The sequence below is a fragment of the Solea solea genome, chromosome 1 (assembly GCF_958295425.1).
Source record: "Solea solea chromosome 1, fSolSol10.1, whole genome shotgun sequence".
Classification (NCBI taxonomy): Eukaryota; Metazoa; Chordata; class Actinopteri; order Pleuronectiformes; family Soleidae; genus Solea; species Solea solea.
Window position 1 is genome coordinate 5,105,941 of NC_081134.1, and position 144,179 is coordinate 5,250,119.

The 144,179-nt window shown below is 40.3% G+C and overlaps 5 protein-coding genes and 2 long non-coding RNA genes across 12 annotated transcripts in view; 3 read left to right on the plus strand and 4 right to left on the minus strand.

The window, feature by feature from the left end:
• Positions 1-1,268: 1,268 nt before the first annotated feature.
• Positions 1,269-3,782, plus strand: klf17 (Kruppel like factor 17). Its single transcript, XM_058641786.1, has 3 exons — positions 1,269-1,504; positions 1,615-2,740; positions 2,856-3,782. The coding sequence occupies exons 1-3, from the start codon at positions 1,424-1,426 to the stop codon at positions 3,029-3,031; spliced, it is 1,383 nt and encodes a 460-aa protein (XP_058497769.1). The 5' UTR covers positions 1,269-1,423; the 3' UTR covers positions 3,032-3,782.
• Positions 3,783-10,778: 6,996 nt separating this feature from the next.
• Positions 10,779-71,400, plus strand: slc6a9 (solute carrier family 6 member 9). Of its 4 annotated transcripts, none has more exons than XM_058641784.1 (14): positions 10,779-10,896; positions 21,012-21,340; positions 55,927-56,083; positions 57,907-58,038; positions 58,682-58,958; positions 60,399-60,531; positions 61,216-61,350; positions 61,668-61,771; positions 63,159-63,396; positions 63,934-64,072; positions 64,166-64,261; positions 65,171-65,271; positions 66,407-66,577; positions 67,795-71,400. In XM_058641784.1, the coding sequence occupies exons 2-14, from the start codon at positions 21,311-21,313 to the stop codon at positions 68,020-68,022; spliced, it is 1,941 nt and encodes a 646-aa protein (XP_058497767.1). In that variant the 5' UTR covers positions 10,779-10,896; positions 21,012-21,310; the 3' UTR covers positions 68,023-71,400. The 4 variants fall into 4 exon arrangements, with proteins under 4 accessions (XP_058497767.1, XP_058497765.1, XP_058497758.1 ...); XM_058641782.1 differs by lacking the exon at positions 10,779-10,896 and adding an exon at positions 19,677-19,811; XM_058641775.1 differs by lacking the exons at positions 10,779-10,896; positions 21,012-21,340 and adding an exon at positions 35,366-35,640.
• A 21,689-nt stretch (positions 71,401-93,089) lies between these two features.
• On the plus strand, positions 93,090-111,572 carry lrrc24 (leucine rich repeat containing 24). Of its 2 annotated transcripts, none has more exons than XM_058637486.1 (5): positions 93,090-93,492; positions 106,887-107,081; positions 107,943-108,221; positions 108,935-109,103; positions 109,554-111,572. In XM_058637486.1, the coding sequence occupies exons 2-5, from the start codon at positions 106,920-106,922 to the stop codon at positions 110,798-110,800; spliced, it is 1,857 nt and encodes a 618-aa protein (XP_058493469.1). In that variant the 5' UTR covers positions 93,090-93,492; positions 106,887-106,919; the 3' UTR covers positions 110,801-111,572. The 2 variants fall into 2 exon arrangements, with proteins under 2 accessions (XP_058493469.1, XP_058493550.1); XM_058637567.1 differs by having other exon boundaries at positions 93,090-93,378.
• Positions 111,573-122,193: 10,621 nt separating this feature from the next.
• LOC131472487 (CMRF35-like molecule 7) lies at positions 122,194-127,943 on the minus strand. Of its 2 annotated transcripts, XM_058649750.1 has the most exons (8): positions 127,831-127,943; positions 126,912-127,256; positions 126,721-126,802; positions 126,315-126,541; positions 124,001-124,097; positions 123,611-123,699; positions 122,713-122,762; positions 122,194-122,603 (listed from the first exon to the last, which is right to left on the minus strand). In XM_058649750.1, exons 1-8 carry the CDS (start codon positions 127,871-127,873, stop codon positions 122,520-122,522), a joined length of 1,017 nt encoding a protein of 338 aa, XP_058505733.1. In that variant the 5' UTR covers positions 127,874-127,943; the 3' UTR covers positions 122,194-122,519. The 2 variants fall into 2 exon arrangements, with proteins under 2 accessions (XP_058505733.1, XP_058505739.1); XM_058649756.1 differs by lacking the exon at positions 122,713-122,762.
• A 3,361-nt stretch (positions 127,944-131,304) lies between these two features.
• Positions 131,305-134,505, minus strand: LOC131472498 (uncharacterized). The gene is made up of 3 exons (XR_009242103.1): positions 131,812-134,505; positions 131,488-131,733; positions 131,305-131,399 (listed from the first exon to the last, which is right to left on the minus strand). It is a non-coding gene; the product is annotated as an uncharacterized LOC131472498 (long non-coding RNA).
• A 1,112-nt stretch (positions 134,506-135,617) lies between these two features.
• Positions 135,618-138,929, minus strand: LOC131472504 (uncharacterized). The gene is made up of 3 exons (XR_009242104.1): positions 138,512-138,929; positions 136,742-136,815; positions 135,618-136,284 (listed from the first exon to the last, which is right to left on the minus strand). It is a non-coding gene; the product is annotated as an uncharacterized LOC131472504 (long non-coding RNA).
• Positions 138,930-141,525: 2,596 nt separating this feature from the next.
• Positions 141,526-144,179, minus strand: part of dad1 (defender against cell death 1) — a 3,716-nt gene continuing 1,062 nt past the window's right edge. The window contains exons 2-3 of the mRNA XM_058636250.1: positions 142,619-142,794; positions 141,526-141,752 (exon numbers count right to left, since the gene is read on the minus strand). Coding sequence (XP_058492233.1) covers positions 142,664-142,794 — 131 coding nt within the window. The 3' untranslated portion in view covers positions 141,526-141,752; positions 142,619-142,663. The remainder of the gene's footprint in view (positions 141,753-142,618; positions 142,795-144,179) is intronic.

Below are 144,179 nucleotides of genomic sequence, written 5' to 3' on the forward strand. Positions count from 1 at the left end.
TGACATTGGGTGGATATTTGAGATGGAAATAAATGGGATTGTTGAAGTACTTGATATGGGTTGTACATAAGTAGTTTGTGTATTTATTTTTGGGTGAAACTATATTTGAAGTCACTCTGCTTTAAGAAGTGAAAATTCCTCACAAGTTTTTCCTCCTTTTGTGGCACTGTTTTCCTATGAATCAGTTCAGATTCTTAGGTCATTTTACTTCATCTTTTTGTCCCACCAGTGTCTTGCACACGCTTGGTTATTATTAAACCAACGGTGGTGCAAAGGATGAACGAGCAGAGCTTGTTATAACTGTCAAAATAAATAGAATAAATACTGCCTTGTTCTTCTTCTCCACAATCGAGACCCGCGTCCACCTGAACATTACCACAGCAGTAATGGCTGCAGGGCACAGTGCGGGGCTGTTGGTGGCGGGGGAACGTGCATAGCCCTTTGTTGACATCCAGATTAACAGGTTGTTTCGATGGGCTTCGGGAATGAGCCTCTACTTCACACGTGTGTGTTTGCGTTAAACACTGGGATCAAGTCGAGACACATTATTAATGATGTGTAAATGTTTGTGTGTTTGTTTGCGGAGGCTGGAATGAAACTGTGGGAGGCTTGAGCAAAATAAGAGCATATGATATTAGAGGACAAACACTGTGCCAGCCTTTGTAGATGTAGTTGTTGTTGTTGTTGTTGGTGTTGTTTCCGAATAGGTAACAAGTCTGTGCGTAAACGCAGCTGCAGTGTTCCGGTAACAAACTCCTGGCTCCCCTCGCTGCTCCAGTCAGGGTCAGTATCGCCCTCGTGCGCGCGCGTGTGTGCGTCTGCGCCTCAGGACAAATACTGGCTCTCATGTGAGGGAACTCGTTTCAGTGCAGGTGAATTTCTACGTCACATGCACAGTTATGTCTCTCACGCCTGAAAACACCGTGGTTGGGAATTTGTAGCCTATAGTGTGTATATATATATGTATATATATGTATATTTGTTTTATGTATATGCCAAAGTTTTGAAAAGGCAAAAGCTTTGGTGTGTATGTTTTACATTAACAACTGTTTTTAAATGTCTCAATAAATCCGTCATGTAAAAACAGCTTTACTTTAATGTAAGCAGCAAACCTTCTTTGGTCATTTAATTGTCATTTTATCTTTGTTTGCGCTGTCAGGTGAGGGGGGGAGGGCTGTGTTTGTGTGCGCAGTGGTGGGGGGGGGGGGGGGGGGGGGTGGAGTTAAAGCCACACCTCCCGGTTTTGGGACACCGGAGTTATAAGAAGCTCCGTCACCACTGTTGATACTTACATCCTGAATCCTGGAGCGCTTCTAAGCTGCTCAGCGTCACCATCGAGTCAGAGCTCTATGGACATAAAGAACTGAGTGTGTTTTCGCGTCTACACTTGCGACTTGATACCGAAGCACCAGGGCCGCTCAGCATGGCTGTGGCTAAAGCTGTGATGCCCTCCGTGACATCGTTCCCGAGTGTCCACATCATGGAGGAGAAACACTTTGACAACGTAAGTAGATGCTCCAAAGTTCAAAAAGGCAACATGTGGGTCGCGTTGTTTCAGATTGGAAGTCTCACTTGACACTTCATGTTTTTCCCTCTCTGCTCTCTCTCGTACAGCTGTGCAAGGTGGATGAGTGTGTGCGCAACAGCGCAACAGGTGGCGCAGCCAACCCGCTGATTGAAGTAGAGTTCAGTATCGTGCAGTCTCCCGCTTTGCCTCCCAAAGACGACGACGAGCTGGGGAAGTTCTTGGACCTCGAGTTCATTTTATCCAACTCCATAGAGGCCGATGTTGTGAGCAACAGCAGCGTGTCTCCTCCTCAGGCGCAGCAGCACTGCGCGTATTCGCTGCCGGAGTCTCCGGAGAGCTGCGGTTCAGTCCCGGACTGCAGCGACCATCCCTCGCCTCACGTGGCCGCGCAGAATTACCGCGCCACCGCCAGCTTCACGGTCTCCACGCCGGTGCGAAGCCTCATGGCGGAGCTTCTCACGCCTGACATGAGCTACCCGGGGGAGGCTTCACCGGACAGCACAGGTACAACGAGAGACAGCCGGGAGTACACCGAGCTGCGATCGTTGAATCCCGTCGCCATTCCGACTTCTCCTGCTCACCATCGAGTGGCCAACGCTCCTCCGCCAGTTGGATACAAAATTAAAAACGAGCCTGTCGATCAGTCTTGTATGATGGCGGCTGTTGCTGCAGGCGGAGACTTTATGGGACAAGTGTTTGAGAAGCAGCAGATCATCAACGTGCACCCTGCAGCTTTTACGCACCACCACGCCGCTGTTCCCATTGCCTTGTCTGGGTACGGCGCGCACCACATGCACCAGCACGCTGTCCCTCAGGAACACATGGACTGTCATCTGACGCAGATGAACTCACATCCTCACCACCATCAACACCATCATCACCAGAGCCACTTCATGAACGCACCGTACCAGGCGCAGTTCACGCACCAGAGAGTGCCAGCGTTCCACGGACAGTACAACATGCACAATGACCCGGTTCGCGTTCACCAGCAGCACCATCCAGCCTCCATGCAGGGAATGATGCTCACACCGCCCTCGTCGCCTTCACTGCTGGAGTTTTACGCGCAAGAAGACGTGGGTAGCACTAAACAAAAGCGAGGCCGCAGGTCGTGGGCGAGAAAACGCGCAGCGACGCACAGCTGCGAGTTCCCCGGCTGTGGGAAGACTTACACTAAGAGCTCCCACCTCAAAGCCCACATGCGGACACACACAGGTGAGCAGTTAAACACATCATTTTTTAATAGAAAAGTATCATTTGAATTCATGAACATCTTTTAATTTCCAGGCTGTCATCCTAAATCTCCTTTTTTTATATCTGTGTCCCTCAGGTGAAAAGCCCTACCACTGTAACTGGGAAGGCTGTGGCTGGAAGTTTGCGAGGTCCGACGAGCTGACCCGTCACTTCAGGAAACACACCGGACACAGGCCTTTTCAGTGTCACCTCTGTGAGCGTGCCTTCTCCCGCTCTGATCACCTGGCTCTGCACATGAAGAGGCACATGTAGTCCACACTGCGTGTCACGGACATGGTTTTTGTGCCCACTCTCCTTTTGTGGAGTCATGGTCAGAATTCTGCCCCTCAGAAAGTGTGTGAAGTGCCTTTGGCTGAGCAACCTTATCAAACCGATGTACTCTTATAGGAACAAGTGCCTCCATGAAAATAGGTGTTTTTGAACCCGTCTGTGCATATATGAATATTTTTTTGGCTATAAGTTATAGTAGTTTTGATTATTTAAGACTTTTCCACACCCTGTCTTTTAAATAACTTATTGATTATTGGTGAGAACCTTGACTAAGACTTTGCGTCTGCTTCCCAAAGGGGGGAAAACTCACTGTGGGCAGGTCCCACTGTACATATGTGTAAAGTATTTTTGTAATGTTTACATACATCTTTGATATTGCTTCAGTGAGGTCAGGGTTTTAAAAGTCTAATTGTATTATTCCAGTTTTTATACACAGCGTATTTTTTTATAGATTTTTATAGTATCACTGTCGATGCTTATAAAATTCTCTCGTTTTGTGGCGGTAAAGACAAAACATTCAGGTAGAACAACATCTCAAGCATCCAATCATAACATGACTCTTCTTTTTTTTAAACCAATGTTTTGGTGACTCAACACTTTGTATTTTTGCCATGGAATGTTTTTTTGTTTTTTTTTAAAGAATGAAGTAATCCCTTTCATCAAACCCTGTACTGGAATAAGAATGCAGTTTTTATTTACTCAAGAGCTGAAAATAAAATTAATTTTGCATATATACATTTTCCATTTGCTTGTTACCAAGTATTCACACACACACACACACACACACACACACACACATGCTGGTTTTGCATTGTTTGTGTGGACCTAACCCCTTACCCTACCTTTAACCATCACAGCTAAGTCCCTAACCCTTACATTTACCTTAAAACCAGGTCTTAATCCTCAAAAAGCTCATTAAAGTTGGACAGCATCTACTGAAGAGATGTGTGTACACACACACACACACACACACACATCATTGTATATCATTAAAAGAGCAGCACAACAGTGGTTCAACAAAGGGTTAGAACATAGCTACATGAATGAGATTAAGTTGGACTTCCTGTAATGTGTCCATGTCATGTTTTTTTCCCTTGTCTTTTCACAAAAGGACATTTAAATCTCATGTAATCTGTACCACACAGTATATAGAGTATAGATAAACGGAATCAACTCTAAGTGTAATTTAAGGCCACGCTGTTCACAAACAATGCATACATGACAATGACAACAAACACACAGGTAGTGAAACTAAACAAGGCTTGGTTTGTGTCACTGCTTGTCAAAGGCTGCCCCCTAGTGTTCATTTACCTAACAACACTGACCCAAGGCAATGAAGTATGTGTTTAACCACTTTGAATGGTTACAACCTATTGGGGTTTTTTTCCCCCACCAGTACTGGAAAAAATAGATTTAAGGTTCTGGGTGAATCTGAATGATTATTTTTCCTTTAAGAATAATTAAGAAGCAAAGTTTCAAAGTGAAAACAAAAGTATTTTCTCTAATACTTACATGTGGCTTTGTATTGCTAGAATAGCAGTGGTATTTTTTTTTTTAATTGTGCTTCCCTCAGCTCAGTTTTCCGATGTTTGCCCTACACTGAGTCAAATAACGCGATTCACGTCATTTGACTCGTAGGGCAAACGTAGGTTCCAGGTTTGAAACTACAACGCCAGTTCCGCACTTTTTAGACTCACCCATAGGGGGACGAGACTTCATTCCCAGAATGTATCTGGGAATGAAAGTTAGGCTTATAGTTGCTGGTTACATGTCTTAATACTGGGGAGGGAGAGAAAAGTGATCCGAATGCAGTGGTTACAAAAACACAATAACTGGTTGTAAACTTTAATTTGAAAAGTTTATTCTTTCTTTCTATTGAGCATTAGCTATTTTTTGTTACCATAACAAGTGTTTTTACTAAGATAATTAAAGCTGCAAGCCGCATTGTGCTGCCTGGTTTTCTGGCCTCTTGTCTCATATATGAAGTTTTGATGTTGAAGATCGGTCAGTGTACGTCAAAGTTACAGGCCACTTCCTGTGTCACGGTAAACATTTCACCCACTTCCTGTTGGGTGAAGTTTGCGTGTTTCGTAGTCGCGTTCAGGGTCGGTGATGATGTGACGCCAAATTCAAAATGACCGACTTCCTGTTGCGTTGAGGCCGTGGTCTCAATAGACTTTTTTGTTTGTCTTGGCATGTGTCAATGTTTCCACCAAGTGTCGTGAAATTTGGTGCAACTTAGTTTCAGCCATTTTGCACAACTTGTGCACATTACCCTTATTTTAAGAACCCTTTCACATGTTTCAAGTGCCTCAAAGGAATTAAAATAGGTCGTCGCACCACGGTGTGAGTGCTCAGGCCCTAATTATACATAAACTAGAAGAAACTGACACCAGGCAATAAATATCTTTTAATAAAATTAGGGGATATCATGCATTTGTTATTATAGCCTATATACTGTACACACACATATTATACACCATTATGACATCAGTACATGGTAGAATCATTTATAAGATGCTGAAACATGCAGCTGTTTAACCTGCTGTCACCAATTCTTTATGAAAGTCTTATCTGCTTCTTTCCTTGTCTCTTGTCATTCCTACGTTTCTCCACCAGGTGTCCACCTCTCCATGCAGTCTGTAAGTGTCCCACAGTGTAATCTGGTTGATTGTGTAAACCTGATTTAATTTGTTAATTAATCCCTGCTTCAGTTTTCTTCATCATAAAGAAAAAAACAGACTAGTTTATTTTATTTCAACCATAATGTTGTTTTCCATTAGTGCTTCAATATGTGTTTTTTTCCCTAATACTCAGTTCATTCAGTTTAATGAGATCAAGAAGAGATCATATGTACCTGAGGCTGTTGTAGAGCAAAGAGAGGAACTGACTGACTTCACTGAGTGTTTCTAAGTAAGTGATTGTGCCACATTATAACAAACAAAACTCTATTTTTTTACCTTTATGTTTGTGTTTTGATTCTCTATAAAGTCATTATAATGTTACACCTGCAGTGTTGTGATAAAAAAGGCCTGTTTTTAAACTGTAAACTGGTCAGAGGAGCAGTTGTCTGTGAGTTGATGTTGTGACGTTGCTTTAGCTGACGTGGACATGCAGCTGCTGCTGTCAGCCACACGGAGGCAGTGTTACATCACAGTGTGACTGTGAGCGAAAATGCACACACATAATGGGATTCATATAGACCCAAACTTGTTTATGAGGGGTTTCCATGGATCTGTGTGCGGTCACGTCTGTAGTCACATGACAGCAGTGCATTCAGGCATGTGGTCACGGTCATGATGACTTTGTTGAGGTTCAAACTGAGCGTCAGAACATTGAAGAAAGACTTTTTTGATCATGGTTGTTGGTGTCAGACACATCACATCAAACTCTGAAACAGACAAACTACAGAAATGTCTGGTTAGTGTATATTTCTTTTGTACAGTTCCATATCCCTCTGGATTTACACAGATCAGACAAAATAAATACATTTATTATTAGTTTAGTGCGTATTAGATTTCTTGCCAAGGTGAATTTGGAATCTCTGTCCCTGTAACAATGATCAAAAATGCATCAATAAATCAATAACGTCAGTAAAACATGAACATATCGACAAACATAAGTCCATAATCCACAGTCAGTGATCACACATCTGGTTTTGTTTCAGCCAGTTTTTCACCTTTCCATTAAACAGTTTCAGGTCACCTATTAGTGTTTTAATTGATCGATTAATTAGCCGTCAATTTTTCGGTTTGTGGACAAAACAAGACATTTGAGAACATCATCGTTTCCATGTTTGAAAAACACCGATCAACATTCTCTGACGTTTTATGGACCAAACCATTACTCCATTCGTCGAGAAAATCATCCATATCATTTACTTGAACTTGACATCTTTGTCCTTTTATATGATCTTAAACTTAGAATAAAGTTATTACTGAACCTGTACCAGGTCGTCAAACTCATTTTAATTCAGGGGTCATTTCAAACAATTTGTGGGCCGGACCAATAAAATAATCCAATCCAACTTTATTTGTGAAGCACTTTCAAACAACCACAGTGGACCAACAGACTAATGAATAAAAGACACAATAAATTGCATTTCAAGAAATATCTTTTTAGCAAACACAACCTGAAATATCTTGAGAAGTTAGTCACAGGTGTCTGGAACGGAAATTTTAAATGATAACACCATGATTGGATTTTTATCATAACGTGACATTTTCATAATTCATGCTGCGGGCTGGATTGGACCCTCTGGTCGGCCAGTTCTGGCCCACGGGTCGTATGTTTGACAACCCTGGTCTATACAATTTGTAACCTGTTGTTTTGGGTGCACTTATTTGCATGTTTATATGTTGCTGCCATATGATCCGGTCCAGACCAGGTCTTACTAGTCTCAATATGACTTCTCGGTAAAAACGTTTACATGTTTTTGTTTTTACGGTCATTCTTATCTACATTTTCAGTTTCATATTCAGAAAGACAAACCAGACAATACATCATTTGTATCTAACGCATTGCATGTAATAGTGTTAAGTTCCCAGTGTAGTGTCTGTGTCTTGGATTCATCCACATCCTCCACACTCTATATACATGTGTAATTATTATTACATGCACATAATGGATGGTCGGTGTCAGCGGCTGCGTCGTGAAATAAGCGTGGACGAGTGGACGGGGTTAACCAGTATGTGTCTCAGACACCTGTCCCTGAGAGTAGAAGAGGAATGAAAGGAGAGAGAGACCTTGAGTCAAGTCTCCAAGCTGGTGTGTCGCATAGCAACAGGATTGACATGACATGTGCAGGCGGCTGGAGAGGATCTTTAAGTACTTTCTCTTATTTTTATTACTTCTTTTAAATATGTGTTTGCATGTATGGATGGATGGATGAATAAATTAATGAATGAATGCACCTCTCCAAAAATGACACCATGTCCATGACAATAAAGAATCTAATCTAATCAACACTGACTCCAGTTTACATTAAGGCTGCCACTGTTAAGCAGATTACTAAAATAATGATCAGCTATTTTGATAATCAGATTGTGTTTTTTTTTTCTTCAATAATTCATTTTTCAGCTTCTTATATCGGAATATTTTCTGGTTTCTTTGCTCCATTTGACAAAGACATCCACTGGAACTAAATCATGTTTGGATTGTGGACAAAACAAGACATTTTAAGAACAACATCATCATTTCCACGTTTAGAAACAAAGATTTTCAACATCTTTTCAACATTTTCTGACTGAAAATAATCGACGTATTAATCGATTATGAAGTTTACATATACATAATTTGACTCAAAAGCACCTCAACAACTTTCATATACTGTATATACAAAAATGTGCCATCGTTTTAGTGTGTCTGGTTTTCCACTTTCAATTTCTTTCTTTTTTTAAATATACATGTTTGTACTTTTTTCTTTTATTTTCTGTAATACATCTATCTATATATCTATATATAGATATATATCAAGTTGTATTTTCTTTGTAGTTTGGAAGGACAATAGAACATGATTATGTTGCTGTATTTTAAGACATTTTATAATACCCAATTTTCATGCTGTCCACACACACACACACACACACACACACACTTGAATCGTTTTTTAGAAACCTATCATTTTTTTGGGAGTTGCCAAACCCTTTCATGACAAGCCCAATTTTCTCCTCACCACCACCTCCCTCCTCTCACTCCAGCCTCTGACCGTCACCGCACATGCACGCGTGTCCCTCCTTCCTCCTCCTTCCTCCTCCTCCTCCTCCTCCTCCCTGCGCGTTCTCCTGGAGCCTCAACAACCTGATTGCTCCGAAAACAAGGTAAAGCCGGTGTGTGTGTGTGTGTGTGTGTGTGTGTGTTTGTTGTGCATGCCATAGCAAAAAAAACCAAACAAACAAACCAACAAACATCTGCATCTGTCACCCGCTCCACGCACACACACACACACACACACACACACATCCACGTACACTGTCCGTAGACTGGGAACCCCGACGCGTCCCCGCCGCTGCTGCTGCTGCTGCAGCTGCTGCAGCCTGTAGAGACTTCACCACACCTGTGAGCGTCTGCAGCGCCGCATTCACTCATCACTACACCTCTGTCATCATCATAGTGAAGGCTGCAGGTAACACCGTGTGTGTGTGTGTGTGTGTGTGCGCGCGCGTGTGGACACAGACAGTAAAATACAGTGTGTCAGACGGAGCTGATGATTAAAGGTGCAGTGCGTAAAATTGAATAATATCTCTGGTGAAGTTGCACGTTGCAGCTGATTAGTCCTGGCTTCACCCTTCCCCTTCCAAGTGTGTTGGTAGCACCTATTTGTTCTAGCATGGCTCGGCACGGCTCGACACGGCACGGCTCAATGCAGTTCAGGTCATCAGGCATGTTGTTTTCCATGAATGTTGTCCCAGTGTAAACAGGGGAAGCTCATTTCAGGGTTTTTTTTTTTTTACACATAAATGATGCAAAAGAACAACTAGAACAAGGAAATGTGAAACAAAATGTTTTAATTTACAGTGGATATGTACAAATGAAGCACTCTTGCCTTTGCAGCAAGGAGCGCCAGGTTTAACACCCAGTCGGAACATAATGGCCTTTCTGCATGAAGTTTGCATGTTCTCCCCGTGTGTGGGTTTTCTCCGGGTTCTGCGGTTTACTCCACAACCTCCACAGTCCAAAAACGTGCAATATGGGGATTGTTGGTAAAATGTTGGTAAATTGGACACTCTGAATTGACCGTAGGTGTCAGTGTGACACTGACCCTATGTCAGCTGAGATTGGCACAGCTCCCACTGTGATGTGGAGGACAAAGCGTTAGAAGATGGATGTACAAATGAAAATTGGCTATATCGCAGAGCGACGACCGGCTATTTGTCTACGAGACTTCCCTCGCCAAATCCACACAGAAAGTGAGGCAGAAAAGGCTCCGGTGTCGTCTTTGTTTCTGCAACGCTGTCAATCAAACACTGGTTCCTCCAATCATCATGCAGTAGCTCTGCGTCAATCTCACCGCAGTGAAAAAACCTTTTCTGTGCCGTCAACAGTTCCTTTTGTGTGTCGTTCCACGCTGGTGGAATGACTTACCGAGCGCTACCAGGACACGGGCTTTCTGCAGTGCTGTTAGATGTTTCATGTTTTTAACTGATCTAGAGTTCGCCATTGTTCGCTTTGAGTCTTATGTTGATGACGTCGCGCTCATGACTCTTCTCTGATCAATCAGTGGCGCGGCAGTCTGTCGACGTCGCATTTTTAGTATCGGCTCAATTCACTTGGAACCTCGCCAGAGCGGGTACTAAAAAAAAAATCCTGCAAAAAACAAAAGAGCCATGCCGAGCCGTGCCGTGCTATGACTTATAGTTGGGAAAGTGACAAATGGCTAATGTTTCTCTTTGTGAAGAACAAACAACGGCAGAAAAATACCAGCTACAACAAACCCACCCAAGTTACATAGTGCAGCTTTAAATTAGTATTACATTTACATAGTCAACAACTGCACTTAACTTAAGAAATCATTGAATTGCACATACACTTAAATTCTGCTTATGTCATTGTTTGTTTTTAGTGCTGATTTCTGACCAGAAACAACTGAACGTTTCTGAGATAGTGCCATATCTTTAAGCACAGTTTGTTTCTCCCCCACCCACCAACACACACACACACACACACGATGCTGACCCCCACTCAATTTGGAGTGAAGGTGGGAGGGGCTTAAAGAAGAAGTCGTTAGTCGGAGTGTGACCCAAGAAGGAAGGAGGGGAAACCTCGGTGAAGTAACTTCTAATAAGTTGATATTAGCGGGAGTGGGAGTTGATACGTGTTCCGCAGACTTCAGTAAACTCGCGTTCCAGGTAAGAATGACAGCGAAGTGACATGAGAGGGAGAGAAAAGGAGTCTTAAAGGTTTGTGTAATAATGATGCTGGTGAGTGGAGCAGGCGCTTTAATGTGATTACGTTAACCTCTTTACGGCGCTCACGGTGAATGAGTGGGCGTGCGCGCGCGCGTGCGTGTGTGTGTGTGGTTAATGGCGACCAGTGTCTCCGTGTCCGTGAATTGGTCACTTAGTGATTAAAGGCAGACGGATTATGGTTGCATCTTTACAGGGGAGAAACACGTGGCAGTGGCAGTGTTTACCCTCCGCCCTCCGTGTTGTGACGCAGGGTCGAGGCTAGCAACAACCACAACAATAATAATACTAATACTAAAAAAGCCCCGTGATGGACGGGCTAACTGTCCAGGTTGTCCCCCGCTTATCGCCCTATGTCAGTTAAGATTGGCACAGCTCCATGACTTTGATTGAATTTAGCAGTGACTACTGGTCAGATACTTGTACTTTTACTCAAGTATCTCTTTAAAGTACTTTATACAAGACTGTTACTGTGTGATATTCAGGAGTTTAGGAGCAACATCTTTGTCACACGTGAAGGAAATGGCTGCTTAGATTGATAGGGAGACTTTATTGATCCCAAAACTGGGGAATTATTGCTGCATAACCACACTCTTATTGTCTCATATAGAATATTATACAAACAGTAGAACCAGTGTTGACCTTGGAGACAGGTTTAATGTCGCTTTGGTTTAATTTGGGTTGTACTGTTCTATTTATGATGATATAAGGGACGTTTGTTTTTGTAAAATGTATTTTATCTGTGTCAATTTATTTTGGCTGGATGACTAGGAAATATGGTTGTGTTTTAGGAATGGAACCTTTGCAAAAAAGCTAATTTTATTGGCTAGGTCGAGGAGAGATGGTGGATTATTTTGTTTAGAACCGAGCTGTAATAGAATCTGTAACTTTGGGGTTACAATTACGAATTTTATAATCGTTTTGAATGTGTTTTTTTTATAATTGAAACACATTATTTGATTTTCCTTTCTTTTGGTGTCTTATAAACCCATGAGGGTTGGGCACATTTTATGATTGACACATGAAGAATAAATCAATCAATATATAGCTCTTTTCAAAGTAGAGTAACAAAGTGATGTACAATAATTGAAACCAAGATTCATCCACATATAGGACTGTGGAAACCATTGTAGGGAACACAAGATAGCCACCCATATGGTCAAATTTCCTGGCCTTTTTTTAGCAGTTCTAAAAAATTTTTTAAATATAATTCTTACCCAAAAGATAAACCATGAACAACGTTTTAGGAAATCAGCTTGTCACTGCTTTCTACTGGCCTGATACTGTCGTCAATTATTCACTTCACGTGGCATTATAGTTAAAAGACAGTGTTGATTAATTAAGAATAGGACGGGCGGGAATGGGCAAAAGTTTATTTACAGTCAACCCACATTTGTAATTGTTGTGATGAATGTCGGATAAGTTCAGACTGAGTTTTGACAGGATTCCTACAATTTTTATTTTGCCATCAAACAGTGAAGGAACTCTTCTGTGCGCTTCACCTGTATTCATGTGACTAAAGCACATTGGTTGCCTGATGGTAAAAGTAGGGTATGTCAACAGAAGATGTGCATGCATGAATGACAGTAACCCAAGTACCCGATGCATGCACACACCAACCCCTTCCCACTTCATCCTTGTCCTCACACAGGAGTGCCTTTCTTTCGTCATCCTACAGGTTTCTGTTTACTTCATAGGCACTGGTCTGGAGGGGAAACAGTTTTGCTAACAGACAGGGACAGCTTAGTCTTCTTATGAGTTACAGAGAAAGACATTGTGCTAATAGTGTTACATTTAGTATGCGTTCATAAGTTTGCAGGTATTATTATTCATGGCTTTAAGATAAGTAACTGCCCGCCGTTGTTGAACTTCAAAACAGATGTACTTTATTGTTCCCACAGGGAAATTCCAACAGCTGCAGCACAACAGACACAGCAAACACAACAGAGGACACACTGTTCAATACAGATAACATTTTCAGAAGAATCGTGTTATAAAATCTACCAAAATCAAGCAAGACGGGAACAAATGACTGATAATTAATTTAACAACGATGTAAAACTGTATTGTCTCTTTAAAAATCAACAAGAGCCCATGATATTCAAACTATCAAATGAGTTCACACAATGCTGATTTAGCCTACTCCGTACACCAGTGTTAAGGACTCAGGTCGCCCTGGCGACACAGCCCTGTGCTGCACACAGGAAGAGATTTGTTTTTTTTGTCAAGACTGATGGAGGCAAGGGCAAAATTGTTGGAGTGTAACTGGAAACACAAAGAAGCACCCTAGAGAAGTTTAGAAGTCAATATTACTGCTCAAGTAACTTAACCAGACTGGGTTGGGTATCCGTGTCATAACAGCAACTTAACTATTTTTGTTTATGTATCTGAACCTTGTAGCTGTTTTCAGAGTTGAGCTGTAGAGCATGTCCAGGACATCAGGTCAGGACATTACGTGGAGAGTGCTGTTTGTGTGAGAGTAATTCAGGGTTATTCAGACTGGCAGAAATGTTTCCAGAACTTGTATAATGGTCCCTCACATGAGCTCACGTTGTTATTATCCTAAAATAAAAAAAGAATTCAGTAAATGTCTGAGAAGCCACCTGTGTCACATTTGTAATACAGAGTCAGATATTGGCTATGATGGAATTTTCCCCTTGTGTTGCATCAGACACAGTAGGTCCCAGTTATTCCACAGTTTTTTTTTGGTGAAGGCTTAGTCCAAACAAGCCTGGACATCTGGAATGTCCAAACACTGTGGGAAGAGACCACAAGAGCAAAAGTGATTTTCACAGTAATACTGTCACATTAATTTGACTCTTTGACGTCTCCAACTGAGAACGTATTGACGTTGGTGCTATGTTTAATCTCCCTGTGAACAGAGAAGAGCAAGAGCTGTGAAAGACTATGCCTCTATGCTCTGACCACCAGGGGGCCCTATAGCATAGTTAAGCTGAAGGTTTAATGAGTGTAGCAGTATTTGGTGCGAGCATCTCCAAGATGCTTCAGCAGTGAATCACCAGGTTGGATTTGACCACAGCCTGTGCTTCCATCAGAAGTCTGCCAGCTGTGTGGAAAACTACTCAGGCTGTCCTGCATCTCTGCCTGTAAGGCCTGACATGATGCAACACTAGTGCGATCTTTCTTGTGTTGTGAGAGACACATGAAGCATGAATACTATACAAATCCTGTCCCTTGTGATGTCAATTGTGTCGTTTATCTGGGAGTATTTTGCTGTAATACAGTGAATAAATGTATTAGGCAAGCAAGACGAGTAATTCCTGTCCTTGAAGATGAAGGTGTGTGAGAAATTCAAGTGTTTGTACAGTTGGCAGCTCTGTGTGCTGTTGACCAAGTACAGGTGTTTTTCCGTGGAATACATTTCTACATTTCCTGGGGAAAGTACATGTTAATTAATGATATATTAATACATTTAATTTAATTGCTTCAGCTCCAGGGCCCTGGTAAACACTATTTCTGCATCAGTGCTGTACTTTTGTCGTGTGTTTCCAGGTCCTTAAAACAATGTTTTTCAATCGTTACAGTATATGTGATGAAAATGTGTTATTTTTGTTTAACTGGGGAAAAAGTGTGAATTTAATGACTGCCATGTGATATGTGATGTTGTGCGGATTGATAGTCAAATATTGAAATTTCCGATACTGAATATGTAAACTTTGGTATCGATACTCACACACAGCTTTTAAAGGCAATGCATCGACTCTTACAGCATTTGTAAAAATGGTAATAAGAGCACGCTTATCACACACTTCGCTAAAGTGCATCACATTCAGATTTATCAGTTTTTGGCAGCCTACCTATTTGACATAGTTCAGTTATTCATCAGAAAATATGCACATGTGTGATTAATTGATTTATTAATTAAAAGTCAGAGCATAGTCCTCCTTAAGTATATATCCATATACATATATTGATTTCATCACAAATTAAATGAATGGCCAAACTGAATATTTGAACACACATTCATCCACATGCATCAATTTTAAAATGTGTAGGATTTTGGTTAAATTGTCTTCATTCTTCACTGATATTTTTCCAAGAATGATTAGGTAAGATTATGGATTATGGATTATGACAAGAGTACTGTTAAAGTACCATATCAATAAAAATGGTGTTAAAATCATATTGATACCTGTTCCTACTCTGGACCCGTTTGTAGGCCAGTGTGTTCATTAATTTAAAAAAAGATTAGAGAGTTTGTCCGACAGATTAGTAGATCGTGCGGATTTGATACGTCATGACGTGCAGTTCTTTGACATGACAGGTCATGTACCCATAAAGGGGCCCCTGTCCAAGAAAGACACTTTAGATAGTGGTTAATGTATTACTGGAAAACTGGAAAACCAACATTAAGACTTAAGGTAAGGTGTAAGGCCACCATGTGCTGCCAGACGAGCTACAGTCTGGACCATGGGTTGTAAATGCACGTAGCCTTTTGGTTTGAAAAGTGAAGCCTACTTCTCACTTGATTTTATAACACCAGAAGAAGTGAAAGAAGATGAGAAGTTAAAAGTCCCTTTTAACTTGTGACTCTAAAGGCCACAGGAAGTACTTCACATCATTTTCATACTAATTCAGTCCATGACCAGTTATGCACACTGACCTTTGTCCTTTCATTTGACCTCCTGTCCCACTTCTATAGTTCAAATTAAGGTCAGAAAGGCTGTCAGTCATCTTCACTTGAGAATTATCTGTTTTCTTTTTCTTTTTTCAATATCAGAGCTCGAGAAATCACAATTGCTTTAGCAGGATTTGAGCAATGACTTCAGGGTGAAGTGACATTGGTGTCATACTCATCCTGATAATGTTAGACACTCGTTGTTTCATCAAGTCAATGTGTCATGGTGTCACTGTCATCTGTCACATACCCTACACCCTTTGACCCTAGAGACGCGGAGATCCATGGGCAGACGAGACAATGTGTGTGTCCACATAGAAAGTGTTTCAGCTGTCATTTTCAGTCGACTGCCTCATATTTGTGTGACTGAACAGATGTGATGCTCTCAGGCCACTTAATGGCTCAGCTGCATTTGCCCACGCTGTTTGCCAGTAAATGCAGCCCAAAGCGTATTCTTACAGCAAAGTTGTTTTCGTTACAACCTTGGTTACCTACAATTCAATATAGTGCCTGAATGCATGTACAACAAAGATGGGAGTTTGCTGTGCTGTTGCTGATGATTTGCCCATATGTTGCCCGCGCTACACCTTTTGTGCACATGGGAGTCAGGTTGTGCTTGATCTTGATTTGTGCTGCACTAAGGTGTGAGCAATTACATCTCTTTGATTTGAATGCCTGCAAGACATTAATGGCAGTGCATTTAGTATATGAATAGTTGTGAAAAGAATGAAAAAGCGGCGTTATAAAGAAAAGTCTGATCCCTCTCTTGTCTCCATGTGAGGTGCTTTTCAATGTTACAGAAATGGTCTGACACCCCCCTGCAGTCTGACAAGCTGCATGCTAACTTTGGTATGAAAACATTCTCATGGTGGTGGTTGGAAACATGCAGGACAGGCATTTAGTTACATAGTTTAGTGGGGTTTTAGTTTAACCTGTTGGTGGTGCGAAAATTTGGTAACTAGAAGAAATTCCCGGATTGTGTCAAACCGTCCACCAAGACTCCTCAGTGTCCCTCAGTGTCCACTTGTAACAGTTGTTTTTAAAGCAATCCTGGATCTGGATCAGCACCAAAATCTATAATAATAATTATCTCTTCCGAGGGCCACAACCAACATCTTCAGACAATGTCATTAAAATCACTTTTTTTGTGCTGCTCACAGACAAATCTGGCCATAAACATAACCTACTTGGCAGAGGAAAATGGAGGAAAGTGCACCTCATAGGAATGTTGTTAGTTATTCATGGTACTGGACAAATTGAATTGTTGATGTGATGAATGGCACGAGATGAAAAGTCAGAGGATTATTATAGGAGGGGAGGCGAGGGGAGCATGAATGTGTTGACAAAATGTCTTGGTGATCCGATCTGGTCGTGCTTCAGGATTTGTTGTGAAATATACTGTAGGTAGGATTGCCTAACTGCGGTATACACAGCACAGTTAGGATTTATCCTTTAGCCTTTGATGATTTTTTTCAATAGTTCATCTGAACATCCTCTTTTGATCATTTCCCGTCACAAAATGGATACAGGAGGGGCACTTTATGGCATAATTCAGCTTTGTTGCCCAAGCTTAGTTGACTTTGGAGGTTTGGTCATTTCATGTTACAGTAATTTTGAAAATTGCCTTAGACATGAATTCCTGGAACTTATAATTTTAAATTAAACACTTCTGTTTTTATGAACCATCTGTGACGACTCATCTTTCCTGGTACATCTTCCAACACCTACTTCCCCTTTTTTAAGAAAGTCATAGCTTGTTCACTCATTTATTTAAAACTAAAATAACGTTTGCTTGCATTTGTATTTGTTTGTTTTTATATGACATTATCCAACGGTGAAATCTGATCTGGTTTTCTTGGATTGTTGGTGTGTTGCCTAATTTATTCTCGACAATCTGATATGCATAGTTTGTTCAGATAGTTCAGAGATATGGAAGCAGATTGTAATAGTGGCAAATCATCAATCTGCGTTGAAGCTGTAGTGTGTAATGTTTAAATACAAACACATTTTTATTCGTTTTAAACTTGTCAAACAAAATGGTGATTAAGGCGATCGACTCAACACAACTCTCTCTCCGTTTCTCAGTACGACGGTGTTTTGTTTTACCGTCACCTGGTGCCATTACCTTACTCAATGCACAGTGATGGGTTTAGCTTCACAGCTGATGGGGTAAATTGAGCCCAATCAGAGCTCAGAAACCTCTGATTGGGGTAAAAGTCAATGTCATTGCTCACCTCCTTGGCTGCATGTGTGTCACAAAGCTGCAGCAGTAGAATGGTTGTCTTCTCACACAGCAGCGTCTCTGTCTCTCATTGCAGAAGCTCATTTCATGTCTGTGTTTACTTCCAGCTGGTTGTTTTCATGCTGTGGATTTTCAAAAAGAGCAATGAAGCAAATATGGGAAGTGAATTAATTCCAACCTAACGTATAGAAGTATATTAATATGGAGATCGAAATAAAAGTTACTGAATGTGAGTTGAAGGAAAATTATTTATATGTATATTATTTAAATTTAATTGATCAAAATTATCAACACAGGGAAGAGCGAATAAAATCCTCGCCAGTGGCTCAGAGCACTGAGGCTAAATGCTGCCTCAGCAAGTTCTGCACAGATTTGGTGTTTTCATCATCTCACTTCGTTTCCAACCAAGTGCCCCTGGCATGCCACCAGAGAGGAGTGGTGTGTGCAACAAAAGGGGAAGCATAAAGTGGGCAAGGTTCAGTTTTTAGCTGGACATTTTTCTAATAACTGTGGACGGGCTTTGTGTGAGAATGAAAAATACCCACAAAAATTGCTCTGGATATTTTTCCTGCCAGCTCCCTCATCAAAGTCAGCGAGAGTCCTGCCTGCTGCAGACTCGATCCAGACTCCACTCTAATCTAACCCTGACACTCTGGATGTTTCACAAATTGTCCTTAACCTTAACATTAACCATAGCCACTTAAGGTTACGGTGGGAGATTTTCTGGAGCATTTTTGACTGTATAGCTTAAAATCCTCTTCGCAACTTGATTGTAATGATTTAATGAATGGATCGTCACAAAAATGGAAAATTTCAAGTCACCTGTGGAGCGGACAAAAACACCGTTCAATCATATTGAACGGCCCAAACAAATTGAGGCTCTACAAACCCTAAACCCTAAATGTAACACCATTCAAATCTTCGCCAAAACTTAACCAGTTCCTGAGAAAGTTTTTGCCTCATTAAGACCAGGTCTTAGTCTCCATGAGGACTACTGGTCCTGACAAAGTCAGTATGTCTGTGGGTTATGTGTGGTGTGGACTTTGTGGTGTAGACACAGGCAGATTAGAACATACTATATACTATGTCATACATCTTCTTGGTATTTGTTTTAGTATAAAGCTGTTTCTTTTGACTCACGCTGTGTGGTTCTTATAAACTGGGCCCCAGGAGTGCACTTTGATCCCTGCACTGTGCTACAGGTTAATCTGATAATGGGCAGCACAAACAAGGTGGTGAAATTTTCTTAAAAACCGAGGCTTTGTAAGCAGTTTCGGTTTTGACCCTGCTTTCCTTTTTATCCTCGTCTGACTACTGTGGGGTCAGGACACGTGTTTGTGTGTGTGTTTGTGTGGGTTCCATCTGCGCTCCTCTCTGTACTGAAGAAAATGCTTTGAATTGTCAGAAGCACGGTCCCACTGTTCATGCCCCGAATCATACACAAAAGAAATCTGTTTTCAAAAGCTGCTTCACCTCCTGACAGTGGGTTCAGTTTTAAACAGCGCTCCAATTTGCCGTTTTGCATTCCTCATTAAATAATAAGATATTTAAAGCCAAATGCCAGAAAGTGTGTCTCATTTAAGAAGCTGGAACTGGAAGTCCTGCAGCAGGAATTGCAAAGAGCCCTAAAAAAAATCCGAAACACAAACTAATTACTGATTTACCTCGGCCTGGATAGTGATTGTCAAAGTGCGGGAACATCCTTCCTCAGAGCCAACAGATGGGGTGTTGGCTCTGTGTGATGTGACCTCTTGCTGCCACTCCTCCTGGGGTTGTCCAATGGGCTTGGCTTACTTCTTGCCTTGTGTACATACATTAGTAGAGTAGCTAGTGGGATGGAGCCAGAGCTCAATGACTTGGTTATTGACTTCACTCTTCACACCAGTTAGTGTCTCACTGTGCTGAGGCTTTGTCTGATGTAGAAGTTGGTCTTTATCATATTTTTTTTTCCCACCTTCAGACATTTTATTCTGGATGGTAAGGTTCAGTTTTTACCAGTTTTTGTTTCTTGTCATCTTTTTTTGTTTGTCTGTGTGTGGCATGTTGTGTGAATTAATCTTCTTTGAATGTGTGTAATCTGTGTGTACCTTTTATAAATGGTGGATGTGTTTGGTCACTGTGGTCCTCCTTCAGCTCAGGGGCTTTTAGTGCACTGTCCAGGATGATGTCCTACATAACGTCTTGAGCTATAATGTAATGTAACAATGTGTGTCTTTAGAAATGCTCTCTTTGTATTATAAAACGAAGCAACTGTCTGTCGGAAAATTTGCTGATAAACTAGGGAACCAACCTTTCTTTCGTTTCCAACTTTTCCACCATTAAGATTTATTTATGATTATCGATGGTAATGCCAAAACGTTGTGGAAATGATTATAGATTAAAACAAATGAGTCAAAGAAACCACACATATAACCAGTTCTTTTCATCTCAGTTTCAACTTATAAACATCTTTTAAATCTTTAATTGTATTGCAATTATGATTATGTTTTATTTCCTAACGTCCCATAAATTGATATTGTTTGCATCAACACCAAGACACCAGAATATTGTGTTCTTTCCCTTTTTTTTCTCCGGGTACATCGGCACTGATCATTTGTGAAAAATTGTTCCTGCTGTTTAAATCGATCATGTAAAATGTTCACTGGACGAAAACCTGGACGTGTGAAGCCAGTGTCAACATTTCACAAGCTTCTCATTCAATCTGAAGTTGTTTTTTTCCTGCTAATTTTCTCTAAATCCAGGCTGTTTTTGTTTTTTTTGCATGGTCTTTTCCCAGTTTGGCTTTCCTCAGAGTAGTCAATGGGCAGTCTAAACGTTCCCCTAACAGTTAATCTCTTAACACAAAAGGGTACATTGTTATGGCAGCTGCTTTGCTACGAAATGCAAATCTGTTACTACTTGTTTTCTAAACTCTTTTTCCTGCACCTTCTCTTTAAAAGATTTCTTTACAGTTTAAACTCAATCTGGTAATTTATTAAACCCTTGCAGAGTGCTAATTTTGTGTTTTTTTATATTTAACCTCAAAAAGCAGGTAATGTACCAGGACTGAGGAATTGTTTTGAACGTGGCCCAAGTAACTAAAATTTGCTGCCTTGACCCCCCCCCCCCCCTCCCCCCCCCCCCTCTCCCGCTCTACCCCCCCCTTCCCTCCTTCCCTGTCACATGTTCTTTTCACAGCATAGAAAAGTTTCTGGATTAGGGGAGAACTGACACAAAGCGGCGACGCCACTCCAGCTACACTCACAACAACGCACAGGAGGCGAGAGGGGGGACCGAGATAGAGAGCGCGACGCACCGGGGTGAAGACACTCGAGCGAACTTCAGCCACCTGAGACGACTTCTGACTCTCACAACCATCCGAGAGAGAGAGAGAGACAGAGAGAGAAGAAGAGAGGGAGCGAGAGAGGGGGCGACAGAGAGAGCGAGAGATTCAACAGCAGAGAGGCAGAGGATCTTTGCAGACAAGGTCCTGAAGGATGGAGGAGAAACAGTTTTCTGGGATCCTGGTGAGTTAATCTTTTGTTTAGTGAACACACACACACACACACACACACACACACACACTTACTCCATATGGATAAAGCAGTAACACACAAATGAATAAACGCGCAAGGCACAACTCTGACTCCGCCGCTGGGATGGAGCTCTCCAGAGCCACCACCAGTTGAGTCACACACTGCCTCCCCTTTTACCCAGTTGGAGCACATGAGGCCAGGTGGCTTTCCTTATCCCCCCCCCCCCTCCATTTTAGAGGATTTAACAGACACTATTTTAAAGCTTTTATCTATTTTTCTTTTTCTATTTCCACAAATTTCAGTCGGCGAAGGGTGTTGTGTTTTTTTCGACCACATGACATTTGTTGAGACAGAGCTGTCCTCACCTGGCATTCCCCAAGATGACACAGTTCATGAATCATCAACTAAACCTTGTCCCAAAACAATGTTCCAAAGTCTGTCTTTTACTTTAAAAAAAACAACAAAAAAAACACATTGAGACTTTCCACTCATTCTGCCAATTTAGCTGATCTTTGCAGCCCTGGTAACAGTTAACCGGTTTTCAGTGTCTCTTTTGGCTGCAGATGTCAGGCCTCGGCTGTTACTAAGCTTTAAATAGATAGATTTGGCATTTCTCTCTCTCTCTCTCTCTCTCTCTCTCTCTCTCTCTCTCTCTCCCTTCACTTCGCCTTGACACAGTGATAAACACAAAGTCCGACTCAAACTCTCTTCTGACATTCTCGGTCATTTGAAGCTTTGCTTCTCCTCCCAGATGACATTTTTTTTTCTCTACAATGTCCTTTCAAGATGCTCATCCACGTTTAAAATGCCTACGTCTGAACTTGAAGGGGGAGGTCGTTATCAGTCTCGCTGGCTGCTCTCTCTCCTTCCACACGACATTTGAAGGTGTCTGGAGAAAGGAAATTTGATTCTCCTCCTCAGAACTGTGTGTTGTCTGTCATGGTTGAGTTTTCAACTAAGTTTTAACAATGTTTGGGATAAACTCTGTTGCCATGTCGTGCAGCCCTAGTTTGAGTATTGAATCGTGTTACTCTGTGCATTCATGAGGTGCTTTGCAACAGAAAGTATCTTCCCTCACAATAAGCATCATTTCTTAGACGTTAAAGTTCAGATTTGTATTTAAAATTAAAAATATGGCCCCGTTTTAAAGGCTGCATAAAAAGGGCAGAGTTCAAATCATGCCATGCCACTGAACCAGCTGTGTGGCAGGGAAAAGGCAACAGCTCTATTGCATTATTAGTTTGCGGTGATATCTCAGTCTCAGTCGACCACAGCGTCCTCTTATCATTGTTAGAAATGATTGCTTATTTCATTTGGCTCAAGGTTTCCCAGCAGCTAGCGAAGACTGTTTGTTCTGGAACTGTGAAAGTTTCTGGTCTCTCTCCAAAACTCACTAACTCCTCGTTCCAGGTCAGTAAACTTGATTTGGGGCGAAGGATACAGAAATAAAAAGGTGTATGCACTTAGGGCTTTTCGTAGTCGGTAGAAATTACATTTAGTTAACAACAACTTCACATTTGTGTGTGCAAAGGCAGTAAAGGCCAGATTTTTGACTTGAGAAGTGACTGTTTTTTAAAAGGCACACACAAGAAAGTTTTATCTTTGATGGTAAAAGTGGTGCAGAGCAAACAGAGACTTTAGAACAACAACAGCCACCCATTCACACTTACAACTTGCCCTTTGTGACTGGTCAGTTCTCATGGCTGAGACTGTTGTCTTTGCCTGTGGTGGTAGACGGTGATGTCAGCTTAGAGACATCAACAAAGAATGAAAGTGTGTGTGTGTGAGAGAAAGTGTGATAACAATGGTTTATAGCATGTTATAGCTGATTAACCGCTCACTGCCCCAGGGGGGAAAAAGTCATATCATGAAAAACAGTGAAACAATACTGAACAATGTTTTATCAATGACTGCAGGTGGCAGCAGTTACAGGTGCAAAAAAATTATGTGTATTTCCATACTTTTAATACTTTTAATGTATTAACACATGGTGGCAGCAGCAGCAGGCCATTGGTTTATTGGTTGGTAGGTAGGTAGATAAAATCTATTCATAAGTATCCCATAGCTCACACTGGATTAACAATACATATAAACACATAACAATACATCCAACCAGCAATAAAACTATACAAGTTTAAGTCACTGGCTTAAAAACATCGGATAAGGCAGAGAGGACAGACACAAAGTCACTAAAAACACTGATCACGGTTTATAGTGTTCCTTGAATGCATCTCGTTGCTGCTACTCTAATAATTCCTTAGAGTTTGTCCTCCTTAAAAAAGCCCCAGATCGACAATAGTGATTTGATCGAACACTGTGCCAACATCCATATTGAAAAATGCTGGTCTTTTGTTTTGTGTACGTACAATATCCAACTTTAAACTAACCTTAACATAGTCTTGTGTGTGTGGGCCGCCACAAATGATCTACTTAAGTAAAAAATATGCCCCTTTCTGTTGTGTTTCCTCAACACCATGCTACCTTGTTTTGTGGCTCCCTGCCCTTTCTTTACGGTCTGGTTAAATTTATTTATGTTGGTCCAGATGGCTGGTGGATGGACACATCAATGTAAATCTTGTGACACACAAAGCGCTTGCTTCCTGCTACTGCTTGGCTCGGCTGGTAACCTTCTGCCCGGGACCCTTTCTGTCCAAACGTGGCTTCCTTGCTCATTCATGGCATTCAAAGGGAGCCCCTTCCCCTCAATCTTCCTACGTTGTCTTTGACTGCCCTGGAAGCCGCCACTTCCACTGAGCGGATGAGCAGATGGTGCCCTGGCACAAGCTTGTACCGATGGCTGTCCCTTTGTTTTTACTCCTTAGTTACTTCTTTTGCACTTGTTGTCTTTAAAATGTCTGATATGTGGACGTATGGATGGGGATGTAAGAGGAGAAGGAGGAGTTGGACCGAGGTTTTGCTCATTTGTCTGCTGAGCGCCACATTCATGCGCCTGGCTGTTGTAGACCACCGCTGCCCCTCCATCACTGTTAAGGCCAAATGGAGGGACAAGGTCACCTAAAACTGGCGTGTCATCAAAGCTCAGCACCGACAAAGGTTTTCCACCCACAGTTTGAAAGAGTGTTGAAATGAAATGTTAATTAACATTGCCATTTGTAGGCAACGTCCACTTAAACCCTACGATACCTGATTATTTTGCATTTTCTCTGGATTCGCCTTTATCAACACTTCTCAAAAGTGGCTCTACTCCTGTGTGTTAGGCAGTTACACTATTACCACTACTGTTAATTATTTTGTCCTTAAGAGTCTATTTACGTGTAGCGGGTCATAGCAGGTCACATTTAAAGGAATATGCAGCGAGTAGGGAGAGAACTTGCTGCCATGTTTGCAGTTTGACTGCTAATTTTTACTTAAACAAAGCAGATCCAGTACTAAAAGAAACTTATTTTACACCATTGTTTGATTGTATTAACATAAGTAATATAGTAATGTTATGCATGTAACTAAGCATAACCCTATTTTTACTTTTAAAGCAGTAATGTTTTCTTACACTTCCTAAGTGCTTATCATTTATGACATGGCGGTACAGACTCTGTTCATTTTAGTTTAATTATAGTTAATCACTAATACACAATGCAGCTCTGCAGGCTGAGGTGTCGAGTCGACATTAGTAAAGAAAAGATCAGAATTTGTTTGCTTTCATTTTAAGTGATAGAATCCCATTTCTCTTCAAGGTTTTTGTGTTTAGTATTGATTAACCACAGAAGTGTGACTTGCAAGGTTGAGATGGCTCCACAACCATGTGCACCCTCACAGTGTGGAGCCTCTGTGTGTTTGTGAAAGTGTGTGGGTAGATGTCAGATATGGGTTGTGTCTGTGTGTGTGTGTGTGTGTGTGTGCTCATTGCATTTCCCAGAGGTTGTGTAGCTCGTGTGCTGTAAGCTGTGAAGTGGAAACCAAATAGAAAGAAATACTGGAACCCAAAGCCACAATCTCCCCAAGGTTATATACACACACGTGTGTGTGTACACATACACATGCATGGGCACACACACACACACACACACACACACAGAAACACAACAGATGCACTTGCACATAAGCTTCACATATTAGAAAACTACAGATGCACACAAACATAGATTTCTGTGCTCGCAGCAAATTGATGAACCAGAATTGATGTTTGATGATTAGAGTAAGTCATATTCTCCAACCTTTTTAAAATAATAAATATGCAATCTGGTACGAGGCGGTGAATTTTGCCCTGAAACTGTGATAAAACGGTGCAGCTCTAAATTGGTGAGCGCAGGTGACCGGGCGAAAAGTCAGACATGATTTCTGTTTGTGATTTCACCCTCTGACTGACTGACTGGAATGAATGAAAAGGAAGAGAAAAAAAAAAAGTGGCGGTTCGAGGGCAGGGGCATTGCCCACTGTCAGCTCAACGGCAGCCACTGTGGTGAACGTATAATTGAGGGGCAAGGGCAACAAATGCCAAACACGTCCACTGCTGGGCACTCTTTAAAAGGTAACCCACCACGGACCAACCCCCCGTGTATGCACACAAACACACACATATGCACAACAAGGAGGAGGGGAAAAAAGGAGCCCATTGTGTTTTTGGGTCTTTTTAAATTTCATTTGGAAAAACCACTCAGGCTGAAAATGTAGTTTTTTTCCCTCTGATTTTCTTCCTCTCCCCTTCTTTTTCTGGTTTAATGGCTCTCCCTCCCTCCAGTTCCACAATAAAGGACAGGCAAGTTAGAAAAGGGGACGTTACACTCTTCCTCCCTTGTCCTGTGAAGTCAGTGAAATTATGGACAGGGCTCTGACATTGTGTCCGCACAACGGCACTCTTAAATCTTCCCCCGGTTTTCTTTTAGTATTATTATCATTTTCAACAGTTTCCAATTGAACTCTTTTCAAAGGCCCTTTCAGAACCATATTTAGGTAATTTGTTGCGCTTGAACCCAACCTGCTCCCTGGCTCTGTTTGTGCATGTGCGTTTTGAATTGCAGCTATAGGCCTGGGACGAGGTGGGGTTTGCTTTTCTCAGGGCTTTCTCCTGCTCTGTCTCTCACACACACACACACACACACCTCCCCTGTGTTATTTATCACTTTTCCTACCCTCACTGTTTCCTCTGTGCTTTATCCCCTTTCAGTCATGAAATCTGTGACATTTCTTGTATACGACGTTCCATGTTGACTGGACGGATCTTTGGCTGTTTTAAAATCATGTCATCAAGCGACTTTTAAAGATCAACAAATGTACACAGGAAGTCATTCTATGTACATCAGGACCGATGGAGGCAACAGTAGTGTTGCGCTAGTAAAGCGAGATGGCTAAACAGGCTGACTGAAAACATAAATAAGTGCACATGCAGTTTCAAAATGGAGTTGTCTTACTTAAAAATTAAAAATGGGATAAATGTTCAGCACCCGCCCACCCCTGTGTACCGTTGTGTATACACACAAGCGCTCCCTCAGTCAGGTCTGATAGTATTACTTGACAGAGGACGCTGTGCTGTGTCTTGTTTGTCCTCGCAGCTTGATAGTGAATCATCTACAGTGCTGTGTGTGGACTCACCCCCGCCACATTAACCCCAGTATAGTTGTTTCCAGTAATGTCCTATTGTAGTTACATCACACCAGTTACATCACTTTGTTTGTGTCTGTCCATCAACTTTTTGCTGTTTTGCTGGCATGCGGTTAATATGTAGTGAAAGTCATTTTCCGTAAGTTTGGTTTATTTAACTGTAGCGCTTGTACCATAACATTTAAAAGGAAGATGAGATGAGATTTATGGCTTAGTCGAAGGCTACGGAAAACATTTTTTAACGGTGATTAAACACGTGTACAAACATACTACAAACTGGACTCAGCACTGCGGTTGTATGCTAATAATAATAACAATAATTATAATAATACTTGTAATTATAATGCTAATAGATCTTAGTTGCATGATACACCATTAAAAAAACATCACAAATGGCTGTAACAGATTTTTAGACAAAAATTAGACAAATGAATCATTCAATTATTAATGGTTTTAGATTAATTTCACTTTTATTTTCATTGCATTCAGTCTTGAAATATTTAAAAAAGGTCCTGCATCACTGAGGATATACTCTAACGGAAACTGAACGGAATATAAATGATAAATTCAATGTCTCCATCCACACGAAACCCTCCAGAGGGACTCAGAAAGGTGTAGCACATGTGCCAGGCCTGCACACCATAAAACGGAGAAGAAGATGTTATACACAATGCAATGAATATATAATCACAGAAACTGAGAAACATAATGGAGTGTATTGTAAAGCGAACAGACCAAACCCTAGCGACTTTCTGGCATAACCCTAACTGACTGCAGCATGAGTGAGCTCCATTTAGCTGTGTTTACTGCGGGCGGAGAGAGAAACACTGTGACCACACAGACAAGAACGAGCTGTGGACGTGCAGTGCAGCTGACCGTGTGCAGAACATTCACTCATCTGCTCATACAAGTAAAAATAGTGTCCGTGAAACTAGGTTTTGTTTTCTCCTCCCCCTTTTTTTTTTAGTCTTCGACACTTATTGTTTTCGCCGCTCCTGTGTCTGAGGTCGCCGAGGACGTGTTCTAGCGTCTTTTCTCCAAACAAACGAGTATGATGATGATGATGACGACAAAGACAACGAAGATAGCGAGTCAGCACATGAGAGACGTGGGACCGTGACATCATCGTTAGCGTATTCGTTGTCTACACGGAAAACACAAAGGCCCATATAATAATAAAAAAAAAAGTATGCGTATTCGTTAACACCTATTCTGCCTGCACTGCAAATTATACGGAGAAAGAACTTGAGCTCCTTTCATGCTTGATGCTGACACCTCAGAAATATTCATTTCAAAGGGTCGTTTGCGTTTGAACATCCTGCTCCCACCTGAACCAGGGAGGAGAGAACCATCCATCGCACTCTGCTGTCTGACCTCAATGTAGAGTAAAAAAATACTTAATGGATCATTTAATCTGGGTCAACACATGATCGTTAATCAGCAGACATACATGTTCTAGTTTTCATGGCAATGTGGAGATGATGTTGTTTTTCTGACTCCCTGTTTGAAATTTGAGTTTGAAGGGTTTTTTTTGAATCCGCAGCAAGTTGCGCTTCGCAGGAACTGGTGTGTTTAAAAAAAAAAATAAAATAAAAATAAATAAATAATGACAAAAAAACCCATAATTTTCAGTCTAAGTCAAATTGGACCTTCAGAGTGTTTCCTAAAATACTGCATGCAAGTATAATTTTTATAACATGTTTAACTGGTTTGAGTGAATCTTCAAATATCTGACATTGGGCACAGTAATTATACGAACTAATTAGAGGTTTTTAGTGCGAACATTTTTGGTCACATCATGAATCTGTAATTTGCACATAGGTAGTGTTACATCACTTCTTCCTGTGCTGTCTAAAGATTGTAGGCAAAAGCCAAATGAGGTTGAGTGGAAAAGTTTGGACTTTGTTGCGTCTTTTAACCGAATGATGACGGCACATTTCATCTCGCCCTCTGTCTCTGTTTTTCTCTTGTTCTCTCTTGTCACATTTCAAGCTTAAACAGTGACTTCTGCCATGTGAGGCCAACTTCAGTCACATGTTCCTCACTTTCATCCCCAGCAATGGTCCCATATGTTTGTCAAAATGTGTATATGTGCTTTTTCCGGCCCGATTTGTTCCTATGCCTTCTCTCCAATGAGCCCACATTCTCCCAGAGGGTCCGAGCCGAAGCCTCACGCTATTTATACAGACTGAACAGCTGGGGCCCTCCCAGCCAAAGCAGTGAGGGATGAGGGTCGGGGGATGGGAAATTATCATGTAAACTTCAGATTAAACCAAGCGTTAGAAATGTCTCTCTGCTCTCTGGTTGTTGTTGTTTTTTTTTTTTAACCCTCTTGTCTTCCTCTTCATCATTTGTCTGTCTCTCTTCTGGGTGTCCAGTGTGTCCCGGTGAGTTCTTAGGCACTTCAGGTCAGCCACACTGAATCTCATTTCCTCTTCTATCCCTTCTTTTTCATTTCTATTTCTTTATTATTCTCTCTGCTGCCTCCTGTTTTTCCTTTCCTGAAACACCACCCCCCCCACTTCCGATGAAAGAGAGGGGACTGCTTTGGACCGAGCAGGACAGGGTGATTTTCCCTCCAACTGCACTTGAACGCGTTTTGCTTCTTTGTTGCGTCCGACAAAGCCGACCTGCTGTTGCAAAACTGAGCTTTTTGTGTATCTGTCCCTTTCTTGTGCTCTATGGCTCCTGCGGTGCGTGTCCTGTTGTGAACCATCAACTCTCGTCACTGCTCTTCCCTTCACTTATTCTGTCCTGTCTTTCCCATTCACTTCTCTCACTTCTCTTCTCTGGACCTTTCCAACCTCGTTGCTCAGCTTTACCTCATACGATCCACTCGGGAGGGAAGAGAAAGTCGGGCTCATCGATGCCTCCCTTCCCTTAGTTGGAGGCCTCTTACACAGTCAGACATCCCTTCATAGGCATGCTGAGCGAACAAGAGGTGAAGCTGTATTAACCTAATTGCTGGAAGGGGATGTTACAAGTCCAAACGCCATAGGGTTGATCCATGGATTTTGAAAAACAAGCCACACTGAGGCAGTCGGCTTTACACAGCTTTAAGATTCTACGTGTTTATATACATGGTAGTGCTGTGGCGTGTGACTTTAAATCTAAACAAATGTCCGTAAGATTCAAACCATTGTGTAACTCGCATGTTGCCCAGTGACATTCCCACACTGCACAGGAAGTAATTTGTTTTATGTCAAGACAAACAGAGACAACAGCCGCAGCACGGCTGGAAACCGTTTGGAGTATAATGAAAACACAAAGAAGCAGTCATTCCCCAGTTTGATGGGATAAGTGCGTCTTGCCCACGTCCACCTCTGTGCTGCCTCTGTATACACACAAGTTGGTCCCTCTGTCAGATCAAAGATCAAAGGTGGTTTACATCATTTACATAAAATCAGTAACGACAAAACAAATGACCATAGGTCACTCACTGCAGTCATAGTTGTATGGATCAGCTCCTGTGTGTCAACAACTGACTGTAGTACAATAATAGTGTGGCAATATTTTTAATACACACAACATTTCTTGTGCCAAGTGGAAAAACAAACAAACATATGCCTTCATAGCAGAGAGATTTAAGATAAAGAACTTTAGATGCGTCTTAAATAGCGATCTTTGAATCGTGAACTAAAATGACTCGCCATGGGAAGTTACTTTTCGTTAATTTCTGTACCTTCTTTCCTCTTCTCTACCTCTGTGTACCTCACTCCTGCACAAATTCTCTTTGGAGTGCTGTCACGTGGTGATAGACATCACGTGTAATTGATCTGAATTTCTGACCTTTAGTGCTGTTGAGTCCTAGAAAATCCCTGGAAATTAAGAATACAAACTATCCTTGTATCCAGGTCTGGGTCCAGGTCCGCTGGTCCACTATTTAGTGACCTCTGTGATAGACCACATTCAGAATAGAGTGGCACAAACAGGAGCTTTGATGTAGTCTTTTTTTTCTTGGAAAAAAGTTTTGTTTACACTTCATCATCTATTTATCACCATTGTGAATGTTGTGTTTGCTTGTCCTCTGCTTTGGACTTTGCATGAGTTTGTCTTGCGTCTGGCTTCAGTTGGTGCATTGGTGGTTGCATATGTGTGTGTGTGCTTACTTTGAAGTGGAATAAATTTGAACTTTCTTACCTCTTATCACACGGTAGAGCTGCTTTGAGAAAAAAGTGTGAATGCAGGTACTTTTTGTACTGTATTGACAGCAATATAAAACCAGCACCTAAAGCAAAAAAAAAAAAAGGTCTTATTGAACCCTATACGCTTCACCTTTGGACTGGTGGAGAGCAAACACAGTCTATCTACAGCCTGTGTAAACAGCACTGTGCACATTTCAGATATTTTGTAACGTTCCACTGAATATTAATTGTGTTTCATTGACCTTTTCGACCAGAACACTGTCTCAGTCAACAAGAGAAAGGCATGGGAGAGATATCTGTGCGGTGATATTTGAATGCGTTTGTCCTTACAGATAAGAGTGCTTTGAAAAATAGAGACAAAAATGAGCAAAGAGATAAAAATGAAAATAATTCAAATGAAAACAGAGCACTTTCTTCTTCTTCCGTCTGGTGTCTTCATGTCTGTGTTTTACAACTTCAGCAGACACCTGATTATTTTCTCCTTCGCACTTGTACATATATGTGTGTATATATATATATATATATATATATATATATATATATATATATTTATAGAACCATTTTGTAGAGTGCAAAATAGCTTCATTTATAGTGTTACTTAATGTCATGTGGTGCTAATGCCAAGTAAAAATAGGTAAAAATGTCAAAGACAGTAAGTAAGGACAAGTATCGAAAGAATTCTATCAATACTGACACTGATACTGCTTATCAAAATCAATACTTATTGATACTCCTCTCCTCGTTGTTTGTCGTTGTCAAGTGAAAGCAAATGGTGATGACTGTTTTGGCCATTTTACACCTCAAAACAATGGTAATGTCAACTTGTTTTTGTGTGCAAAGACAAAAATGCTTTAGAGCTAGGATAAGTTATTATTTGTCCGCCCCCCCATACTGGTTCTAAACCAGTATATTTTAAGTACAATGCACATTATTAACCTCTTTGTCCCTGACCCTCTTTTTGCTAAACATAGTATATCTCTGCAATTATTATTTATTATGTGAGTTGTCTTGGTATCAAAATCAAACCAGACGTGTTGGCATCACAGTTGATGCCACTGTGTCAGAGTAAATGCAGATGGAACCCAGCATAAATGAAGGATTTTTTCCCTCGCCTAAAAAAATATTGCATTTTAAAGTAAATATCACCTTTAAAAATATGCAGTAGGAGCTTAAAAACTCATGTAACCGGTGCCACTTTTCAATGTTAACACTGTTACGGTGTTTTCGGCTTCTGCTGGTTTGATCGATTGGTGTTTAAACTGTGTTTGGTGGACATAAGAATGTTTTATATGAGCTTTTAGTCGAGTTTCTGACCTTTCTGTGGGTATGCAGCATGTCTGTGTTTATTAAAGTTAGACATGGCTTTATGATGAGTTTGTTGCTGCGTGCGACGCTGCCCCCTGTACCGGTGGCGTCAGGAAAGAAGGGGGAATGAATGGCTTTCATTATATCATATATATAAGGCAAATGTGAACTTTTAGAAATTAGAAAACAGACTTAAACAACTGCATTCATTCAACAAAATCACATGATAAATAAAAAACAATATTAACCAATAATAATATCATAATAATTATATATTATATATTTGTGTTCATACTTGAGTCTTTTCAATATGACCACGTTAACATCACTTCCCCATTTATATTGTATGAGGGAACTGAGCTGTCACTCACTCACTCACTCACTCACTCACTCACTCACACAGCAAATCTGGCCTGTTATGAAGAGAGCCTCCAGACATAAATGCCTCCAGTACTTAGTAAACCACTTCACCAAGTGCAAACACACGCTTCCATGCAGTGGGTGGATGAGGTTGAGCTCTCAGGTTCAGAATGTATGAACAGTGACAGTCTCTGGTGTTAGTAATGTCAACAGGCATCCGTTGAATATGCAGTGAAAAATCCTCCCATGTGTACGCTGGCTATTTTGCCAACAAAGCAGACGCATGAAAGGAAGCAAATGGGATTTTTAACAAGTTGGTGTTATTATCAGCATCGGCATCTGTGCTTCTCTAATTAGACATAAATGACCCAACATCATAAGGCAATTAGTTAACGAAACAAATCCATCCCCCTTGTCTGCTGCAGCCACAAGTAATTACCTCTAGATCCGTTAGTCTCTGCCAGATTCATACTGGGTTTTTACTGATTGTGTCCACACACTTAATACCTCAAAGTGCCTCCAGTGAGTTTGTGTGAGCACACTTTCATGTGCATGGACTTTTGACTGAATCTAAGGCCAACAGACCCCCCTGAGGCAGAGTCAGTAACAAGCAGCTGAATCCCTGCAGAGGAACTAATGGTACAGCACAGTTTAGCTGTCAAACAAGCACACTGACCGGTTTGCACAGCTATTCTTGTGAGGACATTCACTTGCATTTATTTATTCATGTAAAATGTTTTCACAAATATAATGTGTTAAGTCAACATTCACTCCTAGAACAAATGTCTCTGTAATGTGGGTACTAAACTAAATTGTAGCTCAGCTCTTTGGCGGTTTTCATTTTCAGAATCATTTTCTTTCCAGTGCATTTGTGAAGTCACAATTCACGGAAGGGTGAAGGGAAGGAGGGGAAAAAAACACAGGGCAGACCAACCGCTGGCACTGGGAATTGTGTTATTCACCTTTTTTAATGGGTTCAATCCCGGGTGTACTCACCAGTTTTAGTGTGAAAGAGGTTATGGCTACACTTCCCCCTAAGCTACAGACCAATGTAGTGTAGAGTAGCGCGGTCGCAAGTCGTGTACATAGATACTAAATAACATTGAGAAAAATGTGCTTCTGTAACATACGACTCGTGATAATCGACGGCTGTGAAGAAGGAACACAAAAGTCACTGCCGTCGTGCTGTAGTACCTCCTGAACAATAATTTGTCTGTTCTCATTTTGTCAACTTGTGCGGCTATTTGTTGAGAGCACTTGTTTTCATTGCCCTTAGTACTTCCTCTGAGCACACTGAATGGGGCGGGTATATGGTAATGATCCCTTTATTGGATCCCCTGTGAGATCCTAATCCTCTGAATTGATAGACAAATGAATAGCATCCTGTCTGCATAGCTCATCTTGTGTTGAACATAACTGAAGGGCCTCCACTCAAGCAGCAGCGGTCATTGTTCCCGGCTATCAAACACCCATTAGGCTGGGCGCCCATTGCTTGTCAACTTTTGACACGACTCGCTCCCCATCCTGACACTGAGTGACGCACTGAAAGGCGGCGTCTCGTTGCTGCTGCATGAGTGCTGTTTGTATATTGATCTCCCAATTGCGCCCCTGTTGTGGCTGCACTAACTTTTCCCTATTGTGCACCCACTTCCTCGCTTTCTCCCCGCTCTTTTTGTTGTGGATAACCGTTAGCCATATGGTGGCAAATAGGCACAAACAATGTGCGCAACAAAACGGGTTAGTACTTGACTTTGAAAGGGCGTAACTCTGTGAACATGTCGCGGATGAGGCGCAAGGGGAGGACTTTGGCGTGGTTGGCTTCTCGGTGTGACACGGCAAGAGGGTTGTGTGTGTGTGTGTGTGTTGGGAGGTATTGGCAATGTCAGGATGTAGAGACGGACGAGGATTTGGAAGAGTCAAGTGCAGCTGAAAGGAAAGTTGTTGGTGGTCTGCAGAGTTGCGGCAGCTGCCTCTGAAAACAAACGGAAGAAATAAGAGAGACAGAGAGGTGTGTGTGTGTGTGTGTGTGTGTGTGTGTGGTGGGGGGTGGGGGGGGGGGGGTAGTTGGGGGGTTGCAGGGGAGTCCAGTGGAAGGCGTGTGGGTTCCTCACTTGTGGGCTCCTCACTTTTTGTCTCCTCACTTTAATCTGTGGGGAAATAGTTAGGGAAGAGAGAAAGAGAGAGAGCTTGGCTGTAGCCCATGGGCACTCCACCACTCCCCCCCCCCCCCATTTTACTAGGGCCAGCTTAAGTAGAAGTTCAACACCCCAGTCCCCTCCACCACCACTAACATCGCTCCCTCTCTCTCACTGCTTACTTGCTCTGTATTCAGTCTAGGTGCTGGAGTGACAACGAGCCATTCATTCTGGAGGTAGAGGGAAAAGACTGTGGATCTCTCCTGTGTCTTTTTTGGGACATGGTGGGAGTTGGGAAAAGAGGGGAGGTGGAGGAGGAATGACACATATTACTGAAATTGAACAGAAAAAGGGACAGAAAGAATAAGAAAAAAAGGTTGAGAGGAGGAAAAGAGGGAGGGGTGAGTTGAAAAAGTAGGAGTGCAAAGTAACGAAGGGATGGAAGGGAGGCAGAGCTGGAATCAGAGAAGGAAGGGAGGGGGAGAGACGGAGAGAGAGAGAGAGAGAGAGAGAGAGGGCTACAATGCCGAATGAGCAAGAGAGGCGGAGAGGAAGCAGAACTCCATCAGATGAAATGAGGTGAAAGTAATTCAGGCATTAATCAAGCCAGGGCAAAAGGGAGGGTATACTGTGTTTCTCCCCCTCTCTCTCTGTCTCTCTCTCTTACTGCGGAACTGAAGGGCAAGGTGTGAATGAAGGAGCCTACAGTGGCCAGCAGAGAAGCACCACTGGGTCACAGCATCAAACCATGTCCGATTCTAACACCATTGCCGCTTCCACAGCAGACCAGGTCAGTTCAAGCTGTCGTGTTGTTTTTCTGCTTTTATTTAGTTTTCTTTGTCACTCTTCTGTGTCCGGGGCAAGCGTGCTCAGCCGTGCCTTGCACCGACTCAAGTGGTTGGGTCTTGTTAGAGAGGAGAAAACCAAACATATCCCAAGTTCCGGTCAGACATATATCATCTTTAGATCCAAATTCGGAAGTAGTTAGAGAGAGTTCCTAAGAGCAACTGAGTGAGTGTGTGTTTCTTGGACTATCAAAGCAACGATTGTTTTGCCTGGAGCTGCCTGGACAACGGTACAGGGTCCTGAAAGAATTGAATTCATCAAGACGAGCTATTGTCTACGCCGCCTTATTTTTCAGTGATCATTCAAGGGGGTCTGTGACGACTCAATACCCCTCAAACCACGTGAGGAGGGGGACGCAGCTCTTTAAAAACCCGACCACGTGTGGCGGCCCTGAAAAGTTTTTATAAGTAATTGCAGTGGGAAGTCCGGGCAGTGCTGTGAGAGATGGGGTTGGTAAGGAAGTGGGCTGGTCCGCCGTGTGTGTGAAAGAGAGTAACAGAGTAGAAAAGCGGTAGTGTCCAGAAAAGGTCGATATTTATGCCCCCCCTTCCCGGTTCCCTCCCCTCCACAAGCTACTTTAATTGCACAATTTGGCACAGACATCCTCCGCTCCGCTCGTCTTTTTTTAAATTGTCAGATGATTTTAAAATAATTAAATCCACTGATCTGTTTAAGATAAGAATGATTTTCATTATAGCAAGTACTCTGTGTGTCTGTGTGTGTGTGTGTGTGTGTGTGTGTGTGTGTGTGTGTGTGTGTGTGGGCACATCCAACCTTGGTGCTGGCTTATGTTGTTTGCCAAGTCCTTGTCTCCTGTTTCCGATTGCTACTGTCAAGGCTGAGTCTGCCTGCTATAGTTATTTGTTAAGACACACACACACACACGCACACACAATACAGCACACACATAGTGGGAGGAAAATTGATGAAGATAACCTGAGATACACCTTATTTTTGTGTACGTGTGTGTGTGTGTTGGGAGTGAGAACATCTCCCCATAGAGGTGGCATAGACAACGAACACCACAGCAGTCTAGTAGCTGATCTGTTTGTTATGACACACACACACACACGTGCGAACCATATTTCTTCCGAAGCTTTGACTGAAAGTAAGTACTCAGTACAAACTCGTTGTAGGTCACTTACATACACACATTGTGCATGGTCTTATTTAGCCTGTGAGAAGAAAAAGATGTGTTTGCTTAATATACTAGCCTTTGGAGAAACACCTTTAACACTGCCCTAGGTCCTTGGATCCAGTAATGACTGTTCTTTCAATCTTAAAAGAGATACAAATTTAAAACAATAATAAACTATTCAATGCATGTCTTTTAAAGTTCTAAACCAACATATTTGATCTCAACAGTCTTCATCGTGACACATATGCAGGGGCTCAGGTGCAGTTTTACAGTCGTGTAATTAGCTGATGCAGATAGAAGTAGTGGGAACTGTGTAGGGGAACAGAAAAGTGTTTTGGACACACAGACGTGACCGGTTAAAGTGTTGCTCGACATGTTGGAGGCAGTTGAAAACTGACTGAAATAAATGACGAAAGCTTGAAAATGTTTGACTGAAAGACAAGAGATGTCGTGTCTTTTGATAAATGTTATTCCCCGCAAATCGCAAAGCCGCATGATCACAGTCTTCTCACTGAAAATATTCGACCATGCGTGAGTCACTTGGTGTAATTCCTGTGCTGTCTGACATGTCTGTTTGCCCTGTTTAACCTCCTTCCCACTGAGACACTAATTCTTTGTCAAAATCAGTCATGCAGATGAGGTGCTTCTCTAGTCTAATAAAAATATGTCTTATCGACGCGTCCCAGTAGGGTTACAAAATACTTGTGAGCATGCAATGAACTGAATAAAAATATATATATATATTATTTTACCATTGGGGAAAATTATTGAAACTATCTAATTCTTAAATAAATGTGTATATATATAGCTTAGAATTTCATGACAGGAGCTCTGGAGTCATAGCAATTTTTTTAAACCAAGGCAAGATTCTTTAATCAGAAGGTTGGCCAGAACATTGTAGCTCCCAGGTAAAAATAAAATCTTTGATCTAGCAAAGAGTGGAGTGATGTACTGATTATTATATACTGCAGCAGACACAAAAGGAAAGGAAGTAAAAGAAGGAAAGAGGTAAAGGATGCCTAAGTCTATTTAAAAAAACTTCAGATTTAGATTTTCTCCAATAATTGTGTAATTTACACTTTAAAACAAGAAAAATAACCGTCACCAAAGGCTACCCACAGTGTCAATATGAAACAAAACAAAACATGTGAACCCACATCTGTATCCATCTAATAATTGCTTCTTTTGGTAATAAATCGAAAAAGATCCCTGCTAGTCTTCATCCTTTGTTTACTTTTTCAGTTATGCTGCTCATAGTAAGACAGACAGACAGACAGACAGACAGACGTGGCCAAAAACAGAACCTCCTTTTTCTCCAATTAGAAGTTGCACATGAGCATTGCCACAATTTGTCCCATAACTTTTTTTCCACATCTCACAAAAAACACTCAATCAAAGACCCGTACCTTAATTTCCTCACGTCCTTCCGCCCAGCAGTAGACTGACCTCTCTATGTTGGGGTAGTCTAAGGGTCATGTGTGACTTCACGGCATGCCTGACTAATAATTGGAGTAATAAGGAGCCCACATGGATCTGATAATTGCTATGAACACTGGTGACTGGCGTTGACGTCCACTTACTGAAAGAAATGATCAGATCAGATAACGCATATATCCAGACCACAGCTCTGATTCTTCTGCCATTACCTTGACTTCATGAAGCTATCCAATATTTGACATTTGACCCCTTACCCTGGTGAGCTCAAGAATAACAGGTAGATTATAGATTATAGAAAATGAATTGCTTTAACGGCCTAAAATTTAGGTCAGTCAACCCTAACCTTAATTTACAAAGCAATAATTTAAGCAGATTTTCTGGATCATAGGTTGCCAAGAAGCTAATGAGTCCTTTTGTGTAAAAAAGTATAATTTCCAGTGTACTCCAACACCTACCTTTTCTTTTTATGTCTCCTTTATGAATATACACAGACATATTTAGCCTGTCAGCCCTGCAGGCAGTCTCTTTTAGTAGCTTTAGTGGGAGTCTTCATTCCGGTGGCAGCGTATGGTGTCTTTTCGACAGGAATATTAAAAATGCATTTTATTAGGAATGTGTCCGTAAGGGAATTGGCTGTCTGTGGCTGTTTTATACAATGTTAATGCAGCTGCTCATGTGCAGTTCAGTCCATAGGAAGGCGAGCAGGAACTCACACACTCACAGTCGCACACTAACTCTGCCCATCTGGGGGCAGGTGTTGCAGTTTTTGGAGCGGAAGTGCAAAGTAGTCGCGTTTACTCACTGCGCCAAGGCTCAGCATGCATGGGAATAGACACATGTGGAAAAGAGAGAGTGTGTGTGTGTGTGCCACCTTGGCCATCTCCCTGTGGTGGCTCTAACCTTCAGTCTCTCTTTGACTTCACTAAGTTAAGCTTGCGGGCTCACAGCTGCCTTGCAGAAGCACACAGTCATACCATACCATACACAGCAAACTGACAATACATGCATGTTTGCATGGACAGATATTTGTAAACCTGGTTGGATTAAGTTTGAGGAATGAGCGGACAGGAGTAGTAGATGAAAAACTGACCAGCTTCCTCAGAGGAGAGCTAACTGGTGGGTGGGACTTAGGAGTGACCTGCTCTGAAGTTAAGATTTGTTAGTGAGTCATCTCGCTTTTGTGTGTGATGCCTCCCCCAACTCTGTTCCATACGCTTACAGCAGAGTCTATTGTGTAGGTCCAGATCCAAATAACAGCCTTACAAACTATCTATAGACAGAGATGGCTGACTAGTCCACTATTAAAACAGTTCACCACCAATTATTATTATATATCCAAAAATAGAGACGCAGGACTTTGCCTGGATGATTTTTTTCCTCAGTGAGTTTTGTGACCATAAATCTTTCTTAGTGAAATGCTAATTGGCAATCGCAGGAGATGGTTCTGTTTAAATGAATAGTTTGGTTAGATGTAGCTCAGTGTGGGAGTTACATGAGAAGATAAGTAATATGATAAAAGGTTGCAGGGAGCAGACTGTAAGCATACCATAGCATCAAGAATGGGGATGGGAGGAAGCCTAAATAGAGAGTCACATCCAACGTGCGAAGATTACAGCTTTACATTTTACATGACCATCTCATTAATATAGTTTCACATTGAATCATTAAAAAAACAACAACTTTTGGACAAAGCAGAATAATAACTAAACTGAAATAAACTGCCGTGTCATTTCCTCAGAACGTCTTTCTCATCACAGGGCGTTAAAAATGAATTGTTAGTTAATGAGTTCAGATGGAGAGAAGAGGCTGTTTAAAGCTTAAAGACTCTTATAGCAATAGAAGGCTTTTATCTAATGATATCTATCGGAACACATTCCATTTCCCTTTGTGAGTCTGTGTGTTTTTACAGCATAATTTCATACCAACCATGCAAGAAGTAGAAGAAGTAGAAGTGGTCTGAACCATGAGCGCTGAATACTTGTGCAATAATGTGGCAATGATGCTAACATTGTTAGTGGGCCTTGCAGCTGGTGTGCTCCCATCAAAAGATGGTGCAGCCCTACTGGACACACAGTCCTCAGTGGTCAGAGTTTCCTCTTCCCGGATTTGTTGGCATTCCTGTCTCTCTTGCCAATGCTGCAGATTGTTAGGGTTGATTGGGGCGGTCACAATAACTCTGATCGAACACGGCAAATTGTAGTAGTCATACATTAATTTAACCCCAACAGCTAATTGCACAATACTACTGTAAACACAGCAGCTGCTCTGTCATTCTCACTCCAAGGCTATTTAAAGGGTTGGAAGGGTGACAGAGGTCAGTGTCCCAGCTAGAGTTACCTTCTTCTGTCAAAAACACCCAGCTTAAGAATGCTACGATCATGGCAAAAGGTGATTGGTCTGAAGTTTTCAGTTCCAGCATGTTGTAAGCCTTTGGGGGTTGGGAATCCATCCAATTTCTTTTTTACTATTTAACCTTTGAGGGCCATGGAGTGGGTGCACATGGTTTGTATTTCTATTTACATAGTGGTTGTCTAGTCTTTACACTGCAGCTGAAACGATTAACCAATGAATCGATTACGAATCGATTACTAAATTAATCGACTGTCGAAATGTGAATATTTTCTTAATTTATTTGCTCTGGATAACAAAGAAATCATTAAAAGTCAATCATTTTGGTTTGCGGACAAAACAAGACATTTGAGAACGTCATCATTTCCAGGTTTGACGAACACTGATCAACATTTTTTAAGGTTTTCTGATATTCCAAACACCAAACGCTTAATCGAGAAAATAATCGACAGATTCATCGATTATGAAAATAATCGTTAGTTGCAGCTCTACATTTTTTGCTATCATCCATCTTTCATATCCATTCACACGCTGCCGGCACAGACGCCAGGAGCAACGCGGGGTTAAGTGTCCTTCTAGTTGAAATCACGACTCGCTCCACCACTGAGCCACTGTCGACCATTCACACGTTCATCACAGCATTCTGACCTGATATCAGTCTGGTTGTCATTGGACTGTGGAAGAAAACAGAACATTCAAACTGCACACAGTCAAATCTGGATTCTAGAGCAGAAGTTCTTGTACGTTCTGAAACTTTTCAAGAGCAAAACACATGCAGTCAGCATCATTTAATCCTCCATTTAATCCCTCCTCTGATTTCACATTTAAATAATGATGTGTTTATACTCACAGTTTAGCTCATAACTTTAATAGTGGGGCAGTTTATGATGTCAAACACGTCCAACACTCTCATTAACACTGATTCTAAAACTACCACTGATTCTTAACTAGCGTCAGGGGGTGTTTTGAAATGATGAGGAGGAGGAGTTAAAATGAATATTCATGTGCTCACTCACATAGTTTATTTGATGAGTTCTTTATTTGTTATTGGGATTCTGGCTTATACATCATTGTGTTGTATCACACTGATCCTTTGTATACACACTTTAAGTAACGTCTGTGTGAGTCACAGAGTATTTTCAAATACAGTTAGTGTTGCATTGAAGGTTAAGTATCCATTCTTTGGTATGTATATAATGTATTCCTAAACCTGAACTGACACAACTTTCCCCAGATGTGGGGATTTTATGTGGGATTTCATTTTCATCAGCTTTGTTATGGATTTGCAAAAACAAATCAAAAACCAGTGGAGAAAAGAGCTGATGTGAACAAGCCGGGAAAACAGGGTGAAAAGTGGCTAATAGCGTGTGGATATTCACTCTTGTTGAGACAGCACACATGCAGTGTGTGGATTGAGGGCAAATCCCCAGAGATGAGGATTGTCAATCCTGCCTCAGGTGTTACAATGAGTAAACAAACGAGAGATGGAGAGATACTGCTGCTTTAATTTTGTATTTGAGCAAAAGAAAAAAAAGGTTTCTCTAACAGTATGATTTTGTTTCCTTACTTTTAATAAAACAAAGGTTTTAAAAGTATATATGTATCAGTTTACTCAGTTGACTCATTTGACTATCAGTTTAGGGAAAAGCTCTGAATTTGCAGCCCTTAGATCAGATTTGTAAGATGTCTTTCTGTTTTATAAGCATTTGTTGTTTTCTGAGTAACAAAATGAAGGATTTGCTCTCGGGTAATAACACAAAATGACACACTGCAAACTCATACACTTTAGATATAGATGATAAGCAACTTATTTACACTTACTAGTCCAACAGTAACAGAACCAAATCGCCCCCAGTCAGAGCAAAAGTGAACGCCAGTGCGTGAAAGCCAGACCAATATTCTTTTTGTTTTTTGTGCTGCCTCTTTCATGACGTCCACTCGTAATTTTGTCACTTCTTTTGCTTCCTAGTTTAAGTGGAGAGGTGGGGCTGTGGCATATTCTGTAAAGTAGAATGTTGTAGTTCTTTTTTGTGGCACGGACCCGAAACCAGAAGTTCCATAGTGATAATGTAGGCGACGCAGACCTGCTCAGGCTTTCACAGGGGTACCATTCACCCCAAAGTAAGTTGATGTACCATCAAATGAATATCATATCACACTGCGGCAACTTGGTAGTTAAGGGTAACGAAAGCCAACTGACAAATAAGAGGATCAGTTAGAAATGTGTTCACTCCCATAATGGTCTCAAAGAAAAAAGCACCAACATTACCATTAACTGTAAGTATTATTTTTATCCACTTATTGATCTATTAACACGCCAGAAATAGAGTTGTGTGGGTTGGTCTGGAAAAGAAACTTGTGCACCAATTCAATTTGGACTGAAATATGAGAAAATCCTTCAAGTTTGGCTGTTGAAAACAAAACCTTTTGATCACCTCAATGTGTTTCCTGAGATACTTGACTCCGTACTGTTGAATCAGTATTCTGCACAAAAACACAAGGGAGAACAAAAATATACAGAAATAAACATTAAGGTCTCTTATCGATCACATTTTCACTGAAATCAGAACACTTAGTTTATTTTTTCCTTGATAAATGACTTAATTGATCAATTGATTATAATGTAACTTAATCAGCTGATCCATTAATCCATCACGTCAGCTCCACAAACAGGAAAACAAAGCCATCGCAGTACTTCATCAACAAAATACTGCTGCTTTAAGTGCGCTGACCTTATTGGAGGACTATGCTCTTGCACAAGCTGGAAAGATATTTGCATGTGTGTGTGTTGGGGGGGGGGGGGGGGTGAGAGGGATGCAGGTGAACAGCTTGCTAGGGCCAACAGTTCCGCAGGCCAGTCTCGCGCATCACTTGACAGCCATCCCCGATGATGAGGGCCTACTACGCACAGATGAACTTGTTTAGCAAATGAGTGAACAAGCGAGGCAGTGCGGAGGGGACTGGTCGGGGATGGGTGGGTGTGCACGCGGCTGCCGTGGACCGCACGCCGCTACATTAGGTGTTGATATGCACCTAACATATTTAGCTGAGGGCTTGTTGGTAGCATGTTGAGCACCATTATGTGTGTTTCTACTGTCCATTAACTTCAAAATATTATGTTCCTCAAGTGCAAAGAGTCTAAACTCGGTCCCAATCTCAGTCCAAAAATGCACAATCTGGATTTGATTGGATTTATCCGCCGTCTTCTTAATGTAAAGTTTTGGTCCAGTTGAATGTACACATGCAATTCAACTCCCAATCACATTATCTACAGTAGGTGTGTTTGTTTGACTGAGAAATTTTGGGTGAATTTGAAAAATCCATTTTTTTTTCTCACAATAATTGAATTTTTCTATTGTGTAAATGTATCGACTGTGGCTCTCAGTAAATGGTAAATGGTCTGTATATATATATATATATATATATATATATATATATATATATATATATATATATATATATCCGTATATTATTCTACAGTTTTCCCATTCACACCCATTCACTCACATTTTCATACAGCACATCTATGTGCAGCACGTCCTCTAACACATCTTTCACACCCATTCACATGCCCATGCTCTCTTTCATTTCTTCTTATCCCATCCCTCTTGTTCATTCTCTCTCACATAATCCCATTGTTTTATTAGAAAGCAGCCTATTCCTGAATTGGATTGAGAGCTTATCTTCACGATGCTGTCATCCTGTACTCATAGACAATCACATAAAAGATCTGTGGATACCCCCCCCCCCCTAAAAAATGCATGCAGAATTGCATGTAGCATGTATCTGGCACACATAGACACAATCCTGCGCCATTTGTGGAATGATCTTGCCGATAATCTCAGGGAATCTTTCCCAAAATAAAGCTCTTACATCATAGCACACTTGTATACAAACATAGGATGATCTGTTGTCACATAAATGGGCACATGAACATGTCAGCATCCTTGTAGAAACCCACTCACATCCTTTTGAGTGCTGGAAAGTTACAATCACTGTTGGTGTGTGATATCAGATAACCTCCCCTTGCCTTATACCTTAACTGCACTCTCCCCTCCTGACCTCTCGTAGCCCTGCCCTCCCATTTTTACTGCTTACAAAGATGTCCTTATAGCTACCCCATCTTTCCCCTTCCCCCAGTGGAAGTTTCCAGGCTTGTTAGGGAGTTTAGTGCTTTAAATATCAGGGAGGTAGAGAAGTGGTTAGTCAACAGACTATTCTAGCACATCTGAGAGACTGATGCTGCTTCTGCATCACGTTCCTCATCATGGAAATGTATGTCAAGGTAAGGAGCAGGATGACTCAGCTGGGTGTTTTACTTTAGTAGTCAGTGTAGTCACTGCAATGCCTGATTATTGATGTATAAGTCGAATTTAGTGTAAACCACGGGCTGTCAGTGACAAAAACTGTTAATACCACCTTAAATCATATATATGTTGTAAATGATGTTACACTGAATCGCAAGGAGCTCCTGTTGAACCTGTTAACCAAATATCTTATTGGATGTCACTGCAGGTCGTGTATCAGAACTAATCTCAGACGCCTCTTCAGTGGCTATTTGAGATCAGATTTCACTTTCACCCCAGAGACCGTTAGGTGGACAACGTGCAGCTGAGTCAAGAGTGTTTTGGTGCTTGTTTGCTCAATGGATGAACCTGAAAAGCAAAATTTACCGAAGCAACACAATGGCGAATGATGCAAGACCTAACAGACAGAAGATGCTAACAGGCTTTGAGTTTTTTTTTTAAGGATTTGGATGCATTGTGGCTGCTGGCATCTCTGCCCTCTGTGGATTCTTGACCAGATTTACTCTGCCAAAAATTGAATTATGTTTGGGTTGGTCATGGTATAGCCTAGTTCCATGGTTCTCAAACTGTGGTATGTGTACCACCAGTGGTATGCAAGCTTCCTCTGGTGGTACTTGGAGTAAAATCAGAATATTCTATTCAGTGTTTACAGGGCCACGACTGAGAGTATTGTTGCCAAGGATGATCTGGCCTGATACTCTAGGTAGCTGCAGTGGAAATGTGGTTCTTAACCTACCATACAAACTTCAGTTGGATCCAGTTTTTAAAAGCTGCCATCATAAATGGGATATTTTAAAACAACCTCTCCTTAACTTTGCTCAGTTTTCCATTTGAGGCTTACTTGATCTTTCCATGTGTGACCATGGCACCTAAATTTCTCTGTAATTACTTTTTTTTGTTTGTTTTTTTTAAATCTAACATGGACAACAAACAACATTAATTACATTCTTGTCTGTTTACTTTGTGTTTACCTGCCTGTAGCATAGGACATAACTTACACCATTGAACAAAGGATTGTCATTGAAGAAGACAAGAATGAAATCACAGAACTTGTTTATTAAAACAGTTGACAATGGTTCTGCTAGTCGAATTAATAATGAATGAATTGTTGCAACATATCACAGGAATTAACCATTAACCACTTTACATACATATATATGTATATATATATATATATGTGTATATATATACATATATATATTTATATAAATATATATATACATATATATATTTATATAAATATATATATATATACACAAATATATATACATATATATATGTGTATATATATATACATATGTATATGTATATGTATATATATATATATATATATATATATATATATATATATATATATAGATATAAAACCACATGCCTAATTGCACTATGTGGAGGTGTAATTACAACCAACAGCCCAAGTTCATAGTGCACTTGAGAGTGCAGTTAAAGAGGCCTATATCAGCACTATATAAGACACCTCGTAGAGCCAAGTGTGAACTGGAGATGCCTGACATGTCGAGCAACTTTCTGTATGTATGAAGTGACATAACCTGTAAGTGACCCCTTGCTTCAGGGCTGCCATCTATCCCACCCTTCATCTGACAGGACTCGACTTCCTTTCCTCCTCATCCGCCTCCTTAACCCCCTCCCTATAACTCCATCCATTGGTTTCATTTAATCAGCCATGGATGGGGATTTATTCAGTCCCTGCCCAAAGAGATCCTTTTGGTATGTGGCCCTAGTGGTAGCAGGTTGAGAAGCCACAGTCTACACTGCTCTTAAGGCCTATTACTCTCACCTCACAGCCCCCTCATAAAGGGAGCTTTGAGCCGCCTGTTTTTTGGGGGGATCCGGTCGGCTTTTTGTCTGATAATAGCCAAGTGGTTTCAGCCACTGCAGACAGACATGTTTACTAAACTCTGTGTAGGTGGAGCGATGGAGATTACATGTGCCATTATTTCTAGGGATAGTCTGCTGCAGTTATGTCTATCTAATCTATGGGTTTTGGATCTTATAAGGGATTTACATTTGACTTTTTATGATATCTGATTTAGTGATTTTGACCACTGTCACATCCTTACATGTGTTACATGTGTTACATTGTGATATATGACAAACAGATGGCTTTTTGCATTGGTTTGTACTATACTGCACTGTGGTGTAGTGTGGTCTACTGTAGTGAGCATGTTGTCAATATCTCCGGGTTCTCCGGTTTCCTCCCACACTCCAAAAACATGCAAAGGTTAATTGGATACTCTGTATTGACTGTAGTTGTGAATGAGAGAGTGAAGAGTTAGTTGTCTCTGTGTGATGGACAGGCGACCTTGTCCCCCCCGCCTTTCACCCTATGTAAGCTGGGATCGGCTCCAGCTCCCTCATGTGGAGGATAGAGTGGTAGGCAGTGAGTGAGTGAGGTTAGTTGAAGAAATAGTGTTTCAACAATCAACATTTATGAAAAAGACAGTTTCAGGTTTTTGGAAATTGGGCATGCGTGTGTGTGTGTGTGTGTGAGAGAGAGAGTAGTTCTTACTTCACTCCAGCGGACAGTATCTTTTACAGACATGGCTGCAGCTGTGTGGAGAGGTCTTTTGAACTGTTCATGCTGCTGACTTTCAAAATAGTGTGTGTGCGTGTGTGTGTGTGTGTGTGTGTGTGTGTCTCAACAGAGCTGAAGTACTCTCTTTGGTCTGTGAGGAGAGGGAAGACTGAGAGGCAGTAGCTTCAAGAGGAAACACAAGAGGCGAAAGCGGCATTAGGGATAAATGTGAATTACTGCCACTGTAAAAGCTAAAACACTATCTTTATTATGTTTTTGTGTCATTATATTTGGAATACATTCTTTTAAAATTCACAAAGGTGTATCTGATTTTCATGCTTTTGAGAACGCGATATTGGTTGTCACAGAAGGATGTGACAGTGAATATGTTTTTGCCATTTCAGCAGAATTTTCTAGTGACCTTTGTCACGGTAAACAATCTGATTAAGAGTTGGGGATTATTCTGACCCTGAGCTGCTTAATGTAGACATGCATACATCTTAATCTTTCTCAGCTGCGGGTGTTGATGTAGATATAATCAGACTATTCTCTGGAGCATGTAAACAGGAATATTTTATTAGCAATGTAAAAGTAATCTAAAATGCCTTATTCAGAATTATCTGAACAATGTACGGTATGTGTTTACCTTCATCTTTTCACGAGCAAAATATGCTGATGTTCTTACAGCAACAGCCCGGTGCTTGTTGTCGGTGAGCAGCGAGGATGTACAAGAATGAACTCGGCTGTAATTATTGACAGATTGTGAATGCTGCCTCCTCACCTAAAGTGCTTTTGTTGAGTGACAGGTTTTTGGGGAAAATGGTGCTGATCCCAACTAAAGTCACTTTCAGTCAGAGCCGACACATTCACATTTAAAGGCTGTCGGGCTTTTCAGGATGAGCGCAGCAGAGAGAGGAGTTGGTGACTTGTCATTGTGTTTTGTCGACAGTTGTTTGACAAAACTGTGAGATTATGATGAGTCATTATTTTGCTGTGCTGCTGCCAACAAGAGCATTTTGTCAACGTTTGTGGAGAATGTAGCAGCTGGCCCAAGAGATAGGCAATGCATATACACAAATCTGACAATGCTAGCTTCTTCTTTTTTTTACATTGTAATATTGACATTTCATAATGTTGTCATCATGGGGCCCCGTAGAGATGGATTTGGAACAATGTATTTTTATTTTTTTAATTTCTAAAAATGAGAAGCAGGTGAAGAAAGTTTGCTGCACTGCAAAAGTTGATCTCTGATGCTTGATTGTTATGGCCTCTTTTTTTTTTTGCTATTTTTGTGGCTTATAGAGTTCACGGGTCTCTAATCAGTTTTCTTGGTTTTCTGAGTAGGGAAATGTTTTATAAAACCTCACCATTTCTGCATTTTGGGAGCAGTTTGTAACGATAAGTAACCTTTCCTCTCACCCCCACTGCCACTTATCAAAACTCCATGCCTCAAACCTGTACATGACCTTCAAAATGCATCTGCAGTTTGTCAGCAAACATTATCTGTGAAACGTAGACCCCCTTTACACCTGGCATTAACGTGCATGGACAGTGCTTCTCTGCTCCACCCACAACATCCACGTGAACTGAAATACGTCGGTGGCTCTGAGCAGAGCTAACACGAAAGCGTTAGCTTTCTGCTTGTCCAAGACGACTTCTTCCCTTGCTTCAAAAAGCAAAGAGGAGCCCATAAAATAGCGAGACTTCACATGCAACGTCACGGTGCAAGATTACTAATATAAAAACTCTTCAAAATTCAAGATTCAAAGAACTTTTTTTGTCCCGAGGGACAATTTAAGCCACGTAGAGCAGACAGAGACAAACAGACTCAAATTCAACACCTTTTGCCCCTAATCTGTCAAGTATGCTGCTTCCTGCAGAGCAGCAGCAGGGAGACATGAGTTTGAGCCAGTCAATGAGAGTCAATGCTCTCACTCGAAAAAGACCTTGGGTTAAAAGCAAAGCTGCAAACCAAATAGATAGAGGCACGGAGGGGGAACATGTGTGGTCTTATGTAAACCCCAGATGGTCCAAGAGAGGCACGTGAAAGAGAAATGAAGGGATACGGAGAGTCGAGTGTCTGCTGCGTCTGTCTTTGCCTCCCGAAAGCCAAAACCACAGGCTACAACACCTGGGTAGCAAGAGGCAGACGTCAAGGTCAGTGAAGGGAGAGCGGGTTGTCATGGGAACACAAGGTTTTACTTTACCCCAAACCTATACGGTGTTAACAAGACCTGTGGATTATGCTGTTGATATCAAACCCTCCTGTAGACCTGTTAAACGTATCCAGCCAGGGATTGTTTTTCTGTCACTCTGTCTTTTCATCTTCTTCTTCTACTAGGTTCTTATCTATTAACCACAGAGAAGGTGTGAAATGTAGCTGAATGCATTAACAGTGATAACATAATAGATACTTGAAAAGTCTAGTGTGAAGAAAATGAAGGAGAAAATGTACATCACAAATCAAATCAAAATTGCAACAGCTGTCAGAAACATATTTTTTAAAATGACCTTAATTGTTCTACTCTTTTCCACTGCAGACAGTGGATCTGGGCCAGAACTCTCTGTTCTTGTCAGCGTACACAGACATTTTCCCCCCAACTATTATATCTTAACCCTAACTCCATCTACGGATACATTAAGAAGGTGGTAGCTGATGCATCTCAGTCGGTGTGTTCCCCCTCTTCTGCCCTCCACACAGACTACTCCCCTGGCATTAACCAAAGCCTGGTCAAATACGCAGACTAGCGGAGCCGGGAATCAAACTCACAACTTTCAAGCTGAAAGACTTGCTCCACGACTGAGTTACCGTCACATACAACATCGAACAATCCTCAGTGAGCATTCAGCAGCACACAGTTCTTTCTTTAGTCCAAATTGGCCATTATCCAGTTCTCTAGGGCTGTAACTGATTAACCAAAAAGATAATGTTAATGTTAATATAATGAAGAACAAATAAACTAAACCACTAAAATCAATATTTGCCTTTTTGGCCCCAAATTGTCCCTTAAACTGCATTGGTCATTGTCTGTGCGCGTGTGTGTATAGCAGATTTTGAAGTTCATACTGTACTTTAATAGGGATGCACCGAAAAAACGAAAGCGAAAACACTGAAAGAAATTATTATGGCAGTTCTGTACCATTGATTTTTCATTTCTGTTACAAAGAAGTAAAGAAACAAATTCCCAGTCTTTGATTCAGTCTCTCAGCCCTTGTTTGGATGATAAAGGCAGTGGGGGGCAGATTACAGATGACCAACTGGAATTTTAAACAAAAGCTTATTTGTATTCTTCCTGCAAATGCAACATTTTCTGAGCTCATATATGAAAAAATGATACATTCTGGCCTCCAAGACTCCCTAAATCAAGTAAGAGAGAGATTCTGGATAATAAAGGGAAGGCAAATGACGAAAAGAATTGGTCATGCATGTCTTATCTGTCCTAAATACAACATAATTTCTCTACCCACTGCTTTATCCCCACATCCAATTAATGACCTTTATAACAGTTGCGATGAAGTGCAGGGGATCCGAGTAGATCTGTTTTCACTCCGTGGTCCGTCTCAACCTCTTTGTGTAGAAGACGCTCTAGTGCTGCAAAGAGACTTTCCATCATTTAATAGGTGCTGTTCCACCGTGTACTCACATCTTGTTGGAACTGTTTTATTGGTGTTCCAAACTGACTCTAAGTGGGAATAGATAGGCGTGTGCTGTCCACAGTTTTTCCGTGTGTCATCACAACATCCTGTTTCGGTCGTGTTGTTTCAGTGTTAAAAGTCATTCGGCCGAAAACCGAAAATGCCTTTTTTGGTTCAAATATTTCAGTGGCAGAATTTTCAGTGCATCTCTTCTCTGTATACTTCAAACTTACACTTTAATAAGCAGCTATTATCATAAATTAAGTGACATAATTGAAGTGATCACTTGACCGTGCTCTTGCAGCAGAAACCTATTTTCCGACTTTCCCCAGCAACAAGAAATTCTATTTTCTGATTGGCTGATAGGTTGCTAATTCAAGACAGCTGTATGAATCATCATCGATTCATAGATTACTAATTTATGTGCTGTTACTTTTATCACTTCTTAGCGTGAGAAATGTCATGTGTGACAATACGACGCGATACTGCCCGCTGGCAGGATTACATCAACCTTTCTCATCGAAAGAATTTCCAAATGACCCTCTAAACCAAATTGCTGCAGAAAAAAAAATCAAGGAATGTGTGCAGCGTTGGTCTCCTGCCGAGCATCTTAGCCTGCCACTGGCTTAGCATCACGTGCTTGGCACATTGTCTTGTGTATAAATTCTCATCCTCATTCTCTTATCCTCGTCCTCATTCCTTAATCTCTGTCAAAGCTCCTCTCATCTCCCTCATTCTCCCTCCATTTCATGTTGCTCCACTATCTTAACAGGATCCCAGAAAGACAGATGGAAGGACAGACCTACCTTAAATGAATATAGAGATAATAGATATTACAGCTTTGTTTGTTTTCTGTGGTTGTTGCTGTTTTTTGCATTCATGTGGGAACAAGGCTGTGCGTGTGTGCAACAGAATGCCCTGAGGTCCTATAGCTGCGTCATAAAATATAACGATTTATACATGTGAATGATTCCTATTAACATACAGAGCTGTCTTATTAAACATACATGTGGAAATAGAAAGAGATTTTGTTTTTAGTTGCCCAAACATTTTGCTACTCTAGGAATTTACATGCGTATTTATAACCAGTGTTCACATCATTTTAGTCAGATTCAAAACCTCACTTAGTGAAAGTATGAGACCAGCCATTCAACAAGGCCCCAACACTCAAGCTCTGCTACACACAGATAACACAGGCAGCATAACTGAATGGATAAAAGAATGACGTTTTTATTAACGTGAGATGCACTCAGCTCACTCATGGGCCTGCGTGGGCTTGGAAAACACCATAGAGACACATGAACCAGAAGCAGAGCGCTGTCTATAGATTTTCAAACAAATCTTCAGGACCCTCATTATCTGTGACAATAATGGCACCAGCAGGAAACAATAACCTTACAATCCTGGAGGAAACAGAGTGAAGTTAACCATCTTTTCCCTTCTTTTGCAGACATTTGATCGTTTGTGCACCAACATATTTGTTTTCCAGCCTCAGTGGTCAAAGGGAAGCAGACGCCATTCACTAAAAGCTTCTCTCTTTTTTAAATTTAAAATAAAACCTACTGTATATTAACAGCTTATCCAGCTTCTGATTTACTCCATGGAAACATCTTATTTATTGTTAGACCTTGCTAAAGTTTGCATTTAAACTTGAAACGTTGATTGTTGGGCCTACATGTCTCTAATTATTATTATTATTATTATTATTATTATTATTACAATAATAATAATAATTATTATTATTATTATTATCATCTTTATCATCTTGCACGTTTCTTTACAATGTTCCAAGCTAAGGATATAGTGTGTCTTTGATCAGTGGGGAGAGGGTTCCAGAGTGTCAGGACTCTGGTTCAATTGACTTTCATCACACATTGGAATTTGGGGTTTTAGGTCAGTGTTATTGTCCGACTCAGTTTTAGCCTTTTACTAGACATCAGGTTGCAGTGAAGACAGAATCACGATTGCTCTTTATCGTTCATTTTAATTTCTTTAACTGACACTGACTGCATGACTGCACGTTAACAAACATTTCATCTCAATAATGAGTGACCCCACCCCCATGTAATCAGTTCATTGATGAGCGGATGTGTTCGTAACATGACGTCACCGAGTGGAGGTTGCCAGTTGAGGGAAGTGTTGTCACACGTTGACCTATCAAAAAGTGTGAGGGAGTTAGAGGGACAGGTTCCTCACTGTCTGTGTGGGTGATGGTGATGGGACGAGAGTTGACAACTGCTTCCACTTCTGAAAGAAGTGGAAGCAGTTCTGAAAGAAGTGGAAGCAGTTGTTCTTTGTACCTCAGAAATGCTTTTCCAATGACTTTATGCGGTCAAGTCTTCATTGACCTCACCAGTCTCTCCCACATGCTGCCCAACCAAGCGGCTCTTTCCACAATGACCTTCCAGGTAATTTGTTTTTCTGTAAAAATTCCTGTATTTCCTTTGATGATAGGGAAATCCACAAGATACTCAGTTCCATATCAGCTCTTTTGAACGTTTTTGCATTGTCCGAATTAGGGATGCACGATATATCGGCATTAATATTGGTGTCGGCCGATGTTCGTCATTTTTTAACATATCGGCATCGGTCCAATGAGTAAAACTGCGCCGATTTTAACAACCGATGTTAATACCCGTCTATTTGCTGTTTGTGTATGTGTGTCGGGAAGGGGAGGCCATGCTGCATTTGTTTGAGCATGTGACAGTGACAGCACAAGGTGTGTGTGTGTGTGTGTGTGTGTGTGTGTGTTGAGGAGAGATAATGGCAGCGGTGTGGGTGTTTTTTCAGGGTGTCGATAGAAGATACCCGAAAAGCATTATGCAACACTTGCAAAGTCGAGGTAATGCGAGGAGGGTTCCGCGTCTGTTGTGTAGTTTTATTGTTAAGGGAAGTGGCGCGGTTGTTGTTGCCGGGAGGAAGGTATGTTGACTTTATTTACGTACCCAGTATAGACGCCCTTATCTCGGTTACAGTAACTTTGGCAGGGTATTATTTTTATTTATGTTCATGTTTGTAATTTATGATCCAAACTTTCTCACAGGAGTTTAGTGAGTTGAGGGAGTTAAACTGTACTTTAATTTAGTTACACACTTGCTACAAGTGCTAAAGGATTCTAAAAACCTTTACTTGTGTCTTATGGTCGCCCTGTAACCTTGTTATTTGGAGGTAAAACATGTTTTGAAAATAAAGGAAGACATTAAAAAATTCAGCTTGCATGTACAAACTTTTATCATCTCAGAAACCTTTTTTTTTTAAAAACATATATCGATATCGGTAGATATCGGTTATCGGCCATAGCAGCAATATTAATATCGGATATCGGTATCGGCGGAAATATTCATATCGGTGCATCCCTAGTCCGAATGTATAGTTTTACAAAGTCACACACAAAACGTCTAAATGCCAGTATGAACTTTTCAGTAGTCATATCAGTCACTAATTGTAAATGAATAGCTCTAGTGCTGGCACAGGTGAAAAGCGCAATGTAAACATTATCTTGAGATTTACAATGCAAAGGTCCAGCAAAATTTACTCCTGTAATTTCAAAAGGAGGCGCTTCTTCGATGCGCTGTACAGGTAAGGGTGCTGAAATCTGTTGAGAAGGTGTTACTTTTTATTTACGACAGATTAGACATCAATCCTTCTTGTCATGCGTCTTCCCTTTATTATCCAGCAGAATTAAGGGTGTCTTGGAGGTCAGAATGTATCACTTGTTGGTGACATTTTTTGACTATCAGCTCAGAAAATGTTGCATTTGCAGGAACAATGCAGGGAGGCTTTTGTTCAAAGTTCCAGTTGGTCATCTGTAATCTGCCCCCCACTGCCTTTATCATCCAAAAAAGGGCTGCGAGACTGAATTTGAGACTTTTACCTCTTTGTAACAGAGAGAGTTCTTCAAGGAAACTTTGTTTCTGTGTTGCTTGAGGTCACTATAGTTTTTTCAACTCCAGTAACTTACTTTTTGTTGAATTTTCAGAACTTGTCATACTTGTAAGATACAACATCATCATTTGCAGGTTGTTCACAGTCATTTCGACAGTAATTCATTTCACTTTCTTTGAGCCACATTGGAGTTGCAACATCTGATAATGAGTGACCCCACCCCCATATAATCAGTTCATTGATGAACGGATGTGTTCGTAACATGTCGTCACCGAGTGGAGGTGCGATGGTTTTAATCACCTTGACGTTGCAACATAGCCCCTTACCGTGATTAGGTTTCTTTGCAGTGTAGGGAGTCTTGTCTCTTTATCACAATCTGCAAGTAGCTGTGATCAGCAATGGAATATGTCTGCAAGTGGTTGAGGGCTGTGTATGCCCTTTCATACACATATTTACACACGGACAGACACAGCTGAGGGCTGATGGAGGGACCATCTGATGCCAGCAGATGGAGTGATGGAGGGAGGAGAGGAGAGGCTGAAAATCATGACAAGACCAGATGCTTCTGGGCTGCTCTTAAGGCATCGATTTCACTTAATATCTGCTCCAGTGCACCCACCTTTTTGGTAGACTTACAGGGGTAGAGGTGTTTTACACAGCTTATCAAGGCTACATGAATAATTAAGCTCCACATGCACACCGAAGATGTATTATTCACCATCACTGTGTAATACTGATCAAAATATTACTGCCTGTAACACAAATATGTGGTCTCTGAAGAAACTCTTAACTGTTGTGTAACACCAGTTTCCTCTGCTTTAACTGTCTTCTGATCATTTCCTGCAGGTTCTGGACCTTCTGTTGCAGCGCGATCTCAGCAATACACTTGCTCTTTCTTTCCACCTGAAGTCACCCCCCCCCCCCCTTGTGTCTTTGTTGTAGAACGGAGCGGTTCCAGGCGAGGCAGTGAAGAGAGATGAAAACCCCCGGAGAGGGAACTGGGGAAACCAGATTGAGTTTGTTCTCACCAGTGTGGGTTACGCTGTGGGCCTGGGCAACGTCTGGAGGTTTCCCTACCTTTGCTACAGAAATGGAGGAGGTACGCATCTTTACATAGTGCTGAGCACATTTCTCTCCGGTTGTTACTGATTGGCTTTATTATACCAGGCCAATGATGCACCAGTTTGTTAGACTTTGACTTTGAGAACTGGCCTTGGACATGGATGCAAGCTCTTAATGAAAACATAGAAGCGACCTAAGGAAAACCGATGTCCATGTCCTGTCAGTTAGATGAGCCTTATAGGCTGGAAACTGAAGTGTGCGTGTGGTGATGCAAAATCACAGATTTTGTTCTATGCACTGAAAACAGCTGCCAATAGAAACACAAGGAAAAACTGATTTTAGCCATTCTATGCCCACTTAGGTCTATGATATCTTAAGATTTGCTTTTTCTTACCTTCTCTGACTGAAAACAAATGTTTGTATGGCTTTGTAAACTACTCACTCCCTGCACAAGACAAAATGCAAGCATCTGTGTCCCTCTTTTTCCTTGGTGTCAATACCTCATACATCTACACTCAAAAAACCTAAACTATATGAAATCATAAACAGGGAACTTGAACTGAAATGAATTATGATTCTAAACCATGTTGATGGTTTAATGTCAACTTTATTCCACACAATGCAGCTGAATTGAACCAGCCACATGATATATGTATATTGCTTTATTCCAAGACATCCTCCTGGGCATCACATTTTGTGAAACATTATTGTTTATTGGGCTGTTAATGCTGTCAGGTTCCAGCTGTGTGAAGTGTTGTTTTCACTTTGTATTCAAGACTATAGAGCACAGTGAAAAGATACTGCATTCACACTCAGCTGCTATCAGTCTGTTTTAGAGCCTTTCTGTCCCCAAGTCAATTGCGTCCTACAAACTCTGGATTGCATGTGCCCTTATATAAGTTTGTATTCTGCTTAACGGAGCAAGGTCCCCCTCAATCAATGACTCAGACCTTTCTCCCTTTTCAGTTTACCATGCAAATATTTAAATCAGTGTGCAAACATGTGCAGCAGACCTGTAATCCATCACAAACACTCAGTGTGTATAGGCCATACATTAAAGCTACAGTCTGGAATCTGTTTCTGAAACACGTTTTTAATATTAATTGTTGCCATAATAGTGTTTTAGAGGGCAGAGCTTTGATGAGAGGGTAGACGGGAGGTGAGGTGTATGCTCAAAAGTTATGTGTTGCTATTTGTCGATTTGTCATCTCCTTCGAATGCGGCCAACGTTTGCCCATATTTCTGAATTCTATGCACGTCAGCAGAAATATTGTTGTCCTAACTGGTAAGTTCTTTGTGGGCTAGACCGTAGGTGTCTGAAGTTCTCTTTTTATGGTCCAGTGTTTTCTTTTACAGCAGCCGAAGCAGACACAAGTGTGTGTTTAGCATTTTGATGCAGAAGATTACAAAGTTTACAAATGGGGACCTTTTTAAAATCCAGTGTTATAATGTATACAGTCTCCCTTACATGTGACTTTAGTGTTTTGTCTCGTAGAACAGCTCACATCTGTAGCTTTCTTTGTTTCCTTTTGCTTATGGACCCAGACGCTCCCACATTTCTCGACTCTATTCTCATCTACCTCTCATTATCTGTCAGACAACAGTAGGAGGAAAATGCCACTGCATGTGCCTGCTCGGCTGCCATGTTTCTGTGACGATTGACAGGGACCTTTCCACTTGTCAACAGAAGCAAATTCCTTGAATTATGCAAATTTGAAATGCAAATGCAAAATCTTAGTTTATCAATTTTCTCTTTACTTTATGTGCTTTTTGTTGGAGCCACTCTTTTTGCCGTATGTTGTTGATGTGCAGCTTCTCAAAGGCCAAGTAGGTGACTCGTGTTTTTTTTCACTCCTCCAGGTGCTTTCATGTTTCCGTACCTCATCATGCTGGTGTTTTGTGGCATTCCTCTCTTCTTCCTTGAGCTGTCCTTTGGGCAGTTTGCCAGCCTTGGATGTTTGGGAGTTTGGAAGATCAGCCCTATGTTCAAAGGTTAGTGGTATGATAACTCTTCATTCGGGGTCAAAGTTTGGTTACGGTCAGTGTTGTGACTCACTGGCCTAATTTCAAGAGGGTCTTTGCCATTACCTTCTTTCTGGTCTTGATAACTTAAAGTGAACCTAACGTTTGGCACCTGTGGCTATTTAGTACGATTGTGAGCCATGACCTTCTTGATGTGAGGCGTACTAATATTACCCATATTTGCTCCATCAGTTAGTGTTTGTGCATATAAAAATTGAGTCTTCCAATTTGAAAGTTGAAGCCCAAGAGAGTAGCATTTAGCCACTGGCAACTGTGCTAGTTGCAAAAAGAGTTTCAATGTAAAAGAAGTCTACAGGAAAGTGAACCCACGTCTTGCTGGATTTATCATAAAACATCATAAACATTTTCCAGAGGAGTTAAGGGTTTTAATCACTAGTTGCAGGCCATCTAAGGAACAATAGAACATGTGAATGTAAATGTTGTTCCCATTTGGAGGAAGATAGACGATAAAGCACAGCACACCTGGTATCGTCCAATGGGAGCCTCTTTGCAGTCGACATGTGCGACTTGCTGGTTGAAATATGAATTACACACTCTGTTACACCTCTATCTCTATTTTCTGTGTCTCCATCTTCTCTCCTTTTCACCTCAGGTGTGGGCTACGGCATGATGGTGGTGTCCACCTACATTGGGATCTACTACAACGTGGTCATCTGCCTCGCCTTTTACTACTTTTTCATGTCCATGACCAACCTGCTGCCATGGACCTACTGCAACAACCCCTGGAACACAGCGGACTGCAGCGGGGTGATGGGCAGTGGGTCCCAGCTCAACGGCAGCCTGATGAACACCACCATAAGCCTGGTCGCTGGTGTGTCTGAGGTGGTCAACAAATCAAAGAGGACCAGCCCCAGTGAGGAGTACTGGAAGTAAGTACCGGAGATACAAGGAGGACGTGGGGTGAATTATGACCGAGACTCATATTTGACCTCTGAACTCAAAAGTAGTTTATTTTAAGATTTTTTGTTTTGTTTTTCAGAAACTAAAAAGCAGCATTAATCTATATTATATAAAATCTGATATTAAATCTCTCTGTGTTATTCAGTATAGTAGTGTTAGGTCTCGTAGTGTCCAGCAGCTTTCTCATGCTGCACACAGGATGTGGTTTATTTTTTTTAATATAAGGAGGGACAGATGCAAAACAGCAACATTGCACTAATAAAGCAAGGCGGCAGTTTGTTAGGCTTCTAACCCCCACCCGCCCCTGCTCTGCTGCTGTATACACACAAACAGTCCCTTAGTCAGTTCTGCTAGTTTTGCTTGACAGAGCCCATTTTCATTTTTTTTGTTAATGAAGAATCAACAGAGGCAGAATAATAACAGCAATCAGCAGAAGACGCACACTGCAGCTTCAAATAGAAATATTTGTTTACTCAAATCCATTGCATTTAATTTAGAGATATATTGTTTTATGGTTCCGTGTAAGCAGCAGTAAGCTTTTGTTCGTCTATTAATCCTGAATGTGGATTAAAAAGAATGTGTCATAGTTAAAACTGATAAAAGACAGGCTGAATCAACATCATTAATCAAAATGAGTAGAAGAAAAAGACTCTCAGTATTTTTGAAGTGAGTGTACATTTAGTATTGACAGGTTTTCCCAAGTTATGCAACTGACTTCTTTGGACTCTTACTGTGGGCCTTTCTTGCCAATTCCAGGTCAAAACCTGTTAAATAAGCTTAAACAAACCCTTAAACATGACCCATGTTTGCAGAAAGCATTCAAATATTTGAACTTGAGTTTGCAGCAGCTTTTGAGCAATGTGCAGCGGAAAGCAAGAGATCCCCATATTGCATTTAGTATTTTATATATGTATATATATATTTATGTATGTAAATATGTATATATATGTTTTTTGTTATTTATGTATGTATATGTGTATATATATACTGTATGTATATTCTTTTCTTCATTTTATGTTTAACCCAGTTTTATTTATGAAGTACTTCATACACAGGAGGTGCCTCACAGAGACATTCCAACAAAAAGATAGTCTTAAAAGCATAAAAGAAATAGGAATAGTTTGATTCAAAGCTTTTATGAATGAAAAGTTTTCGGTCTAAATTTAAAGATTGCAACAACAGCAGCTGGTTCCACTCCTGTGCTTTGAAGTGACTTAAAGCAGCTTCTCTTTGTTAAGATTTTATTTTCGGGGATTACTTACAGATCTCACAGTGATCTCAGATGTCTTGGAGAGATATGTGGCAAAATCACATCAGTAATATATTGTGGGCTTGTGAACTTTTAATTTACTTTTTGTGAAGATGTGTGAATATGTGAAACTTATTATTTTCTTCTCTGCATCTCACAGACACTATGTGTTGAACATTTCTGATGATATTGGGAACTTTGGAGAGATCCGTCTCCCTATCCTGGGCTGCCTGGCTATAGCCTGGGTCGTTGTCTTCCTCTGTCTCATCAGAGGTGTTAAATCCTCTGGAAAGGTCAGCCCACACACACACACATGCATGTACTGACACACTTTGGTTGTATTTTGCTGCAGAAAACCTTCATTTCTAATTGAATTGTACAGATTAGAGTCACTTTTTCACGCACACATCAACTTTGAACTAACATAAAGTGCGATTATTCCTTCACAGATATTTGCATATTCCTTACCCCCTACCTGCATTCAAACAAACATGACATGAATTGTTATTACGCGTATAATCAGTCTTGTGAGGTTTCGTACTCGTTGCACTGTCCGGCTGCTCGTTCATCAGCTTTCTCGTCTACGCCAAAGAACCCGAAATGTTTTCACATCCACTTTTTGCATTTGATTTTCTGCTCAGGTGGACTGGTTTGGTTTGTTTGTGTTGTCCATTTTGACTGAAAAACTTTAGGTTGAGAAGTTAACAACTAAACATCACTATGTAGTTTTTTTTCTGCTGCATTCACAGTGGATTAAAGGCCAAGCTGTGCTCACTGCCCTCTGCTGGACCACATGCAGTAATTAGTTCAGACATTGTGATGGGCTTCTAAGCTGATATTTTGAACTCGAATGGGTTTTTAAGGTTGAATTTGAATTCCAGATAAAAAGTGACAGCCTTTGTTCAGATTGCAAAGCCCATTGAGGCAGACTTGATTTGTCTGAGTGTGTGCATGTGTGTTTTTATTTGCATATGCAGGTGGTGTACTTCACAGCTACCTTCCCCTATCTGGTTTTGACCATCCTCTTCATTCGTGGCATAACTCTGGATGGAGCCATCAATGGCATCAAGTACTACCTGACTCCACAATGGGGGAAGGTCCTCGATGCAAAGGTATTCGCTCACACAAACAGGCAGATGGATGAATTAACTGATAAATAGGGATGCACGATAATGGACTTTTTTGCCGATATCAGATATGTTGATATATCGGGAGTGCTTGGGCCAATAACCAATACCAATATATACGTCTTTCCTTTTGCCCATAGGTCATTTAGTCTCTTCTATAATGAAAATGCACAAACTAAATAAGCATCAAAGCCTTATTAGTTATTAGTCTTATCAGCGGATCTTGGTATCGTGCATCCCTACTGATAACAGTTATCACCTTTTTTCTTCTTCTTGTGACTATACATGGGTTTGTGTTGCAGGTGTGGGGAGATGCTGCTTCTCAGATCTTCTACTCCCTGGGCTGTGCCTGGGGTGGTCTCATTACCATGGCCTCCTACAACAAGTTCCACAACAACTGTTTCAGGTTGGTACAAACTAATTAAACTGCATTTTGCTTTCTTGCAAGGAGTTACCAACGGTACAAGTGCATCACTCTTCCCCAGCTCCTCTCTGTTTTTGCACGTCTGCTGTTGGAATTAAAATGGATATGCAATGGAAAGTGGCAGTGCTTTCAGACACTTTGCTGTATTTTTGGTGTGTCCCCAGGCTGAGATATCGGTCTCTTGTTTGTCTGGTATTTATGAAACGTGAGTCATGAAAACGATAACTTGACTTGACAACTGACTGATGATAAACAAATCGACTTAAGCTATCTGATGAACATGATAAAAACTCCAGCAGACTGTTTAATGCAGATTGCAGACAAATTGACATGGGTGTACACTCATTCCTGCCTTGGTTTCAGTCACGTACGCAGGAAAAATCATGCTTTGCACAAGAGAACCTCAGTGACAGGAGAGTGGTGCATATTGTAATACTTGTCCTGGGGATTGGTGCTTTGATGGGTGAATATGTACGGTACTGGTTCTGACATAGTAGTGTGTGTGTGTTCATTGAGACAGATAATTTGAATTCTGATTTGAGCATCCAGGACATATAGACTGATACACATCTGGATCTAATCCCAGCTGATTTAGACCATTCATACAGGTTTAGCAAAAAGCCCGTGCTGGCTGCATCCTTCTAATGAGTGAGGATGCGATGGTGTGGTGGAGAAAATATCAGCGGACGTGCAGGAGGCAACTTCATTGCCATGTGAGAAGAGAGAGAGAGAGAGAGTAGGGATAAGGTGAGATAGTGTAGTGCAGGAAGAGAAACAGAGATAAAAAAGGTCTTCACACTTGCCAAGAAAAAAATTAAACTGAGTAAAGGGCACAGTGGAGGAGATAAGGAGAAGAAAAGTTGTCATCTAAGCTCATCCACACACCAAGCTGATGCAGAGTGAGGGTGTTGGGGATGGTTGGTGGTGGTATAGATGTGATTTGTTCCTCTGCCTAAAGCTTGAGGTTGTGCTATGCAGGCGCACAGCTGCGTGGCAGCCTAATCAGCTCAGCTTCTGCAGCTCTGTCTCTGTGGAGACGCTCTCTGCACTCCAGTAAGGCCACATGTGCCTAGTGCTGGAGACACACAGGACAGACGTCTGAGGTGGAAAAAGGGCACCTGTGTCACATTCATCAAAGACTATCCTCCATCATTGGACTAACAAGAAAAGTGAGGAAACGGAGCACTGTGTAGATCTCACGCCATGCTTTAGAATAAAATAAGAGAATCCTTCATTTGCAAAAGAGAACCACAGAAACATCCCCTGATCATTATTTAAGAGGTTATTTTTCTGGGAGCCCAATAAACTTTAAGCATTCCTTTGTATACTTACTGCTCTAATTATACCCTCTTTTCTTTGTTACCCACAGAGACAGCATCATCATCAGTGTCACCAACTGTGCGACCAGTGTGTACGCCGGCTTTGTCATTTTCTCAATTCTGGGCTTCATGGCAAACCACCTGGATGTCCCAGTGTCTGAGGTGGCTGACCACGGCCCGGGCCTGGCCTTCGTGGCTTACCCAGAAGCCCTCACTCTGCTCCCCATCTCACCACTGTGGTCTTTGCTGTTCTTCTTCATGCTCATCCTTCTGGGACTGGGGACTCAGGTGACTGATACAAATGCATTAGTGAACTTATACTAGTCATGTTTGAAGAGTGTAATGTCAGACTCTGTTCTTAGAGCAGATAGATCTCTTTGTAGGAAGAAACATACAGCGTTTCCAACAACCTCAGGAGTCTTTTGGTCTTGAAGCTACCATGCTCATAAAAATGTGGCTAAAAGCACTACTGATCTTTTAAGAGGTTTTATTTTATTAATGTCTGACTTTTCCTAAGGCTAGAAAGTCTAGATTTCTCTCGGATCACTTTATGTGCGTTATTCTAAAAGGCTTTTGTGCCAAAAGATTTGTTGCCTACCCAAATATTGAATATAAAAGGTTGATGGAGTTTTCTGATTAAGTAAGAATATATTGAATAGCCACCAGAGGGCGACTCCACTGGATAGAGTGGACATTAGTATGATTGACAGCTGGTATGGTCCAATAGCAGCCTGTTTGCAGGTGATGTCTAGTTAACAGTTTTTAGTAGTTAATCCTTGCCCTTCTCTCTCTCTCTCTCTCCCCGCACACACACTCTTCTTTCAGTTTTGTCTGCTGGAGACTCTGGTGACGGCCATTGTTGATGAGATCGGTACAGACTGGATCATCAGAAACAAAACTGTAGTAACACTGTCAGTGGCCGTAGTTGGATTCCTGCTGGGAGTGCCACTAACGTCACAGGCAAGTCCCAGACGCTTTGAATACAGGCTGTTTTTGTCTCCCCCATTGACATTCACTTCTCACTCTTTGTGTCTTTGTGGTTTCTCTGTGCAGGCAGGGATCTATTGGCTGTTACTGATGGACAATTACGCTGCTAGCTTCTCTTTGGTCATCATCTCCTGCATCATGTGCATCTGTGTCATGTACATTTATGGTAAAAAATATATTTTTTTCTTTTTATAAAACTGTAGAAGGGCTGTAGAAATCATCACCAAGATGTCACTGTCTCTCAGTGTGTTGACATGTGTGTTAAAAGTCTGATTTTAGTCAGACGAAGACAATAATTTGGTTTTCTTAATGTCACGTAAACACCTTAGTCCGACTAAAATCGAGCTAGTCTTAGTCGGACTAACGTACCTGGATAATGTGATTAGTCCGATCACTCCTGCATGTAAGTTGGAGTCAAAATGTCGTTCCCGGGCTTTGACCCAGAGGTAGAAGGAGATTTTGTATCACGATTAACATGTACAGCAGGTACGAAACATACAGAACCACAGCACCATCCATCTCACCGCTGTTTGTTTTTCTGTCTTGTAAAGGTCAACAGGAAACTGATTCAGTACACACTAGCTTATAGAGTCAGACGTGTTTCCACCAGCTCTACTCGCCTCGGCACGGTTAAGTTGCGTTTCCACTAGTACCTGATACCAGGTACTTTTTTTTTGTAGTGGAGATGTAACCTAAACCGTGCCGAGGCGAGCCAGGAACACAGTGGAAAAGGGAAATTAGTGGGACTACTACTGGATTAAACTGTGTGTAAATGTACTGCAGCTGTTAACTGAACAGATACTGTATATATTCTCTTTCCAGATAAGCAGAAATGTAAATAAAAACAACGTTTTTTGTTTACTAACTGAGGGGGTCCTGCCTCAGCATCATCAATTTCAGAAACTCATCCAACAAATGAGATATTTCTCGAGTCTCTTAGCTGCAGGCAATTTAGTTGAAATAGATTCATGAGCACCAGATGCTTTGAATTTCCATAGTTATTGAGAAAGTTTAAGAGTTTACCTTCTCATAGATTTCATCACATACCAAATGTGTATATTGTATGTCGTTGCAGGTCATGAAAAGTACTTCAAAGATGTTGAGATGATGCTGGGATTCCCTCCTCCTCTCTTCTTCAAAGTCTGCTGGAGATTCATCTCCCCTTTCATCATCTTTGTAAGTCCACAAAGTCAAGACATAGCATATGTGACTGTGTTTCAGTCACACAGACACAGTACATGGTTTCAGCCATTAACGGAGTGTAATACTCTGAGTTGCTGACACATTGTTTGGGACCTGACCTATATTTCAGTTGCCATCACAACACTATAATCTGTTCGGCTGCCTCTTTGCCTGTTTCCACATAAACCTCTGAAAGGAAATCTTTTTGACTGGGGAAATGGACACATGCAGCTGTTATCAATGTTTTTTTTTTTTCCCAAGCAGCCGCATTAGTCCATTAAGCTGCCGGGCAAACCAAGAAAGTCATTGTTGTGGATTCAGGCACTTTTGTTCTTTTCATTTCACGCCACAGAGGAATGCCCCGAACAAACTCACTGCTGCTGGATGCAGTCAGGGTTTAGAGTGTGAGGATATTCATCAGCAAAAAAAACAAAAAAACAATCAAAGTCCCGATATTTTCTTGAAATTATCCAGTGGGCCTTTCTGTAAAAGTAATTTCAGACGTCTAATCTCCAGACAGTGTACGAGAGAGCCCATGTGAGAACACAGCAGGGAAAAACTCTGGAGAACTAAAGCCTGAAATCCCAACTCTGATTAACACAGACTCAATGACTTTGCATTTCTATACATATTATTCCTTTGATAAAAAAGCAGAATATAACATTTAAACTTTGAATCTTCCTTTGCACAATTACAACACAAAATGCTCTAAAAATTATCCTAAATAATCGATAGGTTTAGGATAGGATTAACTGTATTACCCATGCAGTACAATGTGTACCACGCATAATCAGTATCAAAATCAAAGGGGCACAAATATACAGCAATAAAATAAGCTAAATAACACATCAAAAAACATCAGTGATGAACCATATGAACCCCAAGCAATTTTAATTTAATCTTTATGATTTTTAAAACAAATTAGAAAAACTTGTTTGAAATGATCTTCCCACCTGTAGTTATTTTTGGGGCCCACCAGGGGGCCAGAGACATTTTCAGGAGTTCATGTTTCTCAGAGGATGGGGATGAAATATTAAATGTATTCACCTTATTGCTATTTTTTGCTGTGCATTTATCTTAGTATTTGTGTTTGCTCATTCTGTGTCTTTCTTCTCCTCTGCCCATGCAGTGCATTCTGGTCTTCACAGTGATTCAGTACAAGCCCATCGAATACAATAACTACGTGTATCCTGGTTGGTCCTTGGCTATTGGGTTTAGCATGGCTCTGTCCTCAGTGATCTGCATACCCATCTATGCCATCTACAAGATCTGCACGTCCCCAGGAGCCACCTTCAGAGAGGTACAGAGATCAAAATGAGTGCCTCGCTCTAAAATACAGACAACGTGCTCTTTGACTGATTACTACTCTGTGTTGCCTAGCGATGTAAGAAGCAGTAGTCCTCTCTCTAGGATACATAATTACCTGTCCATACGTCCATAATTTATACCATGGAGCTGGTGGAAATCTCAGCTGACATTGGGTGAAACACAGAATATATATGTATACATTTATATATATAGATATATAATTTTTTTATATACTGTATATATTTTTTATATATATATATATATATATATATATATATATATATATATATTATATAAAATGTATATTGGTGATATGTAACAAAATTACTTCTAGAGACTTTGACTTCCAGATTTTTTTAGAGAGGGCTGATGGGAGGAGTTGGAAAATATAGAATACATTTATTGCTAGCTTTTCCAGACTTTTAGACCCCAGCTTTAAAACTGTTGTATATTACTTTTATATATGAACGTATCAAATCAATGTTAAATGAGTTCACACACACACACACACACACACACACACACACAGTGTTAATTCAAGCTATCAACTCACCATGACTTTCTCTGGTGTTTAGATTCTCTCTTACAATTAGATTTATTAGATTCTCGCTCCACCCTTAATGTTATCTGTTCTCTGTGTTTCCACCTCACAACCTCAGTGCAGTTCTGTTTCCATATTCTGGTCCCAAATGGTAAAACCATGATCCAGCTGGTGCGTTTTGCTGCAGAGTGAGTCTGCCAGATGACGATAGCTGCTTCGGCGACATGAATAGCAAGATGTCACAGCAGCGCAAACACACAGTGTCTGCCTGCCAATTAATTCCACAAAGAAGAACACGACACAGTAAACAAAGGCCAACAATGGAGGGCGATCTAGCATTTTCTTTTACTCTTGGCACGTGGCTGCTGAGCACAATAAGAAGACGGGCTTTGTTTGAGAGAAGACTGCGCTGCATTTTGTGTTCTCAGTCAATCAACCTGTCAATGGACTGCAGTGTGGTTTCAAGTGCAGGTTCCAAGGGCGGCGTAGGTTTGCATATAAGAGCAGCACCTCACCTGCTCTCCCGCTCTCTCTCTCTTTTGTCTCCTCTGTGGCTCGCTGCGAAATTTCTGCTCGGCTGCGATGTGAAATTGTGTTTTTATGACTCTTTTTAATTCATGTGTTCCTCTTTCCCTCTCTTTGTCTCCCTCTCTCTCTCTGTGTCTCAGCGGTTGAAGAATGCATGTCAAGCAGATCCATCGTGGGGCCCCTCCCTGCAGGAGCACCGGACAGGCCGCTACGCCCCCATGGCCCCGGAAGAAACACTGGAGTCACGTCCCCTCAAGGAGAAGGAGGAGCTAAAGGAGGAGGAGGAGAAGGAGAGGAGGGATGAAATCTGCCTCACCGTCCAGGGAAGCAATGGCTCCAGCAACACACACAACAACCCCAACCCATAGACAGCGTCCCTCACTCTGTCTCAACCATCTCTTCCTCTTTTTTTTCCTCCCTTCTCCTCCATCCTCACCCCACTTTCCTACAGTCCTCTGTGGGGGAGATCCCATTCGCTGGAGACCTTTACATATTGTAAGGGCTTATTATATCTATCTTAACCTCTTCTATATCTATCTGTGTGTCGTCTCTAAAATAAAGGAAGAGAATTAAACGAAAGGAGAAAAAATTAGGTCATCATCCAAAAGATTTGCGTGCGTGCGAGAAAGTTTGTGAGTGAGTTGTTAATAACTCACTCACATACATAATGTAATAATGCAGTTTGTCTTTTCCTTTTGTAAAACGTGTGTATGTCACATGCACATGCTTATCCGAGGTACCGCAGGTTAAGAGGCTGCATGTGTTTGTTTTGTGCACGCAGCAACGTCGACACACACACACACACACACACACACACACAGTGTTCTCTTGTGTTCAGTTAGTCGGGTCTGTTTGGGATGGGTGATGTTGGCGCGGCAGTGAAATGACAGCTGTTGTTGCGGTGCTGTAATATAGAGGAGGGTGAACTCGCCCGCTCTGGTCATTCGCAGCGTGCTGATGCTGAGTTATGGCAATATTCTCAACTCCACGGCAACGGAGCGCGGCGGACACACTCGTTCCTCGCCCTCACGCACTCACGTTATTGTACATTCTACAGCACACGGTGACCTCAAACATAGTTGATCTCAGCTCAATACGAAGCCTGTTTGTTTGTTTTTATGCTGCTTCTTCCTTTAAAAAAAAAAAATTACAAAATTAAAAAAAAGAAACACGCTCTGCAGAGCACAAACATTTAACACCTGAGACGGCGACTGATACTCGGGGGCGGCTGTTTGTCCGTAGAAAAAGTTTCCTCCATTTTTCTAACTTTTCTTTCACTAAAGCTGCTTAAAGTTTGAAAACTCGGCAGAGGATATTCAGCGAACTTAAGCCGTACTGTAACCCTCTGCCTGTGCATTCACACACACACACACACACACACGCACGTACACACAAACACACACACACACGCATCCAGTTTTCTTGACAGAAGGGATCTCACGGCCATTTCTCAGGGTCCAAGCGGCGTTAAACTCTGTGGTTTGTTGTTCTTCCTCACCAATGGGAACCTCGTCTTGACTAAGATGGCCTGTTAAAGATAATACGGACTGAAATCGCCTCACTGTCAAAAAACAACAACGTACACACGTAACGCAAGTGGATGCAACTTTAAATATAGAAGTGCCATCTCATCTTAAGTCTTCCAGGCATTCCTTTTCTTTTCTTTTTGTTGTTGAGTGAAATGCATCATGGGATGTGGTCTGTGACGGAAGATCTGGACTCGGGGAGGTCATTCGGTGACAAGAATCATAGAGTGTGTGTCTCCTGCCACGTTTACACACGTTACCTGAGCCCGACACACGGTGTTGTTGTTGTTGTTTTTTTGTTGTTGTTTAACGTGTGCGTCCCAGAGACTAAACCTGGTCCCAGTCTCTTCCAGTCCCTGGAAACCTTAATGTATTTACACAGACTTGTGTTTGAAGAGACACAGACACAGAGAGATGCAGCTTGTCTCTGGAAGAATATAAAAAATAAGATCATCAATGACATATACATATATATATATATATATATATGTGTATATATATATATATATATATATACATATATATATATATATATGTGTGTGTATATATAGTTTTAAATGTAGGGATACAGTATAGTGTTGTTCTCCATCTTACCTCTTGTCATTGTAAAGTAACTTAGTAAATAATGATAAAGACAGCATACATCTATTTTGTACAAAAAAAAAGTAACTAACTACAGAATCATGATTAACCATGTTAACCATTCCTCCCCTGTTTAGTTGGAGAGGAGGTGATATGATAGGGAGGAGGTGTACGGAGCATTCGTCGTCTTCACCCACACAGGTGGGCGTCACGTGTTCCTTCTGTTGGACACCTGCTCAGGTGGGGGATTGTGGTCGAAGGCGTCAGTCTGTGGCAGACAGCATATTTATATCCAGAGGGAATAAGTCGTCTTCTTTTGGTGGGAGCCAGGCTTGTTTGCGTACCTGCTTGATACGCAGTGGTTAGCTGAGCATGGCTGAGACTGGGAGTGAAATGGAACTCGGACGTTGTCGATTAGATTATTTTCACCTGTGATTTTCCTTCTGGCTTCTGTGCAAAGGGCCCAGTCACCTCTGAAGGCCTGTACAGAAATGTGTTCTCTTTTTCTTGTCCGCAGTAATTACGCCCACTTCAAATTTCTGGCCAATCACGCGATAGTTGTCGGACACCACACAAGAAAGAAGCTCTGCCCAGATGATGTGTCCAAACGGAGGCTGCGAGGAAATAAAGGCTTTTCTCGCAGCCCCGGGAGAGAGAACACATTTCTCCGTTCTTGACTAGTCTGTACAGGCCTTAAAGCCTGTTAAAAGCAACACTGTGTAACTTTGGCGGGACGTTCTGTTGCTGTAACAATCACGCCACTATTTTTACTACATTTTTACCTGACTCTCAGCTCTGCGTGATCCTGGCAGTTTGAGATGCCGAGGACAATTGAGTCTGTTTTCAGACACGACCTTTGAGGGAGGTCCACAGATTTGTCGTCGTCACGTGACATTTTCTGGGGGAGACGCACAAAACACACCAGTATCGCGTTTTAACATGAATAGTATATTGTTTTTACATCATTTATAACAGTAAATCACGTTCTGACGTGACACTGACCTCTTTTTATTTTGCTGATGTGGCAGCAAACGCGCCCGTCATTTCCCTCCCTGCTCAACAAACCCACAGAGAGAGTGGTTCAGGTGCAGAGTGGGAATCTATTGTAAGCCACTGACCCATCATCACGATTTGAAGCAGTTAATCTATGCTTTTGTGACTATATAGTTGCATCGTGTTGCTTTTATCTAAGAAAAACCTGCTGGTTGCCAGGCAACTGTTCCCAGCCTGGAGGTAGTTCGGCACAAAATGTCCTTAAAATTACAAACAGTTGTACAGGAAACAACTTTACAAGATGCAGACTCTGAGGTTAAGCACATAGTGTAAGTGCATAAGCACAAACAGAATGACAAGCACAGCGGGCCTTTTACGAAACAAGCACAAATCTCCACTTATTTTTCTCTGTATCAGGCTTTTTCTCAGGCTATAGAAACAAAGCAGGTTCTCCCATTGATGGAAAATGGTAGCTCTGGTCTGGATTCGGTCTCTTCCTGAACTAATCACACCACACATGACGTGTCACCACTGTCTTCTCATCTAAAGAAACGTCGCGTTGCACCAGAATTTCCATTTCCACTCTAGGAACGAGAGGCTTTATGAGCTGACCGAGGCGAATATGAACATGGACAGATTCCTGTTTGTTATTGCCTCACAGTCTCGTGTGGTCATGTTGTAGTAAGTGAAGCTTAGCCTCCATGTTGCCAAGCTCTCTCTCTCTTTCTCTCTCTCTCTACATATATATATATATATATATATATATATACATATATATATATATGTATGTATATATATATGTATATATATATATACAACCCAACCCTCCCTCTCCATCTCTGCTGCCTCTGCAACTCTTCCTCCCTTTGTACAATAATGTAAAAAAAATCTATAATCGGACTGTGTGTATGTGCGTACGTGTTTATCTTTGCTTTCATTTTGGGGGTTGATGTACGTGTTGGGTGAGGGTGGGTGCTGTTTTCATTTTTTTTTTTTTTTTTGTGTGTTTCTCGTAGTGTAATGTAGACGATTTCAGGTGTATTGTGTGTACTTTGTGTAGTGGAGTAGCTCTAACTGCTGAGCCTGCACATAGAGCAGGTGTAGTGTCATTGATGTCAGTGTTCCTCTAATCCTATCAGAACTAGCCACTCTGCTAATAATATAGTCTATCCTTAAAAAACAAACAAAACAACAAAAAACATTTTATTTTTTTTTTACTAAAAGAAGATGAAGAAACTACACGTTGTATCTTTGAAGTTTAATCATTGTCTACCCATGTTGAATTATGGAAGTGTTTTTTAAGTTGCATTCTTAGAAATCCTTCATATGAAACCAGCTGATACTAAAAGCATTGCCAAACAAAAAGCTTTGGATCGAAACTTGAACAACAAAAGAAAGGTTCGTGGTTTTTTTTCTGTTTTGTTTTAAACTGCGAGCTGTGGCGTAAACGACAGCCGCATAACCACCGTGTTTTTGTTCTGCTTTGCTCAGAAACGTAGAGAAAGAAATAATATTACAACATCTTTGCATCTTTACCTTAATATTTGTGGCCCTTGAAATGAACAGTTGTTTTTTTTTTCTTTTCTTTTCTTTTCTGTGTGTTTGTTAGAAAATGTTAGACAATGTTCAGAATCTAAACACCAAAACACCAAAACTCACTACACCCAAGATTAAATCAATATCAGGACCCATAAAGCCACATTTTTCATTCTTGTGCAGCTCTTGAAACATTATAAACATGTAGCTACGTAATATTGTTTCATTTTAACGCGTTACACCACGTATCTATATGTATCACACAAGGGTTTCGTTGCTACTTTACATTGGATCATAGGTGTGAAGGTGAACCCCCTGATTAAGTGCGGCTCATGCAAACACAGGAGTTCCATATTTTCAAATTGCCCAGTATCACGACTACTCTGAAGGTCATGAAGGTTTGGACCACTGTGTGCGCACACTCACACACTCACAGACTCACAACACACCTGCTCCAGTGTATTCACAAATAAAATAAAACACTTTTTTTTTCTTTTCTATTGCTCTCTGCAAACCACAGACGTTACCTCTTGAATTTCTTACTACTGCTCATATAATCATCATTCTTTGTGTCAGCACTTTAAGGAAATCAGTTTTGGACAAAGTATGCACATTCAGCATGAATGTGTTGAAAATTTAAATAATAATTTACACTGGAAATATATGTATGTGTGTATATATATATATGTGTGTATATATATATATATATACACATAAAATAAAGTACAGTCTTATCTCAGTTTCCTGGATGAAAGGATAAAACGAACAAACCCCGCTGTGTTGTTGCTGTGCCATTGTAAATTTGTTATGAGAGGAGTGGAGACGAGCACAAGTGAGAAAGGGAACACAGTTCTTCTGGTACCTTCTATCATATCTATTTGTCTTTATCTTACCTAACCACGTGTGTTCTTCTTGTTCTTCAACCTTTAGGGCCAAAATCCATTGAAATGTCTTAGTCCTGTCAGCTGTGTATCGTAAAACTGTTGAATTACAAAATGGTAAATAAAATCTATTTTAAAGATCAGTGTGCTGCAGTTGTGTCCCTGTCGTCTTGTCCAGGATTTGTTTTCTGTTATTGACACTGTCTCTACAAACAAATAATAACATGTCGTGTGATAAGAAGACATTCCCAACACTGAAATAAAGCCATGTTTAAAAGTAGAAATAGTCATTTGGATACACATACAGGTTTTCTCAAGCATTTTCCAAACACTGTTTTATTTATTTACACTTTTTTGGACGACATACTATACTATGACTTTTTTGACCGATTTTGGACGACATACTATACTATGACTTTTTTGGGTGATTTTGGACGACATACTATACTATGACTTTTTTGGGTGATTTTGGACGACATACTATACTATGACTTTTTTGGGTGATTTTGGACGACATACTATACTATGACTTTTTTGGGTGATTTTGGACGACATACTATACTATGACTTTTTTGGTGTCATTTTGGACAAGATACTATACTATGACTTTTTTGAGTGATTTTGGACGCCATACTATACTATGACGTTTTTGCGTGATTTTGGACGACATACTATACTATGACTTTTTTGACCCATTTTGGACGACATACTATACTATGACGTTTTTGCGTGATTTTGGACGACATACTATACTATGACATTTTTGAGTGATTTTGGACGACATACTATACTATGACTTTTTTGAGTGATTTTGGACGACATACTTTACTATGACATTTTTAAGTGATTTTGGACGACATACTATACTATGACTTTTTTGGTGTCATTTTGGACAAGATACTGTAATATGACTTTTTTGAGTGATTTTGGACGCCATACTATACTATGACGTTTTTGAATGATTTTGGACGACATACTATACTATGACTTTTTTGACCGATTTTGGACGACATACTATACTATGACTTTTTTGACCGATTTTGGACGACATACTATACTATGACGTTTTTGAGTGATTATTGATGACATACTATACTATGACGTTTTTGAGTGATTTTGGACGCCATACTATACTATGGGGGCCACACGGTGGGGTAGTGGTTAGCACTCTCGCCTTGCAGCGAGAAGACCCGGGTTCGAGCCCCGGTTGGAACAAGGGCCTTTCTGCATGGAGTTTGCATGTTCTCCCCGTGTGTGCGTGGGTTCTCTCCGGGTTCTCCGGCTTCCTCCCACAGTCCAAAAACATGCAATGTGGGGATAGGTAAATTGGACACTCTAAATTGACCATAGGAGTGAGTGTGAGAGTGAATGGTTGTTTGTCTGTCTCTGTGTGTGGCCCTGCGATGGACTGGCGAACTGTCCAGGGTGTACCCCGCCTATCGCCCGATGTAGCTGAGATTGGCACAGCACCCCCCGCGACCCTCTGACGGAGGATAAAGCGGTAGATGATGACTGACTGATGACTGACTATACTATGAGTTTTTGGCCTAGTTTGAGCGATATACTATACTATGACTTTTTTGACCGATTTTGGACGACATACTATACTATGACTTTTTTGGTTGATTTTGGACGACATACTATACTATGACTTTTTTGGTTGATTTTGGACGACATACTATACTATGACTTTTTTGGGTGATTTTGGACGACATACTATACTATGACTTTTTTGGGTGATTTTGGACGACATACTATACTATGATGTTTTTGAGTGATTTTGGACGACATACTATACTATGACTTTTTTGAGTGATTTTGGACGCCATACTATACTATGACGTTTTTGCGTGATTTTGGACGACATACTATACTATGACTTTTTTGACCCATTTTGGACGACATACTATACTATGACTTTTTTGACCGATTATTGATGACTTACTATACTATGACGTTTTTGAGTGATTTTGGACCCCATACTATACTATGACTTTTTTGACCAAGTTTGAGCGACATACTATACTATGACTTTTTTGACAGATTTTGGACGACATACTATACTATGACTTTTTTGAGTGATTTTGGACGACATACTATACTATGACGTTTTTGAGTGATTTTGGACGACATACTATACTATGACTTTTTTGAGTGATTTTGGACGACATACTATACTATGACGTTTTTAAGTGATTTTGGACGACATACTATACTATGACGTTTTTGACCGATTATTGATGACATACTATACTATGACGTTTTTGAGTGATTTTGGACGCCATACTATACTATGACTTTTTTGACCAAGTTTGAGCGATATACTATACTATGACTTTTTTGAGTGATTTTGGACGACATACTACACTATGACTTTTTTGGTGTCATTTTGGACGAGATACTATACTATGACTTTTTTGAGTGATTTTGGACGACATACTATACTATGACGTTTTTGACCGATTATTGATGACATACTATACTATGACTTTTTTGACCGATTTTGGACGACATACTATACTATGACGTTTTTGACCGATTATTGATGACATACTATACTATGACGTTTTTGAGTGATTTTGGACGACATACTATACTATGACTTTTTTGGTGTCATTTTGGACGAGATACTAAACTAGGACTTTTTTGACCGATTTTGGACGATATACTATACTATGACTTTTTTGACCGATTTTGGGCGATATACTATACTATGACGTTTTTTGACCGATTATTAACGACATACTATACTATGACTTTTTTGTAGCCATTTTGGACGAGATACTATACTATGACTTTTTTGAGTGATTTTGGACGACATACTTTACTATGACTTTTTTGACCGATTTTGGACGATATACTATACTATGACGTTTTTGAGTGATTTTGGACGACATACTATACTATGCATTTTTTGACCGATTATTGACGACATACTATACTATGACTTTTTTGGTGTCATTTTGGACGACATACTATACTATGACCATTTGACCCATTTTGGACGACATACTATACTATGACTTTTTTGAGTGATTTTGGACGATATACTATACTATGACTTTTTTGGTTTCATTTTGGACGACATACTATACTATGACTTTTTTGGTGTCATTTTGGACGGCATACTATACTATGACTTTTTTGGTGTCATTTTGGACGACACACTATACTATGACTTTTTTGAGTGATTTTGGACGGCATACTATAATATGCATTTTTTGACCGATTATTAACGACATACTATACTATGACTTTTTTGAGTGATTTTGGACGACATACTATACTATGACTTTTTTGACCGATTTTGGACGACATACTATACTATGACTTTTTTGACCGATTTTGGACGACATACTATACTATGACGTTTTTGACCGATTTTGGACGACATACTATACTATGACTTTTTTGGGTGATTTTGGACGACATACTATACTATGACTTTTTTGAGTGATTTTGGATGCCATACTATACTATGACGTTTTTGAGTGATTTTGGACCACATACTATACCATGACTTTTTTGGGTGATTTTGGACGCCATACTATACTATGACTTTTTTGACCAAGTTTGAGCGATATACTATACTATGACTTTTTTGACAGATTTTGGACGACATACTATACTATGACGTTTTTGAGTGATTTTGGACGACATACTATACTATGCATTTTTTGACCGATTATTAACGACATACTATACTATGACGTTTTTGACCGATTTTGGACGACATACTATACTATGACGTTTTTGACCGATTTTGGACGACATACAATACTATGACTTTTTTGGTTGATTTTGGACGACATACTATACTATGACTTTTTTGGGTGATTTTGGACGACATACTATACTATGACCATTTGACCCATTTTGGACGACATACTATACTATGACTTTTTTGAGTGATTTTGGACGACATACTACACTATGACTTTTTTAACCGATTTTCGACGACATACTATACTATGACTTTTTTGAGTGATTCTGGACAACATACTATACTATGACTTTTTTGTCAAATTTTGGACAACATAAGACTGTTCTAGATGGGACTTGAACCCACAATCCCTGGCATAGGGGGCAAATGTTTTACCAATTAGCCACTGGGACTTGCTGTTAAAGTAACACATTAGGCCATTCTTACATTTTGGACGACATACTATACTATGATGTTTTTGAGTGATCTTGGACGACATACTATGACTTTTTTGACCGATTCTGGACGACATACTACACTATGACTTTTTTGACCAATTTTCGACGACATACTATACTATGACTTTTTTGAGTGATTTGGACGACATACTATACTATGACTTTTTTGACCAAGTTTGAGCAACATACTTTACTATGACTTTTTTGGACGATATACTATACTATGACGTTTTTGAGTGACTTTGGATGACGTACTATATTATGACTTTTTTGAATGATTTTGGACGACATACTATACTATGACTTTTTTGAGCGATATACTATACTATGACTTTTTTGACCGATTTACTATACTATGACGTTTTTGAGTGATTTTGGAAGACATACTATACTATGCATTTTTTGAGCGATTATTAACGACATACTATACTATGACTTTTTTGACCAAGTTTGAGCGACATACTATACTATGACTTTTTTGACGACATACAATACTATGACGTTTTTGGTGTAATTTTAGACGACCTACTATACTATGACTTTTTTGACGACATACAATACTATGACGTTTTTGAGTGATTTTGGACTACATACTATACTATGACTTTTTTGACCAAGTTTGAGCGATATACTATACTATGACTTTTTTGACGACATAAGACTGTTCTAGATGGGACTTGAACCCACAATCCCTGGCATAGGGGGCAGATGTTTTACCAATTAGCCACTGGGACTTGCTGTTCAATCAACACATTAGGCCATTGTTACATTGTGGACGACATACTATACTATGACGTTTTTGAGTGATTTTGGACGAGATACTATACTATGACTTTTTTGAGTGATTTTGGACGACATACTATACTATGACTTTTTTTGACCAAGTTTGAGCGACATACTTTACTATGACTTTTTTGACCAAGTTTGAGCGACATACTATACTATGACGTTTTTGAGTGATTTTGGATGACATACTATACTATGCATTTTTTGACCGATTATTAACGACATACTATACTATGACTTTTTTGGTGTCATTTTGGACGACATGCTACACTATGACTTTTTCGAGTGATTTTGGACAACATACTATACTATGACTTTTTTGGTGTCATTTTGGACGACATACTATGACTTTTTTAACCGATTTGGACAACATACTATACCATGACTTTTTTGAACAACGTACTATACTATGACTTTTTTGATTGACTTTGGATGACAAACTACACTATGACTTTTTTGACCGATTTTGGACGACATACTATACTATGACTTTTTTGAGTGATTCTGGACGACATAAGACTGTTCTAGATGGGACTTGAACCCACAATCCCTGGCATAGGGGGCAAATGTTTTACCAATTAGCCACTGGGACTTGCTGTTAAAGTAACACATTAGGCCATTCTTACATTGTGGACGAAATACTATACTATGACGTTTTTGAGTGATTTTGGACGACATACTATACTATGACTTTTTTGACCGATTTTGGATGACATACTATACTATGATGTTTTTGAGTGATTTCGGACGACATACTATACTATGATGTTTTTGAGTGATTTTGGACGACATACTATACTATGACTTTTTTGAGTGATTTTGGACGACATACTATACTATGATGTTTTTGAGTGATTTTGGACGACATACTATACTATGATGTTTTTGAGTGATTTTGGACGACATACTATACTATGTCTTTTTTGAGTGATTTTGGACGACTTACTATACTATGACTTTTTTGAGTGATTTTGGACGACATACTATATTATGACGCTTTTGAGTGATTTTGGACGACATAATATACTATGATGTTTTTAAATGATTTTGGACGACATACTATACTATGACTTTTTTGAGTGATTTTGGACGACATACTATACTATGATGTTTTTGAGTGATTCTGGACAACATACTATACTATGACTTTTTTGTCAAATTTTGGACAACATAAGACTGTTCTAGATGGGACTTGAACCCACAATCCCTGGCAGAGGGGGCAAATGTTTTACCAATTAGCCACTGGGACTTGCTGTTAAAGTAACACATTAGGCCATTCTTACATTTTGGACGACATACTATACTATGATGTTTTTGAGTGATCTTGGACGACATACTATGACTTTTTTGACCGATTCTGGACGACATACTACACTATGACTTTTATGACCAATTTTCGACGACATACTATACTGTGACTTTTTTGAGTGATTTTGGACGACATGCTACACTATGATGTTTTTGAGTGATTTGGACGACATACTATACTATGACTTTTTTGACCAAGTTTGAGCAACATACTTTACTATGACTTTTTTGACCGATTTTGGACGATATACTATACTATGACGTTTTTGAGTGACTTTGGATGACGTACTATATTATGACTTTTTTGAATGATTTTGGACGACATACTATACTATGACTTTTTTGAGCGATATACTATACTATGACTTTTTTGACCGATTTACTATACTATGACGTTTTTGAGTGATTTTGGAAGACATACTATGCATTTTTTGAGCGATTATTAACGACATACTATACTATGACTTTTTTGACCAAGTTTGAGCGACATACTATACTATGACTTTTTTGACGACATACAATACTATGACGTTTTTGGTGTAATTTTAGACGACCTACTATACTATGACTTTTTTGGACAACGTACTATACTATGACATTTTTGGTGTCATTTTGGACGACATGCTACACTATGACGTTTTTGAGTGATTTTGGACGACATACTATACTATGACTTTTTTGACCAAGTTTGAGCGATATACTATACTATGACTTTTTTGACGACATAAGACAGTTCTAGATGGGACTTGAACCCACAATCCCTGGCATAGGGGGCAGATGTTTTACCAATTAGCCACTGGGACTTGCTGTTCAATCAACACATTAGGCCATTGTTACATTGTGGACGACATACTATACTATGACGTTTTTGAGTGATTTTGGACGAGATACTATACTATGACTTTTTTGAGTGATTTTGGACGACATACTATACTATGACTTTTTTTGACCAAGTTTGAGCGACATACTTTACTATGACTTTTTTGACCAAGTTTGAGCGACATACTATACTATGACGTTTTTGAGTGATTTTGGATGACATACTATACTATGCATTTTTTGACCGATTATTAACGACATACTATACTATGACTTTTTTGGTGTCATTTTGGACGACATGCTACACTATGACTTTTTCGAGTGATTTTGGACAACATACTATACTATGACTTTTTTGGTGTCATTTTGGACGACATACTATGACTTTTTTAACCGATTTGGACAACATACTATACCATGACTTTTTTGAACAACGTACTATACTATGACTTTTTTGATTGACTTTGGACGACAAACTACACTATGACTTTTTTGACCGATTTTGGACGACATACTATACTATGACTTTTTTGAGTGATTCTGGACGACATAAGACTGTTCTAGATGGGACTTGAACCCACAATCCCTGGCATAGGGGGCAAATGTTTTACCAATTAGCCACTGGGACTTGCTGTTAAAGTAACACATTAGGCCATTCTTACATTGTGGACGAAATACTATACTATGACGTTTTTGAGTGATTTTGGACGACATACTATACTATGACTTTTTTGACCGATTTTGGATGACATACTATACTATGATGTTTTTGAGTGATTTTGGACGACATACTATACTATGATGTTTTTGACCGATTTTGGACGACATACTATACTATGACTTTTTTGAGTGATTTTGGACGACATACTATACTATGACTTTTTTGACCGATTTTGGATGACATACTATACTATGATGTTTTTGAGTGATTTCGGACGACATACTATACTATGATGTTTTTGAGTGATTTTGGACGACATACTATACTATGACTTTTTTGAGTGATTTTGGACGACATACTATACTATGATGTTTTTGAGTGATTTTGGACGACATACTATACTATGATGTTTTTGAGTGATTTTGGACGACATACTATACTATGACTTTTTTGAGTGATTTTGGACGACTTACTATACTATGACTTTTTTGAGTGATTTTGGACGACATACTATATTATGACGCTTTTGAGTGATTTTGGACGACATAATATACTATGATGTTTTTAAATGATTTTGGACGACATACTATACTATGACTTTTTTGAGTGATTTTGGACGACATACTATATTATGACGCTTTTGAGTGATTTTGGACGACATAATATACTATGATGTTTTTAAATGATTTTGGACGACATACTATACTATGACACTCTTGAGTGATTTTGGACGACATACTATACCATGACATTTTTGGTGTCATTTTGCATGACATACTATACTATGATGTTTTTGAGTGATTTTGGACGACATACTATACTATGACTTTTTTGACCGATTTTGGATGACATACTATACTATGATGTTTTTGAGTGATTTTGGACAACATACTATACTATGATGTTTTTGAGTGATTTTGGACGACATACTATACTATGACACTCTTGAGTGATTTTGGACGACATACTATACTATGACGTTTTTGAGTGATCTTGGACGACATACTACACTATGACGTTTTTGACCGATTTTGGACAACTTACTATACTATGACTTTTTTTGAACGATTTTGGACGACATACCATACCATGACGGTTTGGTGTCATTCTGGGCAACATACTATACTATGACTTTTTTGGGTGATTTTTGACAACATACTATACTATCAGTTTGTTGGTTGATTTTGGACAACATATCAAACAAGGACTTTAGTTGTTGAGTGTGGTGTTATACAGATCTTTTTAATTTTATGCACTTGCTATAGTTTTGCAACCTCAACAAAATGTTTGTAAACAGTTTCAACCTCCTTGTGCAATTTTTTTGCCTCCAATCTTGTTAATATATATATATTTAAATATATGTATATATATATATATGCATATATACTGTTATTAAATATATATTATATTTTTATATATATGCATATATATTGTTATTAAATATATATTATATATGTAATAACTGAGCCTATATTAATTTAGTTACTGCTTGTGTGAGTGTGTTTATAAGATGTAACAGGGAGTGAAAAGAAATTGTGACATTTCAGGTGCAATTTGTAGGTGCGGATTCCTAAAATAGAAAACATTCATATACATATACACACACATATATATATATACACATATATAGTTTCAGGGACAGACCCTTGTACAACTAAATAAAAATAAATCTGTATTTCCATGAGTGGCCAGTAGAGGGCAGCATGATCGTAAATATAAACCCTGCTCTACATGAAGCCTCATGTGAACTGTGTTTCAGTTCTCAAGCAAACACAAGCAGGATGAGGAAACATGAGGCCGAACAGACATATTCAGTACATTTTAATCAGTTGCATTTGATTTTGCTTGTATCACAGTAGACAAAGGTCCATACCACACCTCACAACAATAATATATTATTTAATTTATAACTGTGAAGACAAATTACTTGAAAAGTTCTAATCTTTCACATTATCTTTGAACTCGGTGTCTCTCCGGACCTACTGTACTGCGTGTTTTCCATGTTTGGGTCATTATCAGGCCTCTGCAGATGCTTGTTGACGAGCTGGCCATTTGAATCAGGTGTGTTTGAAACATCGAAAGGACCAGGATTGAGAATCACTTGCGCAAGATGAACTGGCTGGTATTCTTTTCATCACATCATTAGCAGCGTGTTGTCGTTGTGTGTAAGCTGTGACACCTGTGCTGTAATTATACCTAACATCTGCCACAAATGTCACTGTACATTTTTTAGAGAATTTGCAAGTGAAATGTCCCATATCTTTTCATTCTTAAGCTAAAAATATATATATATTTTGAGATGTAATAAAAACAAAATGTCCGTAGGTTTCTAGACTAGACTGAATAGGTTGTGTTCGACTACTGTCATACTGCAAATTAGACATTTTAACTGTACAGTTTAGAATTAAGTGTCTCATATTTGCACTTTTTAAGCAAAAAAGTTTATATATACACAAATATGTAAAATACAATCAATCAAACAAATATCACTGCAAATACTTTCATTTGGCAGGTAAGGATGGGTGAACCACGTGTTTGACATTTTTCATTTCGCTCCAACAAGACTCTAGTTCTGATGACACAAATAGGAAGTATCATCTTTCAAATCTCACTCACAATCACAGTTTTGCAAATCTCCGAACACACATCGCGTCGTTACGCACACTTTGTTCACCCAGAAACACAAAATGCTTAACCCTGATTAACAAATACTCTCACTCATCTTGCACCTGCGCAAACTCATCTTCATAAAAGAGGCCCCAAGTGACTGACACTTACCGTAACTTGGTAACAGTGAGGTGACAGATTCATGTTGTAATGTCAAAGCAATTTCATGACGAAAACCCTTTATTTCACAAAATATAAAGAAACGTACACCTATTTTCACATATGATTGTGTTTTGAATTTATCACACCTGTGTTTATTTGATTCTCTGTAAGACTTGCAAGTGTAATAGCTGTGGGTATTGTTTTGTTGCAGTTTCAAGTTTTGAGAAATTGAGCCACAGCTTTTGGGAACGTGTTGAAATGTTAATAAAAACTAAAGCCTACTGTATTGTTTAAATCAATGTTTCTCAAGCCACTGCACCTGCATGTTTTTGATGTCTCCCTGTTTCGGATTCACTTGAATCTGGTGTGTTGGGACAGGGAAACGTACTATCTAATATCCAAGATTGGATATTGGAGAAAAGGGTGGAAAGTTTCAAGGAATATGTCGTTGCAACTGTAAAAAGTGAATCTATGGGGGATTTTAGGCTGTGGACTCAAAGAAAAGGTTATTTCAAGTTGTCACCTTAGCCTCCAGAAACATGTCATGGGGATTGTGGGTCATGCCAGTGGCAGCGCCCAGAGGATGAATCCTCGTGACTTTGCTCGTCCCCCGGACCCTTTTGTGATTGCTACATTAGCGTCACCAAACCATTAAGCTCACAGCACCTGTCCTCTCGTAAAGGAACGACCTCATACATCATCCGTGCGAGCAGCTTTTTTTACAGCCATGGTTACACTTTATTGTTCGGTGACCTCTGGCAGCTGCAGTAATTAGAACCTAACCTAAACAGCTACAGTGTAAACTACATATTTGTCAACGTAACCATGGCAACTGTGTCGCTTTGTAGGTCTTTCTTCTTTTCCAGAAGCCTCTTTAAATATTTTTTGTTGTGTACGTAAACCCGACCATGACCGCTCTACAACCCAAACTGTTGCCATGACAACAATGGTCTGGTACACCTGTCAGTGGGTTAGTCCTGTTGGTCATGTCAGGGATCTATAAGGACAAATGGCCAACATGGTTATTCAGGTGGATTTGGTTTTGTCTTATATTCTCATAGTGCTATTTCTTTTTTTAGTTATTGTTAATTTTTAATTTTGACACTTTTTGCCAAATATTTCCAGCACAATATCTCATAACTCTAAACATAAATGTGGGTGTTGCATTTTGAAGATCAATCAATATTTCTATAGGGAATTAAAATGTGAACAAAAGACTCGCAAGTTCACACCTACGGTCACTTTAGAGTCTCCAGTGAACTAATCCACTCAGACACAATTTATTCATACATGTAAACTTCACTACACAACACGTCTCCACGAAGAACCTTCCTGCTGTGAGGCACCAGTGTGAACCACCGCACCATCACGACACCCACCCTTAAATGGTCTTGCCCCACCTGACCTCTCGGAGCTGCTTCATCGTTTCACTCCTGCCCGGTCTCTGATTGGTCAGCTGATTGGCCACTGCATGTTAAACACGCCCCCTTCACTGTCTTACCCAGTTTTATTGTTTGGTTTTCGACCCACTATGAGACGTCGGTTTTATCTTTTGTATTATTTTATTGTTTATTGTTTTTTATACGTTCTACATTATTTTATTTTTTTATTGTATGTTTTTATGTTATTTGTTTTATTTATCTCTGATGTACAGCACTTTGTTTCAGCTGTTCTGTTTAAAGTGCTTTATAAATAAAGTTGGAGTGGATTGGACGTTGCCAAACACTCGCTGAACACTGACATCACTAAACGTCGTTTCGCTGATTAACAAAAAAATGTTATCAGCTTTTAACCGACAACTTTGAACCTTGTTTTAACCTGATGCAGATTCAGCTTTGTTGTCAGTCGCCCAGTACTTTGTTTTGCTCTTCTGTTCTCTTCAAATTTCCAAAAACAATAATAGAACATGTCTGGAGGTAAATGGAAGAAGAGCAGTCTCCGGAGCCAGCGAACAACACTGGCTTTATTTAATTAACCTGGCACTGCGTACACCAAGGTTTTCAAAACACGTTCATCTGCATAAAAATAAGTAAGCTAATTCAGTCTTTCCTGAGGGGTGATTTTGCATTTTCTCTATAAATTAAAGAGCAGGGCAATGATGCTGTTGGTTTGCATAGTTGCCAAGATAGATTGTTGTTGTCAGAACAGGATGAATCCAATTTAATTTCCCATAAAGACGTATTTCTTTCAGTATAATTGGAAACATTTCACAAAAGAACGTTACCCCGTTGCAAAGTAGATCTGGCCCTCACTGTTTCTTTGAAGAAAACCCTCAACATAAGGCTAAATAACTTACTTACTTACAACCCACCCTTCGAAGTCTGTTTGAACATAAGAGAATGACAACTTGCCCTCACAAGGTTTATTGATTAAAATATATTGCCTGTGCTACGTTTGAGAAATAAATGTCACTGTTGGAGTGGCTCACTGTTAAAGTAAAGGGCAGCACGCGTTACAACAGTGATGAGCACATGAAGTGGTGGAGGCGTTGGTCAGACTCTCCTCGTCACTCACTCACTCTCTTTCCCCCCCTTCACGTTTCCCCGGTGTAGTCCTGCTGTCACGCCCGCGCTGACTGATTTGGATCGGTGGATGCTAAGAATTTGCCTTGACTGCAGAAGGTTGGGAAACAGACCGTTCATCACCTTAATGGAAGAGTATTGATTGTGGTGCAGAAGCTTGGTACCCGCCTGCAATAGTAATGGACTGTCTGAGAAATCAGTGATGAAAAGGCAGGAGGGGATGTCCAGGAAGAGGGAGACACCTCTGCTCTGATTATTAGCACCTTGTTATCTGTTTGGTGTGTGTGTGTGTGTGTGTTTGTACGCTGTATCTCTGTGTCTAGATGGAGAAAAAGTACAAACATGGTAAAATCATTCTGCGCCTCATTTGTCATTACAAGTCACGGCAAATGTGTTAGCACACAGAGAGGAGTGGAAGAGCATGTGCAATGCAAAAGGCCACCTGTCGTTTGCATCCCATAAAAGACATTCCTTTCCTTTTGTCCACCTCTGGTGAAATATTCAAGTCTTTATTTTCACTTTAATTAAAAGGTCCAGTGTGTAACATCGGACATTGAACACACTAAGTGTACATCACTTTAAAATAGAAATTGTTTGGTTCTCAGCGTCTTAAGGCCTTTGCACACCGGACCCGGATTGTGGATTGTGTCCAATCAACATAGCATTCACACTGATTTTCGGCTCGCAGTCGATTTTCACGAGTTTCCTCTGCCAACGTCCTGTTCAGCCTTGATTCGTCCTTTTTCTGACGAATTCACAGCTAACCAAACAGAGCGAGTTTCTCCAAATCCCAATTCTTTATAATGAACAAGAAAAAACTATAAAACGATTACAAGACGTTTCAGTGGAACAGTGTGTGTAAATCAAGCTTTAAAATAGTTTTCACCAACGTAGCATTGATGTGCATGGGAGGGTGCGTCCTAATCCACATCCAAATGATCCCGTATATTCGCAACGCGTCCGGTGTGAAAAGACCTTTAGAACAAACCTTTAAGTAAAGGCCTTGCTTTATGAGCTGTCACGTAGCTCAAATGGACGTCCAGCCACAGTGTTTTGCCTTTACTATACACAATAATATGCTCTCTGGTTTACAGGGGCCACCGTAGTTTCTCAGTTTGGTAAAAATCAGCAGTGTCACTGTTTGATGGACATTTGATTTCATGAAACACTTTCACAAAACAACGCCACGTTTCTGTGTCTGAGCGTTCAGACAGTGAATTTATGCAGGTGGCGATAAAGTCTGTGCAGTAAACAGAGGAAAACATTTCACCGATATGATATCTTTCTTTCGTCATCTTTCAAAAACATTTCCCCTGTGATGAACATAACACACGGCTTATCACGTTTGAGACAGGAAAACTAATCTGTCGACATCGCAGTTGTGCTTCAAAGTACATTTGTGGAGTCAAAGGCACAATATTTACTTTCAAATGCAGACGAATAAAAGGAATAATCTTAAATAATGTACAACTCTGATATTTGAAAAGCTTCTAGATCCTCAACCATATCCATATCCTTAATAGTTTCCCATTCCTAAATATACATATATAGAGATAGTGTTCACTGAAAGGTGCTATAATCCAGTGTTTATAATAACTATGTCCCATATAACAATGCATTCACTCTCGTCTGCAGCTCGACTCACATTTGCTGAACTTCATGGAGACTAACCCAATAATTGTGGCTGAAACCTCAGTGTTCTGGTTCATTCTTACTGCAGCAGCAGCAGCAGCAGCAGCAGCAGAAGCAGCAGAAGCAGCAGCAGCAGCAGCAGCAGCAGCAGCAGTAATGAGTGGAAGAAGACACAGTGTCTGGCTGCTCAATAGAGTGGAGTGTTTACCAGTTAAAGAGCCAGATAGTTCTCTCCCAGGAGTTGGCACAGATTAAAAATAGAGCAAAAGAATATCACCACTTCAGTTTAAGCAGTAATGATGTGTCACTCGTAACTTTTTAATTTGTTTCCACTGCCAGCACCAAAGTCCACAGGAAAAAAAACACTTAAAAATAAGATAAAAAAAAAAAAACATTGTCATAATATCACAACAATAAGAACTAAATAATCTAAGTGTGGAACGGTTTTTCATAAACATGTGGGTTTTCATCTTCACAGTCAGTTACCACTGAATGTGTGAGTAATAATGTCATGTTATGAGATTTAAATGAATAGAGCCTTGTTTCTTCATACACACACACACACACACACATTCTCTGAAGTGTCTGCTGGGAACGCGTCTTCTCTCAGATCAGTGTAGTCCCTTTATTATGTGATAGCACATGTCAAAATCTCTGACAGCTGTCAAGGTGTAAGGGCCAAGGCGAGCGAGCGCTGTTTATGTGTGTGTGTGTGTGTGTGTGTGTGTGTGTGTGTGTGTGTGTGTAGAATCACATGATAATATTTAAAGGGTAGTCTTTGCCTCTATAAAGCTTTATTTGACAATCCACTCGGTGATTAGTGGAACAAATGTCTGTAATGTTGTATTACAGCTGTTGTTGTGATGGTCATTTGTAAAGCTTTCATGTCCTGCACGATGTGTGTGCGCGCACACATGTGTGTGTGAGCGCATGTCTTTAATAGGCTGTGTGGACCAACTATCTTTGTTAACATTCATTTAGCTGGTCCGCACAGTTTTAACAGGCTTTTTGATGATTAAGACCTGGTTGTAGAGTTAGGCTTAGGCATTTAGTTGTGATGGTTAAGGTTAGGGTAAGAGATGTCAAACGTACGGCCTGTGGGCCAGAATTGGCCCAGCAGAGGGTCCAATCCGGCCCCCCAGGATGAAGTGACTGTCTCAGACGGAGTCTGTGCTGTGTCATGGAGGCAGTACTGAACTAATAGTTTTAAGGACCATGGAAACGCGGCTTGAGAGATGTAAAGTATAAATGGTAAATTTAGGCATAATATTGTTGAAACTGCACAAGTTCAGGTTGTTCATAATGTGTTCTGTTGATAAAATACTTCATTAAATTTAAAGCAAAGAGAATATATAATATTTGTTGTTGTTGATAGGTTATTATGCTATTATTTAACTGGTCTGGCCCATTTGAGATCAAATCGCACTGCATGTGGCCCCTGAACTAAAATGTGTTGGACACCCCTGGGCTAGAGAATGCATTATATCAGTGTGTGTCCACACAAAGAATGCAAAACCAGCGTGTGTGTGTGTGTGTGTGTGTGTAGACCACAACTCAAACAATATGGCAATTCCCTCACCTGTTTTTTTTTTTTGTTTCCCCCCCACTCTCACATTTATATGGAAATTGCACTCATTTATATTGCTCTGTAAAATATGTAAATGTCAATTATACTGCCCTGTTGGTAATTTGGTTTCGTCTGCATTGCTCCATCATCTCCATCTGTCAGTTCCTCGGGGAATCACGTTGTCAAAGTTTATCTTTGCACGCCATTTTAAAAACCTGTCAACCTAAGTGACAAAGACATGTAGAGGATTTAGCCACCTTCGTCGTCTTCTCTGATTCTCTGATAAGTTTGGGTCTTAACTTGTTGACCACGCAGTTATTCTAGAAACATCTTCTTCTTTTTCAAAACAACAAGGGCTGAGAAATTGCATCCACAACAGAGCAGCATCCAATGTGCTTCCTCTTTGATACAGGGGTGTTTTAATTTACAAGGCAAGTTGGTAGAGAGAACATCCCTAATTACAGCCAGTCCCTGTGAGAGTAGCTGCAGAGGGATGAAGCGTTTTTTTTACTCAAACACACGCACGCACATCTGGAATCATCCCAGAGGAACTCTGTCTTCTAAGGTTGGTCACAGAGCAGCACTTAGGAAACCGTGACTAGTTGGAGTGCACTTAGAAAGTGGGATAGTGTCGTGCGGGGCTGCCGACGACTGATTTCCCTGCAGATATTTGGATTTAAACTGGGAACCAAGACGCGATAAGCCCAAATGTCTCACTCAGCCTGTTTAGTAAGGTGGCTTTGGGTTTTATGGCTGGCAAAACACAACTTGTTAGCAAAGTTTATGGACCAATTTATGTGCAAATAAAATGGACTGGGTCCTGCGTGCATACAAATACCCTGTGCTTTGTTATTTAACATTGTGTTACTTAAAAAAAAAATGTAGAATATATAGAGGAAAAGATGCAGCCCACTACTGTTATAAAGACATTTGATTGCAATGGTAATTGTCCTGATTTGGGTCAAAAATGGAGCGTATGCTGGGCTCAAGGGGGGAAGGAGGATAATATTACAATCCGTGTTTAAACACACACAAAAAAGAGGGATCACAATTACAACAAAGGGATGTACTGAACACACACACACACACACACACAGACGTTAATCAAGCGATGCTAAATGTGGGTCAGCGCAGTGATTAGTAAGTGATGAAGTCATCATCAGAGAGCCAGCTCAGACGCGTGCATCACTAGATGGTCGCCACTTGAAGCCCAAGGGGTTGTCACCTTCTGAAGCAGTTGATGGGTGTGTGTGTGTGTGTGTGTGTGTGTGTGTGTGTGTGTGTGTGTGTGTGTGTGTGTGTGTGTGTGTGTGTGTGTGTGTGATAAGAATGCAAAATGGAGGAGCTCAACAGACAGGATTAATTGTGAGTCCATCCACATATTGAATCAGCTGCAACAAGTGAACGGTCTCTAATGATTTGCTGTTTGGGGTGAATAAGCACTAGTTAGGGAGTGAGCTCCGGTCTAAAGGGTTCAGTTTGTGTCCTAAAAGTTTTTATTTTATTTCATCTCCACTGTTGCTGCCGTGTTTGTGGATTTTTCCCTCTATTCTTCAGTTAACTACACGTGAAAGTGGATAACGCGTTGTCGTTTTGTGCAGGACAAATGCGTCGCTTGTTAATTGTTAGTTGTAATGGATAGAGAGTTTAAATAAAGCCAACAGGCTACAGCTAAAACTGTCAATACAAGGCCTACAAGTACTGGATGAAAGGTAAAAAAGATATATGTATGTATATATAAGTTCTGTAAAGAAAAATAGTCAAAATAGTCAAATAGTCGAAAGTTCATTCCATTCATTTCTTTTCTTTTAAAAATGTAGGTGAGGACAACAATTTGTGACCGTTGCATCTGCTTTTAACCATTTTTATTCACCACGTGACTGTTATGAATTCTTTAATATTGTTTTTTGTTACTCTTCTTATCTCATGTGAATCATCTTCATATGAAGTCCCAACTATTCAGTCAGGGTGGGCAATATGAGCTTCAAATTATATCATGATATTCCACCATGATATAATATCATATCACAATAAAACAAAATGATTAGATGTAGTAGTAAAATATGATAGGATTTCAAAATAAAAGTGTTTGTATGCATATGGAAGCATATAAATGATATAGTTCACAATAAAAGTATAATTCAAAATAAGTTTGATTAGAGGGTTCACACTAACCTTCTTTGTTACTTGTAAAATCAGAAGTAAATGAGTTGGTATTATGGTCTGTATTTATATAGAGCATTCCTAGTCTTGATGTACTACTTCCACCCATTTTCCACCCAGTTTCCACCCATTCACACACTGCAACATGGGGTTAAGTGTCTTGCTCAAGGACCAGGAATTGAACCCACAACCTTCCAGTTGAATGGCTCAATCCTTATTCCTCACTTTTTCAATACCTTTACTTCTAAAACTTAAGTAGTACTTAATTTTGTGTCTGAAAATTACTTTTGATACTTGCAGTAAATATGTAAGTACAGTAAATGTCATATACTTTAAGACTTTTACTTGAGTAATATTTTATTTATTTATTTTTTTTAAAGTGACTTTAACTTCTACCAAAGTCATTTCCTGGTAAGATACTTGTTTTTGTGATTTCTTGTGACATCAGATAAAAGTGAAATATTTCTAATTGTTTCAGCAATTTTAGTCAAATATCAGGTTTAATTGTTCCCTGGAATGAAAACACACGGCCATTATGTTCACAGCCTTCAACTTTAAATTCTCCCCCATTTTTCCTCACAAGCAGCAGCCTAATGAGTTGTGGCCTGTCGGCTGCTTTGACTGAGCAATATGTTTGTGCAGGAGATTGAAGAGCTGCGGTTCAGCTCGGATTCTCTTGCCCTTGGCCATGACAGAAAATGGCACTTCCTCAACTCAAGTCCGTCCTCCCGCAGCTGTTTCACACACTTTTTATTCCTGGAAAATGTGAAGCACACACACACACACACACACACACACACACACACACCAAATCCATTATTTCTGCTATTAAAACTGTTTTATAACTTTATGAATTAGTAGATTATGGTATTTTCCAAATGATGTTAAAAGCTCATAATAAAAATTTGCATATTAACAAAAGGATGGTTTTTCCCCTTTAAAGTTGAATAATTTGCTTGTTTGTTTGCTTAACAAAAGGAAAGTGAGTAACTGTGTTGGACTATCACTATTTTATTTACTATAATAAATTATTTAAGTTCATTAAGAGTCATTTTGTTTTATTAACATATTTTTGTTGACAAACGGCCACTACGTACTATGTAAATTGATCACTTGGGATAAAGGCGACAGAATAAAAAAGAGCATTCTTCTCTCTGCTCCTTTTCATTCAAGACATATATTACATTTGTATATTAATTTGTATTATTATTATTGTTATCTGTGAATACAATGAAATAAATAAACTAAACTAACACCCACCCACACACACGTGCATCACAAAATAAGAGGTCGCTGTCCATGGTGCTGAAATAACTTAGTTTCCCTTTTTGGAAACTCGTTCTTTTCCCAATAAACAAAAATAATAATAAAAAAGAAATAAACCCACACTTAGAGTGAAGTAAGACACTAAGGGATTAGGGACCGCCCAGTGTAGTGTATGCTCTGAAAGTGAACCAGAATGAAGACACTCCTCCCTTTCTCTTTAGAGAGAGAGAGAGGGAGAGAGAGAGAGAGAAAGGGGGAGGGAGTCAGTTCACACAGGGATAATTACAGTTACACTGTTACTGTTTGTATACAGAGCAAAGCAAAGGGAATGTAAGTAACACGGGAGGGAAAACATCGTCAAAAGTGTGTGAGTCAACCATCATCGACGCTGACGTCCAGCTTTGGCGGAGAGAGACGAGCAGTTTCTCCTCCAGCATCCAATTACCATGGACGAGCTGAGCCTGTGTGGACTCTAGACCCGCTGCCCAGTCAGGAGCGAGGGAGCGAGGGAGGGAAGCGATGCTCTGCCTCATCCGCCTGCAGTGATTCCAAGTAGGAGCTTATCTTCTTTTTTGTTTTCACTGTTTTCATTTATTTCAAGTCCCACGTGAGGAACGAAGGAGTCTGCTGCCGCCACGAACAAGTGTCCGCGCACGCGGGGAAACGGTAGGTCGCAGATGTGCGGTGGTGTGGGGAGCAGGAAAAAAGAGAGAGAGGGAGAGAGAGAGAGAGAGAGAGGGAGAGAGAAAAGGGGGCACAGTGTGCGAGTGGGATAGTGACACGAGAGATTGTCAGAGGTTGTTTGTGAGAGAAACCCCATCTGACAGTTGTTCCAGTTTAATCCCCTAAACCTCCACCTCAGGGATGTTGTTCTGTGTGTGAATGCATCTGCATCCTACAGGAGATTAGACAGAGTGGGAGAGGAAAACAAAAATATTATACAGTAGATATGATGTGTAGGGTTTTGAATATCCTCTGTGATGAAGTTTGAGCTAAACAGTGACGCATGTCAAGAGCACGTAATCTGAATATTGGTGTCATTTAATAAATGAATGTGTTGAATGAATCCATCGCTCAATTAAAACAAATAGTAATTAGAGCTACCATTCAATAGTAATATGTCTTTATCTTTCTCAATATGCTTAGCAACATACAAAAAAAGACCCTAAATTGAGAATACTGTGCAGCTCTACATTTAAAATTACCTCTGTATAATCTATCCCAAACCGTTCTAATATAAAGTCTATTTTTCCAATGTATGCAATGTTCCTTTTTAAAAGATATACTTAAATGGGAAAGACAATTACCCGTTAAAATATAGCTCAATAATCCTATATTAACATCTGTGTCCACTCAGTGTGGACATCATGAGCTTTGTGCAAATAGATATGATAATGGACTGCATGGACTCCATGTGCCAATAACAAAGTGGCCACGGTGTATTTTTATTCAGGATTCAAGATCCTTTATTTATTTGAAGAAAATAATAAAGAAATACTCGCATTGAAGCGAAACTATGTTTCTCACCTGCTTCTGACATGTGCAAGATAACACGGTATAATAATAAATAATAATAATAAAAAAGATTGATCCATATTGAATGAAACAATTCAGCAGCACCGCAAATGATTATTTACTTCAAGTTGTAATCTGAAAAAAATCTGAAAAAACTGAGAACAAAAATGCTGTTAGACTGCGGGGTGTCCCTAATAAACTGGCCTTTTACACTGAACAAAAAGAAAGCAACTTTTCTGGTTGTTTCTCGTCATAAAACGCTATTGAAATCCCATGGGAGTGAGTTATGAAGTGAATGTGGTCGGAGCAGAGATCCTGCAGTGTCTGTAGAGACTGTCTAAAGTTGCTCCCATCATGTCGCAGTATAATCCCACAATAAAACAGCCATCTTATACAATACCAATTTCTCTGCAGAGCCACTGTATATTCCAATCACATGGGGACATTAAAGTGATACTGTTGTGATGGGGGAAAAAATGAAATAGGCCTGTAATAAGATTACTGCTGAACACAGCACTTGCCTCAAAGGGAAGCTGGCAGGGATATTACAGTGACACAACAGGGGATGCCAAGAAGAATGTAGTGTGCCGAGGTCAGTGTGAGCCGACCGACACTGCGTCCGTCTGTTCTGACAATGAGACACGTCATGTTTCCTCATTCTGACTCCTGAGTGTCAAATTCCCTTCCCTCATGTTCCCACTGGTTAATTGCTATTCAGCACATGACACTGTGTGGAGCCAAACAGTGGGGCCCCAGATAGGACCTCGTTTGTTTGACTCCGAGGGTGCGGGTTGGAGTGGAGTGGGAGTGGGGGAGTGTTGGGCTGATATGGATCCGTCTCGTGTGGGCAGATCCATGCAGACAAGTTGACTTCTTACGCCTGGAGAGATCTTTAATTTTTCATTGGCTTGCGTCTGCCAGGCGCTCAACCAAGACTCGCTCGGCTATAATTGTATGGTGTCCAACATAAGACGGACACGGGCAGATGGTAAAGATCATCAGAATAAGAAATGCATGAGGAGGAGGAGGAGGAGGAAAAAGAAAAACTGATTACTTTTACAGTTTCATTATTTTCCATCTGTATCTGCTTCACTGCACAGATAACAACGCAGGCTTCATGGCAGAGTGTAAATTGACACACGTCTGACATCCATCACTCACAGTCAACAGATGCTGACACTTGCATGGCATCATTTATGAGGATGCAGCGGCTTCGCCTGCAGACGTCCAAAATTACAGAAATGCAATATTGCACGGTGATAAGCGGCCGTTATCAAAGCATCGTTCTCATTTCATTTTTGCACACACACACACACACACGCACACACATTTTTATTGCTACTTGAATCATACTTTTGGCTGAATGGTCATAAAAAAGGAGTGATGTTTACAATTCAGATTCACTCAACTAAAACATTGGTGGAAACACAATAACGCTGCAGCTTAAAACAAATCATAATCAAATCTGAGGCCGTTCATGTGAATACTCATTGAATAGAACTGTTCTTGTTCCCGATCATCCATCATCCAACCTGTCGGATTCCAGTGCACATGTGGAAAAAAACACTGAGCCGCAGTTAAATATGACGCATGTGTGTATTCCTGAGCCTTTTCTGGCATTAAAACACTGACATTGTCAGGACCAGTTGTCCTCGTGGAGACCAAAACCTGGTCCTAATGAGGCAGAAATTCATACCCGAGTGCTAAGATAAGTCCAACATTTTGAGAAAAAGACGTTGAAATACTCACATCATTTCAAAATAAAAGTGTTTGTATCGATATGGGACGATTAATAGTTCACACATATTATTATTATCATTAGCAGCAATAGTAATATTGCCAAGATTATTATGCTAATAATAATTCATTTATATCAGTTTATCAACTGTGCTACTGCGTGTATAAAGGACATTGTAGTATTATAAATATGTCATAACTTGGTCTCTCTCTTCTGTCTCTACCTCATCTCCCTCTTTTCCTCTCTGTCTCCCATTTTTCCTTTCACCCCAACCGATTGAGGCAGATGCTGCATATTTTGGAGTCTGGTTCTGTCAGAGATTTCTTCCTGTTGCCTAGTGTTTGCTCGTTGTGTGAAGTGTTGGGTTTTTCTCCTCTCTATAATATTGTAAGGTTTCTATCTTGCTTTGTACATCACCTTGAGATAATGTATGTTGTGTTGTGATTCAGCGCAATACCGCGACAGAGTATTAGGGCCAAACTGAACTGAAGAGTAAACATTTAATCTTTCGAGAATAAACTCGTAATATAAAAAAAGTCATTATATTACGAGAATAAAGTCGTAATATGAATATTAGAATAAAGTCGTAATATTACGAGAATAAAGTCGTAATGTTACGAGAATAAAGTCGTAATATTATGAGAATAAAGTCGTAATATTAATATTAGAATAAAGTCGTAATGTTACGAGAATAAAGTTGTAATGTTACGAGAATAAAGTCGTAATGTTACGAGAATAAAGACGTAATGTTGCGAGAATAAAGTCGTAATGTTACGACTTTCTTTATTCTTTTAATAAAAGAAAAAATATTTAATATTACGAGAATAAACTCGTAATATTAAAAAAGTCATAACATTATGAGAATAAAGTTGTAATATTACGAGAATAAAGTCATTATTAATCAAGCAAAGACGATCAGCTGCAACCTGCTGATTTTAACCTCATTTTTAAAATGAAATGAAATAATGATACTATTACGAGTTTATTCGCACAATATAACAAATTTATTCCCGAAAGATTCAATTTTTTTTTCTTTGTTGTTTGGCCTTAATATTCCATTTTAATCTACAAATAAAACTGAATAGAATGGATTTGACAAGTCTCCATAATTTTAATCCTGATTTATGGTTTGAGTTAGGTCTAGGTTTAGTGCAGCATATGATCCTGGAGACTGGGTTTTAAGGTTAGTGTAAGGAAAAGAAGTCCTTAAGACAAGACTCTCTCTGTCTGTCTCTTTGTTTGTCCACTTTTGCTTTCTTGAACCCACTCCCTCTCCCACAGTCAGAGACTGCCAGTGAGCAAACACGAGGGCGCTGTGACTACACTGCTGAAAACGGAGAGAATTATAAAATCCAAACCACTTCTTCTGCACCGACAAATAACCACTGACTCATACGTTCTGCAGCCTGTCACACATGCATGCGCGCGCACGCACACACACACACACACACACACACAGCTGCTGTCAACAAAATTGCTGTGATCAACTGCATCAACCAAACTTGACAATTAGATTGGATGGTGTGTGTGTGCGCACGTGTGTGTCCACGTGTGTGTCCACGTGTGTCCGTGTGAAAGACGGAGATAGAGAAAGAGAGAAAGAAAACATTGGCATTTGGAAATAAGTGACAAAAGAAATCATGAGGGGAAAAAAGGGAGTAAGTGTCATTGATTTATTTAAAATGTGAATAGTGGAAAATAGTGACAGTTACATTACAAAAGGTGACACCATGAAATAAAAGTGTGACATAATGTCTTAACTACATGCGTGACAAAGACATAAACACACAAACACACAAATTAATACTATTTGTTTTAATTTGAGCAATAATTTGCACAAAAAAGCAGAAATTTGACATTAAAATCCAGTGCAATCAGGAGCTCATTGTGTTAGATCAGTGGTAAATAACATACCTAAATGTCTAAATGCAATGAAGGCAATAAAGTCCAGCCACATGAGGTTAGGTCAGTGGTGTCAAACTATGGCCCCCGGGCCAGAACCGGCCCACCAGAGGGTCCAATCCGGCCCGCTGATCATAATGTGAAAATACCACATTTTCCTGTTCTAGATACCTGTGACTAAATGCTAATGCCTTTGTAGATCTACAAATTGTAAATCCCTAAAATTGTCATGCACACGTATACGTGCAAAGTTTACCCTTCAATGGTATTTACTGTATTTACTGTATACAGTGCTTTACATTAGAGTTGCCATTCACACTTAAGAATTTCAAAACCACCAAACACTGGTATCATCAGCCTGAAACGGCCTGAATCAATTAACCCGAACTCTACTCCATTTTAAAAATAAACAATAATGCAGTTACAAATAGTTCGTTCAGCACTGAGAAAAGTTGTTTTTAGTATTGACTCAAATATCGATTTTTGGCAACTTGCACTAGTAAATGCATTGACACCAAAAACCTCTTAATTCTCCCTTATAGTTAAGCTTAATTAATAATTCATAAAGGCCACCTTATCAAGAAGTGGAGCCCAAATGGACAAGAGCCCTCCATTATTAACAAGCTGTAAAAGCATGAAACGATTAAGGAGATCATTTTCAATTTAAAGCTGTAGTTCATACATTTTAAATAGAAACATGTCTTGGATTAGTGCACACATTGCTGATTTAACTCTCTATCTCACTCTCGGTATAACAGTGTTTTGTTTTTGCGTCTGTGGAGACACAGACTGAGCAGACAAGACACAACTCACAGGTACAAAAATTACCTGTGAAAAGTTTCAGAAGTGGATTCTACTGCTACTGACTTCAGTAGGATTTTAAAACCATATTTTTGAGATTAAGATTCCTTAACTTTGCATTACCGTAATTACACAGGCTTTCAAGAAGCCGGCGAATCATCATGTTGATGATTTTTGGTGTTAAAGGGTTAAAACACACACGTATAAAAACAACAAGCAACAAATAGGATAAAAAAGAAAGAAAGAAAAGTAACAGGGTAGAAAAAGAATGGGGTCCGTTAAATGATTGCACCTAAGTTTATTATAATATTGTGTTTATTATAATATTGTGCAGCTTATGTACAGTAGAGGTTAATTAATGTGTAAGTTCAGGGTGGTTACCATGGCTTCCCATGAATATGATAATATGTGCATTATTGAAAAATGCAGACTCCGCCGACAGCAATGAAATGTTCCCTGAACCACGTGCCTGCATGTGCCAAATACACGTGCTGCTGTTTCCTTCACCACGCAGCTCCAGTTAAGTTTTCTGGACACAGTCTGGACAATGGTATATTACACGTGCACTAAATCATAGAGACCACACTGTTTCGGTAATTACTCAGAAGTCCACAGGGAGCAGTAGATGCCTGAATAGAAAGACAAAATGTCTTTGTCTGCGTTGGAATTCGTGCCCAGGTTTTCCCCTGCATAATATATTAAGCTGTTTTGAAGTCATACATTATTTACTCAGCTATTTAGTCAGACGAGGGAGAGGATTTATAGCAAAGAAAGTACAGTATGACATACACAGAGGCATCGCGCGGCAATAAGATCTTTAGAGTCTCTCTTAAAGCTCTGAGTGATGATGATGAGCCGTTACAATCACCTTTCCTGGACTGCGAGTGCATAAAAGTAAATCTTGTGTGGAAAATGGATATTGATTATGCATTCATATGGCTGCCATTGTGCTTTTAGCTTCAAATTATCCACCACAACTCAAAATGAATGGCACAAATTCCGACGCTCAAGCCACCTGTTGACACTAAGTGGACGATTGAATGTTAATGTTCACAAATCATGAGCGGTTGGTTGGAGTAACCGGGTCCGCCGGTCACATTTCAGAATCTCTGATTGAATGTGAGATTTTGGGGACGGTGTGAGCCTCCATGTTGTTTAGATCGATTACATTTGAGCGCTTCTGCTTGGCCAGTTTACCGTACTCTCCACAAAGCAGGCACATCAGTCACTGCAGTGTACCGTGTTCACGCTTTAAAAAAAAAAGGAGAAAAAAAAGGCAAAGATTTATCGGGGTTTGTCCAAGTACAGGGAGAATGATTGTTGGCTGTGGACTCTGTGCTGGGAGAAGTGGCAGAATGATGCCGCTGCTGCACACACACACACACACACACACACACAAAGTCTCCCAACAATAACTAACATGCACTCATTTACTTTGTATCTCCTCAACAGAGAAACTCACAAATGTAATCTCAAACACCCCCCCCCCCCCCCCCACACACACACACCCCCACCCCAAACATCTGTTTTCACAGTGAAAATCAATGGCTGCCGAGCCCAGCTGGACAGAGCTGTAGTGAGGAAAAAATAAAATCGATGTTGGCTTATTAACTGAGTAGAGCTTTCTTCACTGTTGACACAACAACGTGTGTGTGTGTGTGTGTGAGCATGGGGGAGGGAACTTGTATGTATATCTTTGTGAGGACCAAAAAAATACTTAGTGAGTGTGTTTTTGGGAAAATGACGACATTTTGGCTGCCTCTCGCTGTGTGAACTGTGCTGAGACGTGGATTTAGAGTTAGGGCTAGGTGTTCAGTTGTGATGTTTAAGATTACGATTAGGGGCTTAATGCACGTCCTCACTAAGAGAGTGAGTGTGTGGGAACGTGTCGTTGTCTGCTTGTATCTGATGTGCTGTGTCTGTGAATGATGATGGCTGCTGGCAAGGATGTGTGAGTGCTTAACAGTCTGTGTGTGTGTGTGTCTTACTGTCCCCGCGTGTCTGCCAGTCCCAGTGTTTGTCCCTGAACGCTGTGCACAAGTGCGACTCCATGGGCGTGCTCTGCATTTTCATCAGCGTGTTTGTACGTGCGTGCACGGCGGAGAGTCAATCGCTCTAAGTCAGCGTGTTGCTCCTGGGTTAGCGTCCCCGGCCGTTCGTTCCCCCACAGCCTTGGCCTTAGTATATTTGTGGACAAAAGGATACGGTGAGACAAATGATTTAGCACCCGTCACTCAGAGCAGAAGGACGAGGGACGAGAAAGGAAAGAGGTCAGCGATGGGGAGCAGGGGCAGGCAACATGATGCAAGCATTCAGAGAAATCGTTAAAAAGAAGCTGGAGAGTAAAAAACAAAACAAAAAAAAACACAAAGAAAGCAGATAGAATTTACGATTTTAGCTCTGGGTCATCACATAGCTCAAGCCTGTGTAAGCAATTTTCCCTGGGAAATGACAGCTTCTATTTCAGCAGAGCTGTTTGCCTAACACCAACTCACAGGAACTGCACTTGGCCTTCAGGCTCCGCAATCAGACCTTCCCTCATCACGCACGTTACCATAACAACGAATGAGGCCGACCTGTACCGATGGCAGCACATGGGATGTGAACTCTGCCTCTGCCTGCAGCTCTTTGGCTGTCTGCTGCAACCGACGTACCCTGCTCAGAAAAATTGCCGAAAATTTGAAAGAGAAAGACAGAAAGAAAAAAAACAACTGTCTGTGCTATGAATGTTTGGCAAGCGAGGATGTGATTGTTCAGCGGCGGATGATTTGTTTAGCTTGGGAAAACAAAGCACTATGTAAAGAATAACGAGACAGAATAGGATTTAATAAACAGACTCCGAGCAGAGTCTTGAGTCTGGTACAGAATCATGTTCTCATTGAGAGCGTGAACGCATGTTCTGGGAGATGAAAGGAACGTAAAGAAGCTCGAACAGCCTTTGTGTGATGAGCTGTTTATTAGACTTCCTTTGACATGCGTTGACTGACCTCTGCTGCACCGGGTCTCGGCCACTGGTGTCCTTCAACCGTATGTAAACAACATTAGACTCTAATCGTCCTATTGACATGTTTTCACACACTCAGTTGCAGAGATACAGCAAAGCTTTTAAAGGGAAAAACAACAACGTATAAAGCAGGAAACAGCCGGCAGCTTAGCTATGACACGCATCTGATTGCAGAGATTGCGCATATTCCACAAAGGATTATAGAGACTGAAATGAACAAATTGACCTCTTATCCGCGGGATTTCCGCATCAGCACGACGTGAGAAGGAAAAGGTTGTGAAACACTAGAGAGTACAGTAAAGACATGCTGTATTTAAAGAAGCCTCTGCCTCCATCATTTTATTTTTGTCCTCGTCTTCTTTCTGTTCGCAAACCGTGTCTCTTCACGCTGCATGCGTAGTGTAAGTACGCTGGGGCTTCTTTTTTTCTCTTTCCCATCATTTCTTATCACAGAAATGAGCGGTGAAATGCATAAGCTATTTTCTCTTGCTGGCAGGATGTTATTTGCATTGATGTTGGGCTCAAGTCAACAAACATCAGACCTCGTACGCTGTATATTTTTTTCAGCGAGTGTCTTTCGGGTTTTTTTTCCTCCCTATTCTGACACTTTTCAAATAAGCCAAAGCTATTTAAAAGTCATCACGCCGTGAAAGTGCCAGCAAAACTCAATGACAGACCAAGGCCTTTTGTAAAACTCATTTTTTTTGCACTTTCTCTTCCCCACAATGGAAATACATAATTTCTCTCCACGCTTGTTTGAAGAGCTCTAGAGAGGAAATGGCACACTCTTGTTAATAAGTGTCTCTCTCTCTGTTTTAGCTGAGAGAAAATAAATGACTGAACAAGCTTATGTAGGTCACACAGTGATAATCTAGCTTGTATATCCTCGAAAATGTCTGGGCTGCAGTCTTTTTTTCTCTTTTTTTGGAGGAATCGATTGAGCAATAATTCATTGCAGGAAAAAAGTAAAATCGAGTAATCGGAGAACTAGATTTCTACACCTCCTCTCCACACGCGCTGCTTGAGAGGGAAGGTCTGTGCTGCAGCATCAGCATTGACAAACTCTGCTGTAAAGCAACCTAAAAATAGAGGGGAAAAAAAGAGGGTAAAAGAGTTGGACAATAAAATATTTGTCCATATCAGCAGGAGCATGTCAGAGATGGAAAAACTGCCTCGCTTATCTTGTAGTAGGACCTCAGGACCCATGTTGGGCAAGGAATAAGTTACTTATTACATAATCCTCCTTTTTATAACGTATATTTTGCTTATAAGTTCTACTATGTATTACGGTCGTAAATGCAATCAAAAAGTGATTTCCTTTGGAAATGAACCTACTTTGTTGAAACAGACATCAGCAGTCAAACTGCAAACACGACAAAAAAACAACCCATCAGTCTCTCCTAACTTTGGCTGTTTTCTGCATATTTCTCATTGTGACAGAAAGGAAAACCTTCCATAACATAAAAAATAAACTATCACACATAAAAACACAGGGTTGTCTTCAGCAGAGAGAACTCTGCAGGACTCTGTGGTGATGCACATCGATCCATCACAATAATCAATCAGCATTAAAAGGCCAGGTCAGTCGTCAGCAGCTGATTTGTACTTTTTTTTCATGTCTGCACCTGGACTCACCTCACCCCCAATGCAGCAAAGCAGCTTCACATTGCTTATAATTCTAATCCCTTACACTTACTAAGTAATAACAGTACCATATAATAATAAAATATTGGGCATTACTGCAGAACAGTGCTGAAGACAGAGAGCTCGGTCCCAAAACATCGGTAGATAACGACCTCAGATGAGGCTTAAGAGTCAGAGATTGATGATCGCACTCTTGCCTCTACATCTTTAAAATGCAGCGTGGCTACGCTGAAAATGACTTCTCTGCCACTGAAGCACAGGACTTATATAGGCAGTAAATTACTGGTGTGGGGCTGCATTACCTAAGTTTCTTCAAGAGTTGTGATGAAAATCTCAGACTCTGGCAAAGATAAAGGTTATTGTAAATGTCACAAAGCCCTGAAGAGAGCTCCCGAAATGAAAATCAGGAGGAGGTTAAACACTGTTTTTAGGCTTTAAGCAGTTTAAACGGCTTGTAAGCATTCGTGATGAAGTGGCATAACAATGCACTTTATGTAGACTCTACACTCAATTTGGGACAGCAGCTAATTCCATCATGCGTCAAATAACAACATTTGTGATCTTCGATCGAGCACCTCAAGCCTGTCCCACACTGGAGGATTTTTGTAACCACGGCGCACTTTGTAACCAGTTTTCCGACTGTAGACGATCCAGTCCATTTCAGGGAGGAGACTCCAGGGATTTGGGATCTCACGGAAACTCCGTCTCAGAACGTAAACAGACATGGTCGTCGTCAGTTAATAGCTGTTGCGTGCGTGCGATGTTTTGTGCTGAGAAACGCAAACCACTGTGGATGAAGATGGAATCAACTTGGCTTGTACAAGTCACGGTTCTAAAACAGAAGTACGCAACAACGTGAACTGTTTCCCGGTCAACTCGCTCTCATTGGTTACTGCGGGGCTCTGCTCCGATCACCCACGATTGTCAGAAGGACCAGATCGAGACTGAAATCTAGCCAATTATCCTCTAGTGTGGGCCGGGCAGAGAGGTGTACACCTCAGATCCTGAAAAAGAAAAAAAAGATTCCACAGTGAACTACTGTACTGGAGTACTTGAAGTGATAGTGTAGAGAGAAAACTCATTACACTTTAGAGGTGCTGGACCTGAGGAGCATTGAGGGGGGTGGGGGGGACGGTTGGGGTGGTGGTATCTGCTTCCACTGGCTTGGTTGAAAGGACATAATGTGGGAGAGAGCAGAGTGTAGAGAGAGACCGGTACACCATTACTTTTACTCACTCCTCAGTGCTGCAAACAACCAGAGAGAGTGAGGGGTTAATCTGCTGCGGTATAGTCACTCAGGGCTGCCTCTGCATTTTTACACTATGGGTTTTCTGGTTCTCTGATTTTGCTTCAGCTCAATTCTGTAGATTCCACCATCCATTCTCTACTTGTTGTTATAACATGGTGTCATATATCCTACACTGTACATTTCAGGATTGCATATACTGCAGGGTTCATGGTCCGTGTGACCTCATCTGACAGTGGTTTGAATGTAACAGACATTTGCTGGAAAAGACACACACACTCTCTTTAACTGTGATCATTTGAAGTGTGAGTTATACAGTTGAATACAGTATTCATAATAAAGACAGGGCATGAGTGCTAAATCATTAACATGGCAAAGCTGCAAAGTTACCGTAAATGCAGTATTTATGCAGGAGACATTGCTAAATATTCTAATTTAGAATAAATTACTGTAAAATGAAAAAAAGTAGTGAAAATAGTATCTAAGATGCCGTTATTTACTGTAAACAAATAGTAACTTGTAATGAGGCTAATAGGCAGTAATTTTCTGTGAATACAGTCACATATTTTTACTGTTTTGCTCTAATACTAGATAGTACAAGAAATGCTTGGGCTAAATTCGGATCTTTTGAGATTATTCCGTTTGTGAATACGCGAGACAAGCGTGATATCGGTCTGACAGATCAGTTCAAACACACTGCAAACGGAAGTTTTTATAAGAAACCCTTCATTTCAGGCATCGTACAATTTAATCACTGAACTGCGTTTATTCTCGTAATTAATAAACTAGATAATGTGCAAATCACGCAGAGCGACATGTAAATGCTATCAATTAGCCGTGTGGGTAAGTAAACTGTAAATGAAAGCTAAATGGAGAGTGGAGACATGGCTGAGGTGCTCATGAATGTTTCATAACGATGTGAGACTGGATCAATAAGACGACCGCTTCTCCAAAAAGGACCAAGATTCTGAAAAATGAAGCTCGCCAAAGCACAGTAAATCTACCCGCTGTCAGTGGGGCAGAGTGACAGGCTCAGTGTGACATTTCAACAAGGATTATATCTGCAGACCTGCCGTACCTCTATGTGATTTGCTGCCATTGACGTCCGAGTGAATGAACAATGTGCTGTTGGACAGGAAATCTCAGGTCATTTTGAAGCGCACAGTCAAGCGGAACAATACATCTTCTGCTGAAATTAAAATGAAAAAAGTGCGCGCATGACTTGCCCGGTGATGTTTTTATATCAAAGGAAGATGTTGCTGTGAGGTGTTTTTTTGCAATGAGTTTTTTTCCTTCTTTCTTTTCTTTTATCAGAGGATTAACACAGGATAGCACTCGAGATTGGAGCAGCTAAATGTGGTTTCTGAGATAACGGTGGTCCAAATAACATATGATGCCAAACTGCCATTTTCAAGCTTTGGGTTTTGCGTGTCTCGCTAGCGACCTCGTGTTTCTTTTTCCCCCAAATCTGTGTATGGATGAGAGGGTGGAGATAGGGAAGAAGAGAGGGGTGGATCTGACTGAGAGAGAAACAAAACAGCGTGAATACTAGAGGAAACAATGATCACATTGATATTAGTGACATTCAATTCTGGTGTCCGTATCTAAATCACACCATATACCCTGAGGGATAACCTGCTTTATCATCTATTTGACCATAAATAGAACCATCATTTACAAAAGAGACCATACATTTCACAGGAACATATTTATAATTTAAGAAATCGAGTGAGAATGATCGTCACACCCTCGGCCTGTGAAGGCCATTCGTGAGAATACAGATTCCAGGAACGTCCACATTGGATTCATTGACACCTTGTCCATATTTGTATGCAGACAGTGGTCAAAACAGTGCCTCTAAATCTGTTGCAGCACCTGTGTGTTTCCCTTAGTGAGACAGAGAGGCAGAGAGACTCTACAGACGTGGAGTGTATGTGTTTGTGCATGCATTAAAAAGACAAGAGAGAGCTCCTTGAGGCAACCTGTGCATCTTTTATCACATCTTTAATTAATTGAAGCCCATAATAGAAGCTGCTGCAATTCCACTGAATAGAAAACAGGCAGGGATGAGGAGATACTCTTATTTTCATTTTTTTTTTTTTCTAATCAATTCTCCCTGGCCATTTCACAGTCATATCTGCGGCTACTGTCAATCATCATAACTGAGGTCACAAACTCACCTTTTTCCCCTGTCTTCTCTTCTTCTTTAGGTTCTACCTGTGGTGCTCTGCTGTAAAACCACTATGGTCCTCTTGTGGTCCTCCAGATTGGTCCTGCTCACTTTAGCACTCATCCCTCATCCATGTCAGGGATGCCCCCCTGACTGTCGCTGCTACAGCCTCACAGTGGAGTGTGGCTCTCTCGGGATCAAAGAAATCCCACAGGGCATCTCCTCTGTGACAGAGGTCAGTTTGCTCATCAGCAGTCACGTGCTGCTAGTTCACTGCAGCCGACCCTCTCTTCCTTCCTCACGACTGCCTATGTATCACTTAACTTCCTCTTTGATTCGCTCTTATTACACCTCTTTGATGGCCTGAGGTAAGGGCTGTGCCGCTGGCTGTGTAATTATTTATTCTTGCTCAGAAAGTGACTCATGCACACCCTCTGATCATGTTGTCAAATATCACACCGTCTTTTCCTCTTGGGTTCAGGCCCTAAACCGTCACTGCAGCTTATGCATATTAATGAAAAGCATGTACCACATAAATTGCTCCATTAACCTCATTCAGCAGGTCTGTGTCTTCGATCATACTTTCCCTCGCTGAAAAACACCACCGATGAATGCACATTTCCAATCAAAGGAGAGACATTTGCATTGTGGATCAAGCCGGGAACACACTTATTACTCAAACAGCTCTAAACACTCTTTTTTTGTTAGTTTTAAGATGTTTGTTTCTGCAGCATCTGGTGACAAAAACTCAACCACAAAACAGGGAAAAAGCTGCACAACCCACTCAGTCAGTGTCATCATTACATGATCCCTAACAAGCTCATTCTACATTGTTTGTACTGCCCACATTAACATATATTGAAAGCTCAGCACAAGCCTGTGAGAGCAGATAAGTTTAAAGGTTGCCCCTCTGCTAATGTACTCTATGTTGCTCAGGGCTGATACACTTTTTCTACCCACGGAGCACAGCGACAGACCAGATTCTCTTTCTTGTTCTAAACAAACGCTAATTCAAACATCACATACAGTCTTCTCGAATGCAATCAGTCTGTGGCTGTTCCAGTAATTAAATTCCCTTCTCTTCTTTCCTCTAAAGACCATCTTCCTCCAGGACAACGCAATAGTACAGATACGTCTTCAGGACCTGACTCGCCTGGGCAACCTCCATTACCTGTACCTCCAGAACAACAGCATCTCAGCCCTAGAGCCCGGAGCCTTTCTCAGCCAGGGGCAGCTTCTGGAGCTTGCCCTCAATGGCAACCTCATCCACCTGGTCACCCCTGACATGTTTCGGGGTCTGGAGCACCTCCGGATCCTCTACCTCGCCAGCAACCAGATCACTCGAGTGCAGGACCACACCTTCAGGGGACTGCAGGTCGGTCACACAGATGGCTATGATTAATGCACATTTTAAAAAAACCTCAACCCTAATCCTTGGGGTGAAGTTGACAAAGAAAAAGCTTAGTTTTTACCAGTAGAAGTCAAAGCAATTCCAATATGGGACAGGGTTTTTTGTGGATTATATAGATTGACGTCTGCGACTGTAAATCCAGTTCATGACTGCATGTCTGACTAATCCCTACAGTACAGCCTACAGTATGCCTGCTGCGAGGAATCATAACACTATAAAAGATGGCCACCAGCATGTCTCTTGTATTTGCCCAGTGGCCCATCTGACCAGCGGGGTGGTACACAGCAGTCAGAGAGAATATAAATAGGTAATAAAAAAGCAATTTACCTTGATGTCCTCCTTGCTCAGTCCGTGTAGTCGCCGGTGCCTGATCTAACTAGAGAGCTTAGACATGGTTTATTAATCCCACACTGTGACATTTTTGACACATCCTTTGACCGACTTTTTTTTTGATCTGGCAGTTATCGAGACATTTCCAGTACTGCGAGACTGTCTGTTTCTGTACTTTCTAATAACAAGTGCAGAATTATGTAATTAATCACTTCAGTACTAAGTGAACTCTGAAAGGAGTCCGGATGAATTGAGTCTTTCTACCTAACATTTCTATTCCTCCTTCGCCTTCACCTTACATCTGTCACATTTCTCTCCTGTAATGTAAGTCTTTTTGATGTGTGCAGCGTCTGCAGGAACTCCACCTGCAGGAGAACAGCATAGAGCTGCTGGCGGAGCAAGCCCTGTCAGGCCTGTCATCTCTGGCTCTGCTGGACCTCAGCAGAAATCACCTCCGCACCTTGGGAGCGTCGTCTCTCAAGCCGCTTGTCAGCCTGCAGGTGCTTCGTGTCACAGGTAGGCACAGAAAGGACAGAATTCCTAAAACTCCTTATGTCTTGTGGTATTATGACACAACCCTTTAAGATTGAATGTAATGGCGCCACAGACCAATTGTGAAGAGCTGTCAGAGCAGTGAAATCCACACATTACCCACTGCAATTTGAAACAAGCCACAACCAACAGACTGTTGTCAGTGGAAAATCACCTACTCTTACACATATAAACCTAATACTTAAAACTGGTGCATATGTTCCAATGATAAACAATGTGAAAATGGGCTCTTTCATGCAATACTATCAGACCTGACCCAGGGAGTGTTTGTGTTGGTATACAGCTGCAGCACTGGGGCAGGTAGGGGTGAGAAAGGGTGTGTCTGATGTGTGATCAATGATTTGAATGTCATGGACATTTGTTTCAATTTAAAAAAAGAAAAGCATATAGAATAAACTGACTTCTCTTCTTCAGAGAACCCATGGCGCTGTGACTGCGCTCTTGGCTGGCTAAGAACCTGGATCAGTGAAGACGGGCAGCGTCTGCTGAGCTCTGCTGAACAGCGTCAGCTGATGTGCTCTGAACCACCGCGTCTCTCCCACCTCAGCCTGGTGGAGGTGGCCCCCAACAGTCTGGTCTGCATTCCCCCTGTGGTTCAACTAGAGCCCAGTCACCTGACTGTGCGACTAGGGGAGAGCCTCAGAGTGTCCTGCCAGGCCTCGGGTTACCCTCAGCCTCAGGTGACCTGGAAGAAAGCCTCCCATGGAAAAGCCCAGTTATCCCCACGAGGTCTGGTTCAAGAGCTGGGGCCCAATGGCGAGCTCTTCAGGCCTGGGTCTGGAGGAGTGGTAACAGCCCTGCCCAGCAGTGGCGGCATTACGGGCGGAGGTGTTGGCATGATCCACGGGCTGGTGCGCGGAACTGAGGAAGGCGGCGAAAGGGACAGCTTTGACCCTGACATGGGTAGTGGCATGTTGTTTCTCAGCAACGTGACTGTCGCACACGCTGGACGCTACGAGTGCGAGGCTTGGAACCCGGGAGGCGTAGCCAGAGTTACCTTTCACCTGGCTGTCAACATGTCCTCTTCTTCACATTCATCCCAGTTCTGGCCTCGTTTGCACACACACTCCTTTTTTTCCTCTTCATCCAACTCCTTCTATCAGCCAGATGTTGTGGATGTGAGCCAGGAGCCGCTGTATGAGCAGGACAGCATGGATTTCAGTGCTCTGGGCCCTGCCACCCAAACCGCCATTGCAATTGGCATCTCATTGTTGGCACTTACTGCTGTTCTGCTCCTGATAATGATCTACACTCGTCACCAGCAGTACCAGAAAGAGGAAAGAGGCTCCTTCTGTGCCAGCAAGGAAGAAAGCATCCTTTATGTGAACGATTACTCTGATGGACCCACCACCTTTGCTCAGCTGGAGGAGTATCGCGACGACCATGGCCATGAGATGTACGTCCTTAACCGAGCCAAGCCTGTTATGGGGTCCACGTCATCCAGGTGTCCCATGATGAGTGGGTTCGTCCAGCAGAATGGTATGAAGGAGGCTTTGCTGGACCACGAAATGGTGCAGACACTGACCAGATCTGGGGGAATGGGGCTTTGCAGAAACCCAGCAGACGGAGGAGAGGGGCCCCTTACTACAGACCCGGAGGAGCACTTCCTCAGTCAGAGTCTCCTCTTTGGATCACCGGTTGCGTATGAGATCCACTGCTAAGGGGTTTTTATTGTGTTCTGACATGAAACAATAATGCTGATGGATTAATTAAAGACATTGAAGGAAATCACCTTAGTGCACTAATGTGAACTGGCAGATTTATATGTGGGTCCTAGTGGGGGGGGGATGGGGGCAGGTGTCAATTAGATGTTGCCGGGGGAAATCCTGGATCCCAACCAGCCTCACAAAACATTGTCATCTGACTGATTGATTGATGAACAGTTGTAAATTGAGGGGAAAATAACAACTGAACAGAACCATTGTCTCCACATCGACCACTTAAAGCCAATTACAAGTGACTAACTGTATTACAAATGGTTAGTGTGACAGTTAATCCGTGTCCTTACAAAAGAGGCTGCAACTGTGCAGAATAAATTATGGATTAAAGCAGTGATTCATATTTTTTACTGTTTTTTTTCTCCTTAAGCTTTGTGTGTTCTGTCTGTGTTTTGTGTAAATATGATGACGTTAAATTTCACTGTGATGTACAGTTGTTGTTTTGTGGACCCTGTTAAAAAAGAGTTACACCTAAATGAATCTTCTCGCTGAAACTGCACTGTCATTACCCATATGAGTGAATGGGTGATGGCGTGGGAGGGTGGATTTAGAGGTGCAGCTGTAAGACTCTTATGAAACCATAGCATTTGCATCCTTTGATGTTAACGTTTTTTTTATTAACAATAACAATAATGGTCATTTTTATAATTTGAACTTGAATTTTCGGTGGGATTAACTGCATTAACATCAGTTTGTACCAACCATAATGTAAATATTGCAGATTTTGTCTTCATAATAAAATGTATATATAAAAAAAAAGGAAAAATAAACTGTGTTTGATTTCTTACTAGGTCAGCGGGTTGCTCTAACAGATGCTCTGTTCTGCTAAATCAATTTGAGCTGTAAAAGCTTAATTTTTTCCCTCCCTCTTTCTTCTCTTGCACTTATGAGAGCAGCACAGTTGCTGTGTACAAATCAGTGTTTGGGGGGGTTGTCATGGTCAATAAAGTCTTTATTTCTAGAGTCTGATGGCACTGCTAGCACTGTAGTATCAGGTGTGCTTTCAGAACTACCTGTAGACAGGAGAAGAAGGGAGAGTGCTGTTGAAATGAGCCTTTAAAATGCTCTTTATTCTTCATAACAAAGAGCGTATTGATCGTCATTCAACGGTATATTGTAATTCTTTCAAAATTTCAGGTTGTACATCTGTGTTAAATGCCACAGTCATTTCATTTATGAACCCCATCACAGACTCGTGTTACGATGATAATATTTCTTGCCATGAGAATTTAAAAGCTATCGATGGGTGAGCCCCGCCGAGTCTGACAGGGATTTGATTTCGCTCTCTGGCAAGGACACTGATTTGGCCAACTTCAGAATCTAGCAACTTTTGTATACATCCAATATGGAGCTGCTATCTTTCCATTGGGCTAGGCAACAGTCACTAGACAATATTATTAGATAGCAGTGGCGGACGAAGTACATAAACCACATACTTGAGTAAAAGTTGAGAGATCTAATGTAAAATATTACTCCAGTAAAAGTGGAAGTACTCCCTTTAAACGTCGAGTAAAAGTATAAAAGTACTTGGCTAGTAATTTGATGTAATATGGTTCAATGTCAATACAAATGCAACATAAATATAGAATAAAATACAGTCCAATGTAATATTTACAGTAACATTTAACAGTGCTGTGTGGTCATTGAGATTTCGATTTAAAAATGTGGGAGGGAGTCTGTGTTTCGGAGGTCAGGAGGGAGGGAATTCCAGAGCTGGGGAGCAGAGCAGCTGAATGCTCTGGTGCTCCCCATGGTGACAAGAATGGCAGCAGGGATAGTGAGGTGGATGGAGGAGGAGGATCTGAGTGCGCGGGCAGGAGTGAAAATATGGAGGAGATCTGAGAGGTACGGAGGTGCGAGGTTGTGTATGGCTTTGGAAGTGAGGAGCAGCATTTTATAATTGATGCGTTGTGTGATGGGAAGGCAGTGGAGCTGCTGTAGGACAGGTGTGATGTGATGGATGGAGGAGGGTTAGTGAGATGATACGGGCAGCAGAGTTCTGAACCAGTTGCAGTTTTTTAAAGGGGGGCCCGACAGAAGTGAGTTACAATAATCCAGATGGGAAGTTACAAAGCTGTGGACCAGGATGGCAGTGGTGTGAGGAGTGAGAGAGGGGCAGAGACGGTTGATAGAAAGAGAGAGTGCTGTCGAGGATGACACCCAGACTCTTTACCAGAGGAGAGGGGGAGATGGAGTTTGAATAAGGTGGATTAAATGCCAATTAGAAGTAATTCTTTTTTATTGCTGTTTAATTTAGGGAAGTTTGAGGTGAAGCAGGACTTTATTTCAAGGAGACAGTTGGTGAGGAAGCAAGGTGGGAGAGTGAAGTTGGGTTTGGTGGACAGGAAGAGCTAGGTGTCATCTGTGTATACTGTGTAGCAGTGGAAGTGAATGTGGTGTTTATGGAAGATATGGCGGAGGGGGAGAAGGCAAATGATAAAAAGCAGGGGCCCCAGGACAGAGCCTTGGGGCACACCTGTGGTGACGGGGACTGGATCAGATGTGAATGATTTTAACTAAATGAAGTGACTGCGGCCGGAGAGGTAAGATTTAAACCAGGTGAGGGGTGTGTGTGAGATGGAAATATTACCCGTTCTTACAAACCGCTTTGAATCAGTGAGCTATGACAGGGATGGTAAATCAGAATAAAAAAAATAAAAAAACTAGATTAGTAGATTTCATAACAACCATGACAGTATAGTCCAAGTAATAAGAAGTGCCTGTGAAATCATTGACTTATTATGAAGTATGTTCTTCGAGGCTTCCTCACAGAGTGGCCAATTACTATGAAAACTGCAACATCACCACAGACCGCTGAGCTAATACCACAGACAGAAGTAAATCACTTCATAAACATTGAATAAAAACACACAAAGATCGAAGCCCATCTCAACGCCTCCTTATCACAGAGGAAGATGTATTGTACAGCCTCCCCCACACAATGGAACGTGAAATATTCTTCCAGTTGTGCTACAAAGCAAATTGATTTCCTTTGTGCTCACTGTGATACAATACTCGGGCTGTCTCATTTCATGTCCAGCACAGCTCTGTATACAACCGCTGACAAAGGCACATTGGATTGGGAACAGTAGATGTTGCTGTTATTGGTCGAGTCTGTATTTCTCTATCGGCAGGTGGGCATAAGGACAGAAACACGCACAATAATCCTGCAGCAAATCTAAATATAGTAGAGCTCAGACTGCTCAGGTGGTGTTGAGACTAGCTTGACATGCATTTTTGGATGTGATCGGTCTCGTATAAAGTACTCTGAAGGGATACTTGAGTAAAAGTACAAGTATCGTACCAGAAAATGACTTTGGTAGATGTTGAAATCACTTTTTATGATGCTACTTACGTAAAAGTCTTAAGAGTATATGACATTTATTGTACTTAATCCTTTAACACCTAAGCCTCAAAATGTCCTTCAGGACTTTTTTGCTTAATGTCCTGTGAGTAAGTGCTTTTGCCCATTTTTCCAGAATAACTTTCTATATCTGGCAGTTATTTACAATTTACTAAATGTTAAAATAGTGTATTAACTATTTAAAATGAATATTTAAAATGAAAAAATACACTGTAGTTGTACAGTTGTGTTAAATTTGAACAGCATATATTTGAAATAACAATTGTTTTTTTTCCAACTCTCTCCACTCTTGTGACAAAGACGCAGATTTTTTGTACGATGTATGATTTTGTACTTTCGTACAGTAACAAAGTATTTGTATTTCACATTATATTGTATTGTATTTGATTAGTGACCTCTATGACTGATTCAAAAGACAGAGAATTATGCAAAAAGCACAAGCACACAGCACAAGCACAGAGTCTGTGTTTAAAATGCTGGAATGCACATTTAGTAGCTGCCATTAAAAACAAACATCTGAGTCTGTATTTGTTTATGCTTGTGTTGGATTTACTCTTTTAGTTTGTGGTACCAAAACATTTCAGGGACAGTCAAGGACACTTGTCAACATGAAAAATGTAATTCTTTTTTTTTTGTTTTTGTTTTTAAAAAAAGGAAGAAGCGAGAAAGTAGCCGATGATGTCAGCCACTCTGAGGAATCTTGACTGGCAGATTTTGGTTTATTCCCAAAGGTTGACGTAATCCCATCAATCAGCATGAGAGGAAGAATGAGAGCTCACGTTTCTCATACTAATGGTGTTCTTTATTCACTTATCTCCTTGCCTACTGCTGACAATCTGCTGTCATCTCTTTGAACGGGGTTCTATACAAGGGAACAAATGCATATAAGGTCAAAGATGAAATATCTGAGATTGAATTATTGATGCAATTCTACCTGGAGACACAGAGGTTTATATATATATATGTATATATGTATGTATATACAGTATATATATGTATATATATATATATATACATATACATATATCTACATATCAGATATATATATATATATATATATATATATATACAAGCTTGTACTAAATTCTTGCAATTTTGTTTAATAAATAGTGTTGAAATTGTGTCTTTTAGGTTAGTGGCTATTCACAGCCAACAAAAGCCTTAGCTTTATTAATGTTAAAGAAAAGAGTGTGCAGTATATCACAAAAGGCATGTGTCTCACAGAATTTGTGTACGTGCACCTGCAGAGAAAAGTGGTCGAGAATCAGAAGAGACCGCAATCAGCCCTGTTTGTGTTCATTCAAGTCCCACAGCGATATGTTTCTCAAGGAACTGTGCAATCATAAGTCCCACAATAAAATACATTTTCCTTTTAAAATGGAGGAATGGGTGCATGCTGATTTCTATTCAAGGCATGAATGAACAGCGTGTGATTTCTCGCGCAACGTTACATGACTGAAAGCAAACAAAATCACCTTGGGTCAATAGTACATTTTAAGCCGACAATGAGTCTGTCAAACAGACAATCAATATAAAACTCTAAAGAAGTCTCTCTCTGTGTGTGTGTGTGTGTGTGTGTGTGTGTGTGTGTGTTGTGTTTTCGTTTTGAAAGCCTACAGGGCTGCTGAAGTCTTGTGGAGGGAGAGGGAAAGAAAACATCAATGAATCATACTGAACTTGAGTGTCTGGCTGATTTCTGCAGACCAATTTTTTTTTTCCTTGGTCTTCAGTTGTGCTTTCTCTGCTAATGGCCCTGAGTTCTGCCAAACACAAACATCACAGTAATTGGTCACCTGAGGAAAAGAGCATTTTGATGCGAGTGCAGAAAAACACAACAAAAAAACCTTTTAATTAAGTTTAGCATCACACCACAGTCGCAATTGTACCACTTTCCCAGTTCGTTTAAAGTGGAACAAACGACTCAAATGCCAAACCATTTCACCACACTCTGGCATTTTAAGTACTGTAAAACAGCCCTCATCAAATCATCATTAAACACTCCACATGCACACAAATACAGCATCCAAAACACAAAAACTAGTGAGTTGTTTTGTGTTTATTATTTTTATACAAAATCCGAGGACAGAAACGGGACCAAAGGCTTATAATTTATAATAGTTAACAGACGTTGCGTTTCCATATAATCCAGATAAATCCGATTTGTGTTTTTAAGCCTATTATTTCTATGACGTACAGATCATTAGAACAGCCACAAGAAAACCAGCAACAAGTCTCAGACTCACTTCTGCCATGCTACGGAAATGCTAAGGAAGAAGAAAGTAGAAGGTGTGCATCGTTCAGTCAGCACTGGCTCTGTGTCAGTACCTGATGCAACCACGTTAAAATAAATAGAACTGTCTCATTGATATGCTTTTCCAGCGGGAGTAAGTGAGCCTAACGCATGCTTCGCTATGGTACGTACTCGAATTTGCTGTATCGGTATCGGACACAGGCCACACGGTGTTGTAGTGGTTAGCACTCTCTCCTTGCAGCGAGAAGACCCGGGTTCGAGCCCCGGTTGGAACAAGGGCCTTTCTGCATGGAGTTTGCATGTTCTCCCCATGTGTGCGTGGGTTCTCTCCGGGTACTCCGGCTTCCTCCCACAGTCCAAAAACATGCAATGTGGGGATAGGTAAATTGGACACTCCAAATTGACCATAGGAGTGAGTGTGAGAGTGAATGGTTGTTTGTCTCTATCTGTGTGTGGCCCTGCGATGGACTGGCGAACTGTCCAGGGTGTACCCCGCCTATCGCCCGATGTAGCTGAGATTGGCACAGCACCCCCCGCGACCCTCTGGTGGAGGATAAAGCGGTAGATGATGACTGACTGGTATCGGACACAAAAAAAAGTGCTATCATCCCGTCCCTATAGTCCTGTGCAACAGTGCGAAATTGACGTCACCCACAGTCACTTGCGAAGTTCTCGCCAACAATCGACGGACTGGCTATCGAGACCCACACACACAAACGAGTGACTATTGACTTGTAAAGAACTCAGGTCTCTCTTTGACTGATTTTCTGCTTCTTTTTCTAATTATACTGTGGAGAATCCTCGCCACAACAGACCTAACAACTTCCCGTACACAATGCACTGGCCTTGATGTTGCTGCTATAGTGTCGTCGCCAGTTCCCTGTGATCCCATTCAAAACTTCACACAGAAACAATGGGAGACTGGTTATTCTTCTCCCCCTGGTCATTTTTAAATTGTCACCCTCTGTTCCCTAGTACCGGATTTATTGTTACTGTAGTGGAATCAAGCCACCCTGAGTTGAAATGAACTAATATGGACCATGAGAGGTGGTGATGACATATGGGTTTAATGGACATGGTGGTCCGTGAGAAAGAAACCATTGGGAACATTGTACAGTCAAGTATTGCATGTGGTCGTAAAACTTAAAACTGCTCTTAAATTGCTTTCTACCTCCAGCGCATCTTATTCAGTAGACTGTAAATAACATATATGTGAATCCCATAGGTGTTGTTATGACACTGATGGAAATGATACTTCGGCAGTGTCCTTCGTTCCTCACCGTCACGGTGGCTGCTCCCCCACCCCCACTCCACCCCGGCCAATCCCTAAGCAGGGATAGGTCATGTGGTGTAATGTGAGTGGCTGTATGGGTTTGTAGAGCTTGTCAGCACTTACTGTATCTGCCATGTATCAAGCAGCTGAAAACTGAACAGTGACGCTTCCTCTCGTTGTCATGCCAACCAATGGCGGAGGGGTGAGGGGGTGTCGAGCGCCGAGTCGTGTCGAGCCGATTTTCAGCCTTTGAAAGACGCATTAGGGATGAAATAAAAATGGTTTGACAACAAAGAAAGTGTATAAAGAGTGGATGTTGTCCTCGGGTTTGCAGGTTAAAGCTAATCAGGAAGTAATTATATATTAATTGCCCACTAGGGTGTAACTCCACTCCTTCTCTCTTGATTAATAACATCAGTAAACACTTTCCTGAGTAGTTAATAGTTTTCTTCAATAGAATATAATCATACAGTCATTTTGTCAATAATGTTCCCAAAATAAATGACAAAACAATGATATTGACATCTTGACCTTGACGCCTGAAGACAAGTCAGCAGCAACAACCCTTTGCAAATGGAAAAGGTCATAGTCCCTATGTTATTAATCCATTTACACTATTTATTTAAACATCATAAACGTGAGTAACTTATAACTCCACGTTTGAACAGAAGCCAGAAAACATTAGGCTCCTGCTGAGCTGGAACATGCACCAATGATACATAAGTCAGTACTGAAAGTGACTCGGCTTTTTTTCCCCAACCTTTATGGTTGTAAGATAAAAAAATCTTTCTTGATGGTTATCATCAGCCTCTAAATGACCAAACTCAACATATCCCCCTTTGCACTCCAAGCAGCTCAAAATTGAGTTGTTGCTGCAATAAGTTGAACCTTGTCAACGGTGCTATAGAAGCATGAAATAGATATTGATCCCTGTGTGCGTTTCTTATTTTCTTCAACATCTTCTCTCTATTAATGGCTGTAGATGTGGTTGTAAAGTACAGCCCAGCGTAATTATCCAAACCTGTATTTTTATTTGGTTTTCGTGCCAATTGCAGTTTCATCACATGAAGCGATCGATAAAAAGTCTTCAGACTGGATCAAAAATATCAAACCTTTTCTCTGAACAATTAATCAGAGTGATCATTAATTCCACTCGAGTGATGCTGATACAGAATGTCAGCAGGACTGTTTACAGACGGGTAGACGGGGGTTTTAAATGGAAAAAAAAAAACAGCATCAAAGATTAATAGAGAATTGATAGAATCCTGAAATTTGAAAGTTTCGGAGTGAGTGCACTGATTGGACGTACATCAAAACTGTCAAAGTCACATTCTCTGGATGAGGGAAAACATCCATGCTCTTCAATATTTATAAAGTTCAACCAAACATTTCACAGATAACTGATTTATGTCATTCAAGGATACTGTCAAGGTTGCACACGCCTGGTGTTTTTCTGCTTGTGGAGGTGGAAGTCACATTTGGAGGTTATCGTCCTCTTGTAAGAGTCAGACACTGAACCTTTATATTTTATTCAGATACATTCAGTGTCGGCTAAAACTCTAAATTTTGTGTATTTCTCATTTTTTTTCCGGCAGATGACGAGAACACAATGCTTCTTGACCCAGTTTGACCACATTGCAGGAATGCTGCACCGTGCTGGCACTGATATTTAAAATAATGATCCTGAACCCTGGCAGAGCCTCATCAGCAAACAGTGAACACAGCCTTGTCCTCTGGCTTTTTCTATCACTAGGAGACTGCTAACATTACTTTTTTCAGACACTAACTATAATAAAGAGAAATCCACTGATACATAACCAGCATATTTGGTGCTTTTGTCCCTTTTGAAGCCACTACTGCCCATCTCAGGTGCTCCAGTATGTGTGCATAGCTGTAGAGAAAGAAAAAATAGGGTATTTACTGTACAGTAGGTTATTGTTGACCTTAGAACAAATTAAATTGTAATATAACATTGTAATTTTCCAGACACAGTGGGAGTGTGACTGATGTTCCTATAAGGGGAAATTAAATTATGATTAGGGAGTACTTAGTAAATATAGTAGATTTAATGTGAGGTGTAAAGTAAATACATTAAACATATACATTGTGCAAAAAAAAAAATTGGATTTTTGTTTTAAGCCTTTTAGTGATGCAAGTACTGCTACTACGATCAAGACTTTGGCCCAATTGCATTTCTAATTTTTGTCCCTACCCTTACTGAGTTACCCAGCTAACAATTTAGTTGTGGGAATGTTCCCTGAAAGTTTGCCCTAGGTTGTCCTACGGTTGTCATGGAGATTATTCCTCACGTTGGCTTTTGGTTGCACATTCGGTTCCAGGAACGTTCCCCTAACATTATGTACTAGTCACAACCTTCATTCAACTGTTTGTAGAACGTTCTCTTTTGGTTGCATTTACGTTCTCCTAACGTTACTTGTGTCACAACCTTTGTTGAACATTCTCTTGGTTGCAGGGGAAGCCCTGTGAAGTAGGACACCCCAGCAAGAATATGACACATCGTCGCGTTAGAAGAAGTTGTTTTCTTTTTGGCAAAAACATCAATTTGAACAACAGTTTTCTGTTCAGTGCTTTAGCCCAAAGTCAAAAAACTGCCGGACCAGTTGATGGTGTATCCAAGAGACTGCAAACACATTTGGTCATGGTATGCATAACTTTGGATTTGGTTAATCTGAGAAAAAAATTCATATCCTTCCATTCCATTCATCCACCCCTCACCGCACAAAATGAAGAAGTAGCCACAGTCTTCATTATCAACAGTATACCAGCACACATTTGTCAATAATATTTTTCTTCTCATTAAGCAGTATTCTACTCCTCCAGACTACTTGAGTCTAGGACAGTGGGCTGAAGTATTGGAGTCTGAGAAGCTTGTGCAACGCCCAGCCTTCATGCCGACTGACACAGAGCACATGGGCGTCACTTGTCCTTCAGTCTGGTGCTCCGCATCCCACCCATGCCTTGTTATGAGCTGTTTTTCTTACAAAACCATTGATCGTCAGTGCCCTCAAAATGGCAAGACTCTGCGATGTAATGCATGTATTAATCACGTTTCATATCGAAGAAAAGCACACTGAGATGTTTGAATACTGCATTTTTCTGGGGTGGAGGCCCATGGTGACGACCAACAGCCTCCTGCCTTTCTTTGGCGGAATATTTGTGGGGTCTAAGCAGGAGTGAGGGAACTTTTTTTGTGCATAAAAAAAAAAAGCACAAACGCAAGCACACACACACTAGTACTGCAAAAGGACATAAGGACATATTTCATAAAGGGTTGACCTCCATCTAGTGGCTGCACTGACTCCACTTACTCGAAATACATTAAGATTAATGATCAGGCTAACGCTTTAGACGATAGTTTGCAGCATACAGGAGTTACAGTGTACTTTTTATACTAACCCTGCACCAGTGCAGTACATATCAATACTACGTTTAGGTACTGGATGCCAGTGTGTGAAGATTATATTATTATATATGACCCATTAAGCTATAACATGGACATTTAAGGGACGATGGAGAGATGGATTCTGTGTTGTCCTTTTAATCTAATGTGACGAATGATGATATTATCAACAAACTGCACCTTGAAAATAGTACCAGAGCAATATGTACAAACACTAAGCGGCTTATGTCGTTAATGGGGAACAAGCTGTGCACAGGGACGGCAGTTCTGGAGTTACTTTATACCTGCTGGGCGCCACGTTCTATGATTCTATGATTTGTTGTTACATATGAGTTCATAAAGTGTTTAGATTAAAATTCATAGTCATGAAATAGCACATTTATCTGGTGTGCTACACAAGATATTGATTTAACCGCATGTACTCACACTAATATCTAATTTAACTTTTTTTTCCATTGTATGTCTGTCATTTGTGTCTATGTGCCTTGTTTTTTGTTATACAAGCAAAGTGTTCACATTTCCTGTTTCACGCGTTGTTTACCTGCATCTGCCCCAATGTGTTCCACCTGTGTCTAATTGTTTTAATGAACAAGTTAAAGTTTCACTCACCAGGAGTCGCCTGTTTCCACCTTTGTCCATCGATGTCGAGCGGTTCAGCGCAACAATTCCTTGTATGATTCTTGTGTATTTAGACCAGTGTTCCCCAACCCTGGTCCTCAGGGAACACCAACTCTCCGCCTCTTGACTATGATTTTTTTGCCTGTTCTCCATGCCACTATCGACTTTATTAGACTTTTTCTACTGAGTCATGCATTGTTTTGATAATGTCTACGTGTAATGTTATGCAAATTCACAGTTGTATCCCAGTTTAAGATGCATTCTATACATGAAAGTTGCTACTTTGTTTCATATAAAATGTAATTTATTCAAAGGCCCATGTTTGGTTTGCCTGTTTCTACTGATTTCAAGTGACTACAAAGTCTGGCCAAAGCATTTCACTGCAGGTTTAATTTAAACACCAGGAACAAACGGTAAAACACAGTTTATTCAAATTTCATATTTAGGATTACAGAAGTAATAACCTACAATTTGAACTCAATTATGAACAGTTAAATCCTTTTATCAGTGTCTGTCATGGTGGTCTAGCTTTTGACAGAATTAAAACAGGAGGAGATGTGCTTGACATAAAGTACCTCCAGTCTATACCAGCTGCATATGGAAAGTAGAAGGCAGAAAACTGTCTTTAAATGTGGTGTTGTGTGTCATGTACAAAAGCACAAATGTTCTCACAGTGAAGTAACAAAAATGTACATTCAGTTGCAGGAAGTAACAATAAACTGAGAAAGGACAAACTCAGTACACGTGAACATCCTGGGAATCGTTGTTGTGAAAAATGACAGCCGTGTCTTGCAGGTCACATACATGGCCTGGAAACCCCTGTGGGAGACAAAAGGGGAAAAGAGCATTATAATCTCCTTAGTATATCCTTGACAATGGTGTTTTCAGTGTGTAATAGGAAAGTATCAGATATTTTAAAAGGGCTTACACTGAGCCTGGCTTTCGACTCCTTAACTTGTCTTAGCACGGGATCTTGCTCTAGAAATGCAAAGAGCACATCTTTAAACCAAAGATAAAAATGCTAATTTTCTTTATTCAGCTTCAGGTTTAATCCAATTTGATCTGCCATTCTACTTTTCTGCAAACACGGGAACTGTTACATTTGTATAATCTTTTGGTTATTACAGTAATTTCACTCCCACTGTTGCAGGAAGTTGTAAAATCAGCGCCTTTTTTCGGCAAAAGACAAAAAGTGGGGAAAAACAATATACATAGTTTCCAAATTGAGACCGAAACTCATTTTTGTAAATTACTGCTAGATATTGAAAATTATTCTGGAAAAATGGGCCAAAGCACTTACTCACAGGGCAATTTCTGGACCTTTTATTGTAACAAAATAAGCAAAAAAAAAAAAGTCCAGACAGGCATGTTAGAGTGTTGAGACAGGCTGTTGTTATGGAGAGGATGGTAAAATGTCAGTAACACAGGTTACCCAGGGTTACTGAGATTTAGTGGATATCAGCCACATTCATAACCAGGGGAATTGGATTGTTCTCTTAAATAAATAAATGTTGTACTCAGTGTTACCGGATACATCACAATCAACAAATAAAGTTAAAGCTACATAGATCACAGTAAATAAAGAGGGCTGTGTCTTGCAATATGACACAAATGATGTTTCAGGGGTGACGATACAATATATCGGAATGTATTGCCATATATTTTGATTATTTTAAGAAAACCTTCCATATTTAAAAATAAATAAATGCAATTTACAGTATGATCCTGGCAATTGAGTTGATTTGAACACAGTTTAATGCATCTGTTGAGTGTTAGACATGATTCTGCCTAGAATGAATGATAAAAATGCAAAAAAGTTGCCTTACTGTGTAGTTTCCACATCTTTCTCACCAATATGGCCAAGCCCACCATGACCATTAGAGCAGAGCACACCAGCAAAGACACCAAGATGTGACTTGAAACACAAACGCACACACACACACACAGGAAGATCATACAGCACATGGCTTAAACTACATCTCTCCTTAAATGGTAATGTAACAGCCAAGATGATGATGAATGCATAATCCTCTGCCAGAACGATACGATCATTATCTGTGCTTGGCTGGGTGATCTCACTCGTGATGATACAGCAGCATCAATAACGGCTAATAGCGTGAACAGCATCACATCCCACGGGGAAGGCGTGGTGTAGGAGTGGCACATTTACATGTACATGTATGTGTAGATACAGTACACAGCATTGGAAGACTTACCCATGACTGTTCCATGACTCCCTATCGACGGGTTTGGGTGGAGGCAGGTGAGCAGCATACTGACTCGGTTTAGGTGGGGATGTCACAGATTCTGCGGCTGAGGATAAAGACATCTTACAAAGAGCAGGGGGGAAAAAATGACATGCATTTACAGCCTGAGAGCAATACACAAAGAGTCCTGCCATCAATATTCTTGATAAGTGACATGTAATAAACAACACATTGTACAGCTAGATACCTGAGAGCCTCTGCCATCTGTCATTAACACATATTGATCTTTAAAGCTGGACACGGCTATTTATCACTCCATTGACACTGTGATGAGGCCGTGCAGTCAGATAACCGTGTTTCTGTTCACTGCTGCAAAGCCTGGGTGGAACAGTTTTCAGTGACAAACGAGTCTGAGTACACTGATTTACACTCGCATTTTGGGAATAGTCTGTAAAAAAGAAACGTGTATAAAGTTATTATGCCCTTGTTTGGTGGCAGCGTTTTGTATTTTCAGACAGTTGAAGATCATGTAATGCTCCCCTTAGAGAGATAAATTCAAAAGAGTACATCTATCTATTATCCACAGTTCTATCAGGAATTATGGGAGACCTGGAGCCAATCTCAATTTACCATGACCGAACCTCTTATTAACCTAAACCCAATCTGCACGTCTTTGGACTGTGGGAGAAATCCAGAGGGAACATGCAACCAACATGCAACTTGCTATGAGACACCATTAACATGCAATATGGAGGGCTTGCACAGACCAAAAATAAATAAATAAATAAATAAAAAATAAAGAGAGAGAGAGAGAGAGAATGCAGTCAAAGAGTGCAAACCTCTGCCAGGGCTGTTCAATATCCCATAGTGACAATACACTCCCCTATCTCACCAAGGTTAACAGTTGTATTATGAAAAGATTATGAATCCAGATCTGGATCAACACCAGCATCCTATAATTTCCTCCTTGGGCCAAACCCTCCAGTGTATACGCAGAAAATGTCATCCAAGTGTGTCCTTCATTTTTCCAGACAGACAGACAAACAAACAAAAACAGCCAAAAAAAAACCTCGGTGTCAGAGGTAATTATTACCCAAAATCTGCAGATGCTGTCAGCTTTAATGAAACTTGACCTCATGGTTTTGGTCTTTGGTTTTTTTGGCCTGCAGCATTTCTCTTTTGATTCACTCTCACCTGACTAATGAATCTCTTCACCTGCCACAGAAGTCAGTTTCTGTTTTTTTTTTTTATAACAAGATGGTGGAACCAAAACAAAGCTAAAGGGAGAGTGAATATTCTAGATACATTTACCTGGAGGCTAGAAATATAACTATTTCAGTGGAATACTAATGCAGCTGTGTGAATGTGTGTTTAGACTGTTTGCTAAAACTTCTGACATTCCTACTTTATTGTGACAGCATGTCAGTATTGAGTTGGGTTATTTTTTTGCCCCCAAGTGCTATAAAAAAATAAACCAGAGCTGTAGAGACACAAATCCTACCTCCTGTGTGGTAGCACTTTACCTACTGGGGAGGGGAATTAATAATTTGGTACCTGGTCGTAGATTATATTCCGGTGATTTCTTTTTAATTGGAGTATGTGAAATTGAAGCACACAGTCTGCCACACATTTCTATAACTGCATGCCGATGGCCACATAGTTTCCATGTGCATCCCTGAGGATATTACTATGACAACATTTACCTCAGGATCCCTCTGGACATAGTAATCAAATGCCATGGGCGGGAATAATCATTAACTAATCAATAGGAGATGATTAACTAATGATTAGCTTATTGTTCGAAACCTAACCATGAATTATTAACTAATGATGAATTATGAACGGACTTAATGATTAAATAACCTTTAACAAATTGTTGCCCTGAATCTTGATGGGTAGCGTTCTCGGGGGGGTTGTTACGCTGACAGAATTAATGCTGACATGGAAGAACACTTCCAACGTTCTACTGTTATTCACACGACACAACGCACACACTCCGTCACCGAAATCTCTCCCACCTGCCACCTGACAACACAGGCGGTTGGGAACCAAAAACACAAGGGGTGGATTAGTTTACTCGTCAAGATATTAGATATATAATATGTTCTATATACTATGCAATGCACAGAGCTATTATATTATAAGAAGGAACTGAATTTGTAAATTTGTGCACCTGAAAAAGGGCAACATAAACCAAGGTTACAAAATCACAAAGAAATCATGAGGATTGGCTAATGATTAGTGATCTTTTGTGCATACCTTTTTGTCACACAGGTCTCTACTGTGACTTTATTCTCAACAAGTAACTTTGATGACAACTCACTGGTTGTGGGCCGCCGTGTGACCAGCACATTCACTGGTATCTGCTGCTGTCCAGCGGAGCACCAGTACCAGCCGTTATCTCTTAACTGCAGCTTCTTTAAGGTTACAGTGAAAGCCCCAGTTCTGTCATCACTGATGGCCACTGAAGTGTCTTCGTAGCTTCCTTCAGGGCCTGTCAGCAGACAGGAGCTCCAGTCTCCACTTCGACACCACTTCTTCACACTTTCTCTGTTGGCAATCAGTCACAGGGGAGTAAGTGACAGCCGAGTGTCCGGATTGAAGAGTTCTAACAAATAAGTATGTTTGCCTGAGTTAACTCATGCTCTATGAATGTTGTTTGACTAGCAGGTGGCCTAAACATCTACAGAAATGACACTAAACTTAACACGAGTAGGGAAATCAAATACCTGTATCTCTCACTGTAGAGACACTCAGCTGTGATGCTACTCCCTTCTTCCCCGCTCAGACGGCTGTTCACCGCTGACAAACCTGGGGGACAGAAATCACCTTACAATAGGAACATGTGTTGAAATGTGTGATATCTTCCCCTTCAGGGATATACAATGATTTACGAGTGCCAAATCACTCCATTACTCACCATGTATGACCTTGATGTTTGTGAACGCTACCACATCAGCGCTCCAGATGCCGCCTATCTCCACGCCGCACATGTACCATCCAGAGTCGTCCTCCTTTAGGTCATTTAAGGTCACCGTGAACACCAGCTGGACCGGGTCATCGTAAATGCTCACTTTGTCCTCAGCTGGATTCGCGGAACTGGGGTTATCTGTTCGTGCTACACTGGTGCAGAACTCCTTCGTGCTCCCGTGACACCAGTACTTTACATAGCTGGCGTACTGAGGCTCATAATGACACGGAATTGTTAGGGGTCGACCCTCCAGAACTGCAACTTCTTTCAAAGTAGTTACCCCACAGAGGAAGGCTGAGGGGAAGCAGAAACGATTAAACACTGACCCCTGGCACGAACTTCTGCAGACACAACAGTTGCTGCAGTGTCTCGTATCTGTGTGTCTGTGAAACAGGGAAAGGGGCCTTGGGCAGTACTTGGAATCATATTTATGGTTTCAGTTTCGTTTCCTTCCCTTTCATTTTCCATACTTCTTACTCCAAAATTGGATTATCCCTCGGTAACAGAGTTTTTTTTGGAAAGACAAATATAACTGGCTTTTAAAGACTTGACAAAATAAACATCAAACATACTATTGCTACGGGGCAAACAGTACGAAAGCGTGGAAGATTTAAAAAAAAATAAAATAAATAAAAACAACTTTAACAAACTATCTAGAATGGCTTCAACAAATGACAAATACAGAGACGTGATGAGAGAAGCTTCGTAAACTGTAGAACCAGCATCAAAAGCACATAATAAGGTGAGGGGGTTGCAGAAAAGACAATAATCATACCGTGAACTCCTTTTCTTCAATTAGCCGCAGGCAAAAGGGAGCTGCAAAGGATTATAGCAGACATGTATGTAGCATTGTGACTTCAGTTTTTACCTGGGATCCATGTTAACAGGCAGAGAATGAGGAGCTGCAACATGTTTCAGTGTCAGTTCTGAGGTTTACCGAGCGAATCCCCTCCCCTGCGTAAACACTGACTCCAGTTTCCGCAAGGCTCAGCTTCCTACTGGTCATGTGACCAAATAGTTGGATCCAGATGTTCCAGATGTTAACCATGCAAGTGCCAGTCTGGTGTGAGACAGAACCTTGGGACCTTTACTGTCCTGCGAGGGGTTAACTTGGTGTGCAGGAGACGGCAGAAGCAACCGTGATTACATCATAAATCACAGCACAACACAAGCGACCGAATACAAAAAAAGGCATCACCGCATTCGGATGAGAATGTGAAACATGAAGTGGTAAAAGAATGAAATGAGTGCATTCATTTTAATTATAAATATTCACTTCCATGAGCTAATGTATCCCTGCTTCATTTTTTTTTTTCTTTCTAACAGTTCATGACTGGTTTTACTAAATTGGAATAAACAAATTTACCCAATAAAAAATGTGTATGCATCAATTTCTTATTTGTTCAAACTGTGAACTATTTCCTAAAGCCATTTATATTCTTCAACATCCCTAGAGGATTGATTAACATTCTCAGAGACCGACCTGTGTGGATCAAACCTCCTCAACACCAGGATAAGACTATGTTTGACCTTACCTTACTACTACTGATACTACGTACTGATACTAGCCAACTCATGCTATCCAAGTTTAATTACAGCAATAAGCTCCCAATCAGAGGAATCTTTTGATTATGGCAAACAACTGCAATAATTATATAAAAAAAATATATGATGAAACAACAAAAAAAAAGGGGCAACTTAATTTGACTGATCATGACGACTGTAGGATCATCGTTTTCTGATTTTCCTGATGAAAAATAAAGAAATAAAGAATGGTATTAATCTTCTCATCATGCATATTTCTGTATTAGTGAAATGTCAAACCACACCTTTAAGGTTAAATGCCATTTTTTTCTCATATATCTCCTGTTTTTATGACTGTTGTGGATGCCATCTGTTTCATAACATATATTTTCCCAGGGAAGCATTTCCCGAGTGCCCTCCCCATATGGACACAGATGATTCTTTTGGCGGGCCTCAATGACATTATTTGGTTTTGAAGCCTGAATGTATTGGATTTAGTCCAGTCCTCATTTGTTGGATTAAGCTCCTACATACAGCCCCCACCACTGCTGAATTAACAAACAATTATGCCAAGCCTCTCAATTTGCTCCGTGAAGGGTGTCAAGGATGTCCCAGAAGCCCTTTGCTTTTTAATCTTCCTACAAAGCCTTTTATGGTCATCCATTTCCTGGAAAAGTAAGCACATCACAGAACTGAAAGTGAACTTGCATGATAGCTTGGACAAAAACCAAACACAGTTCATTTTAACTTTGTCAAATATCAATGTGCTTGTCATATATATATATATATATATATATATACACACTTACTTTTTTATGAAATTAATACATTGTAAGAGCTTTAGTTAATTAAGATTGTATAACACAAAATTGTTATAGTTTTTTAGAATTAGACACAAACCAATAACTGCTTGGACAAACAGTACGTTTGCATCAGTCATTATTATGACACTGTGCTTCAACTCGTTTTAAAATGAAGGAACTTCTGCTGTCTATACTTCAGAGATTTTGTTCTGAACCCACAGACTGCAGTGCAAGGGGACGACTACAGTTCTGCGTGTACTTGAAAGAGGGAGTCAAAGAGCGAGGGAGGAAGTACAGGCTTCTTTCACTTGTGCAGCAGCGGCGGCCCGAGCAGCAGCAGCAGCAGCAGACCCACAATAATATTTCACCGCAGAGCAATGAGAGGTTCTGCTTCTTTGATAAGACACATTATTGCACAATTGCCTCAAACTCGCTTACATTTGTCATTGAATGCGCTGACCTGAGGGGGCATTTCACTGACTTTGGTCCAGTTTGAACTGGATATGAAACTGCCTCGCATGCAGAGATGACAAATGGACTGAATCGAGTTGGCAGTCCAGGTTTCTGCTCTAAAGGTCGGAGCTAAATCTCCTCTTATGCTGATTTAATAGCAGTCCATCTACCAAGCTCGACACATTAAAGAGATGACATTATCACCGCTCCTTTCGAAAGGGGATATGACTAAGTAGTTGGAGAGGTGATTCTGGAACAGAGTCAAACATTTGACTTGTATATGACCTTAAAGAAACTAAACAAAGAGCTGTGGATGCTGGGATTTTCAAGGAGGAGATTGAGGCCTAGAGGTAAAACACATTTTGAACCCTCAATATGTTACTTGCCGTCTACTGCTGGATATTAAGCCTGATGAATGTATATGTGTAGGCAGAAGCTACCTCCTCAGTAGAGGAAGGAATACCACATTGTAAATGTAATAGTTACAACTGCGATGTACCAGTATTAAAGTGTTTTGACATTTTCTATGTACATATAATTTAATTAAAATGACTATTATTTTGGAGAAAATTGATTAAATGCAATAGTCTTTTAAAAACAAAGTGCTAAAACCTAAGGTAGTAAAAAAAAACAAGACATTTGAGAACATCATTTCCAGGTTTGAGAAACAATGATCAATATTTTTCAACATTTTCTGGTCCAATCGAAACCCTTTTTCCTAATGTTCAGTGACATATTTGTATGCATTAGCCATATTTAGTGTAAGTGGCTAGAAGTAAGGAAGTTGTGAGATGGGGGCAAGTAGCAGCATCACCATCCACTGTAGCATTCCCTGCTTTAGAGTCCAATTTATTATATTCCCTTTAAAACCTTGTACAAATCCATATAGGGTTTGAGTTTTCTGGTTAAGATCAACCGACCACTTGGAGCAGTGTCAAAAGGTGCCAAGTCTACAGTAACAGATCAGTGCAATATGTTTTAAAAGAATTCCACATCTTTAAGTTCAAAGCACTAACTTGCCAAAATGACATAATCACAGAATCACTGAAAAAATACAAGTCAACCATAAAGTTAATAACAAAAGTTTTACTTGATATAAAGAAGGCAATAAATACAAGTTTTCAATGTCTAAAATTACAAGCTGAAAGTAGCAGTGTCTGTACACCATCACCAATCCTTTGTTTTGGAGGAAGATACATGCATATCATGACAAGCCGAGTCACAAAATCAGATGGATCCTTGTCTGATTTTGGAAACTGCACAGCCATGGTATGCCACTCAGTCAGGATCTGTAGCCAGATTTCCTCACACACAGAGAAGAAGGGGAAGGCCGAAATGCCTTACCATGTTACGAGTCGACTCAATTTACCTTGTTCTCTGTTGTGTGAAGAAGACCCAGCTCATAGAATCTTGACTGATTTAAAAATCGAGCAATTAAATAACTCAAACATCGATGCTGTTGGGCCATGCAGAGGGCTTGCGATCTTTTACAGACTGAAACAGTGTCTGTATTTTAGTGTGGTGATGCATCACGTGTTGTGGGTCAGTGGGGACAGGGGGTTAAAAAATTTAAATCTCGGTGACCATGTCCTGTTGAGCAGAGTGACGTAGCAGCCATTGAGGCATGTGTACAGTTCAGTTTGGTAAGGTCCAACATCTAACAAAAAAAAAAAATAAGAGTCAGCACACTTTTGTATTAAGTAAATATGGATTAAACATATTGACTACCATCTGAAATGACGTACCTGAAGACATCCCGTGGAAAAGGTTGGTTCATCTTGGGCGAAGTCCTCGTCGTAGAAGGGTCGGTTCATCTTGGGCGAAGTCCTCGTCGTAGAAGGATCAGTTCATCTTGGGCGAAGTCCTCGTTGTAGAAAGGTCAGTTCATCTTGGGCTAGGTCATCACCGCAGCCATCCAGGACGGGACTTCTCCAGGTCGTGGTGTCCAACATGGAGTCCTCTGATCCAGGAATGTGCTGCAGCCTTCATCTCTTCAAAACAAGGAAGAATTTGATAAGTCACAAGAAAAAAAAAAAAGTAAACAAATGACAAATCTTCAGGTAGCTCACCTGGTCAAGTGTGACAGGTCCTCACATCCAGTCAGATCTCACCGATGGATGCCCTCCCTAACCTATACCTGCCTTTCCTGTCCTACACTGACAGTTACAGGCAATCTTTGCCAGCCATTTGGGATGATGCTAACCCCAATGTCTTGGGTGGCTGCATGAAAAACTGTAAATCTCCCAGTTGCCCAGACAAACGTTCCTTCTGATTCCGTAGCCTTGCCACAAAAAGGTCCTCTGCTGAAACCCTCATTTTGCTAAGCATGAAATCAATTCCACTTTCCTGTCCTCAGATCTCATTTTCTCTCCCTGCAAGCCTTTCAACAGCCATTGCTGTTGTAACATCTGCAAGAGGCAGCAGTTTCACAATTCAGAGCTTCTCGTGTGTTTAGGAAGACGTGGCACCAGAGTATTGACAAAGCAGACACCTGAAAATGCTTGACCCCAATTTAAACAAATGCTTCACCACCTACAAGTGATGTGATTTACACTACAACCTGTCCATTCCAATCCTTTGTTTCGGAGGAAGATACATGCATATCATGACAGGCAGAGTCACAAAATCAGATGGATCCTTGTCTGATTTTGGAAACTGCAGCCATGGTATGCCACTCAGTCAGGATCCGTGGCCAGATTTCCTCACACACAGACAAGAAGGGGAAAGACAAAATGCCTTACCATGTTACGAGTCGACTCAATTTACCTTGTTCTCTGTTGTGTGAAGAAGACCCAGCTCGTAAAATCTTGACTGATTTAAAAATTGAGCAATTAAATAACTCAAACATCGATGCTGTTGGGTCATGCAGAGAGCTTGCGATCTTTTGCATGGTTTCCCAAACATTTAGAGGTCAGGTTACTGACCCCAAGAATGTCAAATTCAATGATTTTCTGTCCTAAACTGATGAACCATTTGGGTAAATTAGATCAAGCATTTAAAAGGTGTTTACATTGTTAGTAGTCTAATGACACTTCTTACCCAACACATGAAGACGCAGTGAATCAGGATACGGCTACCTTTAGCAGATGCAACAGCAGCAGTGGGTGGTGGAAGGCTGCAGGGAGAAAAAATTGATATGGAGACAAGTTGGAGGAATCATTTAATGCATAGCCCAACAAGAGTTAAAGCGGAGAGAAACTTTAGGGCAAGTCTACAAAAATCAGAGGAGGAACTTCGCCAACACATCTAAGCGATGGCAGTTTCTCATGCAACCAACCAAGACATTGGGATTAAGCATCTTCCTAATGACTCTACAAGCTGCCTAAATTGTGAAATTTGAAAGAAAATCATGGGTAATAACGGACTACAGACACTTGTTCGCTGAAATAGCTAGTGTATGGTGAGGTTTTAACCCTATGCTCTATCAAAAATCCCACTTTGGGCAAGCCATAAAGTCCTATCAATTCAACCAGCTGCCAGCTTCGCAAATAAGAGGCAAAAGACCATGTTTACATGATCACTGTTAACCACAAAGCTCCAGACACCAAGTCAATCCAAGAAACAAATCAAATAACGAAAAATAAATTAAAAAGCTGCAGCTGCTCACTCCTGCTACAAGAGGGTACTTGCACAACAGTCTTTAACATTAAGCCAAATTCTGTCGGAATTAAGCCCACAGAATAAGTTTTATTTCAAGACATCGTATCGAAAGATAAAAAGTTTGATCATTTGGTGCAACTTTTACTTAAATAATCTGAGTTGTCTCTCTGCCAGGTTTGTGTCCTCCTAAAGAAAAGAAACGCGCTCTAATCCTGCAACCTACAATCTAATTTTTGAAAGAAACTATGCAGGATAGCCCTGCATCCCTAAGGCGAGTAACGCATAGTTTTGCAGGGGAAGATAAAAATCCCCTGCTGGGAGGCCTCCCAACATGACGCGCAAAAAGACTATGAACACAAAAAGGTTCAACTCCTTTAGAGGGAAATAAACTTGGCACAGTGAGACAAGTCAGCATTAAGATTTAATTCGATTTCAGTTAGCAACTACAAAGGCTGAAGGCAGTGTGTAAAGTTTAAGACTTAAATGGATATCAAAAGTGTGCCAACAAATGCCAGATTTAAAGTAGATCACAATATTATCCATGGGCTGAATAACACCTACAAACTAATGTGACTACACTTGCATATAAATCAAAAGTTTAGCTTCATAATCAAAATCAGGAACCAGTTATCTTATCAAAGCAATTACCAGTTGATAATAAAGAAAGACTTGGTCTAGCTCATCATAATCAATTACTACATTTTTACAGCACTTTGAAAGAACTTTAGACAAGCTACAGTAAATTTTGATGTATTTACTACATGATTCATCAGCTTCCAAGTCGCAACTATGATAACTGAGATTCAAGACAAAAATAGAATTTTTAAATCAAAGCCATTTCAAAATAAGGAACCAGAATTTCCTGCAGAAATCGACGCCTCAAGACTAATCAACTTTAAAATCATCCATTTACACTGAGACTAAAAAATTTACTAAATCCGAGAGAGACAGACAGAACAGCGAGAGAGAGAGACAGTGACACATGCCATGACAGCCGTCTTGGCATGCGTCAGTGTGTAAATAAAGGCCTTTGCACTCAGTAACGCAAAACAAAAACATTTGATTATTGTAATGCCATTGTGTCAGGCATTGTAAATGTTTAGATGCAAATTAACTTTATAAATTGAGTGGACACGATTTACCCACAAAGATCATGTGGCAAAGGCCTTTAATAAAATAGGTAACAAAAATGTTACCTGTTTTTGAAATAATTTGAATTTGCTTGTTGTCTAATTGGTGTGCATCTTCGCAGTCTTGCAGCATAAATTTTGTTCACCTGTCTGGTGCAGTAAAGTCAATTGGAGTGTTAGTCTTGGTCCAAAAGTCAGATTAACGTCAGTCCAAGGCACACACACACACACACACACACACACACACACACACACGAAAACTTAGTTGGAAAAACAGATCAGAAATTATAGACTGGCATAAACACCAAGACCAAAGTACAGTCATGACACAGTGGCCATGAAGAATCAAGATTCAGGTCAGAGCAGGTATAGTAATGGCACGGCGGCCAAGCAAGAAAGAAAAACTACTTAACATTTGAAATTTTACCTTAACTAAAACGCAATCTAATTAAGATGGACATGCAGTGATGTCGGTGCTCCTCTTGACTGATGCTAGAAGAAAAGTACAGGTTAGTTCACTTACTGTGCATGGACGCGGAAGGCACCCATGTTTGTCTATGTAAAATTACTATACGCGCAAGGCCAGACGTACAATAACACAAGTAGGCCACGAAGGCGCGGGCACAGTTAGCGATCAGAGCCTACTTGCATTAAGGGACGTATGGCCATACAAAGGCAATGGCACAGCTGCCATCCAAAGCCAGGTACTGTGTTTGTAGATCACCAGGATCTATTTTAACGTTCTAGGGCTAACGATAGATTAATGGCCACGATGGAAAAGAGAAAAAAAAAAAAGGCACGGCGGCCAAGAAGTCTAAGCCTTGTGACAGAGTGTACTTGTGTACAAAGCAACATTAATTTTATTCCTACCATCTAGCTTTAACTGTACACCAACATCCATTTAAACCTCATTTAAGATCTGGTCCTCCAACATCACTAGTGCTAAAGAAAACAGTTCAAGTTGATATTTTTTTCCTTTTAAAAGGTGAGGAAAGGCACGAGGGCCAGGACAGATCGACACGGCAGCCGGAAGAGCGATGGCCCGCGGCCTGCGTACCAGTTGGAAAGAAAAAGTGGTTAAGGGCACAGTGGCAAGGCAAGAAAACGCCTCCATAGAGAGTCGTGTTCTTACCTTTGCATGTAATTAGGTAGTTAACTGTGGGCAGCTGGACTAGCAAGTCAGTTGCCGACACCTAAGTACCTTCACTTTCAAAAAAAACACAATACACAAGGTTTTTTTTGTTTATTCCCCTACTCTGCAAACCCTAGCACACATGGAGGCCAAGACAGTAGCCCCCAGAGAAGAAATAAAAAAACATGGACTCACCCTTTGTAGACGGACCTAAAAAGGAAAAGTTAGTGCATTATAACTTATCAAGCATCTAAGCCCTTCAAGACACCATATCTACTTTAATGTGAACTGCTGAACATAATCATATTCTCAGACCATCTTAACTATTCAATCCAGGTTACACACAACCCATTCATTCAGAGAGAGAATTTCAAACACTCCATCAGTCACCTCATTCTTTCAAATCACTCGCTCAGCAGTTCCACAAAAAAATAACCAAGGACCAGATTTCAGACCACCCAATAAAGTGGACAGGAACATAAAAACCAACCTGTGGCAAATGCTCCATGTACAACCCTCAGCTATTTGACAGATGGAAAGCAGGAGAATGGAAAGAACGTGGCCATGTTGGACAATGCAGAGAGATGTAGGCACAGCGGCCAAGAAAGAGTGGGGACACAGCGGCCACCGAGAATTGAATCATGACACCTTACTATTTGACGATCTTCATGAAGATCAATCTGTGGGGAAAAAAACAAAACAAAAAAAATGTTTGAGTCCAGTCTCCAGCCTTGACAATGTTCAAGTTCATACCGTTACAGGTGTAAAATAACTAGGTAAGGTGTTCTAAAATGTGTTTGTATGAGGTACAGACATGGTTTACCCAGCCTGTGATATAAAAACTCACTTTCAGTGAAAACATTGCTGCCAGCACAAATTCTATTCTAACAGTGAAATAAAGAAATTAACATAATCACAAGGGTAGAATAAAGTTGATTAAGATTTAAGGAATGCCTTTTAAGTTCAAGTATAGAAATGTCAGTACCTCATACAGCCACACTCTTTAAAAACACAAAAAACTTATTTTATCAATGTGTGATTAAATTAATATGATATTGCCATCAGTTAAATACATTATGAAAATTAGCCGTAACATTTTCAATGATGTAGTAAATTATCTCTAAAGGTGTCACTCACCATTTTTTGACAGCCTCAGGCTTTTGTATATGACGGGTCCGACCAGGTCTCTGTGAGCAGGAAGCAGGTTGTTCCTTTAAAAAAAGTTTATATTTTAATGACTACATTAAAAGTTTAGAATTATAAAAGACATGTATAACCCTGAATCTGTTTTCAGGGTTTGTGCAGCTTTAAGAGTACAATTCAAGCACTTTTCCAGCACTTTCAAGATAAAATACCAACTTTTTCAAAGACCCCGAAGCTATAAATAACCACGCACACGCACAGGCACGACAAATAATCCTCCCTGTTTACATTCATATATGTTTTACTGTTGCAGATATGACAACCCAATTGACATAGCAAGGGAATATTTTTTTATGAATGACAAACACAGGATTTACCAGTAACATTACTTAAGGTTCCACTCTAGTATTAACAGAGCTGTGTTATTGTTCAAGTGTAAGGGTAGATCACACTAAATACTTGACACCTGTAGAGGATGTTATTTTTTTCTGACTTTTTTTTGTTTGTTTTTTTAAACAAGAAACTGCATACATATTTTTTGAATGTGTTCCAGTAAAGTGAAATAGAAATAATTATCCTCTATTGTCATTATAGCATTGCTAAAACAAATCTAATGGTGGCCTAAGACGTCTGCACAGTACTGTAAAATCTAAAAATGTAATATTACAACTAAAAGTAGCTTCCTGACTGAAATGGACTATATGCAACAATGACACAGTATTTACTGCAAATGCACTTCAAGTTGTTATTTCAAAAAGAAAAGAAACAACAAAAACAGATGATGGAAAAATGACTACACTAGTGGAATGAGAAGAAATTATAACAGAATATATTATTGTTTAAGTTATTTTATTTCAAATGAATTCAAATGTTAATATTTATGTCCAGTTTTGATGTATTGTAGCTCACAAAATAGCACATACAGAGAGGTGTGGTTTATCCTTTTGAGTATCAACTAAAGTGAGCACCGCTCATGAGTAAACAGGCAAGCACGTGTGTATGAGAACAGTTTCCTCCCGGTTCCATAGCGATATCGGCGCCCCAGATAACTTTATATTATCATTTTTTTCAGCGTGAGAAATACAATGTGTGGCGGGAGTGCGTGACAAAAGACCAAAAAGCGTGACTGCCATGCTCAGTGCGTGAGACTTGAGACCCCTGAGCTAACGCTATCTAGCTAACAACATGCATTTAATGCAATGACTGAACGAGAACTAGCTGACCAGCTAATTGCTAACGGTTCTGAGCGTCAATTTAGCATACTATTTCTTTGTATCGCCAAGTCAATAACACAGAACATTACGCCTTAATTTTATTTTAATTTCCATAAGACATTTTTTTCATCACGAGACTGGTCAATATATTGTAATTCCAGCATTTTCCAGCACAGTGCTCAAATTTCAAACACATTTCAAACCTTGAAAACACTATATTTAAAATCAAGTATTTTCCAGACTTTCAAGGCTCTGTAGAACCCTGGTTTTTAAACATTTAACATAAGAAGTCTTTCCAGTGAAAAACTCAATAGTAATGACCATGAGTGGAACAGTGAGTTAGCATAGCACAGCAGCCATTTTAACTTGTTTTTAGTCTTGTTTTGTCCATTTTGATAATGGATTGGTTTAAGTGTTTGAGTTTCAGATTTTTTTTTAATTTTGTTAAATGTGAATATTTCCTAATTTCTTTGCTCTATTTAAGCAATCACTGAACATATCATTCAGCTAACAGAGTCACCATTAAGATAACTTGACAAAAGTTACTCACCATTCTGGACGGGCCACCAATCTGGACCAGGTCGAACACGCCATCTTGGAGCGCCTTGCTGCGACCACCTTTTTGGCGTCTGAAGTTTTCTTTTTTTATTTCTCTTCTTTTTTTAAAGTTCCCTCGTTCTTTTTTGAGGTTTTAGGGCGGTTGGTGCATTACCGCAACAAGTCCCCTCCTCCCGGAACAGTTTCAGTAGTTACGCAGCAACACTTTTTTCGCGTCTTTTGTTTTTCGTTCCACGGCTCGTGCAGCTTCTCTTCAAAGTAACATCACGGAACTATTGGCTGGATGAAGATTAAATAAGAAGAGGAGGAAGACGCAATCAGCGGTCATCAGCTGATTGAAAAACACCTGCGTGAAAACGAGCAGGTGTGTGGCGTCACCAATCAATCAGTCTCCTCTATATGCTGCTGCTGCTGCTGCTGCTTCTTCTTGTTTTCTGAGGTTATATGGCGGTTGGCAAACAACGATTTGGTGCATTACCGCCACCATGTGGTATGGAGTGTAGATCGAAATGTTGATCTAACTGAACTAATACCTAAAAGTAAAAATAATAAAATAAATAATAATTATATTTATCTATCTATATATACAGATATACATACTACAAAACACACAAAAAAAACCTATATATGCATACATATATATACAGACACACATCCTATATCCTCCCAATCAACTTTGTGGTTTAAGAAACTGAAGTAATATCTTGTAACACTCACACCGGTTCTTCCGCAATACATCTACCAACTCCAATTCCTCATCAATGTCTCTCAAGTTTTTAATCATTACTTCTCTCTTTTTGGTATTTCTGACAGTGTGTTATAACATGATGAATGGATTCCTCCTTCCCACAGTGATCACATCTGTCTGTATTGTGTTTATTGATGAGAAATAATGTGTTGTTCAATCCTGTATGGCCAAATCTGATCCTCGATATTATATTTTCCTCTTTCCTGCTTCTTTCCGTGTGCCTAGCCACTCCCACTTTTCTTTGGATACTGTAAAACCATCTAACATTCCTCTCCTCCTCCCATTGTTTTTGCCATCTCTCCTTTAGTTTTTGTTTAATGATGCTGTTCATTTCAGTTTTGCTTAATTTTATTGCCAAATCTATATTATTATGTCCTGTTGCTGCTTTTGCCACCTTGTCTGCTATTTCGTTCCCTTTAACCCCAATGTGTGCTGGTATCCATAAACATATTACTGTGAGTCCCATCATCTGAATTCTACGGTGGCCTGGAAGTGCAAACCAGTATTACAAAACTTTAAACAAATTTACAAATACAGAAACAAATTAACAAAGTTCGAAACAAATTTACATTTTCCAAAACAAATTTACAAATTGTAAAACACTTTAAGAAATACCAAAAAAAATTAACAAAAGTTAAAACTAATTTACATTTTCAAAAACAAATTTACATTTTCAAAAACAAATGTAAATTTCGCTGCAGACTCATGATCATATTATTGAGCTCGCCAGACCACGTGACCAACGCACAATGCATTCTGGGGCTGCTGTGCATAGGAGGATTATGAGCTTTTAAGTTTTCCTGTGTCAAAAATGTCATGGAGCACAAATTAATAATAAATTCAACATTTGATGAATGCAATTTCAACTGTAGACACATTGTGTAGTTGTGAATGTGAATAGATGGTTGTGCTGGATGTTGTGCGTCCTTTGTTTCCAGTTGATGGGGCCCGGCCGAGATATCCTCCCAGCGCCTGCAATGATGTGTATCGCTGAACTGCACGTGAACTGCGCAAGCATGTGCTTGTATAGCGCACGCTTCAGGTTCAGCAGTGGGGCCAGAAGTTCAGGGACCCAGAGCGCTTCTCATTGGTTGATTTGAAGCAAGGGCAGCCCTGGTTGCTTCAGGACTGCTTTGGGAGTACAAATTGGGACATTTTTAAAGCTGCTGCTATGAGGGATGACTGTACTGTGGACTTAGAGGAATATGCTTCCAGTGTAACGGGCTACATCAGTACATGTGAGGAAAACATTGTACCCACAAAACGTTGCAGGACTTACCCAAACCAAAAGCCCTGGATTAACCATGAAGTTCGGACCATGCTACGTGCTCGCTCTGCTGCATTTGGATGTAGGATGGATGATGGCTAGTTGCTGAAGACGACCATGTTGCAGAAAACTGTACATTTTTTACAACAATGCAGAATGATGGCAGAAAATACTAAAAAAAAAAAAAACTGTTACAACTTTGCCAATCCTTGTCCGATCTGAACCACACCTGCTAGGATTGATGATAGTCCTTCCCTGAAGCTGCCTATGTGAAAATATTCAATTTTAAAAACAGGTGCCCCCTGGTGACAGCAGACAGAATTACACTTACACAGGAAGTGCCCTCTAACTTTGCGCAGGGACGCCGCTGAAAATAACTAGGACTGAAACCAGTACCGCAACCCTCGAGCTCGAACCCGTTCATAACGAATGACCACTGGAGTTGGCCTGCCGGTATTATACAACGCCTGTTTCGCTAATATACATGTGTTAGTATCAACCACATCATTTTATGTGGCTGCGAGTGCTTAATTGATCTTAAAAAAAAGTTGCCTTATAATAAATCTATGTTGCATTAAATAGTGCATTGATTATAAACTACATTTTCACAATGCATGGCAATTATGTTATTATCCGCGAAATGACGGCATCCCGCCAATAGAATAGTGTTTACATTAGTGTTTAATTACTACCACAAGTGAGATTAAGCAGATTGAGAAATATCCACAAATGATCCTTAAATGTTCAGGAGGTAAAAGATTGATGCAGATAAAAAACTGTTTGATGAAAAATGGAAAGGCGAAATATGTTTGTGCTTTAAGAAAAAGTACAATCTACCTTTACACCAAATACAAATTTTAAATTTTTTGGTAATTTATTTTTAGACAATATTTTAATCAGATATATCTTAAAAATTAGACCGAGCATATATAGAGAAACAGCTCTGTCTTCTATATAGAAAAAGCTGTTCAGTATTAACAAGATTAACACATTTCGGCTTCATTTTTTTATTTCTTTGCCTCAGTGCAAAAAGGGAATGATTTACAAATTTTACATTAAAAAAAGAGAAAGAAATCAACCAGTTTATCAGTATGAAAATTGTACTGCATCACATGTGTCAAGATACAACTAACTCAGAGTTGACAGTGGGATCGTGGCACAAGATCAGACGCAGCATCATGTCTTGATGGGGAATTTTCATGACTTCTTTGTCGGGATCTTTGAAAGAAATAAAAAATAATAATGAAAAAAGAAGAGGTGGTAAGGTTAGTGACATCGAGGTTATGAAACAGGAAACAAGAAAACAGAGTACGACCTTTCCCCCGTCTGCTAGTCTAAAAATGTAATAACGTTGTTTTCAAGCAAAGCAAAAGCAATATGTGGTATCATGTGGATCTCCCTAGAGGAAGTAAGCTTGAAGTCTTCCTTATCAAATGTACTATCAAGAGCTGATGGGCTGAGATTTAAGCCAAGACTTTGGAAGGACAGTTAATGTTACTGAGAGACCCCATAGGACAAGGGTATGTGTCTTATTTCATGAGAATATATCTGTGTAAAAGGCCATTTACTGTCCTCTGACAGCTCTTTCACACTGGCAGGGCTCCATTGCCTGTTCCAGTTCCCAAACCTAGTTTTGAACCGTCCGGAATGTTCAAATCAAAAACCAAAAAAAAAAGGTTTGTAATCTGAAAAGCCCTGACATCATCAGTGGATGTGTCATGCGTCATATTCTGGGCTGTGAAGACGAGAGGAAAGTAGAGGAGAAGTATGGAGATTTGTTTACTTCCGCCTAATGTGGAGTACCATCCTCCCAATTTGGTTCTTCTTAAACTGGTGCGAATGCGAGCTGGTTCACCAGAAAGCACCATGGTTCTGAGGTAACAGAACCATGGTGCACTGGCACTAGAACCAGAACCATGACTGTCTGAAAGCACTACGAGAGACTGTGCTGTGTGCTATACCCACTCACATCCCTGCAGACTCTAATAGTCAAAGATTCTGACTGTACTTAACAACAATTAGGCATTTCAAGACTATAACATTATTAACCTCTAAAATGATAAATGTATGTGTGAAATATACACCTTCTAAGAGGAGGGGGGCACTGTCCCTTTGGGTCCATGTCTGCTTCAGCCAATGAAGTTAATCACAACCAGGTGGAGGACAATTTGGGCAAAGAGGAAGTCAGCAAAGGCTCTCTCTGGAGAGATGGACATGAACTCTCCTTTGTTCTGTGGGTTGATCTGGATACGAAGACACACTGGAAGAAAAAAAAAAATATATTATATTATATCATAATATTATATTAATAGTATTGCTTAACAACTAGAAGAGAGATGCAGGCCAGCAAATAATAACACACTGATGGCTGTAAAATAGGATCTGATAACATCCTTGTTTGTATTTTATTTGTCCCCCCCCCCCCCCCCAATGTGTTTTAATAACTCTTTCAGGCCATTTCTTTTTCTGGAATTTCATTTAGTTTGACTGAAATTAATTCTGGCAGACACTGTTAATTGCAACGCATTGCACTTTATTAGGCCACTGGGGCACATTGTACCGCTGTACATCTTTATTTTATGAAAAACATATAAAACCATTTTGTTTACTCAGCTACCCTTTAAAATGTTTCATATGATTGCTACACATTGAAACCTGTAGTGCTCCTGCATAATAAATGTTTAACTCTTCTTACTCAACAAATGTACAAATGTAACAAAACTAATGTTCTGCACTAGTGTAGTATGTTTTATTGTCTTACTAATAGACACGTCACATGAGTCTTTTGGTCAAACCTTTTTCTAGTGAGTGGGAACATTTTTGGTTGCAGTGCCTGCAACCAAAAAAAGTTCCTCTGGGGTGCCCCCAGAGGAACTTCAAAATAAATGACTTGATTATTTAGTTACTCCTGAGATTTTAACGACTTTCAATAGACATAATTTGAATATTTGTCTATCTGTTTATGTCTATCTACTCATACACAAGTACTATAAAATACTTTTGCTGTGTAAGAGAAATCCAGGGTCAAAGTTCACTTTTCACAAAAAGGTTGAATATTTGTCTTTGAAGTGGTATAAAATCCATAATTTTTATTTATAGTTTAAGATTTGAGTTTTATTTGATATGGGCAAAAAGTCCAATATCGTGCAACACTACATCACATCGAATTGGAATGCCAGGAAAGATGCAGGCACCCCTTTGAGGAACTTCAAAATGAATGACTTTGATGATCAAACGTAAAATCTTAACAATATTCCCCATTCACAATTATCCCGATAATGAAAAATTCACCACAACTAATGTATTATGTGAGCTACGTATCACAAGATGTGTTAATACTGTATTAGGTCCAGTGGCGTACACAGACATTTGGGAAGGCAGGGGCAAAAATTAAAGGGCACCTATTGTGAAACATTAAATGGGCGCTTTCTACGACCAAGATGGGGATTTTCTATAAAGCGCTGAATATCATTTCCTCTGAGGAAACCCTTTGGGACACTGTCATGTAGGGGCAGTAGGGAACTTAGTATCGGCACCCTCTTTGATTGGAAGAACACCCATAGGAAACAAAGCTGTAAGGGCACTTTCTACACTAGAAAGGAACTCCTTTAGAAACAATTTTTGAAATGTATATTTTTCTTTAGA

Bases quoted from the DNA above. Each gene is read 5' to 3' on its own strand.
- lrrc24 (XM_058637486.1), top strand. From the start codon at position 106,920: ATGGTCCTCTTGTGGTCCTCCAGATTGGTCCTGCTCACTTTAGCACTC. The intron at 108,222-108,934 runs GTCGGTCACACA...TGATGTGTGCAG, and splicing joins ACACCTTCAGGGGACTGCAG to CGTCTGCAGGAACTCCACCT. The intron at 109,104-109,553 runs GTAGGCACAGAA...TCTCTTCTTCAG, and splicing joins GCAGGTGCTTCGTGTCACAG to AGAACCCATGGCGCTGTGAC.
- slc6a9 (XM_058641775.1), top strand. From the start codon at position 35,599: ATGTCCGATTCTAACACCATTGCCGCTTCCACAGCAGACCAG. The intron at 60,532-61,215 runs GTCAGCCCACAC...TTGCATATGCAG, and splicing joins GTGTTAAATCCTCTGGAAAG to GTGGTGTACTTCACAGCTAC. The intron at 64,262-65,170 runs GTAAAAAATATA...ATGTCGTTGCAG, and splicing joins CTGTGTCATGTACATTTATG to GTCATGAAAAGTACTTCAAA.
- LOC131472487 (XM_058649750.1), bottom strand. From the start codon at position 127,873: ATGTTGCAGCTCCTCATTCTCTGCCTGTTAACATGGATCCCAG. The intron at 126,542-126,720 runs GTATTTGATTTC...GATTGCCAACAG, and splicing joins CTCTACAGTGAGAGATACAG to AGAAAGTGTGAAGAAGTGGT. The intron at 122,604-122,712 runs GTAAGCCCTTTT...TGTCTCCCACAG, and splicing joins AGTCGAAAGCCAGGCTCAGT to GGGTTTCCAGGCCATGTATG.
- klf17 (XM_058641786.1), top strand. From the start codon at position 1,424: ATGGCTGTGGCTAAAGCTGTGATGCCCTCCGTGACATCGTTCCCGAGT. The intron at 1,505-1,614 runs GTAAGTAGATGC...TCTCTCGTACAG, and splicing joins AGGAGAAACACTTTGACAAC to CTGTGCAAGGTGGATGAGTG. The intron at 2,741-2,855 runs GTGAGCAGTTAA...TGTGTCCCTCAG, and splicing joins CCACATGCGGACACACACAG to GTGAAAAGCCCTACCACTGT.